Source organism: Aquarana catesbeiana, linkage group LG01 (genome assembly GCF_042186555.1).
Source record: "Aquarana catesbeiana isolate 2022-GZ linkage group LG01, ASM4218655v1, whole genome shotgun sequence".
Lineage (NCBI taxonomy): Eukaryota > Metazoa > Chordata > Amphibia > Anura > Ranidae > Aquarana > Aquarana catesbeiana.
The window spans coordinates 629,160,992-629,305,170 of record NC_133324.1 but is presented as its reverse complement, the minus strand read 5'-3'; the positions used below and the strand labels follow the sequence as shown (position 1 = coordinate 629,305,170).

At 42.7% G+C, this 144,179-nt stretch overlaps 2 protein-coding genes across 2 annotated transcripts; both read left to right on the top strand.

Moving 5' to 3' along the window:
• Positions 1-36,050: 36,050 nt before the first annotated feature.
• Positions 36,051-49,199, top strand: LOC141109068 (C-X-C motif chemokine 11-6-like). The gene is made up of 4 exons (XM_073601003.1): positions 36,051-36,192; positions 40,021-40,147; positions 42,832-42,915; positions 48,630-49,199. Exons 1-4 carry the CDS (start codon positions 36,132-36,134, stop codon positions 48,652-48,654), a joined length of 297 nt encoding a protein of 98 aa, XP_073457104.1. The 5' UTR covers positions 36,051-36,131; the 3' UTR covers positions 48,655-49,199.
• A 15,526-nt stretch (positions 49,200-64,725) lies between these two features.
• SDAD1 (SDA1 domain containing 1) lies at positions 64,726-138,727 on the top strand. The gene is made up of 22 exons (XM_073601002.1): positions 64,726-64,982; positions 77,218-77,322; positions 86,406-86,504; positions 87,005-87,115; positions 88,821-88,892; positions 88,973-89,073; positions 92,092-92,149; positions 94,053-94,124; positions 94,233-94,334; positions 98,722-98,791; positions 101,481-101,584; positions 103,412-103,469; positions 113,356-113,414; positions 113,843-113,919; positions 121,536-121,633; positions 122,066-122,142; positions 123,837-123,963; positions 124,053-124,144; positions 131,108-131,301; positions 133,061-133,145; positions 136,485-136,646; positions 138,416-138,727. The coding sequence occupies exons 1-22, from the start codon at positions 64,893-64,895 to the stop codon at positions 138,464-138,466; spliced, it is 2,064 nt and encodes a 687-aa protein (XP_073457103.1). The 5' UTR covers positions 64,726-64,892; the 3' UTR covers positions 138,467-138,727.
• The last annotated feature ends 5,452 nt before the right edge of the window (positions 138,728-144,179 follow it).

Genomic DNA, 144,179 nt, shown 5'->3' with positions numbered 1-144,179 from the left:
AAGCCTCAGCTGACAACCCAGTGTGAAAGCCCGAGTGCTTTCACACTGGGGCGCTGCGCTGGCAGGGCGTCACAAAAAATCCTGCCAGCAGCTTCTTTGCAGCGGTGTAGGAGCGGTTAATACACTGCTCCTACACCGCTCCTGCCCATTGAAAACAATGGCGCAGTGCCGTGCTACCACCATCAAAGCGCCGCTGCAGTGGCATTTTGCGGGAGGATTTAACCCCTTTTTGGCCGCTAGCAGGGGGTTTAAACCGCCCCACTAGTGGCCGAATAGCACTGCTAAAATGCAGGTAAAGCGGCACTAAAAATAGCGCTGCTTTACCGCTGACACCCAGGGCGGCTCAGTGTGAAAGGGGTCTAAATGTGCAAAATGCAACAATTGATTTATTAGGACTCAACTAAAGCTATGGAGTAAATTGGTGTTTGTTTCAAATCATGGGATTTATTGCAATATTTATACTACAATTAGTTGAATGGAAAGTAAATTTAACTTTGGGCCAGAACAGGGGCGTTGCTAGGTCTACAAAAGATCTGGGGCTAGAGCCCATAGCAGCGTAGTAAAGAAAGTCATACGCTTGGGCGGGCATACACATGTATATACAGTAATATACATGCATGTGTATATATATCCCCAGAGAGCCCCCCACTTACATCAGGGTCGCCAGAGAGCCTCCTCCTTACATCAGAGTCCTCAGAGAGCCTCCCCCTTTCATCAGGGTACCCAGAGGGCCCCCCACTTACATCAGGGTTCCCAGAGCCCCCCTTACATTAGGGTCCCCAGAGAGCCTCCCCCTTAAATCTGGGTCCCCAGAGAGCCCCCCATTTACATAAGGGTCCCCAGGGAGCCTCCCCTCCCCTTGGGGACCCCAGCAGAGACTCGGGGCTATTGGCCCCAGATTCGGGGCTATAGCCCCAAAAGCCACCCCCTAGCGAAGCCCCTGGGCCAGAATATGACTAAAAAAATAAACCTATTTGTCCATAATGCCCTGTACTATGTTGGCCCTGATAACAGCTCATTGATGTTGAAGCTGACCACACATCATCAGTGCATTGAATACTTTTTTTGACTGATGGAAACATCCCACCTGTGGATGCTGAATTTATGTTCTTACCAAAGTCTCTATGGGATTGATTTACTAAAACAGGAGAGTGCAAAATCTGGTTCAGCTGTGCATGGTAGCCAATAAGCTTCTAACTTGTTCAATTACGCTTTGACAAAAAAAATGGAAGCCGATTGGTTTCTCTGCAGAGCTGCAAGAGATTTTGCAGTCTCCAGTTTTAGTAAATCAACCCCTATGTCACAACTTGGGTCTACCAAATAGTGGTGCAGTTGGAATTGTGAATAATCACTTGAAGATGATCTCTAATGGGATGCTTTTTTTAACCTTCAATATTACATCAGTTAAAGAGTTAGTCATGCAGAAAGAGACATACTATAAGTCCATTTAGCTCTACCAATAGAAAAATAAATAAATACAGTAGAAAACCTCCATATACAGAACCCTATACTCACAGTAGATCCAGAGGAAGGCAAAAAAATCCAATATAGCATAGTTCAATTTGCTCCAGCAGGAGAAAAAATCTTTGCTTATCCCCCAGGAGGCAATCAGATCCTGGATCAACAGTATCTGATGTTATTACCTATAAATGACTTAAAATGTTAAAGTGGTTGTAAACCCCCAATGCGGAAGTTATACCTATAGGTAAGCCTATAATAAAGCTTACCTATAGGTAGAGTAAATACCTGCTAAACATGTGCAGTTTATGAGATATTTACCCTGTAGTGCGCCGATGATGTAATCGGCGCACGTGCTGTGAAGAAACGGCCCTCCATGCTGTTTCTTAACTAGCGAGTGCCGTGGCTGGCGGGGACAGCAACAGCAGGCAATACCGGAATGGAAGACTGTTATTAAAGGTAAATTTATTACTAAAATCACAGTGTATATATGGGCATATCTGTTCTGCAGTGGTTACCGGGTTGCTTTCAAACTGGTTACCTCCACTGAGGCATAGACTTCTAGTTTCACATGCGGGTTTAGTGCGTTTTCAGACAGTGCGCCACACCTGCATGATATAATAGAAGTCAATAAAAGTGCATCTAACCCGCAGGTAAGCCGTAAGGGGCACTGCGTTGCACCCGTGGTGTGGGTAAACCGCAGCACATCAGTATAAAAACAGCCTTAGGCCCAATTCACACAATCGGTCTGACTCAATTGGACTCTCCATTCACCTCTATGGAGTGGCAGATGTAAACGGACTTGTATTCATTTACACCCGTCTACCTCCAATCCGATCTGAGGGCTCATAGAGGACAGTGGGCTGTGTTCATGTCTGTTCTGCATATACAGAGTGGACACGGACACGTCATCCGCCCACTCTGCTCATTGTGGCCTGCAAACGGTTGCCAAGTCGCTTAAGGGGCCCTTGCTCTTCAAAAGGTTGGGCACCCTTGTTGTAGAACAATCAACTGGGCTGCCTAGGACTAGTCCTTGTGGGAGTCTATACCGCATTTTCACCAATCTTATGCCCCGTACACACGGTCGGACATTGATCGGACATTCCGACAACAAAATCCTAGGATTTTTTCCGACGGATGTTGGCTCAAACTTGTCTTGCATACACACGGTCACACAAAGTTGTCGGAAAATCCGATCATTCTGAACGCGGTGACGTAAAACACGTACGTCGGGACTATAAACGGGGCAGTAGCCAATAGCTTTCATCTCTTTGTGTGTACGGGGCATTACAGAGAAGAAGCTTTGTAGAGGTCAAACCTGTTTTCCCCTAGGTGTAAAGAGTGCTGCCTTGTCTTTTGTAATGACCTTAAAGTGAATATTGACTCCCTAATTTAGCTAGAGAATGTTTTTTAAATCTTTTTTTTCAGTTTCTTTATTTAGGACAAAAGTACCAATATAAACATCCACAAACAATTCAGCCCCACTCATCTGGGGTTCAGTAATGACAGACATTTTTTACACTATAATAATGACTACAACAAAGGTATCTGAATATTTACCACTTGTATGAGCCCCAGGAATAATTCTGAGGAGTGACTTATTTTGAAGGCATATAGTAATAAGGGAGATCAACTGTGTTGAAAATTGATTTTTCAGGAAGGGAAGAGAGGGGGTTGGGATAATGGGAGACATTTTCATGGTAAAATGTGAGAGTTGGGTGGAATGCAGAAGAGGAAGGTGGACAGAACGATGTGATTATGAAGGAGCAGAACCATGGGCAGATGGTCTAAAACATGCTGTCTTCATCTATGTCTCAGCCTCTCCCCAAGACCAAGTGACCGATGTGTTGCATTCGCCCCTCCCAGAGTCCAGAGAATTCAGCATATCCTTATATTTCGGCAAGCAAATCAAGGCAGTCCATGGCCACCAGCTATCTCTTGAATTATTCCTCTCGATTATATAGAGAAGATGTCATAATTCCGTTAACTTTGGAAAACCAGAGGGCTATTGGCAGAGATCTGTTCGGTTTCCACAATGCTGGTGTGCAGGCCCAGGCTGCATTAGGAATTCATTCTTGTTTTAATGATTTAGCTGGGAGGGAGATTTTGTTTTGTAGTGAGAGACATGGTAACACTGCCAATAGATTGTATAGCTTGACTGAGGCTAGCCCAGAAACAGATTTAAGCTGGGTTCAGATATGTGCAGCTGCGGTTCCCAGCAGAGGGTCCGGTGTATCCCTGTTCACCAGTTCAGGTGCGATTCAGGTCCAAATTTCTGCCTGAATTCGCATCTGAATCGGCCCCTTTTGGAATGCTGACCGTGGCCGCCCTAGATCTGTGTGAACCAGCTCCACAGCGAGCTGGGCACACTCGCATGTTATGCGAATTGGATGCAGGGAAACCGCATCCAATTTGCACATATGTGAACCCAGCCTAAAATGGGATGCTGTTGATTTTAATAGTAGGACATTTCCCAGTTCACTCATATTCTGATATATGGATAGGCAAATGTATTTCTTTTAAAGGAGTACCAGCATCTGATAAATAAAATTTCACCAGAAACTATATACATCCCTTCAGATTGTAAGTTCCATGAGCAAGGCCCTCCTATTCCTTCTGTATTAAATTGTAATTGTAGTGTTTCCCTTTATATTGTAAAGCACTGAGCAAACTGTTGACACTATATAAATCCTGTATAATAATAATAGAAGCCCTCCTGTACTTTTTAGGTAAACATTAGATCAGAAAACACTATAAACTGTTAAAATGTCATTAACTCCTTATTAAAAATACATAAATTATCCGTGATTTTCAATATCAACTACTTCATGATATGCAAGATTGTATGGAATAAATGTAATTGAACAGCACAGCTAAATTGGATAATGTATTTAATAAGGACTTAATAAAGAATACATTTTAACAGTTTTTAGTGTTGTGATCTAATATATACCTAAAATGCCCCATGTGGCTTCTATTAATGTTTTTCTAGGACATTCTCCATCTCAGAGAAACCAATGTTTTGCATCTGTAACTTATGAGTCTAATAGACCCTGGGCCTGTCTTTTTGCCTTAGCTCTATCTTCACCAAGTCTGGCAAGGCTGATGCATAGGGTTTGATCCCAAAGGCGACAAGTAATGTCCCTTGAAGTGTTTTGCTTAACATAGAGACTGTGCTCTTACAGGCCTTTCTGCAGGTGGTGTGACATTTGTTGTCATGGTTGTGCATCATTTACCATGATCTCAGTATTGTTCATTGATACATCAAAGCTTCTCAAGTCTTGCCACAGTGCCTGGTTAGTTGATTTCCCCCAAATGGATGGTGATGACTGTTGCGATATGTGGGGGCCCCCCTTCACTAGACTCGTGTCAGTGTTGCACATATGCTGAAACAATTCTGTATCCCTACACCATACTCTTTAGACACCCTGGCCGCATCTGCTCCTGGTGAGTGATAATTAACCATGAAACGCGTTGAGATACCGATGCCAAAACAATGCGTTTTCTACTTAGAATAACATCAAGATATGTGCAAAAATTTCTCTGACTGAATGTCTTACTAGATACTTATTTTTTATTATGTCATAAACAATTCATGATTTTAGAAATTGATGTATGAGCCACCATGAAATGCTGTGCCCTTGCATTTATGTGTATATATATATGAATTTATATGTGTATCTATATATCAGATCAATATCATACTTATATGTATGTTTGTACTGGTTCTTATTAAAAGTCAACAGTATTCATTTTTTCTGCAGGAGCCTGGAGCTCCTCTTTAAAAAGTATAATGTTCTCTTTGTATTTCATCCTTTCTGTGAAATACCTGGTGATCCTGCCAGTCCCTCTGCTTTACTATTTCAAACTGATTGCACTAAACATGAGGACACGTCCATTCCAGCGTGGTCAGTTTTCTGGCTAAAGGTATATATATATATATATATATATATATATATATATATACACACACACACACACATTATAAAGTCTTTTTCAATCAATTAGCAAAATGGAAAGTAAATGAACAGAAGAGAAATCCAAATCAAATCAATATTTGGTGTGACCACCCTTGGCCTTCAAAACAGCATCAATTTTTCTTGGTACACTTGCACACAGTTTTTGCAGGAACTCGGCAGGTAGGTTGTTCCAAATATCTTGGGGCACTAACCACAGATCTTCTGTGAATGTAGGCTACCTCAAATCCTTCTGTCTCTTCATGTAATCCCAGACAGACTCAATGATATTGAGATCAGGCCTCTGTGATAATTCAATGCTAAACATGCAACAGAAAATATTTCATGAAATATAAGCTACTGAAATGTTGACCTCTGTACAAGAAACAGGCTTGCCTTCCAGGAAAGCATGTATATATCCCTAAATTTACATTGCCATAAACACATCCTGTTTTTTTTGCAAAAACAAATAGAGGATATGATCCTTGGATCGTCTGGATTCTACATTATCTAAATATATCAATATAGAGAAGTGAAAGCACACACACTGTAATGGAGAAACTGAGAATATACTGCCTGTATGTAAAACGGATATAAAGACTCAAGTAAAAGGAATAATGTTTTATTGTTATTTTTACATGTGTAAGGTTTCTGGCATTGGCTGAGAGCGCTGATAGGGAGTCAGTTGGATGCTGGTTCCCAGCATGCACATCCGACAGAAGTCGGCCGAACGGTCGGCTTCTGTCGAACAGACCGGCATACACGCGGGCAGTATGTTGGCCGGTATTTGTTGTACCGCAAATGTCTCTGGACATTCTGCCCATGTGTACGGGCTTAACACTAAAATCTCAAAATCTACAAGCATCCACAATCTAAAACTAACCTATCTAGCCCTGTAAAGAAGAAATCGCTATACATACCTTTTTTGAAGCCACTCCAGTCGAGTCTCCAGCGGCAGAAGCTCTGCAGAAGAGACAGCCAACAACAGCTCGGAAATGAATTGGAAGTGATGTCACTCATAGAGTTACTAATGGGGCTTCTGTTGTCGGCTGCCTCTCCTACACACACCATAGGTTCATCAGACCAGAGAGTCTTGTTCCTCCCAGACCATCAGATGCTTTTTTGCAAACTCCAAGCGGGTTCTCATGTGTTTTGCACAGAGGAGGGGATTCTGTCTAGCCACTCTGCCATAAAGCTCAAATCGGTGGAGGGCTGCAGTGATGGCTGTCCTTCTGGGACTTTGTCCCATCTCCACACATGATCTCTGGAGCTTAGTCAGGGTGACCATTGGGTTCTTGGTCACCTCTCTTACTAAGGTCCTTCTCCCCCAGTTGCTTAGTTTGGCTGGGCGTCCAGCTCTTGGAAGAGTCCTGGTTGTGTCAAACTTCTTCCAAGCCTACCCCAGATCTGTGCCTTGCAATAATCCCGTATATATATATATATATATATATATATATATATATATATATATATATATACATACATACATACATACACACAGTATCTCACAAAAGTGAGTACACCCTTTACATTTTTGTAAATATTTTATTATATCTTTTCATGTGACAACACTGAAGAAATGACACTTTGCTAAAATGAAAAAGTAAAACAGTGTAAATTTGCTGTCCCCTCAAAATAATTCAACACACAGCCATTAATGTCTAAACCGCTGGCAACAAAAGTGAAAAATGTCCAAATTGGGGCCAATTAGCCATTTTCCTTCCCCGGTGTCATGTGACTCGTAAATGTTTACAAGGTCTCAGGTGTGACTGGGGAGTAGGTGTGTTATATTTGGTGTTATCGCACTCACTCTCTCATACTGGTCACTGGAAGTTCAACATGGCACTTCAAATGGCAAAGAACTCCCTGAGGATCTGAAAAAAAAAAAGAATTGTTGCTTTACATAAAGATGGCCTAGGCTTTAAGAAGGTTGCCAAGACCCTGAAACTGAGCTGCAGCAAGGTGGCCAAGACCATACAGCAGTTTAAAATGGGAAATAGAAGTATAAGTGCTGCCAGAATTGCTGCAGAGGTTAAAGAGGTGGAGGGCCAGCTGTCAGGGCTTACACCATACGCCGCACACTGCATCAAATTGTCTGCATAGCTGTTGTCCCAGAAGGAAGCCTCTTCTAAAGATGATGCTCAAGAAAGCCTGCAAACAGTTTGCTGAAGACAAGCAGACTAAGGACATGGATTACTGGAACCATGTCCTGTGGTCTGATGAGACCAAGATAAACTTATTTGGTTCAGATGGTGTCAAGCACGGTGTTGAGGAGTACAAAGACAAGTGTGTCTTGCCTACAGTCAAGCATGGGGGTGGGAGTGTCATGGTCTGGGGCTGCATGAGAGCTGCTGGCACTACAGTTCATTGAGGGAACCATGAATGCCAACATATACTGTGACATACTGAAGCAGAACATAATCCCCTCCCTTCAGAGACTGGGCCGCAGGGCAGTATTCCAACATAATAACGACCCCAAACACACCCCCAAGACAACCAGTCTTGCTAAAGAAGTTGAGGGTAAAAGTGATGGACTGGCCAAGCATGTCTCCAGACCTAAACCCTATTGAGCATCTGTGGGGCATCGTCAAATGGCAGGTGGAGGAGCGCAAGGTCTCTAACATCCACCAGCTCCGTGATGTTGTCATGGAGGAGTGGAAGAGGACTCCAGTGGCAACCTGTGAAGCTCTGGTGAACTCCATGCCCAAGAAGGTTAGGGCAGTGCTGGAAAATAATGGTAGCCACACAAAATATTAACGCTTTGGGCCCAATTTAGAAATTCTCACTTAGGGGTGTACTTTTGTTTCCAGCGGTTTAGACATTAATGGCTGTGTGTTGAGTTATTTTGGGGGGACAGCAAATTTAGACTGTTATACAAGCTGTACACTCGCTACTTTACATTGTAGCAAAGTGTCATTTCTTCAGTGTTGTCACATGAAAAGATATAATAAAATATTTACAAAAATGTGAGGGGTGTACTTACTTTTGTGAGATATATATAGTAGGGACGGAAAGTATTCAGACCCCCTTAATTTTTTTCACTCTTTGTTATATTTAGCAGGCATTTGCTAAAATGATTTAAGTTCATTTTTTCCTCATTAATCTACACACAGCACCCCATATTGACAGAAAAACACAGAATTGTTGACATTTTTGCTCCTGAGAGAGACAGAATGGAGATCTGTCAATGTAAACAGACAGATCTCCGTTCTGTCAGGAGAGAGGAGACAGATCTGCTGTTCATACTGGTTATGAACAGCGATATGTCTCCTCCTCCAGGCAGTCCCATCCCCCCACAGTTAGAAACACTCCCTAGGATACACATTTAACCCCTTGATCGCCCTCTAGTGTTAACCCCTTCCCTGTCAATGACATTTATACAGTAATCAGTGGCTATTTTTAGCTCTGATCTCTGTATAAATGTCAGTGGTCCCAAACAAGTGTCAAAAGTGTCCGATCTGTCCGCCGAAATGTCGCAGTCTGGCTAAAAATGCCAGATCACCGCCATTACTAGTAAAAAAATTATAATAAAAATGCCATAAATATATCCCCTATCTTGTAGATACTATAACTTTTGGGCAAACCAACCAATATGCGCTTATTGCAATTTTTTTACCAAAAATATGTAGAAGAATACATATGGGCCTAGACTGAGGAAGAAATTTTATTTATTTTTTTGGATATTTATTATAGCAAAAAGTAAAAAATATTGTTTGTTTTTTTTTCAAAATTGTCGGTCTTTTTTTGTTTATAGCGCAAACAATAAAAACCGCAGAGGTGATCAAATGCCATCAAAAGAAAGCTCTATTTGTGGGGAAAAAAGGACACACGTTTTGTTTGGGTACAGCATCGCACGACCGCGTAATTGTCAGTTAAAGCAATGCAGTGCCATATCGCAAAAAATGGCCTGGCCATTACCCTTAATGCCCCCTGGCAAATCCTTCCGGTCCTTAAGTGGTTAAGGTCTGCGTAGAAAAGTCTGTCTCCTGCTAGCATGCTGCAGTGAGGAACACTTGCTCTTTGTGTAGAAGCAGTAGTCTTTCTGCAGAAGTCCAACATGCCACTTGCTGAGTCCTGCTTTCCCATTGCTCTGTTATGCACACAGCAGTCCTTCTTAAATTGGAATTTCACCCTCCCAATTAACATTGACTATTTTTAATCTTTATGCTGCTAGGATTAGTAAATAGATAGGAAAGTATATCACATTTACTTGTTTTAAACTTTTTTTCTCATTTCTTCAGTTACTTCCTGGTTTCTTGCCTAGGCAAATTTTGTTATACATCCCAGGAGTCTTCAGGAGGGGAGGAGAGAAGGAGGGGTTTTCTCAGCTAAACGCACACATGCTTGAGCTAAGGGCAGATGGATTCCAGGAAGTAAATGCTACATGAATCATTTGCCCTTACTCAAGATGGCTTTGACCAGAAATGCTGGGGGATATTTTTTCAAAGTGATTTCTTAACAAAATAAAGCATGGAGACATGGATTGATTGGGAGTTTGTTTTGAATATTAGAAATGAATTCAAATGAGTTTTTGGTTTGTGGTGTTCAGACACAGTGAAGATCTCCTTTAATAGCTTTTTCAGTAAGGAACCTACACATGAAAGTAGCTTTAAACTGCAGTTCCTCTTTCAACAGAGCCCCAGTTTTTCCACTGATATGAGATCATGGAAAACACATAGCTTACAAGAACCACTGGGTTTTTATAACATCAAAACAATTTTGTGGGGAAAAGATCTTAAAACCACAAAAGAAACAATGCTTATATTTGCAGAACTAGAGATGTCTACAAAGGTTGTATATGTTCTTGGAATTGGGATTTCAAATGTTGATTTGCCATTTCCATTAAATCTCAAGTGACTAGTTTAAAAGCAGACCATCCCCTTTATTAGATAGTTAAAGACAGGCAAAAATCATCTATCTAACTCCTAATGAAAACCAAAGGGTGCACACCACCACTGACTACTATCATAAGTGGGCACTCTGCCAGTACTTACCCCAGAAATTCTCCTGACTGCTGTGCTCTGTATGCTGTGCTGTGTGTTATACAATACTGATTGCTGCCCTCTGTAAGCTGTGCTGCACATACTCCTGATTGCTGTGCTGTACATTATATAGTCCCGATTGTTGCTCTTCTAAGCTGTGCTGTACATTACATACTTTTGACATTTTGTTCATTATCACATTGGCCAGGATGGCCAAACATTCAGGCCTAGCAGAGGGCAATAAGAGCTCTAGGTGCCTAAACTTTACACCTGCTATCAGATAGCAGAATCACTTTAAAAAAAAGAAATTTGCTTTATTTTTTTAACATTCCTCTTAAGCACGTGTCTGTTATTTAACACGGTTAGGCTTTCTTTTCACATCCGTGATGAATTGCTTTTCAGAGGGTGGTATAGCTGTGCCTGAAAGGCATTCAGGAGGTTCTACTGCTACCTGCTGAATGCCTATTTTTGTCCTTTTTGTTTGTACTTTTATTTTTAAATTGTCAAAGGACAATTTTAAATTGTAGAACCATGCGGCACCTGCGAGATAACATTGCACCCGGAGTTAAAAATGCAGCGGGCACGGCATGTGTACAGCCCTGTCCGGTTGTATGGTTATAGTTCAGGTGGGTGGTTGGGGAGTGCTAAAACTGTGGCTCAGCCACCTGTTTTTACTGCCCCTTGTCCGTTTGCCTGAAAGAGCCCTTAAAGTCCCATTGAGGCTTAGACAGGAGGCAAAATTTAATCTTCCAAAAATGAACTAGAATTTTTACATTCTTGCAGAAATTCACTTATGGCTCTCTAAGTCGTAAAGGCTAAGTTCACCCTTTTTTTTTCTAAATTCCAGCTCCCCTATGCACCAATATAGCATTCATGTACTTTTTTTGCAAAAATATCAAAGCTTTCCATAAAATCTACAGACACGTACCTTACTGTCCTCCATCCATGATTCCAAAAGTATCTATTGCTTCTGTCTTATGTCCTTACAGACTGTAGGTCATGACACAGGAAGGAGTTGACCAGCTGACCTCATTAGCACACACCCTGCATCATCCATCCACCCACTCACAGCTGCACGTTTTTTAAATGAAATGCAATCAATCAGTGATCATCCTTCTCACTAAATACACTATCAGATTGCATAGTGTATGGCCATCTTTATACAAGTACATAGAAGGAAGTGAAGAGAAATACTAAGCTATCAAGCCCCATTCACATCTCTGCATAGGGAGAACTCGCATTTCCACGTGCATTTCTTTTTTTTTTTTAGCAAGGCGGGGAGGCGTTTTGGAGCATTTTCACTCATCACACATAGGGCAGCACACCCACCTGAATGGGCTGCCCTACACGCAGCAATCGCCCCAAAGAAGCTTCAGAACTTTTTTTAGAGTGGAGCTTGATGCGTTTTTTTACTGCGATTTTTGGTGCAGCGCATTTCTGAAATGCAAGGAAACGCACAGATGTGAACGGAGCCTCGTTGTTCTTGTGTAATCGCACCAATTTCACTTTCAGGCCCCATTCACATCTAGCATAGTGGGAGCGCATGTTTTGTGTCTCGTTTTTCCTGTGACACGCATAGGGCAGCCTTCCGATTTAAATGGGCTGTGCTATATGTGGCTTATGGGACATGTTGGCGTTCTGTGGGTTGCATGTTTTTTACTGTGCGTTTTGCAGCATTTGCCATTCGTTTTTTCACATGGTTAAATGTGTGTTTGCTTCTGTGTTTGCTGTGCCGTTACCAATTATTGGCACTGAAAGCACAACTAGTAATTTTAGGTGTATAAATGTGGCCATACACTATACAATCTAAATGTACAATCTTCTTCCTGGTCATGAATCATGGATGGAGGACAGAAAGGTATGTGTCTGACGATTTTATGGAAAGCTTTCATATTATTGCAAAAAAAGTACATGAATGCTATATTGGTGCATAGGGGAGCTGGAATTTAGAATAAAAAAAAGGTGAACTACCTTTAATCTACCTTCTGCTTGTGGGAAGGTGTAGTGTGGTGCTGCGGCTGAAAGCAGTCAGAGAAACGGGAATATATTGTAACTGAAGTTCGGCAATACACAACAAGTCCGACGGGAAGACAACCCGATCAGGAACACTCAAAGATGTAACAGCAGAGTCAGTAGCAGAAGGTCACAGGTGTGCCAACAGCGTCTGTCTTGAGGACCTAGCTGGTCCGTACCCAAGTGGGGAGTCTCCCAACTCAGAAGCGAATAGTAACTTGCACAGTTTATTCTTTTGTAACCCGTGGCCAAACTGTTAACAATAAGCACTCTGGACACAGCTACTGTTAGAGAACACCACTTCCCCCAGGTGTGTAGCATTTCTGAGCTGGTACTGTGGAGCATGTACTGGTCTCCATCAAATCAGCAATCCTGTCACCTTGATCCCAATGACTGATCCCACTGTTGCTACTGGATACAGGAAAAGCACTTCTTCCACAATTCCATGCTTGTTCTCTCTCCCCCGGGGCCCCGCTACATCTCTCTCTCCTGTGACTCCAGTCTGGGTCCCAAGGGTACTCTGTGTGGCAGGGTCAGTCCTAGTATGTGGGGAATTAACCACGACCACTAGTGAAGGGACCAAGCATAACACCCCTTCACTACCAGAGTAACTGTCACCTTAGCCATTTCACCCATTTCCCTGCTGGTTGGTTGCTTTAGCAAGTGACAAAAATACAGTGGTCCTGTTCCTCTAGACAGCATTCTGCTTGTAAGACTTCTGTACTGTATCTTCTCTAACTCTCTAGTCCCCTGATGCAAGCCCTGTTCTTTTGATACGCTGTACATGCACCCCATTAGAGAGACTTCAGACCAGGCAGATTAAAAGGAACAACGTCTTACTGAAGAAGTTAATTATAAGACAGGAATCGTTTTCAAACAAAATCTTTACATACATATCTGTACAGAGTTCTCTACTGCCCCATAAAGTGACTGTAACTTTTATGGAAAGTTCATAAAAAGAAATCCTTGGAAGGCAAGAATCCATGTGGGCAGTAAATCCACAAAAGGCTGCAAGTGATCCCTTAGGGGTTGATTTACTAAAACTGAAGTGGAGTGCAAAATCTGGTGCAGCTCTGCATAGAAACCAATCAGCTTCTAGGTTTTATTGACAAAGTCTAATTGAACAAGCTGAAGTTAGAAGCTGATTGGCTACCATGCACACATGCTCCAGATATTGCACTCTGCAGTTTTAGTAAATCAACACCTTATGCCGCGTACACACGATCGGATTTTCCGTCGGAAAAAACTTGGATGGTTTTTTCCGACGGAATTCCGCTCAAGCTTGGCTTGCATCCACACGGTCACACAAAAGTTCTCTGAACTTTCGACCGTAAGGAACGCGGTGACGTACAACACTACGACGAGCAGAGAAAATTAAGGTCAATGCTTCAGAGCATGCGTCGAATTGTTTCGGAGGAAAGGAAACTTGCAGAAGAAACTCAAATATTCTCTTGTAGGGTTCTCTTGACAAATGTCCTGGTAGAATTCAGATACTATATGGAATGCGCTCCCCTCGTGGGACACACTCCTTGCTCATCTGGATAGGCCTCTCTCACCGCTCTAGCAGCCAGTACGCAGCACAAATCAAAGTCTCTGCCACAGACTTGTTTGGGAACAAAACCCGTACGATCCTCTGCCACAGGATGTATCAGATTCTCTGTAGTGAATGTCAGTCACAGTGCTTGAACCTTTAAGCCAACCTGGCAACACTATGCTGTATAGTTACTTTCGGATACGTCCTCCAACCAAGTCACCAGGCCCCTCTATAGACCAGCACACCGCGTGATCTCTCCAAGATGGGTCCTCCCCTGGGATCTCCTCGGTTGTCCAGCTTCGTCACACAGGACCGACAGCTCAGGACCATTCCTCGGCCGCGGTGGTAGGCCCCAGACAAGCCTCTGGACCCACCCCTGCGCCGTAGTATCGTGGGCCTCCGGAACGGAGGACCACGAGGTAGCTCCTTAACGCATACCTGTCGGCCAGGAGGGCCAGCAGGTGGCTGAAAAACGAACCCCAAAAAATGGCGTCTGTCCCATAAATACTCTAGCCCAGAATGCAACTCGGAGGACCACCTCCACCGAGTTGTCTCCGGGACAGAAGAGCATCCATATGCTTCAACACGTTGCCTTTCCAACACTAACCAGTGGTAACAGCGACACCCACCGGTCAGCACGGAAACATACACAACGTCAGCCAAGCTGGAACAGAGGCAAACTTAACCTTCCTAATGCACAAATTACTAAATTTACCTAACATGCGGTAAATTGCAAATCTACCAGCGCTACAGCAGTAAAGTCCATAAGTAGCAGCTAAAAGTCTATGTAAGTCCTCAGGTTCCAAACCCCATAAGGAACCCTGACTGGGTGACCCAGATGGGGGCTCAGTCTGACAGAGTAAGGCTGGCCACACATTATACAATTTTCATGTGCACTTTCCTTTAGATTTACTAAAACCAAAATATTTTACCAAAATAGGTCAAACCTATACACTTTCAATTTGTATGCAATCAGGCAGGCCCTTCTACTACATAGTTGAAGGTAACTCTAAAGTAAATCGAATAAGAAAATTGTATGGTGTATGGCCAGCTTAACAGTTACATCTTGAAGGACAGAACTCTCCCTCAAGGCACTTAAAGAAGGAAAAGCGTTAACCCTTCCTTCTCAGGCACCAACACCTCAGCAGGTCAACCTGACCTAATTAACTGAAGGGCATGAACACAGCAAGAGAAAAACAGTTAATCCTTTAGAACCTCCAGGAAGTACCTGCTTACAAGCACTGAGCTATTTATTCTGACATTGTAAGAATACAATAGTCTGGCAGGGTGGATTCCCCTGTGGGGAATTGGTTCCATTTAAAAAAAACGAATCATGTATGGCCACACGTGCACAGTTTGGTCAGCCCAGAGACACTACTGCTGAGCTCGGCTAGGGAAGGAAAGAGTGCACTGCGCATGCACAAAGTCTGAACAGCTCAGAGCAGCAGCTGCTGAGATCTGCTAGAGAAGGATAGAGCACATTGCTCATACTCACAGTCTGAAAGGCCTGAAGCCACAACTGCTGAGATCAGCTAGAGAAAGAGAGAGTGCACATGTGCAGTTTAAAGTGGTCCTAAACTCTGAACATTTTGTTACTTCAACCACCTCAATATTAGGCACTTTCACCCCTTTCCTGCCCAGGCCAAATTTTCAACTTTCAGCGCTCTCACACTTTAACTACTTGCCTACAGGGCACTTACACCCACTTCCTGCCCTGGCCATTTTTCAGCTTTCAGCGCTGTCGCACTTTGAATGACAATTGCGCGGTCATGCTACACTGTACCCAGATGAAATTTTTATCATTTTCTTCACACAACTAGAGCTTTCTTTTGGTAGTATTTGATCACTGCTGGGTTTTTTATTTTTTAATAAAAAAAAACAAAAGTCCAAAAATTTTGAAATTCACTGATGTGCGCTGATGAGGCGGCACTGATAGCACTGATAGGCTGAACTGGTGGGCATTGATGAGGTGGCACTTATGGGCACTGATTAGGTGTCACTGATGAGGGGTAGGGATAGGCCGAACACTCCCCTCCGTTCGGTTCGCATCAGAACATGCGAACAGGCAAAAAAATTTGTTTGAACATGCGAACACCGTTAAAGTCTATGAGGCACGAACATGAAAAATCAAAGGTGCTAATTTTAAAGGCTTATATGCATGGTATTGTCATAAAAAGTGTTTGGGGACCTGGGTCCTGCCCCAGGGGACATGTATCAATGCAAAAAAAAGTTTTAAAATGGCCGTTTTTTCGGGAGCAGTGATTTTAATAATGTAATATTCCTTTAAATTTCGTACCTGGGGGGTGTCTATAGTAAGCCTGTAAAGTGGCGCATGTTTCCCGTGTTTAGAACAGTCTGACAGCAAAATGACATTTCTAAAGGAAAAAAAATAATTTAAAACTACTCGCGGCTATAATGAATTGTCGGTCCAGCAATACACATAAAAGTTCATTGATAAAAACAGCATGGGATTCCCCCACAAGGGAACCCCGAAGCAAAATTTAAAAAAAAATGCGTGGGGGTCCCCCCAAATTCCATACCAGGCCCCTCAGGTCTGGTATGCATTTTAAGGGGAACCCCGTGCCAAAATGTAAAAAAATGGCGTGGAGTCCCCCCAAAAATCCATACCAGACCCTTATCCGAGCGCGCAACCTGGCAGGCCGCAGGAAAAGAGGGGGGCCAATGAGCGCCCCCCCCTCCTGAACCATACCAGGCCACATGCCCTCAACATTGGGAGGGTGCTTTGGGGTAGCCCCCCAAAGCACCTTGCCCCCATGTTGATGGGGAGAAGGGCCTCATCCCCACAACCCTTGCCCGGTGGTTGTGCGGGTCTGCGGGCGGGGGGCTTATCGGAATCTGGAAGCCCCCTTTAACAAGGGGACCCCCAGATCCTGGCCCCCCCCCGTTTGAAATGGTAACGGGTACACTGTACCCATACCATTTCACAAAAAAAAGTGTGAAAATGGTAAAAAGACAACACACACCGTGGGAGAAGTCCTTTATTAAAAAATAAAAAAATAAAACTGTCCCACGTAGTCCATTCACCTCTGCCGACAGACTGAAAAAAATTAAAGAAGTTACATTTTTTAAATTTTTTTGAGACAGATAGAGCTTTATTGTGGTGGTATTTAATCACCACTTTTTGCTAAATAAATGAACAACGACTGAAAATTTAGCAAAAAAAAAAAAATGTTTTTCTAAGTTTCTCTTATAAAATGTAATAAGTATTTTTTATTCTCCGCTGATGTGCGCGAAAGAGGCTGCACTGATGTGCACTGATGAGGCTAAAATGATGTGCACTGATGAGGCTAAAATGATGTGCACTGGTGAGGCTAAAATGATGTGCACTGATGGGCACTGATGAGGCTGCAGTCGTGGGCATTGATGAGGCTGCACTGATGGACATTAATGAGGTAGCACTGATGGGGACTGATGGGATTTCACTGATGGGCACTGATGAGGAGGCACTGATGAGCTTCACTGATGGGCACTGATGAGGAGGCACTGATGAGCTTCACTGATGGGCACTGATGAGAAGGCACTGATAAGCTTCACTGATGCACACTGATGAGGAGGCACTGATGGGTACTGATAGGTGGCACTGATAAGCTGCACTGATGGGCACTGATGGGGCTGTAATCAAAATTAATTATTAGTGTAAGAATTGTACTCACTGTGCCTTGATAGATCGGCTCTCCTTTCCTTACACGTTGTCTCTGTGTGAGGAAAGGAGACCTGATAAACAACAAGTCTGTTTACATCTGGGTGAGCTGTGGTTGGACACAGCTGATCGCATGGTAAAGGGCCGCTGTGATTGCCCCTTTACTCGTATCTGTTCTGCTGTGTCCAAGGCACACAGCGATCACAGACACTTCCCAATGCGCACTCCAGGGGGCATGCGGAAATTGCATTCTCAGGAAGATTGCCAGGGACGCCCTCCTAGAACTGGAGAGCCATGCTGTAGCTGTATATCAGCTATAGTGCTGTGGGCAAGTGGTTAATGCAGTCCCTGTGCTAAGTTATAAAATGCCCCACTAACTTCACCCACCATGCCTAAACACTTTCCCCACCGATCCAGCACTGTCCTGGCAGCAGCCCTGCTCTCCTCTCTTTCATAGGCTCCTACTGCTGTCAGTAAAAGTCCTGTGAGGAGGAACAGGGGACGTAGCTTGCAGGTACTGTGTGTGTGTTAGAACCAGGGCTTTTTTTCAGTGGGAACGTGGGGGAACGCAGTTTCGGCACCTCCAGCACTGAGTGTATGAAATGACAAGGGGAGCTAGGGGTGTTCTATTGATTCTTGCTGCTGGGGAATCTATTGTTGCTGGAGGGAATCTATTTTTGCGGGGGGGGGGGTCTATTGTTGCTGGGGAGGTCTTTTGTTGCTGGTGAGTGTCAATTGTTGCTAGGGGTGGGTCTTATGTTGCTGGGGGCCAAAAGTTGCTGGGAGGGATCTACTGTTGAGGGAGGGGTCTATTGTTGCTGGCTGTTGGGAGTCTAGTGTTGCTGGGGTGGATCTATTGTTGCTAACTACAGGGACTCTATTTTACTGTTTTTCTTGGCGTCACGAACAAATTCCATGCAAATTACTTAGCACCACAATATGATACTTGGTTCTGTATTCTGTAAAAGGGGCAATACTAGGAGGTTGGGAGGGGTTAGAACCATGGAACAGTGCTCATAGGTGGGTAGGGTGCAGAGACAAGGGGTGACTCAGAAGGGGGGAGTTCCTGCACCTATTCTCTGAGAAAAAAAGTCCTGCTTAGAACGTACGCAGCCCGGCTCAGGAACATGCCAACTTGGGTGCCCCAATAGCACACAGCTTGCTGAGGGGGCACTCAGAAGAAGGAGTGGACATCGCTGGGGAGGGAGGAGGGAATCGACTGCTCTGTGTAAAATAATTGCACAAAGCAGGTGAGTAATATGCCGCATACACACGAGCGGACTTTACGGCAGACTTTGTCAGGCAGACTTTGACGGACTTTCCGAATGAACAGACTTGCCTACACACGATCAACCAAAGTCCGACGGATTTGTACGTGATGACGTACGACCGGACTAAAACAAGGAAGTTCATAGCCAGTAGCCAATAACTGCCCTAGCGTCGGTTTTGTCCCTCGGACTAGCATACAGACGAGCGGACTTTTTGACCGGACTCGAGTCCGTCGGACAGATTTGAAACATGTTTCAGATTTGAAATATGTTTCATTTCTAGGTCCGTCAAACTTTTGAGAAAAAAAAGTCCGCTGGAGCCCAAACACAATCGAGTTGTCCGACGGACTCCGGTACGCCGGACCAAGTATGCCGTAAAGTCCGGTCGTGTGTACGCGGCATAACACCTTTTATTTTAAAAACAAAAAAATAGCCTTTAATATCACTTTAATTGGCCACTAGGGGGTGCACAATTGTGGTGTCCAGCCCTTGAGGGATCAAGGGACCCCTGATTTTTGTGGAGAGGCCTCCCCACAGTTGCATGTGAGCTCTGGTATGTACTATTCTGAAGATATGGAATCGCATAGGAGGATTTTTGGAAATCGTTGCTAAACATGAACACAACAGTTTCATTTTCTTGTAAATAATGGCTGTGGATATTAGGTAAGAAAACAGGAACATTAAACTAAATCTACAGAGAGTCCCTAAAAACAGGGATTTTCCCTAGACTCTAGGGACATTTCTCAATTATTTTTAGAACAAACTGTTTTCAGTTTCTAGATAACATTTTTAAGGTTCTTGACTTCCTTTGTGGCAAAACATGGTTCCAGGGTCCTGGAGGCTTTCATCTTAAGGAAACTGATACTGTTTTCAGGACAATTATATTTTTGTTTTTACATTAACACTTTCTAGGTGTCTATTTATAAATGTTTTCACACAACTTACAACCACGATTCACACATTTGTTTTAATTAAATACAATTTTCTAGCTTTGGATACTGTTGAAGGGTTAGGACCTCTGTCTGTTTTTACTGCTATTTAAGGCTACCTTACAGAGATTTACTCTCACTTCCTGGCTTTCTGCCAAAGTTTTAGTAGACATGTATTTTTGTATATACCCTATATTATCAAAAGTATTGGGACTCATGCCTTTAAACACACATGAACTTTAATAGCATCCCTGTCTTAGTCCGTAAGGTTCAATATTGAGTTGGCCCACCCTTTGCAGCTATAACAGCTTCAACTCTTCTGGGAAGGATGTCCACAAGGTTTAGGAGTGTGTCTATGGGAATGTTTGACCATTCTTCCAGAAGTGCATTTGTGAGGTCAGGCACTGATGTTGAAGACCTGGCTCGCAGTCTCCGCACTAATTTATCTCAAAGGTGTTCTATCGGGTTGAGGTCAGGACTCTGTGCAGGTCAGTCAAGTTCCTCCAGCCGAAACTCTCTCATCTATGCCTTTATGGACCTTGCTTTGTGAACTGGTCCAAATCATTTGGTGGAGGGGAGATTATGATGTGGGGTTGTTTTTCAGGGGTTGGGCTTGGCCCCTTAGTTCCAGTGAAGGGAATTCTTGAGGCGTCAGCATACCAAGACATTTTGGACAATTTCATGCTCCCAGTTTTGTGGGAATAGTTTGGGGATGGCCTTTTCCAACATGACTGTACACCAGTGCACCAAGCAAGGTCCATAGGGGTGGAGGAACTTGACTGGCCTGCACAGAGTCCTGACCTCAACCCGATAGAACACCTTTGGGATGAAATAGAGCAGAGACTGTGAGCCAGGCCTTCTCATCCACATCAGTGCCTGAGCTCCCAAATGTGCTTCTGGAAAAATGGTCAAATGTTCCCATAGACACACTACTAAACCTTGTGCACAGCCTTCCCAGAAGAGTTGAAGCTGTTATAGCTGCAAAGGGTGTGCCAAGTCAATACTGAACCCTGCGGACTAATGCCCCGTACACACGGTCGGATTTTCCGATGGAAAATGTCCGATCGGAGCGTGTTGTCGGAAATTCCGACTGTGTGTGGGCTCCATCGGACATTTTCCATCGGATTTTCCGACACACAAAGTTTGAGAGCAGGCTATAAAATTTTCCGACAACAAAATCCGTTGTCGGAAATTCCGATCGTGTGTACACAAATCCGACGGACAAAGTGCCACGCATGCTCAGAATAAATAAAGAGATGAAAGCTATTGGCCACTGCCCCGTTTATAGTCCCGACGTACGTGTTTTATGTCACCTCGTTCAGAACAATCGGATTTTCCGACAACTTTGTGTGACCGTGTGTAGGCAAGACAAGTTTGAGCCAACATCCGTCGGAAAAAATCCTAGGATTTTGTTGTCGGAATGTCCGAACAAAGTCCGACTGTGTGTACGGGGCATTAGACTGGGATTCCATTAAAGTTCATGTGCGTGTAAAGGCAGGTGTCACAATACTTTTGAAAATATAGTGTATGTACTGTATATAATAGATTAATATTTTAATGCTTAGTTAGAAATTGCATAGAATTAGGCTTGATGTACACAGGACATTTTTACAACCTCTCCTGAATGATTTAACTTGACAGATAATAACCCACGTTTAAAAAATAGAAAAATAAACTCCGCGCCACTGATTGCATATAAAAATAATACAAAAGAGCTGCTCCCCTAAAAAAGTGAAAAACACTCTTAATAAGGTGAATACGTAGTATAGGAAGCGCTAGTTAAATCTTCAACATTTAGATATAACAAAAAATTTAAAAAAATTTAAATAATTGTGACATGCTGAGCCACAGCAGAAAAATGCACTCAGTGATAAGTCCTTATAGTGAAAAAGATGTGCAAATAAATACGTGCTAAAAAAGAAAAAGTCCCAAAAACCAAAGTATATATCAATTGTCCAGATCCAGAATTGATTGAAATGGTGATCTTAATTCCAATGCTTTCTTTACGTGGATTAGTGACCAAACCTTCACCACACAAAATACACCCAACGTGAGCAGATAAATGGGCTGCTTACCAGATGTGTTTGACTTCTTTAATTAAAAAGAAAGTCAAATATCGCTTTGGCAGGATAATGCCTGCTCGCATATAGAGAAGCTGGGAGATGCACGGGAAACCTCCTCCTCGGAGTTTGGGGCAGGATATGCAAAAACAATCAAAGAATATCCATAGCATAATAACGTTTATTAAAATAGTAGGATAAAAAGAATAGCCAAATGGCTCCTTACTTAAAAAGTGCCAAACCCGGCACTGGGGCTACTGGCTTTTCACATGTAAAGGAGCTGGATCCGTACCGCATCCACCTCCGTGAAGGGCGTGCGTTCCACCATTAGGAAGGTATTAAACGGTTAGAGGAAAACAAACGAATAGTGGTCAGACCGGCAGATAAGGGGGGAGGATTGGTGGTGCTCACCAAAGAATATTATTATGATGAAATACAAATGTTACTCAATGATACGGCCACCTATAGAAAACTCAGTGGAGACCCTACGGCACGACTTAAATTAGAGTTGATACACTGGGTTACAGAGCGATTAAACCACAAATTGCTCAACCAAAAAGAAGCAGACTACCTAATTTTACATGCGCCTAGAGTCCCAGTACTGTACATAGTACCAAAAATTTATAAGAACAAAACATGCCCACCTGGTCAGCCCATAATTAGTGGGATTGATTCCCTTTTCTCCAGACTGGGTGAATATCTTGATGGGTTTTTTAAACCACTAGTTACCCAAAGCCCATCCTATCTTAACCCCTTCCCGACTGGCGCACGCCGATGTACGTCAGCAGAATGGCACAACTGGGCAAATGGACTTACAGGTACGTCCATTTGAATTTCCCGGACTGCCATTGCGTGCGCGCCGGTGCGCGCCGGCCGGGAGCTCGGTCAACTCGCTGCGGGGATACCCGCGATCGCCTCACGGAGAGGACGAGCGGGGAGATGCTGATGTAAACAGCATCTCCCCGTTCTGCTTAGTGACAAGTGTCACTGATCTCTGCTCCCTGTCATCGGGAGTAGAGATAGTGACGTGTCACAGCTAGCCCATCCCCCCTACAGTTAGAACACATCCCTAGTACTGACTTAACCCCTCCCCACCCCCTAGTGGTTAACCCCTTCACTGCCAGTGTCATTTACACAGGAATCAGTGCATTTTTAATCGCACTGATCGCTGCATAAATGACAATGGTCCCAAAAATGTGTCAAAAATGTCCGACATTTCCGCCATAATGTCGCACTCACAATAAAAATCACTGATCACCGCCATTACTAGTTAAAAGAAAAATATTCATAAAAATGCCATAAAACTATCCCCTATTTTGTAAACGCTATAACTTTTGCGCAAACCAATCAATAAACGCTTATTGCAATTTTTTTTTACCAAAAATATGTAGAAGAATATGATCGGCCTAAACTGAGGAAAAAAATGTTTTTTTATATATTTTTGGGGGATATTTATTATAGCAAAATATAAAAAATAATGCATTTTTTTCAAAATTGTCGCTCTTATTTTGTTTATAGCGCAAAAAATAAAAATCGCAGAGGTGATCAATTTATTCTATTTCTATTCTATCAATCTATTTGTGGGGAGAAAAGGACATCAATTTTGTTTGAGAGCCCGACTGCGCAATTGTCAGTTAAAGCGACGCAGTGCCGAATCGCAAAAAGTGCTCTGGTCAGGAAGGGGGTAAAATCTTCCGGGGCTGAAGCAGTTAAAGATAGCAGGGATCTTATTACACTTCCCCAGGGTATGGTTGCCACCCAGGATCTTCTTATGGTTACAGTGGACATTGAGTCTCTGTACACCAATATCCAGCATAAAGATGCTCTGACAGCACTGGAATGGGCTCTAGGAAGGGAATCCATTCTTAAAAAGGTCCCAAATTAAGTATCTTATCCAGGGTTTGAAACTTGCCATGGGTAACAACTATTTTTGGGCCAAAGGTAATTATTACAATCAAATTGGAGGTGTGGCTACGGGAGCATGTTATGCACCTAGTGTGGCTAATGTAGCATTGAACAAGTGGGAAACTATCTTCAACAATAGAAATCAATCGCTCTATTTTTACAAAAGGTATATTGATGATATTATTTTGTTTTGGAGAGGGTCAAAGGCCAGTTTTGATTTATTTTTATTGGAAATGAATCTCAATCGGTATGGCCTAAAGTTCACGGCTGAAGTCAGTGATTCAACTGTGAATTATTTGGACCTTACAATAACTAAAAATAACAACATTTTTGAGACAAAAACATATTTTAAGGCCACTGATAAAAACGGTTTCGTGCCCACACACAGCTGCCACCATCCACAGTGGATAAGAGCTGTCCCTAAGGGACAGTATATGAGACTTAAGCGCAACTGCAACAATGAGGAATTTTTTCTGCAAGCAGCAATTCTGACAGAGAGGTTCCCAGAGAAAGGTTATAAATTGGAGATACTGAACCAAGTTTTATGGCAGGTGTCCTCAATTGATAGACAATCTCTCTTGACAACTAGGCCCAAAAAAGATTATCAAGACCAGGTGGCATTCGTATCAGGTTTTCATAGGCAATATAAACAGGTCAAATCCATTTTCAAGAAATTCTGGCCAATACTTTTAAAAGATAAAGATTTAAGTTCATCCATTCCCTCCAAACCGAAATTCATCTATAGGAGGGCCCCAGGTTTGAGAAACCAAATAGCTAGGAACGTACCAGACCCTCCCAAAAAACCTTTTACTTTTCTGGATGGTTCCGGATTTCATTATTGTACGAGATGCAAGGCCTGCAGAATCACTAGAAAATCTGGGGACCCTAAAAAAACAAAAACAAATTCTAATTTTCAATTTATGGTTACTAAAGATATTTTTAAAATTAAGCCCCTGAATACATGCAATTCAGACCATGTTACCTACGTCTTGGAGTGCTCTTGCTCCCTCCAATACGTAGGCCGAACTACACGACAACTTAGAGTCAGAATAAATGAGCATCAGACGAACATCAAAAAGGGATTCCCTAACCATAGTTTGTCTAGGCACTTCAAAGAATTTCATAATAGTGACCCCTCACTCTGTACTATTTATGGAATTGATAAGACCTCGAAATACTGGAGGGGAACACATATGAAGAGAGCAATTTCCCAAAACAAGACCAAATGGTTGTAAAAATTACGCACCATCCAGCCATATGGCATGAATATTGAGCTGGATTTGAACTGCTTCTTATCCAATGATTAGATTAACAGTGCTGCCCTGGGTGTTTTTATATATTGAATATCTAATTTATTTATTTACCCAACATTTATTTACTTATTATTCAAAGGTGCAACATATATGGAAACTTTATGTCACCTCCCATGGGGTAGGGGTGTAAACTTTATCGCATGTGGAGGTTTCATTTTGTTCTATAGATGGGTCGTTCTAAATCACATATTAGGAAGGGACACCCATTTATTTGAATATTAAGGGGGTTGTTTGTTTACAAATTTGTTTTTTATTTTCATTTTTATTATAATTTTTTCAAGTATATATATATTTTTTTTATTTTTATCCATCTTTGACTTCACTACTGCTGGAATTAGGTATCATACCATTGTCTTTTGCTTTAATGTGTCCTGTCAAGCTTAGCCGTATTTATCCATTTATATGATGATAAGATGGGTGCATATGTAAACCGGCACTGTGGCTGCGCACGCATCCGTAGCTTTACACCAATTAGATTGAGTACTATAAATTACGTGACTTCGAGTGATCAGGTACGCCTCCTGAGGATGTAATCACGAAACGTACGTCGAGGTGGTATCTGGTCACGTTGTACCCCATGCCACATCCGGGTCTCTGGTTGTCTGCGGCGGCTGGTGGAACGCACGCCCTTCACGGAGGTGGATGCGGTACGGATCCAGCTCCTTCACATGTGAAATGCCAGCAGCCTCAGTGCCGGCTTTGGCACTTTTTAAAGTAAGGAGCCATTTGGCTATTCTTTTTATCCTACTATTTTAATAAACGTTATTATGCTATGGATATTCATTGATTGTTTTTGCATATCCTGCCCCAAACTCCGAGGAGGAGGTTTCCCGTGCATCTCCCAGCTTCTCTATATGCGAGCAGGCATTATCCTGCCAAAGCGATATTTGACTTTCTTTTTAATTAAAGAAGTCAAACACATCTGGTAAGCAGCCCATTTATCTGCTCACGTTGGGTGTATTTTGTGCGGTGAAGGATTGGTCACTAATCCACGTAAAGAAAGCATTGGAATTAAGATCACTATTTCAATCAATTCTGGATCTGGACAATTGATATATACTTTTGTTTTTGGGACTTTTTTTCTTTCTTAGCACGTATTTATTTGCACATCTTTTTCACTATAAGGACTTATCACTGAGTGAATTTTTCTGCTGTTGCTCAGCATGTCACAATTATTTAAAATACATTTTTTATTTTTTTTATATCTAAATGTTGAAGATTTAACTAACGCTTCCTATATTACGTATTCACCTAATAACCCACGTTTATAAAGTCCGTTTTGCCATGTTAACATGCCGCATTTAGTGGCGTTTTGCCACGTTTGCATTTAGAAGCGTTTGAAAATTTTTCAAAATAGCCAAAAATGAAAAACGCCTGTAAACAAAACGTAGCTAAACGCAAGTTACCGCGTTTAGCCGAGTTTGGCGTCTGAAACCTCGGTGTCTGAACTCATTTTTTTTGCCTTCAAAGAAAAGCCTCTAAATGCAACTGCCTAAAAATGATTTTAAAAGAACCTGTGTACATGTACACATAAGATAACATTGGATAAGTTCAGGGGCAGCTGAAAAAAGCATCCAACTGCCTCTGAAAGCCCGTTTAGCAGCAGCAGTGTACATGAGGCCTAATGAAGACGCAAAAAGTGCAATATTACATAGGGGTTTATTTACTAAAGCTGGAAAGTGCAAAATCAGACTCACTTCTGCATAGAAACCAATCAGCTTCCAGGTTTTATTGGCAAAACTTAATTGAACAAGCTGAAGTTAGAAGCTGATTGGTTTCTATGCAGAAGTGAGCCTGATTTTGCACTCTCCAGCTTTAGTAAATAAACCCCATAGTAACAGGTCTTATTTTTGATTTTCTGCCGTGGGTTTCCTATAAGCTTTTTAAATTAAAGAGGTTGTAAACCCTTCCATATACCCAGTGAAGTGACTGGCCTCAGGTGATACACATAGATGAAACAAATCTTCCAACATAAATTGTTCCTGTTTTTCTGCAGTTTTCCCTTACCTACATCTGTTCAAACTCTGCAATTTATAAAGCTTGTCTAAGCTGTCAGAAAAAAGGGGGTGGGGCACTGAAATTACACTTTGCAGAGGAGAGCTCTGAGAGCTGATTGGAGGAAAGGGGTGCACACCGCTCCACACAGGAACAGCGCTGAGGCTGTCAATTAGCTGGAGCTCCCTTCCCTTGTCACCTTTTTTTCTCTTGGTGTCTCTTGGTGTCAGGAAAAACTTGTCAAAAGTGATTAATGCTGATAGCAGAGGAATGAAGCAGCAAATAAAAATGAGGTGCTCTTAAGTGAGACAAGTACAGGCTGTAGAGGGATCTGTTTTGTTCATATTTCATGTCTGAGGTTTACAACCACTTTAAGATTTTTCACAGAACAAACACAATACAAAAATTTCCCAGTGCACTTACCACTTACTTATCGTGGCACCTTCAAACTCAACATTACCTTTCCCGAGTGCCAACATCTGAACCTCACCTACGATACCCTTCATGTGTATGGAAGTCAGCCTGTCGAGCTGCCTGGAGATGGTATGAGAAAGACACAGCTGCTTTTCCTGATCTATGTCATATTCCGGTGTCTACAGAGGGGTGAGATCTAATCTGATATATCCCATGCACGGGATCGTTGTATTTACCTTCAAGTATTTCTCTCCCCTAAAGCACTGATGATTTGACCGATGCAGATATTGATATAAGCATACCCCAATTCTCCAGTACTTACAGCTTCTTGCACAGGATATTACCCCCATGGTATTTGCTTCCCACTACATTGAATGACTCAAATAAACTTTATAAACTGCAGTCTTTACTGCAACATCAATAAGCTGGTTACTTTCAATTCTCTTTGCTGTCATTCATACGGTGGATGTGAACTACTTACGGCTGCATTACCTACCATCTCTCCTTCATCTGCAAATAATTTGCATATTTACCTATATATCAGGAACATCAGCCTCATTTAGATGACCCACTAGGAGACATCATCTTGTACTTGCTTGGTTAGAGGTGTGCATGGTGTTTGTATGTGGTGGCCATCTGTGTTTGTCTTAGACAACGTTGTCTATTTTTAAATTGGTGGCGGTACCTGGTTTTTAACCATTTTTTGATTGGTGTTAAAGTGAATTTTTTCAATAAAATTAATATATTTTTGCTAAACTGCTTGTTCCTCCTTGATGAATTGCTTTTGGTTGGAAATGGTCTCCAATTCCATTTCTCTCCCCCTCCCTTTTTTAGATATGCGTAGTTAATTCAGAGGAACACACCTATATTAGTGCCCTTGGTGTAAGCAATTAGCTTATCATATACAGGTGTAGTCATCATTGAACTTTCACCTGTTGCCATTATATTGTTACACCAAAGCCATTTAGTTCTTTTTATCTCCTCGTTGTTTTCCTGTGCACTTATCAGCTAGCCAGCAAAAAATAAATAAAGATAAAATTATACTGTAAAACAATGTTAAAAACAGAGGTTTTTTGTTGCACAATATTAGCAAATCTATGTGGCAGCCTCACTGCCTAGTCAAGGCCCCTTTGTGAAGTGTGGTCCCTAATTGTAAACTATGAGAGCCTTCATGTTGGAGCATTTATAGTAATAAATAAAATGAAGGCAGGAATGCCTGAAGGTAGACCATTGCAATGAATGGGCAGTGTTTCCAAAATGCCGCAAAACTGGACTTGACCTTTTTATAAAGTAAAATCTGCCCTGCTAGCGGCCTGAAAAGCGCAGCTAAAATGCAGATAAAACGCTGCTAAAGCACGGCAAAAACGACCGGCACTTTAGCGCTGTTTTTGGCCTGGTTCACACCTATGCATGTTTTAGTGCATTTTCAGTTTTGCAGAAACACACTACAGTCCATTTAACATGGTTTCCTATAGAAGTAGTTCACATCTGGAAATTTTATGGAAAGGTCCAGGGACTTTTTTCTAGTTTTTAGTTCCATGGACTTTAATGGATCAAAAACGTGTATTGAAAAACGCAAAATGCACCTGGGATATGCAAACTGCATAGGTGTGAACCGGGCCTTAGCGGCGCTGTAGTGTGAAAGGGGTGTAAAAGTTAGTAGCTACAAAAAGTGTAGCTGCTGACTTTTAATAAACACACACTCACCTGTCCCACAGTCCAGCGATGTGCTCACCTGAACCATCTCTTCTCTCCCCAGCGCCAGCATTTCAACTGTGGGCACTCATGTGGGACAGCTTGCGGCTTCATAGCTGGGTGTGAGTCACGCTGCGCCTGGTGAATGGCCTGGTAGCCTTCTGTTACCTGTGACATGTCCCATAAGACTGCAGAGAGGGGAGAGGGATTTCTATGCCTAGGCGATCGGAGCGGATGTGGGAAGCAGCTTCATAGCCGGGTGTGAGTCACGCTACGCCTGCTGAATGGCCTGGCAGCCTTCTGCTACCTGTGACATGTCCCATAAGACTGCAGAGAGGGGGGAGGGATTTCTATGCCTAGGTGATCGGAGTGGATGTGGGAGCAGGTACCTGTCATAAATGCCCCCGCCTGTCAGCGGCAAGTGTGATCTGGGCTGTGCATATGCAGCTCAGACCACATTTATGGCCCGCTCTGTGTGTGTCGCAGCGATGTGATTCCTGTGAGTCCCTTGCCATAAATAATTCAAACCTTGTGAAATATGCAGCTTCAGCTATTGAGCTCTGTAACAATAGGTATCTTTCAAGGTGGGCTTTATGCCGCGTACACACGGTCGGACTTTCTATCCTACTTGGTCCGGCACACTTTCCGACGGACTTTGTCCTCCAGGTGCGCCGGACTTTAAAACGGACGGACTTGCCCACACACGCCCGGACTTTCCGGCGGGCTAAGTCCGCCCGTCTTTCCGACGGACTTTCGCCGGAGTTCCGGCGGACTTTCAGAATGAACGGACTTGCCCACACACGGACAAGTCCGTTCATTTTGAACGTGACTCAGGTGCGACGGGACTAGAAAAGGATGTCAATCTTGCCGCTTTTATCGGCGAGATTGACACCTTGCGAGCCCCGTCGCGGGGCATACCAGGCCCTTAGGTCTGGTATGGATTATAAAGGGAACCCCCTACGCCGAAAAAACGGCATGGGGTCCCCCCTAAAATCCATACCAGACCCCGATCCGAGCACGCAGCCTGGCCGGTCAGGAAAGGGGGTGGGGACGAGCGAGCGCCCCCCCCCCTTCCTGAACCGTACCAGGCCACATGCCCTCAACATGGGGGGTGGGTGCTTTGGGGGAGGGGGGCCGCCCTGCGGGCCCCCCCCACCCCAAAGCACCTTGTCCCCATGTTGATGAGGACAAGGGCCTCTTCCCGACAACCCTGGCCGTTGGTTGTCGGGGTCTGCGGGCGGGGGCTTATCGGAATCTGGGAGCCCCCTTTAATAAGGGGGCCCCCAGATCCCGGCCCCCCACCCTAGGTGAATGAGTATGGGGTACATGGTACCCCTACCCATTCACCTAGGGAAAAAGTGTAAGTAATAAAACACACTACACAGGTTTTTAAAATATTTTATTAAACAGCTCCGGGGGGGGATCTTCCTCCGGCTTCGGGGGTCTTCTTCCGGCTTCGGTGGGTGATGTTGACCACGCCCCCTAAAACGTCACAGTCCCAGCATGCCCAGGGACTGTGACATCAAAAGGGGGCGGGGTCTCCGCCTATATAAGTCACAACGCAGCCCTCGGAGAGCAGTCCAGCCGGAGAGAACGTCGTGTCAACATCTGGAGAAGAGAAGAAGACAAGAAGTCCGGACCTCTGCTGGCAAGAGAGCTACCTGAAGACAGCAGAGGAGCCGGCCGAAGAACTGGAGAGAAGAGAGCGGAGAAGAACCAACCGGACGCCGGGAGAAGATGAAGCGGAGGGACCCCCGAAGCCGGAAGAAGACCCCCGAAGCCAGAGGAAGATCCCCCCCCCCCGGAGCTGTTTAATAAAATATTTTAAAAACCTGTGTAGTGTGTTTTATTACTTACACTTTTTCCCTAGGTCAGTGGTTCTCAACTCCAGTCCTCGGGACCCACCAACAGGCCAGATTTTAAGTATTACCTTGGGGAGTTGCAGACTAGAATACTGCAATCACTGAGCAGCACCTGTGATGTATTGCAGCTGTCTTGCAAACCTGGCCTGTTGGTGGGTCCCGAGGACTGGAGTTGAGAACCACTGCCCTAGGTGAATGGGTAGGGGTACCATGTACCCCATGCTCATTCACATAGGGTGGGGGGCCGGGATCTGGGGGCCCCCTTATTAAAGGGGGCTCCCAGATTCCGATAAGCCCCCGCCCGCAGACCCCGACAACCAACGGCCAGGGTTGTCGGGAAGAGGCCCTTGTCCTCATCAACATGGGGACAAGGTGCTTTGGGGTGGGGGGGGGCCCGCAGGGCGGCCCCCCTCCCCCAAAGCACCCACCCCCCATGTTGAGGGCATGTGGCCTGGTACGGTTCAGGAAGGGGGGGCGCTCGCTCGTCCCCACCCCCTTTCCTGACCGGCCAGGCTGCGTGCTCGGATCGGGGTCTGGTATGGATTTTAGGGGGGACCCCACGCCGTTTTTTCGGTGTAGGGGGTTCCCTTTATAATCCATACCAGACCTAAGGGCCTGGTATGCCCCGCGCTCGCCGCAATAGGAAAATTTGTTTTTCCTATTGCAGCGAGCGCGAGATGCAATACCCTGCCCTCGTGTCGTATCTGGTCCGTCGGACCAGCATACACACGAGCGGGCTTCCCGTCGGACCAGCACACACACGAGCGGACTTTCCGCCCGAAACTGAGTCCGGCGGAAAGATTTAAAACTTTCTTCAAATCTAGGTCCGGCGGGCTTTTGGGAAAAAGTCCGCCGGAAAAGTCCGCCGGCGCCCACACACGGGCGGATTGTCCGGCACACTCTGGTCCGCCGGACCAAGTATGCCGGAAAGTCCGACCGTGTGTACGCGGCATTAGAATAGACTGTGCACATGACCTAAGGGCTCAGCAAGTTCTGACAAGAACAAAAGCATGTGTATAAAGACCCTAAGGCTCGGTTCACACCGGGGCAACCCAACTTACAGCGCGACTTTGCAAGGCGATTTGGAGGTGACTTCAGCGCGACTTTGCACAACTTACAACGTGATTTAAAGTTGCCTCCAGGACAGGAGACTTTGACTGTGGCCAATCGCAGAATAATCAGCTCTGTGGGAGGGAGGGGGTTTACTGGTAAACGTGAGAAGTACCTGTGTAAATTATTTGCTTTTTCCTGTAAAGTTGCTTCAATATAGATGGAGATTTGACTTGGAGGCAACTTCCATTGAAATCTATGGGTACAAGTTGCCTAGAAGTCGCCTTGAAGTAGTACAGGAACCTTTTCTGAAGTCGGAGCAACTTCAGTAGTGTACATTAAGACGGCCCTCGTTCACTTCAATGGAATTTCTTAGGTCCAGCGACTTGGGGCAACTTGAGGTCTGACAAGTCGGATCCCAAGTCGTTGTAGTGTGAACTGGCACTTAGGCTCCACCTGCTGGCTAAAAAACATGTAACCACCTTCTATAAAGAAGTTGGATCACAGAGGATTTGGAGGAGACTGAGAACAATAGAAGGTACTTTTTTAAAGTTAAGAATACATACTTAAATATATATCTTTTTAACTGGAGTTTGTTACTTTAAATGTTTTGGCAAAATTTATTTTTTTTTTCTAGATTTTTTTTGTTTGTTTATTTTCACCTTGTGATCCATGCATAATACGCAATGGAGACACTTTTGGACAGCAGCATTGTCAATCTGGGGAGAGGCTAGTGTTAGATATACTAGCAGATTTAGATGGACATGGATAACAAATTAAAGCCAAACTCTAACACTTTTTAAGCTGGAGAAGCAGGACCAAAAGGTGTACTTGTTTTGTAATAGCCAGGCGATGTGTCAGGTAACGAGAACCCTCTTGCAATCCCTACAGGATCAACATGGAGGCATTCATGAGGTTTCTACTATTTTTTCACATTACCCCCCCCCCCCATACACACACACACACACACAGCCGCTCTTTCGGGCTCTCCCGTCCCACCGAGCGACTAGTTGGCGCATGCGCCGGCTGGCCGGACAGCCGAGCAAAGCCGTGACCGGCTTTGATTGGCTGTTCGTAACAGTAAACCGGAAGCGATGACATGACATCACTTCTGGTTTACTCGGAAACCATCGGCGCCAGTTTTTAAAAATCCAAAGCATTTAAAAATGCCAATCTTTCTGTTTTTCATTGCTTTTAAGTGCAGAGGAGGGATTTGGGGTCTTTTAAAGAGGACTTGTCACATGCCTATTGCTGTCACAAGGATGTTTACATTGCTTATGACAGCAATAAAAGTGCTAAAAAATATTTAAAGCAAAAGTATAAAAAAAAAAAAATAATAATAGTAAAAAAAAAAATTAAATCAAAGTGCCCCTGTCCTCCTGTGCTCACACGCAAAGGTGAAAGTGCTTGTCAGTCCCGCACGCATGCAAATGCCGATCGTCCCACACATATGAGGTATCACCATGAACGTCAGATCATGGGCAGTAACTCTAGCACCAGACCTCTTTTGTAAATCTAAAAGTAGTAACCTGTAAAAGGTTACTATGGATAGTAAAATGTATGTCGTTTGTCACCGTTGCCCCGGCGTGTGCAATTTTAAACTGGCTGTGATGGGACAAATTTAGATGAAGGGGGGATGGGCGCCGATTTTAGTCTTGCCTAGGGCAGCACAAAACCAAAATACACCACTGGGGGGGCACACTGACCACCAATGTAAGGGAAGCACACTTACTACTTGGCCACGGTAGCACAGACACTGACTATTAATGTAAAGAGGCATGGACACTGTCCACCAATATAAAGGGGTACACTGACCACCTATAGTATGTAAGTAGTAGTGACATCATCACTGTGCTGCACATAGCCTGTCTAGAGAGCAGAGCTGTGGGTGGGGTCAGAAGCTCCACCCACTACAGGCTGCCTGCAAAAAACTACAGAAGGGGTGGAGGCAAGACTAGTCACCCTGCACAAGGAGAGAGAGCAGAAGTCGGTCGGTCTTTATTACAGGTAACTCCCACACAAAGGTAAAGTTTCAAACTAGATTATTACACAGATCTGGAAGAAAAGCACAAAGCACACGAAGATACAAGTAAGAATATAAAGTATCTCACAAAAGTGAGTACACCCCTCACATTTTTGTAAATATTTTATTATATCTTTTCATGTGACAACACTGAAGAAATGATACTTTACTACAATGTAAAGTATTGAGTGTACAACTTGTATAACAGTGTAAATTTGCTGTCCCCTCAAAATAACACAAGACACAGCCATTAATGTCTAAACCACTGGCAACAAAAGTGAGTACACTCCTAAGTGAAAATGCCCCCCAAAGTGTCAATATTTTGTGTGGCCACCATTATTTTCCAGCACTGCCTTAACCCTCTTGGGTATGGAGTTCACGAGAGCTTCACAGGTTGCCACTGGAGTTCTCTTCCACTCCTCCATGATGACATCACGGAGCTGGTGGATGTTAGAGACCTTGCGCTCCTCCACCTTCCATTTGAGGATGCCCCTCAGATGCTCAATAGGGTTTAGGTCTGGAGAAATGCTTGGCCAGTCCATCACCTTTACCTTCAGCTTCTTAGGCAGTGCTCGTCTTGGAGGTGTGTTTGGGGTCGTTATCATGTTGGAATACTGCCCTGCGGCCCAGTCTCCGAAGGGAGGGGATCATGCTCTGCTTCAGTATATCACAGTACATGTTGCATTTCTGGTTCCCTCATTGAACTGTAGCTCCCCAGTGCCGGCAGCACTCATGCAGTGCCAGAAAATGACACTCCCACCACCATGCTTGATTACATCCCAAGATCTGTGCCTTGATACAATCCGGCTTTGCAGGTCTACAGACAATTCCTTGGACTTCATGGCTTGGTTTGTGCTGTGACATGCACTGTTAACTGTGGGACCTTATATAGACAGATGTGTGCCTTTCCAAATCATATTCAATCAACTGAATTTACCACAGGCGGACTCCAATCAAACAGATTGCACCTGAGCTCAATTTTGAGTGTCATGGCACAGGCTGTGAATACTTATGTACATGTGATTTTTTTTTTTCATTTTTTATTTTTAATAAATTTGAAAACATTTCAAACAAACTTTCTTCACGTTGTCATGGGGTATTGTTTGTAGAATTTTGAGGTAAATAATGAATTTAATACATTTTGGAATAAGGCCACAACATAACAAAATGTGGAAAAAGTGAAGCGCTGTGAATACTTCCCAGATGCACTGTATGTGTGACATGTTTACAGTGAGTAGGCTCAAATTTTATATAACTATACCCCCCTTTAAGCCCCTCCCACCCTTAGCGCAATGAGTCCGCACCCGCCATTCCCCTGTGCCACACGAGCCTCATTGGTACTTTCTTCGATGTGGATGCCCCAGGTCCTTCACAGTCCTAGTTATGCCTCCTGCAAATACACAACAAAAAACTGCTGCATATACTTTGCAAAATGAGAGGCAGCCTGATTACCAATAGATGAGCATCTCATTTTGACACTAGTTTGCTTCATAAAAGTGAATACATGTTTCTAACTGAGCTGTAGTTTAATATGGGGCAAACATTGTTCTTGTACAGAGGCCCTTTGGTCATTATGTCCACAACTGGGCACAGGGGTCAGAAATGTCCACAAATCTGGGCAGCCTTGAAGAAAGTCATACAGAAATGTTACAACAATCAGACAACAAACATGATACTGTTGCGGTATGGCACCGGCTTATAACACTAGACTGCATACAACGAAAATATTAGGTTATGTGATAAAAATGTGACTTCTCTCAAACCTATCACCCTCTTTCTATGTTCCCAGTCTTTCTTTATTGTCTGCATGAATGAGGCAACTCATTTAATGAAAACATACTTGTTTCCAAGAAAATGAGAACTAGTGAATGAGAGAAAGTCCCATTGAGCCTGACATTTTTTGGGGTTTCCCCAGGGAGATTTCTGATTTGTGGGTGGATTCTAATCATATAAATATCTTCATCCTGCTAGCAGTGTTAAGCTTTCTTCTAGTCCAGGTAAGCCGTGTTCTACATGATGGACGGAAAATTCATTGCTCTCCTGTGCTCACTGCTCATTCTTCAGTGCGTGCAAGGTAAGTGGCACAATCAATATTTTACGAAACATGTGACTATTGACTGCACTTATTAAGATTGTTTAAGTATGTATGTATGTATGTATGTATGTATGTATATAGCTTAAATAATTACTGTACCTGCTGAATTCCAGGACCGGTTCCTGAACGAGAAGTTTGTCCCTAGAAATGGGTTTTCTTGGTATAATCCAAGGTTTTCAGTGTTGAGCAATAATATTAGAAAATGTATCTTTCTATTGGTATATTAAGGGGAATCTGTGCCCAGACTATGCACACTAACGTTTTTATATATTCGGAATGAGCAGTAAAAGCTCTTCACTAATTTAGCATTGTATCTATAGGCATTGTAGATATATTAATTGTTAAAGCTCACAACAGGGGCACAGAAATAACACCTGCCTAACCCTTTAGTCCCTTTGCACATGAGGCGTTTAGCTTGTGTGTGTCCAATCCCATTGTTTTAATGCACCCAGGAGGTACAGGTGCAGCGTTTGCCCCCACTGCCAGCAAAACTCCCAACTGTCTTCATTTGGAGGGACTGTCCTTCCTTTGAGACCAAATCCCTCTGCCTCTCGTGCAGCCTCAGTTGTCCCTTATTTTGGCCAAATGTGCACAGTTCTGTACAAAATACATAACTTTTCTATCAAAAAGTGTTATTGTGCACTAAGCCCGGGTTCACACTATAGCGATCTCAGACATCGCACGTGATTCGCACCCACACTGCAGGTGCTGATCATATGCGATGTCTGTGCAGTGCGAGTTCAGCCATGCAGTTGCATGGCTGAACTCGCATTGGATTCGCATACAAAAAAAAAAAAAAAGTGCAGGGACTTTTTTTCCCCCCGCACTGGAATCGGATGGCATGGGTGTTCTCACCCATGCCATCCGATTCCTGTCCGAATTCACAGTTTGCACTGCGATCTGTGAATCGATCTGGGGGGTGTCATTAATATTGTATTGACACCCACAGCAGTTCGCAGAGGGCAGTGTGAATTGCCTGCGGGAGAGATGCGATGGGGGAACTGGCGCTTCTACAGTGTGAAGCCAGGCTAAACCTTTGCTCCAACCCCACTATTACTGCATGTGTTACTTTAAAAAGCCAATATAAAGAAAAATAAAGGATACAAAAGCACTTGTGTGGTTTAGTCAATCATTTTCTGTACATTAGATTTTTGCAGTTTGTGTAACCCAGGGCCGTGGCAGGAGCCTGTCCTTTGCCTGCATACTGTGCGCAAAAAAGGCACCCTTATTGTCATTTCAGAAAGTTGAGAGGTATGTGCCTGCAGCCTGACAAAGTCTAAGCCAGACTGAAATATACTGCAGCTTGACAGGACTAAAGGCTGTAGCAAGCGGTACTTGCATTTAGGGTCATATGCATTGAGATAATGTGTGTACAAACTTGCCTGTCCACCATTGTAACATGGGTGGTTACTGGTTAGAGGGCAGTAAATTGCAGCTCAACCACTTATTTTTACAGCCCCTTGGCCACAGGTGTAAAATAAGCCCAATACCTTTTACTGAAGAGGGACAATTTAAAATTATTTTATAGTATAAAATTTCATATAGAGTATGTCCATCTGAGGAACAAAGGGCTGCATTTTGGTTCAAGGCTGTATTGAGCAGAGTGCGTGTAAAAACAATAGAAAAGAAAGGCTTAAATTTTTTGCCGGTATTGACTGTATTGTTTTTTTAATGAGTCATAACACCTTTGTTATGTTCCCTAAGGAAGGTAGGAAAGAAGCAATAGTGCCACCTATAGAAAAACACATAACATTTCCTTTAGCACAATTAAAATAGCCAAGTAAACATATTACAAAATATACATACTACTACAACCACATAGTAAAATTATAAAAAGGGAGTCTAAAAAGTACATAAAAGCTCCAGCTCCAATAACTAAAGGCAAACATTTTTTAGCTCTGGATAAAGTGGTAAGGGGTTATTTCAATGTCACGAGGAATAAAAGTATAGTGTAAAGCAAAAATTTTAGGTTGCCACCAGGACAGGAATAGAGAAGAAATGTCCTGAAGAGAACACTTGTTTCTGTGACAACTGCCTAAGAGAGAAATTCCCACAAATTGGAAACATATCTTCCAACTTCCAGTTGAGCCAACAAGACAGGAAGTGAGTTGGAAATCTTACTGATGAGACACAGACAGCTAAAAAAAAAAAAAACTGACAATGGTTTTAACTCTTTCCTACCCTATATAAAATGAAAAAAAAAAAAAAATCAGCTGCAGTTATACTTTAACCCCTTCATGCCGACGTAACACATATATGCGGCCTCAGGGAACTGGCCTTTTCTCCGTGGGGCCGCATATAGGCGTATCTCCCTTTGTGCTGGGAGTGTGCCGCACTACCACCACAGAGACTGGGGTCTCAACGGGAAACCTGGGCCCGGTTCTAGCGACCGGGACCCGGGTCCCCCAATACCAGGTCACCTGATCGCTGTGGTAGCCTATGATTGGCTGCCACAGTGATCAGTCACTGTGACGCCCGCCCCTGTATTTTTTCTTTCTGTGAATGGAGAGATAGATGCAATTTATCTTTGTCTTTCCATGCAGAAAAAAATAAAAATGTATAAATAAATTAAATAATAAAAAAATAAAAGAAAATTACCTAGGTCAAGGTTTGATCTAGGTCACTGCCAGGGTTAGTGTTTGGGTCAAATAAGGGTCAAAGATCATGGTCAAGATCAAAGGTCAGGGTCAGTATATTTTGAACAGGATTTTTTTTTAATCAGCATCGGTGTCAGTGTGTTTTAGGTAGGAGAAAAATAAAAAATAGAAAAAGCAGCTCTGCGCCAGATGCCAGATCACACACACACATATATATATATATAGATATATATCTATATCTATATATATATATACATACATACACACATACACACATGATCCTGCAATTCCGCCTGCAGGCGGCGCTCGCGCTGCATGATTATTCACAGCAGAAGCAAATCTGCGAGTGCCGGGCACTCGATGTTCGTCGGCACCCACCGATCGTCAGGTGGAGATTCAGAATGAAGCTCTTTCTATTTAAACAAGGCAGATCTTCGTTCTGACAGGGGGAAAGGGATGAATTTTGTGTTCATGCAAAGCAGGGAATAAACACCATCTCTCCCCTAGTAAAAGCAGCACATACGGTACACAAAAACACTGGTTAGGTACAAAGTTAACCTTTTGATCGTCCTACATGTTTAAACCCCTTCCCAGCCAGTGTCATTAGTACAGTGACAGTGCATATTTTTAGCACTAATAACTGTATTAGTGTCACTAGTTCCAGCAAAGTGTCAAAATTGTCAGATAGTGTCCGATTGTCTGCTGCAATATCGCTGTACCGCTATAAGTCGCTGAGCGCCACCATTACAAAATTAAAAAATAAATACATAAAAATTCCATAAATATATTCCATAGTTTGTAGACACTATAACGTTCATGTAAACCAATCAATATATGCTTATTGGGATTTTTTTTTTGCAGAATACATATTGGCCTACATTTTTGAAGAAATTCAAGTTTTTTAATTTTTTAATTTTATATGTTTTATAGCAGAGAGTAAAAAATATTGTTTTGTTTTTTTTTTCAAAATTGTCTGTCTTTTTTGTTTATGATGCAAAAAATAAAAAAAGCAGTGGTGATAAAATATCACCAAAAGAAAGTTCTATTTGTAGGAAAAAAATTACATAAATGTTATTTGGGTACAGTGTCGCACGACCGCGCAATTGTCAGTTAAAGTAACATAGTGCCGCATCCCAAATGACCTGGTCATGAAGGGGGGGTAAATCTTCTGGAGGTCAAGTGGTTAATGCTGGATAATCCTCTTTTCTAGGAATGTCACCTTTAGGGAGAAGACGTTGCCATTGCATTGGACGCCTTTCCAATTCTGTTGATATCAAGCAAATAAGAAAATTTGAGGTGTTTCCAGAAAGTTCCAGATGTGAGAAGATGGAAGTTGTGTAAGTTATTATTGGTTTTGAAGAATCTGGGATCAATGTAAGGGTTATAAATGAAATAATTTTGTTCATGGCTAACAATGTGCAGAAAAGAAGACCACGCAAATCCGTCACATTATGGGGTTGGTTTACTTAAAAATCTGGTGTAACTCTGCATAGGAACCAATCAGCTTCCAGATTTTTGTCAAAGCTTAATTAAACAAACTGAAATTTGAAGCTGATTGGCTACCATGTACAACTGCACTAGATTTTGCACGCTTCAGTTTTAGTAAATCAACCCCAATGTCTAGCAAAAATTTTACAAGAGCCTTTGAAGGGGATCTATCAACAAGAAAAGAGCAAATGGCGGCTGTTTGCTTATTTAAATGTGTAATAGTTTTACAAAACAGTAAGGGGCAAATTTAAAAAGCAGTGAATGTGTCATTCACCAAACATTTACTCATATTTTCCTGGTGCATTTGTTTTAAATAACTGTGATAATTCACTTAGAGTGAATGTTTGGTGACTGTCACATTTACCGATTTAGAAAGAAGCCCCAAATAAAATTAAAATTCCCAACATTCTCAGGAGAGATACCAAAGCCAAGGAGGTTTTCATATGACCTTTCAAATATACACTTCCTGTATAACCCTCATCTTTCCTTCCTGTGACATTATATCTATAGACGAAGGCCCTGAAATGAGGGCTTGTTCTTCCTGTGGTCATGGTTTTTGACAAAGAACTAAAAGAAGTGGCTGGAAGGATCAGAACTCATACAGAGACACTGACTGGTTGGCTCTACCTGAACATCAGTTATCTGAGATATTTTTTTTCCTTAGACTACATGTTCAGATGCCACCACTTAGCCTTCTGACTTCTTTCTGAGCTGCCTTTGCATTCTCATTGACTTGTATGTAAAGTGGAAACTTTTTTCTTTCACCCTCTCTATTTATCTTGGGTACCATTATATAAAATACAGAAAATGATGACAAATCCAAAAATTAAACAATTGTCCCTGGAAATGTAAATCTTCCGATGGGGACTCTTATGATAAATGTCTAAGGTATTTCTCCCCCTGGAGAGATTTCTTTTTACTTCACTGGGACAGGAAGTGAAGAGAAATTTCTCCTTTGGGACCCAGACAGTAAAAACAAAACAAACAATAAAAAAGACAGGGATCCTAACCCTCCCTTACTCTATCCTGAATGAAAAAAAAAAAATGTTTACATACACTTTACGATTGTACAAAGATTGCAAATTGTGAAGACGGTAGGAAGCACCCAAGTGTTTGGGTTGTTAAGCCAGTTACCACTCCTAAAGGGGCCTCAGGTGGTTTACAGCTTTTGTTGAACAGTGGGCCGAAACCCCAAACTAGCCTCCCCTTGTTCCAAAGTATAAGCATTTCATTGGTTCCATGTCTCAGGCCTCAATAGGAGCATACAGTTCTTGTCAATACAGAGGCCTCATGATATTGTGGTTACAGGCGTGGTTACTGGGAAGTCGCCACTCATATCTGAGGCCAATGTTACACGGGTTTGCAGATATCACGACCTCTGCTCTGGAGGAATCTGCCCAGTCACCACCACCAACATGAACCTTGAACCAGTTAGCACACATTTATTTTTCCCTAGGTATTGGTTGAGATTAGAATAAGGAAAGGGATGGGCGGCACTCAGGATAACATCCAAAATAGTATTTCTTTATTAAGTACAAAGCTGTAAAACTGCCTACGCGTTTTGAAGGTTAGTCCTTAGTCATAGTATGAAATACTATTTTGGATGTCATCCTGAGTGCCGACCATCCCTTTCCTTATTGTGGTATGTTGGAGGTGTCAGCAGCCTCAAGGTCTGAGCACCGGGCGGATCTTTTATGTGGGAAAGTTTCTGCGCCTATACACCTGTTTTCATTGGCTGAGATTAGGTTGTAGACAGTTCTGTTATCATATAGTATACTGTAAGGCTTACCTGCTGGACTTGACCACCAGCAGCCTTGGCGCATTTGCAATTACTTCCATGCTGCCACTTAATTGAGGGCATTTACTTCCATGCTGCAGAACATATTTGAGGGCAAGGATTATTTATCGTCCATTACTTTACTCAACAGCTTTATTAAACAAAGTTACAAAATATATTTCCAGGCACAGTCCATGTACATGCTACAGTGTTCTTCCACATAACTGGGTATGTTCATTCCATGAGAAAGGTACTGTCTGTGACACATCTTTAAGACACACCATTTATGTGCATTAGATTCCCAATGAAGGCTATCATGAGAGGATGCTGTATAGTCATAGTCCATACTGATCCACGGCTACAGCTGTCTTCATAGGCCTAACACTCTGCTGCAAGGTTCCCTCCGGGGAAGTGAGCTCCCTATTCTTCTTTCAACACCTTTCTGCACTCCAACTGGCCCCTTTCCCCACCTGGGAGGAACAACCCAACAAAAAATTAAAATCTTTGTTACAGACCAGCTTTAGAGGATAATAGCAAATTTGGGTTTTAATATATATATGGACATTGACTGAACCAGGTTTTTTTTTGTTTTGTTTTTTTACACATTTTATGATTCCTTCTATGATGCTATCTCTGTCCCATTTACTGGGAGACAAATTAAAAATTGAAGAAATGTATACATGAATGTTCAAGCCATTATATTAGACCTGTACCAGCACACAAAAACAATTGATCATTACGTCTTTTCATTTGCAGTGCTAAATTGAAGAATGGAGAAGAAAAATGTCTGAATCCTAATGCCAAACTGGTAAAAGCTATCCTTACAAGGGAAAGTACTCGGTAAGCACAGTGAATTAGAAATAGGATTCCAGCATGTGAAATATTTTCTAAGTAATATATGAATGCTCATTATATGTACTATATTGTAAACATTACCACTGAATGGCAATTTTTATTTAAAGTGGTTGTAAACCCTTCCATATACCCAATGAAGTGACTGTCTTTAGGTGATACACAGAGATTAAACAAATCCTCCTACATAAGTTGTACCTGTTTATCTGAAGTCTTGTCTTCTCTACGTTTGTTCAAAGTGCTGCATTTATAAGGGTGGTCTGAGAGTTCAGAAAAAAAGGGGGCGGAGAGCTGAAATTACACTCTGCAGAGCTCAGTGAGAAGAGTTATGAGAGCGGATGAGAGCTGCTTCACACAGTACACAGGAACAGAACTGAGGCTGTCAATCTGCTGGAGGTCCCTCCCCTGTCAGCATTTTTCTCTTGATGTCAGGAAAACTTTTCAGAAGTGACTCATGCTGATATCAGAGAAAGAATGCAGCAGACCGAATTGACACTTTCACACAGGGGCAACACGACTTCCAGAACGACTTTGGGAGGCAACTTGGACACGACTTGAGTATGAATCACAGCCCGACTTGGGTCAATTTACAATACATCTTGAAGTCGCCTCCAGGACAGGGAACTTTACAAGTGGCCAATCAGAGCTTATCAGCTGTGTGTGAGAAGGAGGGGGCTGGCTGTTTAGTGGAGGAAATTACTTTCTGTTTCTTTTCTGCTTCCTGTAAAGTTGCCTCAGTATGAACAGTGATCAGACTTGGAGGCAACTTCCATTGAAATCAATGGGTACAAGTTGCCTTCAAGTCGGATTGAAGTAGTACAGGAACCTTTTCTGAAGTCGGAGCTACTGCAGTAGTGTGCATTAAGACGGATCCATTCACTTACATTGATTTTTTCGTGTAGCGCGACTTGAGGCGACTAGGGGCGACTTGGGGCGACTTGAAGTCGGATCCAAAGTTGCCCCTGTGTGAATGGGCTCTAAGGGGGAGATTTCGTAACACTGATTGGTTTCTCTGTAGAGTTGCACCAGATTTTCCACTCTCCAGTTTTAGTAAATAACCTCCTTAGTGCTCCTAATTGAGACAAGTACACACTATAGAGGGAAATGCTTTGTTTATATTTCATGTCTGAGGTTTACAACCACTTTGATGTCATTATTTATATAATGCTGACAAATCAAGCGGTGCTTTACAAAGTATGCAAGAACCCTACCACAAATTTTTCCTATATACTTTTTATTTATAAGTGGAGTAAATTAAATGCTTAGCAACCAATTAATAATTAGTTTTAACCTTTCATTGGAATAAATGATTGGTATCTAATTGGACACTTCTGATAAGCTTCATTCTGGGTATTGCATGTCCTTTTTTTTATCTTTTTCATGACATAATATCAAAGATAATCCTTAAATACCACAAATGACTAATTTAAAGAGATTTCTATAGGGGGGACTTTCCCTACAAACAAGGAACATCATATTGTACTCTACAGTCCAAATTTAGCAATGCCTAGAATACACATTGATGTTTGAGACTGCATTTTCTGTTCCCTTGTTCACTTTGCTAAAGTATGTGACCACACGGAAAGATGTTGTTATCAGCATGACATGTCCTAAGGATGGCATATATAGCCTGTATGGGCAAATTAATATCTCAGTCAGTATAAATGGAAACTTCAAAGAGAATATATAATGAAGCTGCTTTGACTAAAGTGTCTAAATATATACACTAAGCAAAATTATAAACGCAACACTTTTGTGTTTGCCCCTATTTATCATGAGCTGAACTCAAAGATCTCCGACTTTTTCTATTTACACAAAAGGCCTATTTCTCTCAAATATTGTTCACAAATCTGTCTAAATCTGTGTTAGTGAGCACCTCGCCATTGCCGAGATAAGGCATATGAAGATGCTGATTAGATGCCGATCCAGAGCATCCCAAACATGCTCAATGGGTGACATGTCCGGTGAGTATACTTGCCATGCAAGAACTGGGATGTTTTCAGCTTCCAGGGGGCCAAGCATTATAGGGCCATGCATTATCATGCTGCAACATAAGGTGATGGTCGTGGATGAATGGCACAACAATGGACCTCAGGATCTCGTCATGGTATCTCTGTGCATTCAAAATGCCATCAATAAAATGCACCTGTGTTCATTGTCCATAGCATATGCCTGCCCATACCATAACACCACCGCGGGCCACTCAATCCACAACGTTGACATCAGCAAACCGCTCACCCACACAATGCCATACACACTGTCTGCCATCTGCCCTGTACAGTGAAAACCGGGATTCATCACTCAGACACCATTGAATGAGCATTTTCCCACTCAAGACAGTTACGACAATGAACTGCAGTCAGGTCGAGACCCCAATGAGGACGACGAGCATGCAGATGGGCTTCCCTGAGATAGTTTATGACAGTTTGTGCAGAAAGTCTTTAGTTATGCAAACCGATTGTTGCAGCAGCTGTTCGGGTGGCTGGTCTCAGAGGATCTTGGAGGTGAAGATGCTGGATGTGGAGGTCCTGGGCTGGTGTGGTTACACATGGTCTGCGGTTGTGAGGCCGGTTGGGTGTACTGCCAAATTTTCTGAAACGCTTTTGGAGACAGCTTATGGTCGTGAAATGAACACTCAATTCAAGGGCAACAGCTCTGGTGGACATTCCTGCAATCAGCATGCCAATTACACACTCCCTCAAAACCTGCAACATCTGTGGCATTGTGCAGTGTGATAAAACTGCACATTTTAGAGTGGCCTTTTATTGCGGCCAGCCTAAGGCACACCTGTGCCATAATCATGCTGTCTAATCAGCATCTGGATATGCCACATCTGTGAGGTGGATGGATTATCTCGGCATAGGAAAAGTGCTCACCAACACAGATTTAGACAGATTTGTGAACAATATTTGAGAGAAATAGGCCTTTTGTATACATAGATAAAGTCGAGTTCAGCTCATGATAAATAGGGGCAAATGAAAAAGTGTTGCGTTTAAAATTTTGCTCGGTGTATTTACAACACTACCAGTCTACATTCACACTACTCTATCTATTCACTAAAAAAGTGATTTCAGCGCATAATCCTTGTGCAATCCTGCCCCTCAAGATCTAACACATGGTACTTAGAGTAGAGCTAAAAGCAAAACTTTTTTCATTTTCAATAGAGTAAGGGATGCTCATAACTCCATATGGAGATGCCATCTGTATCCCATTGGAAAGATTTCCCTCCACGACTTGTCCTATAGCCATAACAGGAAGTGGGAGGAAATCTCTCCAAAATGAGGGATTCCTGGATTGTCACCAGAACCAGTGTCCCCAAAAGAACATTTCCCTTCTATTTTTTTTGTAACAACCCAACATTTGGGATTTCCTTACACTCTCATTGACTGCAGTAAACGGGACAATAGAGAGGGTGAATCTCCCTAATTGGTGCACAGACCGCAATACAGATCAGCCAGATGTTCCAAACCCTCTCCACTCTATCCAAAAACAAAAGTTTTGCTTTTAGTTATACTTTAAGTGGCTCCCTCCAAACTTGGCTTTTAATACAGGGAATGTTTAGCAACTAAATACCAATATGTAATTTTTCGAATACAATTCACACAAAAGAGACAGAGACTACCTAAACAAACCTAAAAAAATAAAGCATCATATGTGAAAAGAAGTATTAACTAAAAATAACCCAACTCCAAAATAAACCCAGTCTAACTACTTCTATTTTTAAATATTAACATCACCAAAACTGTGATCCTAATGCTCAGTGTGGCACCCTCCTAGGTAGGTGCTAGAAGAGAGTATAGTTTTTGATCTTTCTGCTTACCAGGAAGATGGTCAGGTAAAACTTAGGGTGATCTCTGCCTACCAGGGAGCAGGATCTATTGGTTAGGTCTGCTCATTTTTCTCAGGTGTAGCTCAGCTTGTTTGACTGTCCCCCACTGGTCCAATAGGGTGGAAAATTGAACAGTGAGAGGGGACCTGACAAGTGAGTGGACAGGCTTTGTTACAGTCCTGGCAATTGGCAGAGGAGAATTGCTGCATTGCATGCTGGGCTACTGTATTTAAAGCCCCGTCACATGTGCTCAGAGTGAATTAAGCTGGGAAACATAGTCCAGGAGGGAGGGAGCGGCTGCCCTCTCCTCCGCACAGGTGGTCATGCAGGCCTGAGTGGTTGACCCAAGGGCCTAGAGAGAGAGAAGCTAAACCCAGGGGTCCTGCAGAGCTGACTGGAAGGGAGACACCAGGAAGGATCTGATTCTGCCTACTGTGAGTACAGATCTGTATCTTTGGAGCCTGTCGAGTGAGGGCCGCCCCCTTCAGTTAGAAGAGTCAGTGGATGGGTATCAGTAAAGGGGTTGCTAGAGAGTATCCTGAAGATAATGTAGTGCATCAAGTCTGCTGCTAGTGAGAGCAAGAAGACTTAATTCCTCTATACATGTGGCTGTATGGTCAAAGCAGTGTGACTGCTTCCACAAGTAATCCGGTGAGGTCAAGTGAGAGTTGTCCTTATCCATTATAAATAGTTCCAGTTGGAGTATCCCACTCATCCCTTCTCCCATCCAAGTTCCAAAAATAAAATACGAAAACACAAATACCCTGGACTGGTCTTTGAGTAATGAGCAAGCGGGAGTAAGGGTGGGACAAGTGGAAATCCCTAGCAGCCAAAGTGGGAACCCTTAGCACCCAGTTGCTGGTAACCAGAGAGAGGCCTAAGAAGTCAACACTCAGCAAGCCTTATGGGGGCAGTGCTACATCAGCATACTGTTAAACAGAACCCCTTAACCAATCTTTAAGGTGTAATCTTTAAGGTGTATCTAAACCCAACAACAAAAAGGTAATATATTGCAGTTTACCTGACTTTAGATGTGGTTGTTGTATTAATTTTTCCTTTCTTTATTTTTTATTTATTTTCACCTGGTGATCCAAATATTTACATATTTCTTTTCCTAGGGTGATAACAGTCACTAAATGCTGGTTCACGCCAGAACGCAGTGCAGGAAACCCGCGTTCTGTGCACGTTCCCTCGAACCATGTTCAAAACGCAGCGGTTGCAAACTTCTGCAGTTTTCAAAAAGTTCCTAATTACACCCCGAATGCACATCGCGAATGCAGTGCGCTTGCCTGACCCAGATATAATGATACCAAAGTACCATGCAATGCCTTTTAAAAAGTAGTGCATGCACCACTTTTGGTGCAATGCTGTGCAATTTTAGCCCATTCAAATGAATGTGCTGAAAATCGAACCACTGCTGCATGCACTCTGAATATCTCCTACACTGTGCAAGTTTAGGGGATATTCACAGTACATACAGGTAAACCCTATAATAGTCTTACCTGTAGGTACAAGTAAAAAAATAAGTCTTGACTTTGTCTTTAAGGATTAGATTTGATGACTAGGTTAAGGTTTAGGGTTAGGTTTAAAGGTTGGATTAAGGTATAGAGGTATGTTTAGGTTAAAGTGTGTTTAAACCCTAGCAATGAGCTTCTCTTATCTTCTTACCTATCCCGTAAAAAATTTACCTGAACCGAACATCTGTATTTTGCCAAAACTTTTGCATTGTCTAAATTTAAGCCCAAGTGTGCCAGATTTATTTTTCATTCTGCTCATTCATATTTGAATACTAAATACCTAAAAAAAAAAAAAAAAGCCATGTGAAAGTTTACACTTCAAAATACAATTAACACTTAATCTGTTCTTGTTTCAGGTCTGGTAAAGCATCTGGAAAATAAGCAGAGGAAAAGGGCTGAGAATGACCAGTATATCTTCTACAACTAATAATTTTATGAACACAACAGCAATGATCATTACATATAGTGGGGGAGATCTATTAAGAAACACATACACAAAGGCAGGTTCTTGTCTGCGGGGGTCCGTCTGTGTCCTCTTTATGTAGGGATTTGCAGTAGTTTTGATTGCTTGCAGCCTTCGTAATTCTGGATAGTTTGGGTAGTTTTGCACACATCTATGTGTATTATATCATTATGCTTGCTACAATTTTTATCTGATATGCACATCATGTAAGAACAGGTCAGGAGACACATTTTATGTAGGCGCAGTGCTAATTCTGCCCACAAGAGGGGGATATATACATATCAAACTACAGTCTTATAGTAAATCCTATTCAAGTGATATCACTCTGCTCCTCTTCTTCACTGCCTATATGTCTTGATTGGTAAATTTCCCCAGGATGTAATGCATTTCTGAACAAAACCCTAACAAGTTATACCCTGTGATAATCACATCATAATAAAAGCACCCAGCATATTAAAAGGCAGTTTAATATGTAGTGCATTTTTTAAATAATTGGCAACAAATATATCACTTTGTTTATTATGCATGGGTAATCTTGGGGAGAAAAGGGAAACCTTTATTTGTATTATTTATTCGGATAGTAAATTATTTAAAAAAGAGCAGCTAACAAGAAAACTATTTATGTTTTCCTTTTTTTACATTTTTTAAGCAATTACAATCTATGATTAATGGATCAGTCAGTTATAGTATACCATTCTGTTTTTAATTTCTCAAACCTTACTTTACTACATATTGGTCCATACAAGTGCAAGGAAATATAGCATTACTGTATGGATGGTGTACATGTATTGAGGTCATAGTATGATTAAAATATAAATATTAGTCTAGGCTAATTGTTATGATAAGAATAAGGGTCATAAAGCCATTGTAACTTTGTATAGTTTCCTATAGTTAACTAACTATATACAAATGAAGGCCAAATATGTTTGAGGTCTTTTTTGTTGCACTGCCAAACACAACTTTTATATCTTATGATACCAAGTAAGCGATGGACTATCACAAATGACTCAAGCAATGTAGGATATCTGTTTACATGATAAACACATCCAATGCATCTGTTATCAATGTATCCTCAATATGCACAGAATTAGGATTCATGTCAGACTGCATAGGTCTCTGCTCTTCTTTCCTTCCCCTGGCAGTCTCCAGTGCAGCTTCCCACTTCCGTCTTAGCAACCAATGATATGTTTATCCTTCACAGGAGGACAGAACTTCTGCTTTTCAGACCTGCTCTGCCTCCTAGCTCCTGTCCTGCTGCTACAGCTTGCTGTAGCCTTTTGGTGCTAAGGGGGACCCTGATTTAAGAGGGAGCTCTGATGGGGACCCTGATGTAAGTGGGGACTCTGACAGAGACCCTGATGGGGGGGGGAGTCTAATGGGGACCCTGACGTAAGGGGGACTCTGATAGGGACCCTGGTGTAAAGGGGGCACTGATGGGGATCCAGATTTCAGAAGAGACTCTGATGGGGACCCTGATGTAAGGGTGGACTGTGATGGGGACCCTGGTGTAAGGGGGGCTCTGATGGGGACTCTGATTTCAAGAGAGACTCTCGTGGGAACAATGATGTAAGGGGGAGTCTAATGGGGACCCTGATGTAAGAGGGACTCTGATAGGGACCCTGGTGTAAGGGGGGCACTGATGGGAACCCTGATTTCAGAAGAGACTCTGATGGGGACCCTGATGTAAGGGTGGACTGTGATGGGGACCCTGATTTCAAGAGAGACTCTTGTGGGAACAATGATCTAAGGGGGAGTTTAATGGGGACCCTGATGTAAGGGGGACTCTGATAGGGACCCTGGTGTAAGGGGGGCACTGATGGGAATGCTGATTTCAGAAGAGACTCTGATGGGAACCCTGATGTAAGGGTGGACTGTGATAGGCACCCTGGTGTGAGAGGAACTCTAATGGGGACCCTGATGTACTGTAAGTGGGGACTCTGATGGGGACCCTAAATTAAGGAGGGACTCTGATGGAGACTCTGATGTAAGGGGAGCAAGGATGGAGTCCCTAATGTAAGCAAGTGACTCTGATGGGGACCTTGATGTACAGGGAACTCCGATTGGGACCATGATGAAATGATTTTTGCCCATTTGCACAGTAAAAAAAAAAGTTAGCTCTAATGATGCATGCCTCATCTCTGGTTGCCACAGTGTTTGTTATATATCTTACCTTAACTCAGGCAGCAATCTCCTGTCAGCACCGAATGCAGTACACTCAATACATTATGTAACATAAAAGAGAACACTATATACTTAATAAATAACAAAAAATATAATTTAATTGTCTGATTTTTTATTACCTTATCAACACACTGTATTTTCTAGGTTGGATTTGGGGTTAACAAAGCTCATGTATTTATGGTTGGCACAGGAATTGGTAATTACAATTGTTTTTAGGAGATATTTGGTTATTTATTATTTAGCAAGGTTTGCAGGAGAATTGTTTCTATAATCACATGATAAAGTGCTGCCTTTTGTGTCACATATTGAGGTGTATTTTTTGATTATGTAGCTGCTATTTGACAAGGTGGTGGGAGCATAGTGTTTTGCACATACACTCAGAACACTGATCACTGTGGGTCACTTATACCCCCTCTATTCATGAAAAAAAAGTGCATTCTTTTCAATGAATGCAAAGCGTTCTATGATTGGAGGCAGTGCAGACAAATGCCATGATCTCCTCTCCTCTAATCACAGAATAGCCTTGCATTAAGCAAAATTAACACAAAACTTTTTAATAATGGAGGAGTTGCCAAGAGAGCGACCCACAGTGATCAGTGTACTGAGTGCACTGCAGTCAGAACTGTAAGTCTCAGCACCAGATGTACAATGTTGATAGGAGGCTGAAAAAAGGAACATATGTAATAAATGCAGCGGCCAGAGATTGGGCACGGTACACCTTAATTGCAGGTAATTCATTTTTTGCTGGGAAAATGGCCCAAATTATTTTTAGTCCTACTTCTGCTTTAAAGATCCAGTATCAAGTTTTTTACAGGAAAAAGAAACTTCTGTATACAACCCAAGACTCACAAAAGACTTGTGATGTGTATTATATCTTTGTGTAGCCAGATATGACTTAGCTCATAGGTCATGCATCCTATGTAGCAGTTGCACTCAAATCATTATAAAACATATGCTCAAAAGGCATGTCTGCAGGTTTTCTTCTAATTAGCTTTTTGAACATCACTGCCAAATTGTACACTGAAATTGTACATTCATGAGTGTTATTGCTTTACTGTATAATGACATTGAACAAATTGTTTTTACATTTTTTTATTGGTAATAGGACAGTATGAAGTGTCTGTATCCAATTACCTATGTGTTGGAGGTAGCTCATTAGCTATGCATATGGCTTTGCTGTGTGTGCTGCCTGTTTGACATTGTTATAATTGATTTATAATGATTTTTGTTTATTATAAAAAAGAATGGAAAATAAAGATGAGGTTTATTATTCTACATCTGCTGATTCAAATTTTTCCCGCTGTATCAGATGCACAGGTTTCCCTCATTATCATCAGTACCATTGATTCACTGAACAGAACTCTATCTTTATTCAACTAACTTTATCCAAACAACAATGAAGCAAGTGCCCTCAAAAGAAACCTTCACTGAAAAATTTGTGAAATTTTGTATTCTATTTCTGATCTCCAAGAAAGTGTTACTAAACCCAGGAACCTGCATTCACTGTATCTGGTCTCCCATGGTACACACAACATGGAAATGCAATTATTTTAGTAAATATAAACTGCTAGATACCTTTTCTCATCAGCAGTATACAGCAGCCTTCTATCAGTTCCTAGTAAAGCTGGTAGGAGGAATTTTCATTCTCCCCTGGTCTGAACAGTGCTGATTGGCCCTGTGCTGATTACATGCACCCTCCCAAGAAAAAAAAAATGGAGTGAAAGAAGAGGAGGATAAGAGAGACAGGATCAAACAGCCTTTATACACAATGCAACGGATTAACCTCTTAGGTTCCACCGTGAGTATAACAAGCATGCTTTACTGCATATACAGACTGATTTGACCGTTGTAGGTTTAGTAACACTTTAATCACAAAATTCAAATATACAGTATCTCACAAAAGTGAGGACACCCCTCACATTTTTTGTAAATATTTTTTTATATCTTTTCATATGACAACACTGAAGAAATTACTCTTTGCTACAATGTAAAGTAGTAAGTGTACAGCTTATAAAACAGTGTAAATTTGCTCAAATAAATAACTCAACATACAGCCATTAATGTCTAAATCGGTGGCAACAAAAGTGAGTACACCCCTAAGGAAAATGTCCAAATTGGGCCCAAAGTGTCAATATTTTATGTGGCCACCATTATTTTCCAGCACTGCTTTACCCTCTTGGGCATGGAGTTCACCAAATCATCACAGGTTGCCACTGGAGTCCTCTTCCACTCTTCCATGACAACATTACTGAGCTGGTGGATGTTAGAGACCTTGCGCTCCTCCACCTTCCGTTTGAGGATACCCCACAGATGCTCAATAGGGTTTACAGTAGGTCTGGAGACATGCTTGACCTGTCCATCACCTTTACCCTCAGCTTCTTTAGCAAGGCAGTGGTCGTCTTGGAGGTGTGTTTGGGGTCATTATCATATGGGTTCAATATATGCCCTGCGGCCCAGTCTCCAAAGGGAGGGGATCATGCTTTGATTCAGTATGTCACAGTACATGTTGGCAATCATGGTTCCCTCAATGAACTGTAGTTCCCCAGTGTCGGCAGCACTCATACAGCCCCAGACCATGACACTCCCACCACCATGCTTGACTGTAGGCAAGATACACTTGTCTTTGTACTCCTCGCCTGGTTGCCGCCACACACGCTTGACACCATCTGAACCAAATAATTTATCTTAGTCTCATCAGACCACAGCACAGTGGGGGTTATTTACGAAAGGAAAATCCACTTTGCATTACGAAGTAATCTATGCAATAATATACAGTTTATTATAGCCTATATAACTATTGCATACATGTATTAACTTGCCTATCCCTATAAATTAGCTAGTCTATAAGAGTCTGATAAGCACAATAAATATAACAAACACATCTGCTTAGTAAATCATGTTACATTTATTTCCCAAGATGACAGGAAACGCTAACATGAAAGTATTAAAAGATATTACAAAGCTTACAATCAGAACATATAATACAAGAACATCAAGGATACTTATCACAAGGCTCTCTGCGAGGCTTTGTTTCTTCCAGCTATGCTCAGATGACCAAGAGAGGGCCAGAGCCATTAGGCTTAGGCCCAAGCCATGATCCACAGGGAAAGGGGAAGAGAGAGAGAAAGCCAGAAGGCCAGCATCGAAAGAGAGAGCTCTTTGCTTGAAACAGCCCTTTTTACAAACCTCAGTCACACCTCATCCAACCCCCCCCCCCCCCATTGCCAGCCCCACTCGGTCTTGAACGAATCAGAGTGTTCACAGGGCAGTCTTCCTCAATATATTATATTACTGACTGTCTTGCCGTAATTGGCCTCTGGGGGCAGTGTTTGTCCATGAATCATCTCTATTAGCCCTGGGCCATCTTAGCTAGCTTTTATTCTCTTTGAAGCCTGTAATCACACATATCACAGCAGGTGGGCTTGAGCCAAGCCATTGTTATAATGATATGCTACAAAGCTTTGATGTGTTTCAGTCCAACTTAGGCCACCTGGCTGTATCAACCAGGAAATTAAATACCAGAAGTATGATATTAAACCATGTTGTTATCCAACATATGCCACTTTGCGCCTAAAAGGCGCATACCACCCTTCTTCAGACGCGGCTCCTATGGAACAGTTCATAACTGTCTTTTTCCAACAGGTCCTTAAGAAACATCTCCTATGGAACAATCCATAATGGTCTTAATGGGTTGTGCTTCCCAATATGTACCGTTTTGCCACTGAGTGACACACCACCATCATTCTTCAGCGACAGCTTCCATGTCACCATTCTGTATCTTCGGTATCTTCTCCTTTCCGGTATCTTCAGGACGGGGTGCAATACAGGCAAAAAGTGTCCATTCACTCACCATTCACCAGCACATACTCAGAGCAACATATTAACCAGCTTTCAGATACAGAGTCTCGAGGAGGGCCTTACTCACCCATATTACTAACCTAAAATACACATATGTCAAACTATACCATAACATATATCAACCCATTACCATAATATATACATATATATGTGTCCCATCCAATTACGCATCCCGCTCCCAACCTCCTATAACCCTTTACTGTAAATAAGGGTCAGGATTAGTCAGGCTTGCCCACAGTGGTCTTTCCTACCGCAACATGGCATGTCTGCAGTACTTCAGGGCTCTGAATTGGCAGCAAAGTTTCTCACTTGTACGAAGAGACCTTACCGTCAATTCGTCCCTCAGCTTGCATAGATAAGTGGGAGACCCTTCTATATTCATTTTGAGTCTAACAACACATATAAATCTGCAACAATGACAAAACCAGCACAATTCTATCCCTGTGCCTGGATTTCCATGATTAGTGGCGTGAGGTACAAGTGTGGTCACCTGTTTGGTTTTTGTGGTGTATATCATGCACCTCTACCTACTGTTAGGTTCAAGGAACACCCTAGTTCCATGACTAACGTTACATTGGTATCCTTTAGGACAAAGAAACAACCTCGTCTATGTCCCAAATAATACCCAGGTGCTTCCTTCCCAGCAATAATCTCTCCATCCAGAACCCAGAGTAAAATAACTTCCCAACATTATTAGTTCACCACCATGTATTGACCTGGCATACAAAGGACGTCATGGTCATTAATTCCGTTATGTCAATACATTTCACACCTTAAAAACCTTTTCTTCTTTCAATTCCTCCCTCCAACAAAAAAAACAAAAAAAAAACATATTTTACATTTCATGTTCTGAGGGATTGGATGTGTTATATTCCTTCCCCAACCTCCAACCCAGTGCACATGTAGTAATAGCATGTTTGCATTCATCAGGAGAGACTCCGGCAAAAATGTTTCACAAGTCTTGTTGATAGGCACAGTCTTTCAGATTCAGCATTAGCACTACATTGTCCATAAGAAAAAAACAAGTATTAATCTGAATCTTTTCATTTGTCCCTTCTCTCCTGATGTTTATCAGAACAAATTTGCAGTGTTGTATAGCACAGACAAACTGCCAACCAGATGATCATCTGTCATCCATGTTCCAGAGACCTCTCCAATCTCGCTGGAAATGAAAAACAAGAGCAGAATCAAGTTCTTATCCAGAATATCTGCTCACTTGCTACGTTTGTTTATGGTTCCTTCCTTGGAACCCAGGAACTTAGTATTCCTGGCTTCTGCAACTCTTATCAAACTATCAAAACAACCATGACTTCTTTAGGCTGAACCCACTCTAAAATGGATCCCCATGGTATGATCAAAAACTAAAAAAAAAACAAATGTCAATGTTGTTTCTCAAAAATTCTCAATTTAAACACTTAAAAAAAAAAAAAAAAAAAAGCATTTATCTGTATCTTAAAACCCATGCACTAACTCCCATTTCAGGTGGACAAAGCGTAAACCTTTTGGAACTCTTTCCACCTGAATGAACAAAGAAAAAAAAAAAAACTCCCGCAGCTAGAATGGCTTCCTACCAACTCTTGTCTTAGGCCTCATTCACACGAGGCGGATCCACTTCTACGGAGTCCGCCAGCTCAGCGGGAGATCTCTCCGTTGATCTCTGCCGGGACAGGTACCCCTCTCTGCTCACTGACCGGGGAGGGGCTTGTTGAGCACTGCTGGTTGCTATGGAGAGATTGGACGAAAAGGGACAGCATTTCCGTTTTCATCAGATCTCACCCGATCCGCCAGGGACGGATGTGAACGTAGGGCCATCCATCTGATTTTAGTGGATCGGACCGGGTCGGATGTCAGCCGACATGTCACCGTTGACATCCGTCGCGCCATAGACTAACATGGAGCGCCCGTTCAGCTCTGCCAACAAAACTGACAGGCGGACCTGAACGTTCTGTTCGTGTGAAAGGTGCCTTAAACAAAATGTACCCAGCTAGAGGACATATCCCATGACCATCTATTCAGCTGCTAATTGAGGGCATAGCCAATTACCCCCCTTTCTGGTATATTAAACATAATCATTTTTCCACCTGAACAAAACAAAAATAAAATAAATGAATAAACATTCTTAAAAAAAAAAAAAAGTAATACAAAATTAAAAATAAGAGAAGAGAAAAAAAAATAATCATAACAAAAAAATGTTTTTTTTTTTTTTTTTTAATTCACAGGCTTATCCTTAAATTCTAAAAATATATCAAGGTCCTCTATTATATTCACAACATGAAGGGCAAAACTCACATCTAAACCTTTTCATAGCAAGGAAACATTGACCAGAAAATTCTTACCCTCCATGTAACTCACTAAGTGCTGCTAACATTGCTACATTTGAATAACCATGCGGCTACCTCCATTTTGACTTTACGCAACTGTTCTACATATTGATGATTTTCAGTTTGTAATCTCCGCATTTGGGTCTTAAAAGGGAAATGGGTTTGATTACTATGGCCTCCATGCTTTGGATTGCTACCCCATCTGGCAGAATAAACTCCATAATGCCTTGGGGTCATTTTAGGGTACTTCCTTTGCATATCATTCTTAGCCATCAAACAATACTGAGCTATGTGACCCCCCCCCCCCCCCCCCGTTTTACACAAAAAACATTTTAGAGCTGGTTTCCCTGCATAGGCTCTTCTCTGAGCATATGGCGCTGGAAACTCATATTGCTGGATAACATTACTATGATTGGACTGAACAGACTTTACACTTTCATCATCTGAGGAGTCATCAGAAGTTTCCACTGTTTCAACTCCTGAATGAATTTCCAGCGCAGTTACCGCACTTTTATTTAAATCTCCAACATAGATTCCTATCATAGTAACATCACTTGCAGCAACAATAGCATCTGGTTTACCAAATTGTTGTTCTAGAGCTGAGCACTGCGACTGTTCATCTTTTGCATGTTTGGAGGAAAACTCCATTATGGCTGCCTGTGCATCCTGTAATTCCTCCCTTTTTATAATTCTTAATCCTTGCCCAGGTCTTTTCAGACGCAGGAGTAAAGAGAGAAGAACCTTGATTTGGGGATTCTTCAAGATTGTCAGCCGAATATATTGGCTGCCGTTCGATCAACATCCTGTTTCCCTGCTCCTGTGTCACAAAGGGATGTGCATCCTTGTTAGCACAACAATGGCTGTGTAGCCTGTGCTTTCAAAGATAGAATGGCATGATCTTTTTGAGCTAGTTGAGTTTTACATTCTTGTAACTCTTAAGTCTCTTAAGTATTTCTATCGCAGTTTCATTCCCAGCCTCTCTCTGATCTAAAACTATGTCCTTTTTTCACACACAGGAAGACCTCAGCCAGGAGGAGGCTGTGGAATGTGGCAGCCAGGAGGAGGCAGGGGTTAGTGGCAGCCAGGAGGAGGCAGGGGTAAGTGGCCGCCAGGAGGAGGCAGGGGTAAGTGGCAGCCAGGAGGAGGCAGGGGTAAGTGGCAGCCAGGAGGAGGCCGGGCCAGTAGGAGCCTCACAGAATCGCAGGTACCTCCCCTCCACCTTCCAAATAAAAGACCTAGGAAGAGGAGTAACGTGGAGGAGTCAGCGCTCAGGCTGATTCAAGAGGCTTCTGCGTCCGTCAGAGCCACCCCCACTCGTGAAGAGGCCTTTGCCTCCATGGCTGCCACCAAACTGCAGGACATGCAGGAGGGCCAACGCCTCATGTGTGAGGAAATAATTTATAAAACATTAAATAAGGGGTTGAGGGCCCAAATCACACCCAATAGCCACCTGTGTGAGTTGCATCATCCTCCTCCTGCCACACCTCCAACACCACAGCCTGGAAGGAAGAGTGGAAGGAAGACAAGAAAGTGATGGCCTGGGTTCAGTCTGGTCTGACAAAAGATGCAGGCTCTTGTATGACCACAGCCTGGGGACATGCATGTCATCTGCTGCTGTTCATGATCTCTTGGACTTCTGGACCAGATTGTACTCCCTTATATATGGACTCCTCAGGCCACCAATTTTGCCTGAAATTAGTTGATATGTGCCCTGGGGGCCAAAGGCTTAGACAATTTCTGCTGTTTCTCCAGCGTTGCCTCCCTCTTTATTTGGTTAGGACCCCTTAAAAAAAAAAAAAAAAAAAAAAAAAAAAAGGTATTTTTGGGAACTAATACTAGCCTATGTGTTTTCCTTCAAAAATGACAGTTTGTTTGTGAGGAGGCAGGTACATTTCAAAAATACAATGTGAAATTAACAAGGGACACCAACAACAACCAACCTCCTTGAGATTAAAAAAGACAAGATAATAATGATAATAATGGTGTTGTGGTAACTTGACACACAAAACGATTCGGGAGATCACCAAAAAACAAAAGAAAAAAAAAAAAAAAAAACACAAAAAAAAAAAAACCAGGAGATCTGTATTTTAAAAAAATAGATAAATAAAAATAAAGACATTTTCGGTAGATGTGACAAGTAAAAATATTATATTCATGAAATCACGAGAAATAATAAAGAAAGAAGTTTGTTAGAAGTCTGTGTGAATATGAGCAGCAAAACTACTTCATTCTTCTAGCATTATAAAGAAGAAGAGAGTGCGCTGCATTCAACAATTTAAAACACTGCAGCCTGACGAAAGTGCTATATCCATTACGAACGCTAATTTTATTAGACCGAGCAGTTCCGTCTCAGAATTTATTCTGAGCATGCGTGGCACTTTGTGTGTCAGAATTGTCCACACACGGTCGGAATTTACGCGAACAGATTTTGTTGTCGGAAAATTTTATAGCCTACTCTCAAATTTTGTGTGTCGGAAAATCCGATGGAAAATGTCCGATGGAGCCCACACATGGTCGGAATTTCCGACAACAAGCTCCGATTGCACATATTTCGTCGGAAAGTCCGACCGTGTGTACAGGGCATTAGAGGAGCCTCTCTTCGCTCCTGCAGGATTTTGTTTCTAATTCCCTTGTGGAGGCTGCCATTTGTGGATGGACATTTTATGGTTACACAACTTATCACATTGCTATAATCTTTTTATATGGACTATAAACTGAAGGACTTATGAATAAATGGTTGTGGAATGAATCATCTGAGTTTCCATTATTTATTATGGGGAAAGTGCTTTGGATTACAAGCATGTTTCCGGGACGAATTATGCTCGCAATCCAAGGTTTTACTGTATATCCTTATATGATCCACTATATACTGATATGATCTGATATTGGTGTACCATGTGGCCACAAAGGATAACATTTTCTGGAGGCTGAGACCTATCTCTGCTGATACCAAAGGGGCGATTTGTGGCTGGTGATTTTCGGCTCCTTGTACTGCATTATGTGGAGATAGGGCTTGTGCTTTGTGTGCCCACACACCTTGAGGTGCTGGAAAAAGGGCAGTAGATCAGAGTGGCAGGGAGCCTAGAGAATATAAGTTTTTTCACCTTTTAGTGCTTGCTGCTGCAGTAAACCAGTTACTATGCCTAAGAGGGTAAGGCACGGGCCTCACTGGCTCTGTTTGACAGCAACAGGAGCCAAAGGCATCCACTGATGCCTTCATGTCCAGTGAGGAGGGAGAGAACAGAGAGAGATGCTGCTCTCCTTCACAGTGATGAATCGAGATCAGGCTCAGGTAAAGATAGGGGTTGCTGCACTAAAAAGGTTTTTTTTTTAATGCATTAAAGGTGTTGTAAACCCTCGTTTTTTTTTTTTTTTTTTTTTTTTTTTTAATTAACAAACATGTCATACTTACCTCCACTGTGCAGTTCGCTTTGCACAGAGTGGCCCCAATCTACCTCTTCTGGGGTCCCCCAGCAGCATTATCAGCTCCTCCCACATCGGTAAATCCCCAAGGAGAAGCGTTCTCCCTGGGGGTTACCGTGCAGGCGCGCTCCCGATTCCAGCTTTTGCGTCCATAGACACAGAATGCCGGACTCAGCCCCGCCCCTGTCACCCACGTCATTGGATTGACCAAATGGCTGCGCTGCTATTAATCTATACAATCAAGAGTCGAGACAACGCTAGAGAGGTAGAGTCCATTTCCGTCGTGGGAACGGACAGGCTCAGGTGAGTAAAACGAGGTGGGGTTGGGGGGCCGGTCAGTGTCAGAAGTTTTTTCACCTTACTGCATAGGATGCAGTAAGGTGAAAAAACTTGAGGGTTTGCAACCCCTTTAAGGTAAAAAAAAACCTTCTACCTTTGCAACCAACCACTTTAAAGCAAAGGACTCAGGGGAAAGCCTCAGGATAGGAACACTCCTGTAGACCAAAATTAATATACGTATACCCATATATACTGCACCTTTCTTATAAAATATAACATGAAAAGATATTTTATAGACTCCAAGGGGAGAAGATGGGGGGTTTACAAAGTAACAGTGTTGGAAAGTTCTAGGGTGCCATCATCTCAAATTAGCACATAACTACATCTTAGAAACCAGAGACTTCACAATTAGAATTTTGTTCATTTTGGAAAAACGTTCAATCCTGCTCCTTCAATTATTCTCATTATTATGGTCAAAACTGAACATTGATTTGACCCCACTAACCATTAGGAAATCGTACAAATGATCTCAAAACAAACATCTTCAAACAATATTCAACTTGTGTAAAGGCATCTTGAAGCTGGTCATACACTGTACTAATTTCACTGAGTGGGTAGCCCTGGCAGCCCCCTCCTGCTTGACATCCTTCGGTTGAAAAATCAAAAGGAGCTTGGTGGAAAATTGTTAGCAGAACAGCAGCTTCAATCAAACATAGACACTGTTCAGGTATTCTGACAGTCGCCTCCAGCTATCAGGATACAATAGCCCAGCAAAGGGGATCTGTCAGTGTATTGCCACCTTACAGCCCTATAGCCATTCAGAGTGAATTATGTTTGTTGTTGTGGTGCCTGGAAGCATATGTGACTTGTTGTTCTGGCACATGCACCACTGTATTTTTAACCACTTGCCTACTGGGCACTTTCACCCCCTTCCTGCCCAGGCCAATTTACAGCTTTCAGCACTCTCACGCTTTGAATGACAATTACTCGGTCATGCAATATTGATCTGGGGGTGTCATTAATATTGCATTGACACCCGCAGCAGTTCACAGAGGGCAATGTGAACTGCCTGTGGGAGAGATGAGATGCGATGCGGGAACCGACGCTGGAATCGTGTTGTTTCCAGCATCGCTTGCCAACTGTCCCGAATTTCCTGGGACATTCCCGGGTTTTAGACCTTTGTCTTATCATTTCCTGGGAAATGTCCCACTAAATCAATGCTTTTCTGTTTTTTCGCCGCCACTAGAGGCCACGGTCGACAAAGGTAAGATGTCTCCGCCAGTCGCCATTTTACTACAGAACAGCTATCGTGAGGAAGAATAGCTTCTCCACTTGGTTCTTCCCTTCGGCCTCCACAAGCTGGTCTTCTGTAATGGTGCAGAGGCCAAATCACTTGATGAAAGGAGGGACTCCGCTGGCTGGGGACACCCGACCTAAGGAGGGACTCCGCTGGCTGGGGACACCCGACCTAAGGAGGGACTCCGCTGGCTGGGGACACCCGACCTAAGGAGGGACTCTTTCAAATTGACTTCAGTACCATCAGCCTGTCTGTTTTTTTTTTCACCTAATCACTGCCACCCCGAGCCCACCCACTTGTGTGACAATAGCGAATTACTATTCGCTATTGACCTCCTGCTTCTTCTCCCGGCCAATCAGGAAGCAGTTCCTGTGACCCGATTGGCCAGGGAATCTTAGGACTCCCAATCGTGTTTCAGGACACACTTCCTGTTCGCCCGGGAGGAAAATCAACAGGCCAGCTCTTGATTTCCCTTGGCTCCAAAAGTAATGCTCTGATCGCTGCTGTCCCATCCGTCTCCTGTGGACTTGGTGGGTCGATCGCCAAGTTCCTATCTGCCTCCTGCGGGTGGCGAGGGCAGTGTGGTTTGAGCACTGCATTCACGTCCGTCTCCAGGGGGGTGTTTTGGTGTTAATTTGCCGCAACCCCCACCCCAAATATATTAACCACTTACGGACCGCCACATGCCGATATACATCCTAACATTGAAGAGGAATATAAGTGTTATGGCAGCAGCTAGCTGCCATAACCCCGGTATTCTCTTCTTCGGCCGGCGGTCTGCTTTCAGATAAAAGTGGTCTCTGTGGCAGATTCGCCATGAGATCACTTTTATCGGCGGTGGGAGAGGGCCCCCCCCTCCCGCTGCACTCCGGTGCCCTCCGCTGCTTCCCGGAGCCGCCGGCAGCGGCGGAGGCGATCGGATGTTGCTCCTTCCTTGGCATGGAGACGAGTGAGGGGAAGATGGCCCCCACCCGTCTCCATACCATTGCAGGGCGGAAGTGACGTCAAAACGTGACTTCCACCCATAGCTCTTAAAGGGACATTTTTTTTAAAACGGGGTTCCCATTTAAAAAAAAAAAAAAAAAATTAAAAAAGTCAGCAGCTACAAATACTGCAGCTGCAGACTTTTAATAATTGGACACTTACCTGTCCCAGGGTCCAGCGATGTGGGGGAAGCCCCACTTGTCCCCCCCCCCTCCGCTTGGCGGTGCCGGCATTTTAACTGTGGGCGCCCGGCTGTGGCTTCACAGCCGGGCACCCACTGCGCATGCGTGAGCCGCGCAATCATCTGGGACCGGTTACGTGTCCCAGATGATTGACAAGAGGGGGGGGGGGCGATCTCTCTTCCTGCACTGAGGGAAGTGATGTCACCAGCCCAGGCACCGAAGGAGGCAGACTACTAGGGACCACCTAGCAACAGGCATTTAGAGGGGAGTAAAAAAAAAAAAAAAAAATTTCTGCAAATGTTTTCTTTTAATTTATTTTAAGCACATTTTTTTTTTTTTGGGGGGGGGGGGGTGGAACTCCACTTTAAATGACAATTTTTTTCTTCTAGTTTTTTTCTTGTATTTTAGTGTAAATATGAGATCTGAGAACTTTTTGACCCCAGATCTCATATTTAAAAGGTCCTGTCATGCTTTTTTCTATTACAAGGGATGTTTACATTCCTTGTAATAGGAAAAAAAAAAGGACACATTTTTTTAAAAAAAGAACTGTGTAAGAATAAAAGGTAAAATAAATAAGAAAAAAATTTTAAAAAATGTAAGCGCGCCCCGTCCCGCCGAGCTCGCGTGCAGAAGCGAACGCATACGTGAGTAGCGCCCGCATATGAAAACATTGTTCAAACCACACAGATGAGGTATCGCCGCGATCATTAAAGTGAGAGCAATAATTCTAGCCCTAGACCTCCTCTGTAACTCAAAACATGCAACCTGTAGAATTTTTCAAACGTCGCCTATGGAGATTTTCAAGGGTAAAAGTTTGTCGTTATTCCACGAGCGGGTGCAATTTTGAAGCGTGACATGTTGGGTATCAATTTAATCGGCGTAACATTGTCTTTCACAATATAAAAAAAAATATTGGGCTAACTTTACTGTTATCTTATTTTTGAATTTTAAAAAAAAGTGTATTTTTCCCACAAAAAGTGCGCTTGTAAGACTGCTGCGCAAATACGGTGTGACAGAAAGTATTACAACAACTGCCATTTTGTTCTCTAGGGTGTTTGAAAAAAAATGTATAATGTTTGTGGGGTTCTAAGTAATTTTGTAGCAAAAAACAAAAAACAAAAAACTGTTTTTAACTTGTAACCAAATCTCAGAAAGAGGCTCAGCCCTTAAGTGGATAAGCACTGTCTGTCTCTGATCATTGTATTCTACTTCAGGGAAGTCTCCCAGCTGTCAGAATACAATAGTTCTGCGGGAGAGATTCCCCCATCAGCACAAATGGAGTCATTTTCTTTCTTCAACTTACAAATCGCATAATGTATGGTTTGCCTTAGGAGCGCAGTGACGTGCTGACCTTGGCAATCAGATACAGCCAAGTCTATTAGAGCCGCCTAATATTCCATTCTTTACAATGTCATTTGTATTAGAGCCACTAGATGGCGCTTGTACCGGTTTTTGGCCACTCATGTTTGTTCTCTACAGCTTCCCGTCGTGACGTAAGGGGGTGTCCAACATGGCGGCTTCCAGTGCTGTAAACACGTGTGCTAGTCTGTAAAACATCGGGTTGGTATAATCGGTATAGGGAAAGTGTTCATCGCTGTGTCAGTGTGAGAGGCGCCTTCACCGCTGCAGCCATGTCTGGAAGGAACAACAACAAGCTGCCCACCAATCTTCCTCAGCTACAGAATCTGATCAAGAGGGATCCAGCCTGTTATACCGAGGAGGTGAGAGGGGCTCACAGTGTACACAGATATACATACATACATACATACATACATACAATCCCTGACATCTGGGAAAAAGATGAATTCATTGAGACAGCTGGGAAAAAAGCAGCAGCCCATAGGATCTAACAGGAATTCTCTGATGGCTAATGCAACAGCATTTAAAGCCCAACTCCAGCCAGATGTTTGTCAATAGGGATGAGCCGAACACCCCCCGGTTCGGTTCGCACCAGAACCCGCGAACGGACCGAAAGTTCGCACGAACGTTAGAACCCCATTGACGTCTATGGGACTCGAACGTTCGAAATCAAAAGTGCTCATTTTAAAGGCTAATTTGCATGGTATTGTCCTAAAAAGGGTTTGGGGACCCGGGTCCTACCCCAGGGGACATGTATCAATGCAAAAAAAACTTTTAAAAACGGCCGTTTTTTCGGGAGCAGTGATTTTAATGATGCTTAAAGTAAAAAAAAAAAAAGTGAAATATTCCTTTAAATATCGTACCTGGGGGGTGTCTATAGTATGCCTGTAAAGTGACGCGTGTTTCCCATGTTTAGAACAGTCCCTGCACCAAATGTCATTTTTAAAGGAAAAAATCTCATTTAAAACTGCTTGCGGGTTTAATGTCATGTCGGGTCATGGCAATATGGATGAAAATCAGTGAGACAAACGGCATGGGTACCCCCCAGTCCATTACCAGGCCCTTTGGGTCTTGTATGGATATTAAGGGGAACCCCGCACCCAAATTAAAATAAGGAAAGGTGTGGGGCCACCAGGCCCTATATACTCTGAACAGCAGTATACAGGCGGTGCAAACAAGACAGGGACTGTAGGTTTGTTGTTAAGTAGAATCTGTTTGTAATTTTGAACATTTTTAACGTGTTTAGCTCCAGCCAAAAAATCTTTTCTAAGCTTTTTGGAAAACATAGGGAAGGGTTATCACCCCTGTGACATTTGTTTTGCTGTCTTTCCTCCTCTTCAGAAGATTTCACCTCACTTTTTTGTCCCAATGAAAAATGTTTTTTGAAAATTTGGGTTTTTTTGTGGAACAAGGATTGGAAAGCATCAGTGGAAAGGAGAAATTGTTTTCCCATATTAACTCTTACAGGAGAGAATTTCCCTTCCTAGGGGTAGATTTCATCTCACTTCCTGTTGTCTCCTTCCGTTTGCAAGTAGGAGTCGTTTGTAAGTTAGATGTTTGAAAGTAGGGTCCTGCCCTATATACTCAGCAGAAATTTGGGCCTTAGGTGTTGCTGTGGCCACAACACTGTAAGCCCTCACAGGGCCCTGCTGTGAAATATTAGATCAAGAATTGTAATTACATGCCCCTGTTGAACAGGAGCTGAAAAATTAGGCCTTAGGCACTGGTGCTGGTGCCACAACACTGCAACCCCTCACAGACACTCTAGTTGGAACGCAGGAACGAGCCCTGCTGCAAAGTATTGCTTCAAAAATTGTAATTACACGCCCCTGTTAGACAGGGGCAGAAAAATTGGGCCTTAGGCACTGGTGCTGGTGCCACAACACTGCAACCCCTCACAGACACTCTAGTTGGAACGCAGGAACGAGCCCTGCTGCAAAGTATTGCATCAAAAATTGTAATTACACGCCCCTGTTAGGGGCAGAAAAATTGGGCCTTAGGCGCTGGTGCCACAACACTGCAACCCCTCACAGACACTCTAGTTGGAATGCAGGAACGAGCCCTGCTGCAAAGTATTACATCAAAAATTGTAATTACACGCCCCTGTTAAACAGGGGCTGAAAAATTGTGCCTTAGGCACTGGTGGTGGCGCCCAGAACCAAAAATGTTCTTACAAGCTATCAGCGTGATGATTGAGGAGGAAGAGGATAATTACTCAGGGATAGTCACTCAGCATCAGCATAGGCAGTCTTTGAAGGGATCTGAGATTTCAAAAAAAATTATTCGGTTACATCAGCATCAGGTGCTTGGTAGCTGGTGGTGATCCAAGACTCATTCATTTTTATGAAGGTCAGCCGATCGACCGAGTCGGTGGACAGACGCACCCTGTGATCGGTTACCACGCCTCCAGCAGCACTGAATGTGCGTTCCGAAAGAACGCTGGATGCAGGACAGGCCAGTAGCTCAATTGCATACTGTGCAAGCTCTGGCCAGTGATCCATCCTCAAGACCCAGTAACCCAGAGGATTTTCGGTGGGAAAGGTGTCCAAGTCTGATCTTGCCCCTAGGTATTCCTGCACCATGTAAAACAGACGCTGGCGATGGTTGCTGGAACCGATCATACCTTGGGGCTGCGGACCAAAAAATTGTCTGAACGCATCGGTCAGACGGCCACCTTCTCCACCGCTCCTTCTTTGACTGACCGAAGCCTCAGCAACACGTTGTCCAGAAACAGGAGTTTGTAACCTCCCAGTCTCTGGGAACGCGTTGCACAGACCTTTCTGCAAGGCCTCTCGAAGATGTTTCATCCTCTGCTCCCTCTGCGATGGCAAGATAAGGTCCGCAACCTTACCCTTGTAACGTGGATCAAGGAGGGTTGCCAGCCAGTATTGGTCCTTCTCCTTGATACCACGAATACGAGGATCCTTACGCAGGCTTTGCAGGATCAGGGAGGCCATGCAGCGTAGGTTTGCTGAGGCATTCGGTCCGGAGTCCTCTGGGTCACTAAGAACGACATGGTCCGCAGCCACCTCCTCCCAGCCACGTACAAGTCCATGTGTTTCTTGGGACTGATCCCTTAAAGACTGCTGCTGATGCTGAGTGCCAGGCTCCACCTCCATACTGACACAATCTTCCTCCTCCTCCTCTTCCTCCTCGTCCTCTTCCTGTGTGATCGGCGGGCACGCAGGAACACTGTCTGGATAAAGGGGGCCTTGAGAGCTAAGGAAGTCCTCCTCTTCCTGCCTCTGTTCTGCCTCAAGTGCCCTGTCCATTATTCCACGCAGCGTGTGCTCCAACAGGTGGACAAGGGGGACAGTGTCACTGATGCATGCACTGTCACTGCTCACCATCCTCGTGGCCTCCTCGAATGGTGACAGGACAGTGCATGCATCCCTGATCATGGCCCACTGGCGTGGGGAAAAAAAACCAAGCTCCCCTGACCCTGTCCTGGTGCCATAGTCGCACAGGTACTCATTGATGGCCCTCTGCTGCGTGTGCAGCCGCTGCAGCATGGCCAACGTTGAGTTCCACCTGGTGGGCATGTCACAGATTAGGCGGTTCTTGGGCAGGTTAAACTCCTTTTTGGAGGTCCGTCAGCCGAGCACTGGCATTATATGACCGGCGGAAATGCACACAGACTTTCCTGGCCTGCCTCAGGACATCCTGTAAGCCCGGGTACCTGCCCAAGAACCGCTGCACCACCAAGTTAAGGACGTGAGCCAAACAGGGCACATGGGTCATTTGTCCCTGTCGGAGGGCAGAGAGGAGGTTGGTGCCATTGTCGCAAACCACCATTCCTGCCTTAAGTTGGCGTGGCGTCAACCACCTCTGAACCTGCCCCTGCAGAGCTGACAGAACCTCTGCCCCAGTGTGGCTCCTGTCCCCCAAGCACACCAGCTCAAGCACCGCATGGCATCTTTTGGCCTGCGTACTTGCGTAGCCCCTTGAACGCCTACGGAGCACCGCTGGTTCCGAGGAAGAGGCCATGGAGGAAGAAGAAGAGGAGGGGGTGGAGGAGAGAGGTGTGTCACAATCAGCATTTTGGAGGCGTGGTGGCGGAACAACCTCCAACACTACTGCACCTTGTCCTGCATCCTTCCCAGCTGCCAGCAGAGTCACCCAATGCGCCGTGAAACTTAGGTAACGTCCCTGTCCATGCCTGCTGGACCATGAGTCAGCGGTAATATGCACCTTACCGCTGACCGCCCTGTCCAGCGAGGCATGGACATTGCCTTCCACATGCCGGTAGAGAGCCGGAATCGCCTTCCGTGAGAAAAAGTGGCGTTTGGGTACCTGCCACTGAGGAACCGCACATTCCACAAACTCACGGAAGGGGGCAGAGTCTACCAACTGAAAAGGCAGCAGTTGAAGTGCTAGCAATTTTGCCAAGCTAGCATTCAACCGCTGGGCATGTGGATGGCTGGGAGCAAACTTCTTTCGGCGGTGTAGCAGCTGGGGCAGGGAAATTTGCCTGGTACAATCTGACGTCGGTGTACCAAAAGCAGATTGCCCACAAGTACTTGGCTGTGACACACCTAATTCTACACCTTCATTCCTCTCACTGCAGGTCTCAGAGAGGACTGAAGGTCTAGTGGGGTTGGAAATCTCAGCTGATGAGGAGCAAGGAGAGATCCTCTTTGTTCTTTGGTGTGGGTCTTTTAGATACGCTTGCCAACGAACTGCATGGCAGGTCAACATATGTCTGGTCAAGCATGTGGTACCCAAGCGGGAGATGTTTTGGCCACGCGAGATACGCTTGAGACATATGTTGCAAATAGCAGCGGTGCGATCTGATGCACTCGTCTCAAAAAAGGCCCACACCAAAGAACTTTTTGAATAACGCGCAGAGACTGCAGCGCCCTGCACATGTGGAGCTTTGGGGTGTGATGCAGTCAATGTGCTGCCCTTAGGCTGGCCCCTGGAGGGCATCCTGCCTCGTTGGTGATGTGCCGCCGCCTCCTCCTCCTCCTCCTCCTCCTCCTCCTCCTCCTCCTCCTCTCTCCTATCAGGCACCCACGTTGAGTCAGTGACCTCATCATCCCCTCCCTCCTCATCACTGGAGCAAACCTGGCAGTATGCTGCAGCAGGGGGAGCATGACTGCCAGATTGCTGTCCTTCTTGGGCACCCCCTCTGTCCGTGCTCATGTTACTGCCTTCATCGAGCTCAGTATCGTCATCAGAGCCTTCCAAACGCTGGGCATCCTCCTGGAGCATGTACCCAACACTGTGGTCAAACAGTTCGAGGGAATCCTCATGAGGACATGGTGGAGCTAGGGAAGGAGTCACTGATGACATTGAGCTGAGGGAAGAGGCCGCTGCTTTGCCAGACAAAGCACCCTGGGCATGGGTGAGAGAGGATGAGGAGGATGAGGACGGCTTGGTCATCCACTCGACCAAGTCTTCCGCATGTTGCGGCTCAACACGGCCAGCTGCCGAAAAAAAGGCCAAGCGTGTCCCATGGCCACGTGCTGATGAGGATGCACCGTCTCCACGACCAGCACTAGACACAGAGCCTGCTTGCCCTCTCTTATTGGCTTGTGACTGTCTGCCTCTCCTTCTTGGCCTTCCAGACATACTAATGGCCTGTAGCTGCACTAAGCTGGGATAGAACACCTGTATTTTTCTTCAGGTAGCTTTATATACTGTAACCAGACAAGCCTGCCTGTCAGTAGGAAGATAACAGGAACGGATCTAGCTGAACACTGTGAGCAGGACGCACTGTACTAAATGTAAATAGTCTAGCTGCCTGACCGTGGTACTAATAGGATCAAATAGAACACCTGTAATTTTCTTCAGGTAGCTTTATATACTGTAACCAGACAAGCCTGCCTGTCAGTAGGAATTTTAACAGGAACGGATCTAGCTGAACACTGTGAGCAGGACGCACTGCACTAAATGTAAATAGTCTAGAAGATAACAGGAACGGATCTAGCTGAACACTGTGAGCAGGACGCACTGCACTAAATGTAAATAGTCTAGAAGATAACAGGAACGGATCTAGCTGAACACTGTGAGCAGGACGCACTGCACTAAATGTAAATAGTCTAGAAGATAACAAGAACGGATCTAGCTGAACACTGTGAGCAGGACGCACTGCACTAAATGTAAATAGTCTAGAAGATAACAGGAACGGATCTAGCTGAACACTGTGAGCAGGACGCACTGCACTAAATGTAAATAGCAGGAACGGATCTAGCTGAACACTGTGAGCAGGACGCACTGCACTAAATGTAAATAGTCTAGAAGATAACAGGAACGGATCTAGCTGAACACTGTGAGCAGGACGCACTGCACTAAATGTAAATAGCAGGAACGGATCTAGCTGAACACTGTGAGCAGGACGCACTGCACTAAATGTAAATAGTCTAGATAGAAGATAACAGGAACGGATCTAGCTAAACTGAATACAGTGTATATATATATATATATATATATATATATATATATATATATATATATATATATATATATATATATATATATATATGCAACACCTGGGATGCATATATATACACAATACACTGTAAGTGCAGCTAACTGACTGACTGTTCTGCCTAATCTATCTAACTCAAATTAAATGACACTGTCTCTCTCTCTCTCTATCTCTCAGCACACCGGAACACACACTACACAGGGCCGCCGTGCAGGCGGCCTTATATAGTGTGGGGTGTGTACTAAATCCCCTGAGCCATAATTGGCCAAAGCCACCCTGGCTTTGGCCAATTACAGCTCTCTCTACTGACGGCGCTGTGATTGGCCAAGCATGCGGGTCATAGTGCATGCTTGGCCAATCATCAGCCAGCAATGCACTGCGATGCCGCAGTGAATTATGGGCCGTGACGCGCCACACGAATTTAGTGCGAACGGCCCATAACGTTCGCAATTCGGCGAACGATCGAACAGCCGATGTTCGAGTCGAACATGGGTTCGACTCGAACACGAAGCTCATCCCTATTTGTCAAGTATTAAATACGCTGATGAAAAATCAAAGAGGAGTTACAGTCAGGTTCAAAAGTCAGCAGCTACAAATACTGCAGCTGCTGACTCTTAATAAAAGAACACTTACCTGTCCCAGGGGTCCAGCACTGTCCTCACCCGGGCCAGTTCTTCTCTGGTCTTCAGGTTCCCAGCACTACCATGCTGTGGGAAGCTGGTTCTGTCTTTTTTGCATCTTCACAGCCAGCTTCCTACTGCGCAAACCGCACTGTCTGAATGGTTCGGCAGCCTCCTGGGACTAGAGTTGCCACCTGTTCGGGATTCTCCCGGACAGTCTGGGTTTTTGTCCACCTGAAACATTATTCAGATAGGAATGTGGCTCGCACTAGAGTTGCCACCTCATCCCTTTAAACCCGAACACATATGAATTACACAAGTTCTGAGACTAATTTAGTGCAGATAAGGCACCAAGTGAGTTTAATTACCATCTTAATCAGCCACAGAACCTGTGTAATTAATATGTGTTCGGGTTTTAAATGGATGATGTGGCAACTCTACTCGGAACAGGGCCTGACAGGAGGGTTAGAGGGTGCTATGTGTGCCGTATTACTATTCTATTTGGTGTTCCCAAAGGTGGCCCAGGTCTATTACAATCCTATAGTATATACTTAAAATACATTTTTTTTTTTTTTTGCTGTGCGCTGCTAAAGTGTTTGGGTTTGGCTTGAAGAAAAAGTGACAACCCTAGAGTTGCCACCTCATCCCTTTAAAACCGAACACATATTAATTACATGGGTTCTGTGGCTGATTAACGTGGTAATTAAACTCACTTGGTGCTTTATCTGCATTTAATTAGCCTCAGAACCTGTGTCATTCAAAGGTGTTTGGGTATAAAGGGATGAGCTGGCAACCCTACCTGGGACCTGTGATGTGTTGGTTGGGGGTGCGAACTTCCCTAGGCAATCCAAAAACTAGATACCTGCTTCCTTAAAAAAAAAAAAGAAAATTTTACAACAGGGCTCGACAAATCCTGGGTCATCATGGCGACTAGAAATTGCATCCTGGTGTCATCTTGCCGACCATGCTATAGCTGGAATAAAGCTACAGCGTGGTCATCCAGTTCTGGGAGGCCATCTATTGATGTCCTGCTCTGTGTTATGGTTTTGCACAGAGCAGCCTAGATCCTCCTCTTCTCAGGTCCCCTGCCAGGTGCCCTCACAGCAAGCAGCTTGCTGTGGGGACACCCAAGCAGGTGTGCTCTCAAGCCGCGGCTATGTGTGTCCATTTACACATGGAGCCACAAGATTGGTTCCATCTCCTGATTGGCTCACTGGCTGTGATTGACAGTAGTGGGAACCGATGGCACCTGTTGCTGCCAAAACCCAATCAGGAGTGTGAGTCCCCTAAGGCTCTCGTGAACGTCCCTGGATCGAGAGGGGGGCCCAGGTAAGTATTGGGAGGGCTGCAGCAGTGCACAGAATGTTTTTTTTACCTTCCTGTGGAAGGCATGAAGGTAAAAAAAAATATTCCTTTACAACCACTTTAAAGTGGAAGTCCCTGTTTCTATAGCTACCAACATTCTAATACTAACCTCTCTGGTCCTGAAAAGAAAAAAATCAGTATACATACCTTTTTTGGAAGCAGCTCAGACTCGATCTCCAGCGACGGAAGCTCTGATTTCACGCTGAGCTGTCAGCCGTGGCTTAGCTGTATAGGCGGGTGCAGAGGACATGACTGTCAACGGAAGCCTCATAGTAACTCTATGGGTGACGTCACTTCCCATTAATTTCACAGCCGTTGTCAGCTGTGTCCTCTGCAGAGCTTCCCCTGCTGGAGATCGGGTCGGCTTCAGAAAAGGTATGCATACTCATTTTATCTTTACAGGGCTAGAGAGGTTAGTGTTAGAATGTTGATGGCTATAGATGCAGGGATTTTAGTTTTAGCATGGACTTCCACTTAACTGCTCACTTAGGTCTAAGGGGCAGGAAAAGTACTCTAACTTATCTGATCCTCCACTTCCTCAGCATTTTTTTTAAAAGTGCTGTGGTGCCTGGAGTTCCTCTTTAAAGCCCAGCTCTGGGAAATTTAAAAAGTATTTCTATCAGTGGGGCTGCTCCTACATTGCAAAGTTTAACTGCATGTTTAGTCCAGGGGATGAGAAAACTTTCACTTGCCCGATCCTCTGCTCCTCGAGCGGAAGGCGCTCCCTTACGTTCTGATGGTGGGCTGTTCTCAGCATCCTCACATCCAGTGCAGGGTTTTGGGCCCTGTGTCAGTCCTGATGTCTGCATTTGAACACCAGAGTGCAGGGGAGAAGGACCGCTGCAGTGACCAGGCCTTCAGGGTGAGGGATCAGGTCAACTACTTTTTTCTGGCCCCCTAGATGTAAACAAGCATATATTCCTTGCAGTGCAGAACTATTATCCCCATTGGAATATTTCCCACCTATTGCTTTTCTGGTGACAACCCAAAATGTGGCATTTTCTTTCACTCTCAGTGATAATAGTGAACAGGACAAAAAAAGAGGATGAATCTTCCCAATGGGAACACAGACAGGTTGTTATTGCTGACAGGTGATCTAATCCCTCTTCACTCTGTGACTAAAAACAAAATGTTTTGCCTTTTAGTTATACTTTATAATATACATTTTTGTCTCCTTAGGGAGATTTTCCTTTACTTCCTGTCTCTAGGACACCAAGGCAATAAATGGGAGGTGCAGTTGGTACTAAGACAAAACAATAAAAGCACTGCTAGACATGCTAATTCTTACTTTAGCATAAATGTATGTGTTCTTGTTTTTTTTTTTCTACTTCCCGTCTCCCCAATGGTGTCACAGATAGAAACAGAAACCTAATAGAGTTTCATGCACGAAACAGCACTGCGATCAGATCTGTCCATTTTTTTTTTTGTTTTTTTTCTGGATCTGAATGCAATTCTGTTATAGGCAGTGGGGTTGATTTACTAAAACTCAGTTTCTAACTTCAGCTCTTCAGCTTGTTCAATTAACCACTTCAGCCTCGGAAGATTTTCCCCTTTAATGACCAGGCCATTTTTTGCGATTCAGCACTGCGTCGCTTTAACTGACAATTGCGCGGCCATGCAACATTGTGCCCCAAACAAAATCCTTTTTTTCCCCCACAAATAGAGCTTTCTTTTGGTGGTATTTGATCACCTCTGCGGTTTTTATTTTTTGCGCTATAAACAAAAAAGACTGACGATTTTGGAAAAAAATATATATATTTTTTTTACTTTTTGCTATAATAAATATCCAAAAAAAAAAAAAGATTTCTTCATCAGTTTTGGCCAATTTGTATTTTTCTACATATTTTTGGTAAAAATCGCAGTAAGCACACATTGATTGGTTTGGGCAAAAATTATAGCGTCTACAAAACAGGAGATCGCTTAATGGCATTTTAATTTTTTTACTAGTAATGGCAGTGATCAGCAATTTTTTGCGGGATTGCGGCAGACAGATCAGACACTTTTTTGGGACTAGTGACATTTATACAGTGATCAGTGCTATAAAAATGCACTGATTACTGTATAAATGACACTGGCAGGGAAGGGGTTAACACTAGGGGTGATCAAGGGGTTAAATGTGTTCCCCGGGAGGGGTTTCTAACTGTGGGGGGATGGGACTGACCGGGAGTACAGAGAGATCTCTGTTCCTAATCACTAGGAACAGACAATCACTCTGTACTTCCGTGTCAGAACGGGGATCTGTTTGTTTACATTGACAGATCCCCGTTCTGGTTCTCTGTGGAGCGATCACAGGTTGCCGATGGACATCGCGGCTGCCAGCCATGTGCATCAGCTCCCCTGCCGTGCAGCGGGGGAGGACCGACATACAGCTACAGCGACCTGCCATAGTATAAGCTTTGACAAAAAAAAATAAAAATTGGAAACTGGCTACCATGCACAGCTGCACCAAATTTAGCACTCTCCAGTTTTAGTAAATGAACACCAATGTGTCCATGTACATGATGGACTTTAGCTTAAAGGATAAGTTCACCTTTGGGAACATGTTACATGTTCTGCCCGATTTAAGGGTGGAACAGGTAACATGTTCCCAATGCTGCCCCCCCCCGGCAGCAGTTTGCCGTACTAGCTGTCACTTTTTGAAAACCGTCATACACACTGAGTGAGTGAACTACAAGCCCCGACAACCTTAGCGGCTGTCGGCTTGTAGTTCTCAATGAACTACCATGGCACTGTGGCAGTTCATAGAGTCTTCCTGTGGGCAAGTATCAACAGATACACTGACAGTGTGGAGGAGACCTGCATGGCATTAGCAATCTAATGATCACTGGTGCAATGCTTTACAGGCTCCTACTACAAAAAATAATAAATGCACATTTTTTTTTTTTTAACCTGCAAAAAGATGTGCATTCCTTGTTTTTTTCACAAAGGTGAACTTATCCTTATGTTTGAATCCCCCTTTCAAAGACAAGCTCATTCATGTCTTTTTATGCATATAAACATATGTGCATAAATCCATTTTTATGTTTGTAAATGCTGTACACATGTAAATACAGGATTTTACACACCATGACTTGTGTTTTTTGTTGGTTTTTTTTTTTTTTTTTTTTCTGACAGCAGGATTTAGCATATATGTGAGTAAATTGTGTGCATGACCCTAAACGTTTTGGTTGGAGTTGGACTTTAACATACCAAAGGATACAGTTTTACATATTACCCCCTACTGTAGCTGAACTTCCATGCATTAACGTATTTTAATTAATGCAGGCTAAATAGCTTCTTCCTCCATTCCTGCGAGCTTAGCAGTGCAAGTTCCAGCCATTCCATTTTTTGTAAAGCATGCTTTATGTCCGGTTCAGCTGGGGTCAATTTCACTTTTGTCAATCGGTGGCTGCAGCCGTTGATCAGTGTATTCTGACAGCACTGGGTCTCTGCTGTCAGAATACAATGTCCTATCTGGGGGATTCCTTCATCCACAGACAAAACAAAGTAGCCACCTATGGCCAGCTTTATAATGAATTAGGAAGGCCCCAGAAGGGTGGTATACAAAGGCTGACATAGTATTCCCTCTAAACATTTGTGGGGCTCCTGTCTGCTAAATAGGATTGGGCTCTCTCTGTTGTCACGCCCAGAAGATGACTTCGAGATTTATATATATATATATATATATATATATATATATATATATATATATATATATATATATATATATATATATATATATATTATAATATAATTTTTTTTTTCCCTTATTGAAATTTTTTAGACACGTAAGAAAGAAAAAAAAAAAAAAAAAAAAAAACACACAATTAGCAACATGGAAATGTATGTTAAAGCCCAATAGTGCCCTAATATGTTTAGAGATCTGCCCATGTAAATTAACGTAGGTTACCGTGAAAAATATTAAGAATAATTTACAGGTGTACGTTTGTTATTGTGCAATAATAACCATAATTAAGTAATAAAAAAAAGAGGAGTGACTTGGGCCTGTCGACAGAGCATCCAATAATATATAAGGAAAAATTGGTTTTATGGTCACATGGAAGAGTTTTAAGGTAATAAGGTTGCAAAATCAGGCTTTTCCATAAAAGATATGCCAGTTTTAACATTTTCTATAAGAGCTGAAAGACTGAAATATAATAATTTTGAAAGTAATTCCTCATGCCTTTCTTGTGTATACAGTTTCTTCAGCAGTACAAGCACTACCAGTCCATTGTTGAGGTATTCAAGCTTCAGCCAGACAAACCAAACAAAGAGTTAGCAACATTGGTCATGTTTATGGCACAGGTAAGTGCTCTGTAAGTCTTCTATTGTATATTTTGATATGCACCCAGCCCTAATAAAATACACCTATCAATGTTAAGCTGGGAGTAAGATTCTGCATAAAATGTTTCTGTAATGATGTGCACTATTGGATCTAGGATTCTAGGTGATTTCAACTGCCTGCACCCTACCATTAGAAGGCTAGGTAGTTCGAACAACTATGGACGGAACTGGTGCAAAGGCCATTCCAGTAGAAATCAGTTCTCCATCAGGTTATTTCTGATGGCCAGTTGTTACAGCTGTTTCTGCCTGTGTTTTATTTAGCTCCTCCCACCAGCTATCAAAGTGGAAGTGATGGGTAACCTGCAACATCCAACCATGTTGGCCTCTGCCTCCCCTATACCTGTTGACCCTAAATAAATGGGTTATTCATCGTCCAATGAATTTCTCATTAATTCAGGGCTGACATGTAAATATCAATTGTGTGTAACCATTGGTGGCAGTGCACACTGATTGCACAGTGTTATTTACATGTCACCACAGCCAATAATGCCTCCTGCCCCCTAGCAACTAAGAACATTGGGTGACTTGATCCGCCTGCCTTCTAGCTCGTGTCACCAATCATTCTTCACTGCCAGTAAGCAATAACCAATAAAATGCATTTGTGCTGCATACTATATGCATGTAAACATATAGCGTACAGTGGGATTCAGATCTTTTAGAATTATGGCTCTGAGCGCTTGGATTTCATGGAGCAGATTTGTAAGTTAAAAACAAACAGACAGACTGTGTTTTTTGTGTCTGTGTGAATTGCTTTGCTAGTTTAGTTGACCATTAAGGATCAGTAAGAATTCTTATTTTAAAAATGTTGAGAGCATTTCATGCATATGTTGTTTTTAACAGGGTGGATTACAGATTTCCATGGTATTGGACTAAATTGTATTGTAAGGTATTAATATGTATTATTGCTGTAGGTCTTTTTCAGTTGTGACTTAGTCTAACATGGCTTATATAGTCTATTGTTAACCTTCGTATTCTGCCACTCAAAATGTCCTTCACCAAGCATTCCAAAATTCTTGTAAGCTGCATTCAGGTTTCTTTACCGTTTTATTTTCTCCCACAATCCCTCCAAAAATCTTCAAAGGGTATTCTGCCAGTTTTTTTGTTGTTGTTTTTTTTGTTTTTTTATATATCGGAAAAAGATTTAATTTAAAAAATACAATTTTTTCAGAGCATTCATTAAACAGCATTCCAAGAATGAGAGTATTTTGCCATCGCCAATGAACTGGCTACATGTTTAATCCAGATATAATGCAGTACAAAAGTGTTAATATATTCTTCACAATAGCCTACTTGTAGATGCAGATATGTACATTCTCGCATTGCATATACCTGTTTAAAAAAAAGTCTGCCTAAAACTAAATCAGTCGGGCCTAAAGCGGTTGTAAAGGTATTTTTTTTTTTTTTTTAAAAATAACAAACATATCATACTTACCTTCACTGTGCAGCTCGTTCTGCACAGAGTGGCCCCGAACCTAGTCTTCTGGGGTCCCTCGGCGGCTGTCTCAGCTCCTCCCCGCAAGCATTCACCACCTTAATGCGAGCTCCCTCGCATGGTGGTGAGTGCTTGCGGGCGCGCTCCCGTGATACAGCCGGCGGCTATAGCCGCTCGCTGTATCACTCGGCCCCGCCCCCCGGCGCGCCGCGTCATCGGATGTGATTGACAGCAGCGCGAGCCAATGGCTGCGCTGCTTTCAATCCATCCACTGCAGCCAATCAGCGACCAGGCTGAGCTGCAGCGAAGATGACAAGAACGTGCAGCGAAGATTCGAGGCGTCAGGTAAGTAAAACGGGGGGGCTGGGGGCGGCGGTACTGTCAAAAGTTTTTTCACCTTAATGCATAGAATGCATTAAGGTGAAAAAATTTTTACCTTTACAACCCCTTTAACCCAGGAGTATCCATCCATTGTTTTTTCAAATTTGTCCAGGCATCCTCTATGCTGACAGATCTATTCTGTTTTTAAGGCTTCCCTTTGAAACATGTTGCATATTCCACCCATATTTAGGGGAGGGTTCCAGATCCTGCCCCCTCTTCCCCTGATCCCACTCCCCTTCCCTGCTGTCAAATTTTAAAAGAGTGGCTGTGTGGGGCTCTGCCCACCCAGCCGGGTTATTCATTTACAGATTCCCATTAATGAACAAACTACCTGATGTGATTTAGGTAGATGGGTTATTTCATGCATCGCATTTCAATAGATTAATAATCTACCTTAAAGTAATATGGGACTTTTGAGGTGCTGGAATAACACAATGGCATACACATATTCAGTAAAAATGACCAACAATGTGTATTCAAAAATCCATTAAAATCACGATTAAAATCACATAACCATATCATGGTCATATTTGCCAGAAACTGGGTGAGATACCCTTTTTTACATGCTACATTAATTTTACATTATGCAGCTTCAGGCGTTCTTATAGCATAAGGAAAATAATATTAGAAAAAAAAATAGCTCCTATATTAAGATGTTTATGCCCATAAGACAAAACATTGAGAAAATGGCATGATAGTGGCCACAAATACCTTATTGTCCTTGTATAGTCCTTATGCTACAAGAATCCACGTATTCGGTGAAACCTGTTGAGAATGTAACCTCACTGTAGCATGTAAAAGGGCATCTCAACAAGTATGTAGCAAATAACATTTCTGGTAATTTTTACTGAATGTGTGTATGCCATTGCGTTATTTTTGAACCTCAAAAATCCGACATTACTTTAAGGTCTATTATTAAACTACAAGTACCATCCTCCACTGTGGCAGACAGACTTGTAGTTTCAATGGGCTGCGAGGGGGCGCTGGAGAGCTTTCTTGTAGTCTAGTGACATGTCCTCCGGCTTACAAACAATCTATACGGATGTACGGGCTGAAAGCCAGAGCATATGTCTGTAGGAGCCCACATTGCACTCGTCATCTACTGAATGCAGGTGCAATGTCTTCCAGGAACCTGCAGGAAAAAATAATAAATGTACTTTCTTTCTCGAACATCACGGGACACAGAGCCACAGTAATTACTGATGGGTTATATAGGTATCACTGGTGATTGGACACTGGCACACCCTATCAGGAAGTTCAACCCCCTATATAATCCCTCCCCCTTGCAGGGATACCTCAGTTTTTACGCCAGTGTCTTAGGTGATGGACGTGTAAAGATGTCCTGTGCTGAGCTCCAAAGGGAATATCCTAAGATCCTATACTGGGGCAAGCCAGGCGAACCGGATCCATTCAAAGTGTCTTTTCATGGCCCAATTGAATGGTACCCGGGCCTCGTGTCCGAAGAAACAAGGTTTTACCCGTAATGCTTCTCTTTTTAGAGAGCTGGACCCCGCAGATCAGAAAATGGCTTTAAACTTCCTAATTTCTGGCGAGGTGCTTTACGGTCCCAGAACTGTTGGATCCCCCTACTAATGGGGGCCCCAGTCTCTGACGGTTTTTTCAAACGGAGCCCACCGTGAGAGGTGAAGATTGGGTCTGTGTAAACAGCACCCTGCGGCTGGATAAGGTAAGAGGAGATTCCACAGAATTTTTGAGTTCTAGTGGCTTTTCTCCTTTAAGGTAAATGCATGCTATGCCTATTGTGACCACCGGGGGCTGCCAAGAGCACAAACCTACACATGCTGACTCTGTCTCAGGTGTTGTAATCGCTGTTTATGTCCCAGCATCTCAAGCAGGCTGCAAACAGGTAAGGTGGAAAAGGGGATTTCTCATGTTTGAATGTTCCCCCCCCAGGCTAGAGAGGGGCCACAGGGGTCTAGAAAGTGGTTATACCACCCGGGCTCTGCGGCCTAATGGCCACCATCTCTCAAGATAGCCGTTCAGGCAGATCTTGTTACCAGCCTCCCTCCCTCCCCCCCCCCATCCCCAGCCTCTCTACGGAAGCATGACAGGAGAGTCGGCAGCACGGGAAGCGATCGTTTTTTTCAAAACTCGAGGGGGGGGCGGTAGAGGAGGGGGCGGGACGTCAGCACAGAGTGCTTAGACTCCCACTCAGGCCAGCTGCAGGCTATTAAAGGCACTCTGTACAGGTGCACTCAGCCTTCTGAGAGACACAGAGCTGACGGTCGCATGTAAGGTGGGACACAGGCATTCTCCTAGGCAGCATTTACTGAAGTAACACCAGACTGAGCATTGGGTAGCAAGGCTTTTAGCCAGACTACATCGCTCAGCGGGCAGTGTTCATTTGTATACCTCACACCTTGTTGCTTTGCACTATGGGTAGAAGAGGTTCAAGCACCCCAGGAACCAGAGACACTAGGGGATCTCGTTCAGGTTCTGAGGGCCCCCTGTTGGCAGCATCCTCCCCCCCTAAAGATGGGCCAGGGACGGCTAGCCAGGGAGAGCCATCGGGGTCAGGGGCTACACCTGCTTCTGGCACTTCAGCCCCTGTATATATTACACAAGAGGTTTTTTCCTCAACCATTAATGGTCTAGAGGAAAGATTAATGGCCGTGATTACGTCTTCACTCAGTGGAAGAAAACGCTCAAGGCTTTCCTCTGTTCCCCAAGACCCTCAGACAGAGGAGCTCTGGGATAAAGGAGATGAATCCCTTTCAGAGGATCGGGATGGGATGGATGATTCCTCTTCGGAGGATTCAGGTGGAGAGGGACCCTCTGCGACTTCCCAAGAGGAGAAAGTCTTAGTGCAGATCCTCACTGGATTGGTCCGCTCCACATTTAAGTTGCCCATACCTGAAACTGCTAAAGAATCCTCTTCTGCTTTGGGGTCACTGAAACCTTTCCAAGCAGCACATGCTTTTCCTGTTCATACTTTACTTGAAAAGCTTATTTATTCTGAGTGGGATCACCCAGACAAACGTTTTTTTCCGCCGAGAAAGTTTTCAACACTTTATCCGATGGAAGAAAAGTTTATTAAAATGTGGGGAATACCGGCTATTGATGCCGCCATTTCCTCCGTAAATAATAGCCTGACTTGTCCTGTAGACAATGCTCAGATGCTCAGGGATCCTGTAGATAAAAGGATGGAATCCCTATTGAAGGATGTTTTCTCCTTAGCAGGATCAGTGGCCCAACCTGCAGTAGCAGCGATTGGAGTCTGTCAATACTTAAGAGACCATGTTGAGCAGGTCATCAAAGTATTACCTGAACAGCAGGCCCAGGGGTTTGCTAACCTTCCAGCGGCCTTATGCTTTGTGGTTGACACCATTAGAGATTCTATCGTGCAAACCTCCCGTCTTTCACTGGGGTTGGTGCATATACGTAGAATCCTATGGTTGAAAAATTGGTCAGCCGAAGCACCATGTAAGAAACTACTGGCTGGGTTTCCATTTCGTGGTGCAAGGTTGTTTGGAGAGGACTTGGATAACTATATCAAGAGAATCTCTTGTGGGAAAAGCACTCTCTTACCTGTCAAGAAGAAGAGTAAGCGTCCCTCTTTCAAACGGACTCTTTCCCCAGCACCGGGGGCTTCAGCCTCCAGGCAGTCTCGACGGCCTCCTCCATCGGGGTCCAGAGACAAGAGTCAACCCCAGGGACAAAAGAAGTCCTGGGGAAAGAAGCCTACTAGGCAAAACACTAAGACCTCTGCATGAGGGGGCACCCCCGCTCACTCGAGTGGGGGGAAGACTGCGACAGTTCTCAGAGCTCTGGCAGGAGGACTTCCAGGACAGATGGGTAATCTCCACGGTAACCTTAGGGTACAAGCTGGAGTTTCAGGAATTCCCCTCTCCTCGGTTCCTCAGATCAAATGTTCCCAGAGACCCAGAGAAGAAGCAGTCGCTCCTTCTAGTGTTAGAGCGACTTTTGTCGCAGGAGGTCATTATGATAGTTCCCGCAAAGGACCAGGGATTGGGCTTCTATTCCAACCTTTTTACGGTCCAAAAGCCAAATGGGGATGTCAGGCCCATTCTGGACTTAAGGGATCTGAACCGATTCCTAAGGATTCAATCCTTCCGCATGGAATCAATTCGAACAGTAGTTCCCACCCTGCAGGGAGGAGAATTTCTGGCATCAATAGACATCAGAGATGCATATCTGCATGTGCCCATTTTTCCTGCTCATCAGAAGTTTCTGCGCTTCGAGGTAGGAGGGCGCCATTTCCAGTTTGTGGCTCTGCCTTTCGGGATAGCCACTGCACCTCGAGTGTTCACAAGGATCTTGGCTCCTCCTCTGGCCAGATTAAGGGCTCAAGGTATAGCTGTCAGAGCATACCTAGACGACCTGCTCTTGATAGACCGGTCGGTAGCCTCTTTTGAAGGGTTGGATCCTCAACTTAGAAAAGTCTTTCCTAAAACCAGTAAGAAGACTGGAGTATTTAGGTCTGATTATAGATACAAGCCAGGAGAAGATATTTCTACCCCAGGCAAAGATCACTGCTTTGAGAGAGCTGATTCTGACAGTAAGGACCAAGAAGGGTCCCTCAGTCCGCCTTTGTATGAGGCTACTAGGGAAGATGGTGTCTTCATTCGAAGCAGTTCCCTATGCTCAGTTTCACTCAAGAATGCTGCAACACAGTATTCTGTCGACCTGGAACAAGAAGGTTCAGGCATTAGACTTTCCGATGCACCTGTCGCATGCGGTGCGTCAGAGCCTCAATTGGTGGCTCATACCCAAAAACCTGCAGAAGGGGAAATCCTTTCTACCGGTTACCTGGACGGTGGTAACAACAGATGCCAGTCTGTCAGGTTGGGGAGCAGTTCTGGAACAGGCTGCGGTCCAAGGGGTATGGTCCAAAACAGAGAGGACCTTACCCATCAACATTCTGGAGATCCGGGCGATACATCTAGCTCTAAAAGCCTGGACTATCAGGCTACAGGGTTGTCCGGTCAGGATCCAGTCCGACAATGCCACAGCAGTGGCTTATGTCAATCATCAGGGAGGCACCCGGAGCCGAGCTGCTCAAAAAGAGGTGAACCAGATCTTAGTCTGGGCAGAGATGCATGTGCCATGCATATCGGCAGTTTTCATCCTGGGAATAGAAAATTGGCAGGCGGACTATCTAAGTCGCCAGCAGTTACTTCCAGGGGAATGGTCTCTGCATCCCGACGTCTTTTGGGCCATATGCCAAAGATGGGGGGTTCCAGATGTAGATCTCTTTGCATCCCGATTCAACAAAAAGATAGACAGATTTGTGGCAAGGACAAAAGATCCTCTTGCATGCGGGACGGATGCGTTGGTGATTCCGTGGCATCGGTTCTCACTGATTTACACATTCCCACCTATTCTGCTACTACCACGACTCCTTCGCAGGATCAGGCAGGAAAGGAAGTCGGTACTTCTGGTGGCCCCCGCTTGGCCCAGAAGGACTTGGTATGCAGAAATAGTAAGGATGACGGTGGGTTCCCCGTGGACCCTACCGGTACGCCCAGACCTGTTATCTCAAGGTCCAGTGTTCCATCCTGCCTTACAAACGCTAAATTTGACGGTTTGGCTATTGAGACCCACGTTCTGAAGAGTCGTGGGCTCTCGGGTCCTGTCATATCTACCTTGATTAATGCAAGGAAGCCAGCTTCCAGGATGATTTATCATAGAGTCTGGAAGGCTTATATAACCTGGTGTGAATCCAGAGGTTGGCATCCCAGGAAATATGTCATAGGTAGAATCCTTGATTTTCTACAGATGGGATTAGAGATGAAGCTGGCCTTGAGTACCATCAAGGGCCAGGTTTCTGCTTTATCAGTATTATTTCAGCGGCCACTTGCTTCGCATTCTTTGGTCCGAAACTTTATGCAGGGGGTGATGCGTCTTAATCCTCCGGTTAAAGCGCCCCTAAACCCCTGGGACTTGAATTTGGTCCTGGCTGTGTTACAGAAACAGCCTTTTGAACCAATAAGTCAGATTCCTTTGGTCTTGTTGACAAGGAAATTAATTTTTCTGATGGCCATCTCTTCTGCTAGAAGAGTATCAGAATTAGCAGCTCTTTCCTGTAAGGAGCCTTATTTGATTATACACAAGGACAGAGTGGTACTACGCCCTCATCCTAGTTTTTTACCGAAGGTGGTTTCTGATTTTCATTGAAACCAAGACATTGTTCTACCTTCCTTTTTCCAGATCCCTGTTCTCTGGAAGAGAGATCTCTACATTCGTTGGATGTAGTAAGAGCAGTTAAGGCCTATCTAGGGGCAACTACTCAGATCCGCAAGACGGATGTTTTGTTTGTGCTGCCAGAGGGTCCCAATAGAGGACAGGCAGCGTCAAAAGCTACCATTTCTAAATGCATTCGACAGTTGATCATTCAAGCTTACGGTTTGAAACAGAAGATTCCTCCGTTTCAGATCAGGGCACATTCCACAAGGGCTATTGGTGCTTCTTGGGCAGTGCATCACCGGGCCTCTATGGCTCAAATCTGCAAGGCCGCAACCTGGTCTTCAGTTCATACATTCACCAGATTCTATCAGGTGGATGTGAGAAGGCATGAGGATATCGCCTTTGGGCGTAGTGTGCTGCAGGCAGCGGTACAGGGTCCTCAGGTCTGATTGCACCCTACTTGGTCGTGGTTCCCCCCCCCTCAGGTAGCATTGCTCTGGGACATCCCATCAGTAATTACTGTGGCTCTGTGTCCCGTGATGTTCGAGAAAGAAAATAGGATTTTTTAAAACAGCTTACCTGTAAAATCCTTTTCTTTCGAAGAACATCACGGGACACAGAGGTCCCGCCCCTCTTCTAATACACTATATTGCTTGGCTACAAAACTGAGGTATCCCTGCAAGGGGGAGGGATTATATAGGGGGTTGAACTTCCTGATAGGGTGTGCCAGTGTCCAATCACCAGTGATACCTATATAACCCATCAGTAATTACTGTGGCTCTGTGTCCCGTGATTTCCTTCGAAAGAAAAGGATTTTACAGGTAAGCTGTTTTAAAAAATCCTATTTTTTTTTCTGCAAAAAAATGTGCATTTATTTTTCTGTCTATAAATAGTGAACTTATTCTTTAATGTCAAATAGTACGTACTCTGTTATCATTGAAGTTGTGTAAAGTAGAGCGAAAGTAGGCAAACTTTTGTTGTATGCCAAAGGTTTCCTTTTTTTTTTTCTTTTTGGGTCTTGTAGCTATAATGCTAAATCATCATCCTGTTTGTGTGTTTTTAGACTGCTCACTGCTATCCGCAACATCTGGAGGATTTTCCACAGCAGCTAAAATCTATACTATCTTCACAGCATACATTAATGGATTCAGAACTCAGAATGGTAACTTTTTTTTGTTTTTGTTTTTTTTGTTTTTCCTTAAAGCAGTGCTAATCCCAGGTCTGGCATAGTACTGTACTTCACCATGATCTAGCACCATTTACCCAAATCATCTTGACCTACTGTCTACATTAAAGTTGGACCCTTTAAGAGGGGTTTCCCCTCTCAGAATTTTCCCCCTCACCCAGCACTTCCTCCAGAACAAGTAATATTATGGGTGGTTTGCTAACTGAATATTTGTCCTTGGTCCATCTGCCAGTCAAACCTGTGGGTTGCCTCTGATATTCAGTACATAACAGCAGCATGTTGATATTTAGGCAACGAATATGGAAAGAAGCACTGTGAAACCCTTTAAACGTAACTCTCCATATAAAATGATCCAATCTTGCCTGTGGCAGTTTATCTACTGAAGGAGAGGGTCCTTTGTCTGGGAAATCATTATAATTCTGGAGTTCTGCATTAATACACACTATTCACTCAATGTATTGTGTTTGTTTTTTTAGACTCTTTGCAAAGCTTTGATAATGCTAAGAAACAAAGATTTAATAAGCCCATCAGTACTTCTTGAGCTTTTCTTCGAGCTTTTCAGATGCCACGATAAACTTCTAAGGAAGGTAAATCTATTTATAACTTGGGATTTAATTTTGTTTTCCTGATATCCAAAATGTGTGCCAGTGAGGTTAAACACTTATGCCGCGTACACATGATCGGAATTTCCGTCAGAAAAAACTTGGACGGTTTTTCCGACGGAATTCCGCTCAAGCTTGCCTTGCATACACACGGTCACTCAAAAGTTCTCTGAACTTTCGACCGTCAAGAACGCGGTGACGTACAACACTACGACGAGCCGAGAAAATGAAGTTCAATGCTTCCAAGCATGCGTCAAATTGTTTCCAAGCATGCGTGATTTTTTTTTTTGCGCGTTCGAATTGCATACAGACGAACGCATTTTCGGATAGAAACTTTTCCAACCGAAAAATAGAGGAAATGCTCCCAATCTTTTGCCGGCTGGAATTCTGCCAGCAAAAGACCGATGGAGCATACACACGATCGCATTTTCCGACAATAGCTCTCATCGGAGTTTTGCTGGCGGCATTTCCGATCGTGTGCATTAGGATTTGTTCACATCAGCAGCTTTGCTACTCTAACGGTTGCTTGTGTGCTCTGGGAGGAATCCACGCCCATGCACCAAGTCCAGCCGTCACACTGTTTTAATTTATTGTATTTGTGTTAGTATTTCATTAAAATATCGCAAGTGACATTTTATTACGTTCGATGCACCACAGCAGCATTGCAATGCGTTAGCTTGCATTACATCCTGTTGTGCTGTACTATTTTCTTTAGTGCATACCAACGAAATGTAGTGGTGTGAGCTGACAGCTGGCAAAAAAGCATCCTGTCTTGTCTTTGCAATAGGACTGCACTGGGCAGCCTTTCCCAACACAGATGGTGTGAATGGGCCCTTATTGGAAATGTTGAGTCGATTTGAAAACTGATATTTTAGTTTTAGGCTGCGTTCACACCTATGTGAATTGGATGCGGCTCCACAGCATCCAGTTCACAGAACATTTTAAAATCTATTACTTTCAATCAGTCTGGTTCACATATGTGTGTAGCATTTGCACTCCGCATTGCCCAAAAAACGTGTGCGTTTTCTAGGCAGTGCGGTACGCATTGCAAGCACATATTCTTCTATAGGAACGCATCTGATTTGCAGATGCATTCCGTTGTGAACAGGCATTCTCTCCCTCCTCACTACACCTCCCCCCTCTCCCTGCTCAGCTGATCTGCAGCTACAACGGAGAGGAAGCGCTGAACAGCTGCTTTTTCTCTTCGCACAGAGAATGGAGCTGGAATTCGCACCGGACTGGTGTGAATTCAGCCTTAGGTGGATGCTTCAAGGAGGACTTGCTCACCAATTTGCTTGTTTGATCCTTTAGATCTCTAGTGATGAAACCTTTTTTGTTATTTTTTTTTTTTGTGTAGCAGGAGTGAGAAACATAAATTATGGGTTTGTATCTTACTGATGGAACCTTCAAAATATTAATAAGGTAGAGCTACAGATTCCTTAATAAATTTATTTTGTGATCGATAGCTGTAATGTATGTGTTAGCATAATTGTATGACAGCACTTATTGAGTATTAAAGTTATTTTGGCTAAGTCATTAATTGCATACCATGTCGCCACCTCATTGAGGTATGTGTAACATAGCAAAATACGGTATAAAAAATGAGTAATGATTTATTGAATAAACCGTATCAAATCTATTACTGCATGATACACATATATGTTTTTTTTGTTTGTTTTTTTTTTTTTAGACTTTATATACTCACATTGTGACTGACATCAAGAATATAAATGCAAAACATAAAAACAACAAAGTGAACAGCGTAAGTACTTTTGTGTGCAATAGGCAAGCATGTGCTGCTGTTGTGAGCAATGAGATAACCCCATTTATTGTATTATTTAGACTCTACAGAACTTCATGTACACAATGCTCAGAGACAGCAATGCCATAGCGGCCAAAATGTCGTTGGATGTCATGATTGAGTTATACAGGAGAAATATCTGGCAAGTACAATTCCTTCAACTACTGTTCTGTACATTGTTAAAAACAATTGTTTTTATAGCACAGTGGTGTAGTGGGTAGCACTTTCACCTAGCAGCAAAAAGGGTCGTCGGTTCGAATCCCAACCACAGCACCATCTGCCTTGAGTTTGCATGCTCTTCCTGTGCCTGCGTGGGTGTCCTCCCACACAAGACCTGCTGGTAGGTTAATTGGATCCTGTCTAAATTGTCCCTAGTATGTATGAATGTGAGTTAGGGACCTTAGGTTGTAAACTCCTTGAGGGCAGGGACTGATGTGAATGTATAATTAAAGCCCTGCGTAAACTGACGGCGCTTTACAGGTACCTGAAATAAATCAATTATATATTTACAGGATATAACTTTAAATGTTAGTACACTAGAAAATCATTACAGGGCTCACTTTTTCTTCAGTCTTCAAGTCTTCACCTAAAAGCAGGCCTTTACCCTCCAAACACAAAATTTAACTGTGCTGGCAGCACTGCATGTCCATCTAGAAGCGTTCCAAAAGTTATTTTGAAAATAGATACTTTTTAACCACTTATGGACCACCGCACGCCTATATACGTCCTAACTTTGAAGAGGAATATTGTTGTTATGGCAACAGCTAGATGCCATAACCTCGGTATCCTCTTCTTCGGCCAGCAGCCTGCTTTCCGATAATAGTGGCCTCTGCGGCGGATTCTATCCACGGCAAAAGAGGGGCCCCCCCCTCCCGCCGCGCTCCAGTGCCCTCCGCCGCTTACCGGAGCCGTCGGCCGATCGGATCTTTTCCCTTGCTGGGTATGGAGACCAGTGACCCCCACCCGTCTCCATTGCAGGGTGGAAGTGACGTCAAAACGTCACTTCTGCTCATAGCTCTTAAAGGGCCTTTTTTTTTTTTTTTTTTTTATTGCATTTTAGTGTAAATATGAGATCTGAGGTCTTTTTGATCCCAGATCTCAAATTTAAGAGGTCATGTCATGCTTTTTTTTCTATTACAAGGGATGTTTACATTCCTTGTAATAGGAATAAAAGTGACACAGTGTTTTTTTATTTTTTTTTTATTTTAAGAGAACAGTGTTAAAAAAAAAACAAAAAAAAAAGTAAAATAAATAAGAAATTTTTTTTTAAACGCGCCCCGTCTCGCCGAGCTCGCGTGCAGAAGCGAACGCATACGTGAGTAGCGCCCGCGTAGGAAAACGGTGTTCAAACCACACATGTGAGGTATCACCGCGATCAGTAGAGCGAGAGCAATAATTCTAGCCCTAGACCTCCTCTGTAACTCAAAGCATGCAACCTGTAGAATTATTTAAACGTCGCCTATGGAGATTTTTAAGGGTAAAAGTTTGTCACCATTCCACGAGCGGGCGTGATTTTGAAGCGTGATGGGTATCAATTTACTCGGCGTAACATTATCTTTCACAATATAAAAATTGGGCTAACTTTACTTTTGTCTTATTTTAATTTAAAAAAATGTATTTTTTCCAAAAAAAGTGCGCTTGTAAGACCGCTGCGCAAATATGGTGTGACAAAGTATTGCAACGACCGCCATTTTATTCTCTAGGGTGTTAGAAAAAAAAATGTATAATATTTGGGGGTTCTAAGTAATTTTCTAGCACAAAAAAATGTTGTTAACTTGTAAACAACAAATCTCAAAATGTAACTTGTAAAACAACAAGTTAATAAACTGCTATTTTTTTTTTTCTTGGTTACCTTGAGGCACCTCACTGGTGCCTCCTGGGAAGGCCTTGTCACTAGTGTCTCAGGGAATTCTCGCCTAATCTCGTACATGCACTATACGAGATCTGGGGCGGCTTGTTCTTAAAGAGGAACAGACCGTGTCAGATCTCCTGTGATCTGGAGAATGCCCTGTAAGTAACCTCATGCGGCTTGTTATATTTCAAAAGCTGCTCCAGATTAGCCCCAGTTCATGTGCCAGATCTCATTCAGCACATGATCTCAACAACACACCAAATCTGGCATGACATTGGTGGGACAGCAAAGAAAGTAGAAAGAAGACACCGGCCGCCTATGAAATATGTTTTGAAAATGATGGTGCAGTGGCTGGGCACGTTGCAATTGATACATATAACTCTGTAGGAGTAAAAAAAATGGACACAAACATTTATATATTGACTTTATATTATGTGTGCGGGGAAGGCGTAGACCTGCTTTACACCTGAGAGATTTTCTGCTTACACCTGAGCGATTTTCTGCTTGAAGCTTGTAGCTTTAAAACGCTCAACAAGCCAAATCCCACTAATACCAATGGCCCCTGTCAACATCTGAGTATTCTGTCACCTAAAGCAAAATGCCTGAAGCACAAAAAAGTACATGAGCTTCTTTTTGGCAGATTACAAGCGTTGTTGGCCTCACAGACTTCAATAAAAACGCCTGACTTGAGCTCGTAACATGTACAAATAGCAGCTCTCTCCCTCTCCTCCCCTCCCCCTTAGTGCTTTCTATTGGCTAAACAAAAAGGCCTGAAGCTGTGAAACACTTGTAATACACTTCGATTTAAAAAAGCTTGTGAAAAGCTTTAAAAAAACGCCTGAAAAACACCAGTAAATCGATACCCTCAGGTGTGAATGGAGCCTCACGCTCACCAGTCCTGGTAGAAATCGATTGAGTGTCGGTCATTGATATGGATCTAACTGATGAAGTCAAAACTACTGATCTACATGCTTGTTTAGGTCATTGTCACATGAAGTATTGAAAGAAGAGGGTCAGCTTGAGGGCTAGGTAATTAGAACTTTTTTTTTTTTTTTTTTTTTTTTTTAAATCGTTGATTTCAATATAATAATTGCTTTAATAGCAATGTAAACTTTATGCACAACCTTATCTGTTCTTTTTTTGTCAGATTTTGCTTCTTATCACTGATGCAGTGAGACCCTGTGGGTTCTACAGCAATTTTGTGGGCTGCTATAGCTGGAATTTTACACTTTACATTCGTGAGCCTATATAAGAGATTGACATGGACATTTTTGGTTTGTTAAATTGTGTACTTGTCATTTTTCTTAGGAATGATGCCAAAACTGTCAATGTGATTACTACCGCATGCTTTTCTAAAGTCACCAAGGTAGGTAAATTGTAATTAGACATTTGCATCTTAGTGAATGCCTATATATCTAGCTAGCCCTACAGTGTATGTGGTTCATATTCAGAATACCTTAACGTTACAGCAATTTTGTAACTAAGATCAGTCATTTAAGGCCTATCCACACAAGTTATTGTGCCTGAAAATGCATTTCATGTAGAAATATCATTATTTTCTATGTGTCTGGTTCACATCTATAGGGAAACTATAAGGGTCCCACACCTGTGACAGGTGTGAATGGGTATTTAAACAACAAAGCATGTGTATTAGGCACTATACCTTAAACTTTATTTGCAGCAGCTCTACATTTTCCCTTCAGTAATGTATGTTAGTGCAGAGGATCCCAAGACCGGGCCCCATGTTTTCAATACCGGCATGGACATGAAAACAAGAATTATTCACTATACCCTGTGAGCTTTGCAATAAAATGACAGTCTGGCTTTCTAAAAGCTCAACTATAGGTTTAGTTTAAAAGTATCCCACTAGAGCAATTAGACTATGGTTACAAGGTGTGCTTTCTGCCATAGCTAAATACGTTGCACAAAGTATTTTTGAAAGTTGTAGTTTAAAACTTTATTTTCAAGGCAGTTGTAGACAAACCAGTAATAACCTAGTGTTGGTGTTGCCTGCCCTGCCTGAATATTGCCCTGCTGAATTATAACCTTCCATCCCTCCTGATCACCATAAAAAAAGGGGGAAGTGTTCTGTAATGCAGCATGGAGTACTCAGGCAAGCAGACAACACTATTTAGGATTTCAGTGCAGCAAAAACAGCATTGTAAGCTCACTACAAGAAGTTAGGAGGGTTCTGGCAGGACCAACAATTTTAGTGGGTTTTAACCACTTGACTACCAGTACGTCGCTGGACTTCAAGTGGTTATAACCGTATCATCACGGTACCATGTTTTAGAGCTGATAGTCAGCTCTCTTGTAAAAGCAATCCTAGTGGCTACCTAGCTGCTGAATTACTTTTACAAGCAGTGGAGGGGGACAACCCCTTCTGCGACTGTATCAGGCTGTCCCGTTCCACCTGCTCAACCAGCCGGCACTAGCATTTGGTCACGCTGATTTTGGTGAGATCAAATGCTTTTAAAGGCAGAGGATGGATCTGGGGTCTTATAAGCCCCAGATCTCTCCATAAAGTGTACATGCCTATTGCTGTCACAAAAAAAAAATTGAAGTGCTTGGGCGCTAAGGCAAACTTATGTGTCCGCCCCGCACGCAGACAAACTATGATCTTGCCACAAATGTGAGGTATCACTGCAAACGTCAGATCATGGCCAGTAATTCTAGCACCAGACCACCTGTGTAAATCTAAAGTGGCAACCTGTAAAGGCTTTTAAAGTGTCGCTTATGGATAGTAAAATTTACGTAGTTTGTTGCCATTGCACGAGTGTGTGCAGTTTTAAAGTGTGACATATTTGGTATCTATTTACTTGGCATAACATCTTTTATTTCTTACCAAAAATTGTTTAATGTATTGTTTTTGTGCAATAAAATTTAAAGTGTATTTTTCCCAAAAAAGTTGCGTTTAAAAAAACGCTGTGCAAATACCATGTGGCATAACAAAATCGCAACACCCACCAATTTTATTCTCTAGGGTCTCTGCTTTAAAAAAATATATAATGTTTGGAGTTCTTAGAAATTTTCTAGCAAAAAATACTGATTGTTACATGTAAACAAAAAGTGCCAGAAAAGGCCTGGTCTTAAAATGTGTGTATGTGATGTATTGCAGATAATTATATATTTTTTTGCCCAGACATATATTATATGTTGCTGTCCAAATGACAAATTTAATATTGCTGTTTTCACTATATATTTTTTGTATGTACGATTAGGTGTGCTTAGTATACAAATATGTTTACATTGACTTTCTTTCTTACTAGATATTAGTTGCTGCATTGCAGTTCTTTCTAGGAAAGGATGAGGAAAAGAAAGACAGCGATTCTGAGTCAGAGGTGAGTCTCATGTTCATGTGAATCTGCTGCATTTATATGTAAGGAATATTTTAGCTGCTAATATGAGTGTTTTGTTCAGTTATTTCAGGGTTTCTTTTTTCATTTAAGGATGATGGCCCCACTGCTAGAGATCTGATGGTGCGATATGCCACTAGTAAAAAGAATACTAAGAGCAAGAAGAAGCTTGAGAAGGCCATGAAAGTCTTGAAGGTATTTCTGTAGTAGCTTGTTTTGGCATCATAGTGTTGTATACATAGTAGCTTTTTTTAGCATTACAGAATTTCCATAGTTTGACCTCTACAAAGCGTGGCTAATAATAGTGAGTGCAGTTTTTTAATACAAATATTTTTTATATTTTAATGTAGAATGGAGCATAGAATTAAATTATAGTATAGAATCCCTCCATCTGACATCTTTAGCAAATCGCAGGTTGCTTCTCTCGGCAGAAAAAAAGTTGTAGCTTTATTTTAGCATGGGTGTGCGTGGCTCTGTCCACTGCATGATCCAGTGTTTGTAAACCATTCTACAAACCCCATCTACTGCTGCGATGCACCATCAATCCCAACTCCCTTTCTGTTGCAGTTCAGCAGCACCTCTTTCAGCCAAGGCTGCATGCCCAAACATGAGACTGGGGGAAGAGTTAGCAGCAGTATCCATGACTCACTGGCCAAAGTTGCAGTGCTCTGCAGGTCTGAATGCAAAAATGTAACAAATGCAGTTTTGTTTTATTAAAGTGGGTACATTTTGATACATTTTTGCAAATGTTCTACTATGCCTTTTTAATGACATAGTCATACTACACTCTAATGGCTGCTTAAAAAAAAAAAAAACCCCTTTAGAAAAGCAGTGTTTTGTTTTGTGTGTGTTGTTGTGTTTTTTTTTTTGTTTAAATCTTTAGGCCCCTTTCACACGATCGGACCGTTTAGGTCCGCCTGTCAGTTTTGACGGCGGACCTGAACGGGCGCTCCAGGTTGGCCTATGGAGCGACGGATGTCAGCGGAGACATGTCCGCTGACATCTGACCCCATCCGATCCGCTAAAAGCAGACGGATGGCAGCGCCTGACAAGCCCCTCCCCGCTCAGTGAGCAGAGAGGGACCTGTCATCCGCAGGCTCAGCGGAGATCAACGGACTGATCTCCCGCTGAGCCGGCGGACAGAGGCGGGCTCCATGGAAGCGGAGTCCGCCTCGTGTGAAAGGGGGCCTTACTTGTAGTTTTCAAGTCATGCAGAAATAATCAATCCAGTTAAACTCCATAGTAATACATATTGTGATCATTGAACATGGTGGTTATGGTGATCTCTTAGAAGTGAGAGAAAGGGGAAAGAGGCATGTGGGAAATGGGAGAGAAGGGGTATGTGTTTTTGACATGAGTTGAGCGCACCTGGTGTCTCTAGAGGGTTTGATTTATGATTTCATAATTGAGAGCCCAGAATATCACAGTATTCAGGTGAACAAGTAAATTCAGTACAGAAGTACCACGTTTTAAGGAAACGATCTTCCTTGTGATTCTCTGAAGCCATGAGTTATTTCATAAGTTTAACATTGTCACTTATAACGCTTCTGCGACATAGGGGTTAGGTGAAGCCAAAAAGCAGCAGCGTCACCTGGAATTAGGACATCCATTTCAAGATACTGTTTTTAACTTGCAACCAAAAGTCTTAAAGATAAGACCTGCACAGGACCAGAAAATGTGGAGCATGGAGCCTTTTTCATCCCAGCAGCTCTAACATTGCATGGAGCTCTGGCCGAACCTTTCATGTAATGCTGCGTACACACGAGCGGAATTTTCGTCAGAAAAAACTTGGATGGTTTTTCCGACGGAATTCCGCTTAAGCTTGCCTTGCATACGCACGGTCACACAAAAGTTCCCTGAACATTCGACCGTCAAGAACGCGGTGACGTACAACACTACGACGAGCCGAGAAAATTAAGTTCAATGCTTCCAAGCATGCGTCAAATTGTTTCCGAGCATGCGTGATTTTTTGCACGTCCGAATTGCATACAGACGAACGCATTTTCGGATAGGAACTTTTTCCGACCAAAAAATAGAGAACCTGCTCTCAGTCTTTTGCTGGCTGGAATTCTGCCAGCAAAAGTCCACATACACACGGTCAGAATTTCTGACCAAAAACTCACATCCTACTTTTGCTGGCAGAATTTCTGATCGTGTGTACGGGGCATTAGGTCTTGAGGACCCTGTGCCACCTAGCTAAAATTCCCCTCTCTTGGGTTTTACATGAGATGAAATCCCTATGGGTCATTTGTATAATTCTTTCTCTTTGCTGGTCCCTAACGGTCCATATTGCCACTTGGTAAAGCACTCTGGAGGTGAGGAGTTTAACGGGTAACAAGATATGAGGGTTCTTCAAAATGTTTCTGAACTTTTTTTTTTTTTTTTTCTGCATCTTTTTATTAAGAAAAAGTGTGGCAACGTTTTTGAAGACGCCTCACACAATATGGCTGCAGAAGGCTAATGGAACCACCCCTTTGGATAAGCAAAGTTGTTGTTTGTTTTTTGTTTTGTTTTTTTAACTTAATGTGAGTTGGGAGAGATTGCTTTTCCCCAATCATGGGTTACAACATGGGAAATCCAGTCACATGACCTGTCAATGACATGACTGGCTCTCCTCCAATCAAAGAGCTTTTTATCTGTTGTGCTAACTAGAGAAAACTCTGTAGGGCACTGCAGACTCCACACCAGAGTGTACTATGTAACCTGAGTGAGTACAATGGAGAGCAGCAGATATACTATCCATTATAAATTGGCACCTTCGTTTAAAAGTCTTCTGTAGAAAGCACACCTAAAGTCAGATCTTGACTTTGCCTGCTACTCCTTGTTGCTTACGTTTCATGAAGGAACTCTATACTTAAAGCAAACTAAACCTAATGATTTAATGGTTTCCAAAACGGTTACATTTTAAGGTATGCTGTGACTGATAACCGTCACATTTACTTGTACTGTAAACCGTTAAACCATCAAATGGTTGATGCCATAACTTATCACATGTACAGCACCATGTCAACTGCAGATAACAGAGGCCAAGATGGCAGCTTCTCTGGTTGTAAAGGAAAGAAGGGTTTAATTCCGCTTTAACAGTCAGCCACTGCATGCTCCATTTGGGTGCCGCCAGCTTAGGTCTTTCCTCTTGCTTCTTTTCTATTGCTACATGTTACGTTTGTCTGCTTCTGCATGATCAACCTGCTTCTTGGACAGTAGCCAAAAGGGAAAACACCGGCCAGTGGAATCTCAAACAGAGCCCACACTGGCTCTCGGTTATTTCAAAGCTGTAAAGGGTCTTTTGGAATATGGACAGTGGCGGAACTAACAATACTTAAAGTGATTGTAAAGGCTCAGTTTTTTTTTTTTTTAATAACAAACGTGTTCTACTTGCCTCCTCTGTGCAAAACCAACTGCACAGGGCAGCCCGGATCCTTCTCTTCTTGGGTCCCTCTTTGCTGCTTCTCCCTACTAACGAATGCCCCCCATAGCCAGCAGCTTCCTCTGGGGGCATTAGAGCTGAGTCGGAGCACCGTGTGTCCATTCAGACACGGAGCCCTGCCCCCTCTCACCCCTGATTGGCTGACTGACAGCAGCAGGAGCCAATGGCGCCGCTGCTGTGTCTCAGCCAATCAGGAGGAGTGTCCCGGACAGTTTAGACACTCGTGGACATCGTTGGAGAGAGTTGGGGCTCAGGTATGTAATTAGGGGGGCTGGGGCGACTGCCACACACACAAGGTTTTTTATCTTAATGCATGGAATGCATTAGGATAAAAAAATCACCTGCCTTTACAACTCATTTCATTTTCAGTCTGCTTTGATGCGCTGATATATGGTAGGAAAGAAAATCAGATTTTACAAAAAATATATATATTTTCTCGGTTTTGGAATATATGCTTGTGTTACAGCATACGTGTAGTTTATAATTAAGTCTTAAGCACTTAGATTGAGGCTTACCCATTTAATTCTAAACTGTGGCAGCACGCATAATGATGGGAAGAAATGTAGCTCCAATTTTAGTATGGTGCTGTGAACCAGGCTTATTGCTGAAAAGCGTCTGCCACTGTCTGTACTCACTCTGAAGGCTTTACAATAAATACCTTTGATGGTATGGAGCTGCCAGCTGCTTCTTTTTTTCTGATGACTACAATTTTAGTAGGTGGTAGGATTTTATTTTTGTTTTTCCTCTCCTCTCAATATATCAGTTGAATCTTTTAGGAATACTATCTTACAGGAAAGCTAAAAGCTTAGGAAAGTAGTATATATTCACTCCTTTTTGTATTCTCATCCTAATATAAGAGGTGGATCCCCTGAAAGTCCTGTGATGTCACATTTGTCTCTTGTAAAGGAGTCCTTGCACTAAGATCTAAAGATTGACTGACTGAACAGATTTTAAAGCACAGATTTTTATTTTTTTAAAGCCTCCTGCCATATATGTGATCAGCTTGTGTTCCCAATATCCAGATTACATCAGGGGCAATAGATGTGTCAATGTTACAACATTGCACTAGAGACACTCAGGTGATTTTAGTACAAAGCTGGGAATTTTAAGTCCATCTACATTATGATGATCTTGTGTTTTTTTTCTTTTTCAAAGAAACATAAAAAGAAAAAAAGACCTGAAGTGTACAACTTCTCTGCTATTCATTTGATACATGACCCTCAAGGTAATGATATTGTGTGGCAATTATTAAGTATTAACCCTTGCTGACCAGTGTTGAGGAATGCTTATTGACATGTTGTCCCTTTTTACATTTTACAGTTTTATGTCATTTATTTGCAACATACTGTAATTAAAAAATAAATTCTCCTATACACATAAATATTTTGACCACTAGGTCCTGTGATGTTTGGAGTCTCTGGTACCCAATTCTCACTAATACCCAAAGTTTTAAACATTATAAAAGTAAACAAATATAGATAGAAATAATGAATGCGACAGAAAGCATGTATGATTTGTGCACAATTTATAATATAATGGCCCTAAAATGGCATATTGGGTAGAGAGGTAGCCAGGTAGTCAAGAAATAAAGATCTGTTCCTCGAAAGACTATGAGGGTAATATCCACAACTCTGAAAAGCATAGCACTGTCAAAAGGTGCTTTTGGATATGTATCCAGTGCCATCACAGAGGCATACAGCATGTAACCATATACTATAATTGAAGTAAAAACTTCATACGGCGTACATACTGTACTAGTACCTGTTCCGATGTATCTATAGTCAGACATACCCTTCATGCTCACTTAAAAAATGATATATTCATAGACCAGTGTGCACAAACAGCCACTGGCACAGAGATGAGCGAAGATCTTCCATATAAATTAATGTTCTATACGTAAACAATCAGCAGTCTTATTCTGCAGGCAGTGTCTTTCCTCATAGGATGCAGCAATCAAAGGATTTCTCCACAGCAGTTCTAGTAAATTTGCAACATATATATGGAAGTAATAGGTATACAATGTCCACTGAAGGGTAAATGTGCAGCTCTGTTTAGGATGTAACAACAAATCGTCCAATCAAGTCTTGTTGACCTCAGAACTGATCAAGCCATTGCATTCATTGTTTTCATTACAATATTATATATTGATATGGAAATTTTATAGGCTGCATTTTGGAAAATGATGTGGTGATTATTTTATGGTACCGTACCATAGTTTTTATTGGGTATTTTTTGTACAATAAATCTTCTGGTATAATAAGCGAGGAGCAGTTTCTGATGCACTTTTTATATTTTTCAAGTTGGTTTGCAGAGGCTGAGAACACAGGTCATCTTTTTTAGCTTTTTCAAAGTTATTGAAAAGATGTAATTGAAAACTTGTCTCGTTTTCTTTCACTCAAAATCAACTTCGTGTTCTGACTCAAATGTAACTTTATGCAAAAGACATTCCTCCTAAAACCTAGTATGTAAGGAGAATATGGCAATTTCTGACTTGACAAGATCCATAGGCAGTTTAACGCCAATGTAGTTTAAGGCTTGGTTTGCAAAAACACATAAATACGATGAAAAGTCCATGAAATTCAAAAGCCCATTGTGACTGGTGCTATAGTGACTAGTGACTAGTGACTTGCTTCATATAATCTTCAGCAAAAGTGCTCGGTGCGTCCACACCAGGGGATGCACTCACCTGCTGCTGTAGACCCACCTCTGAGCCTACACTCAGGTGGGTCAGTCAGGCTTTTTTGGTTGCTGTAACATTGCCAATCATCTGCAGTGGATCCCCATCTCAAATGGGAGACTCAGATGAGGAGAGGGAACAACATAGCATAACTCATTCATCACAAGAAAGATGGCCGCTGCTGCTCCATGTGCCCAAGAGCAGTGGTCATCGACTTCTGTCCTCAGGGCCCACTAACAGGCCAGGTTTGCAGGATAACTGAAATACATCACAGGTGATATCATTTGCTGCTCAGTGATTGCAGTATTCTAGTCTGCATCTCCCCAAGGTAATACATAAAACCTGGCCTGTTAGTGGGCCCTGAGGACAGGGTTGATGACCACTGCCCTACAGCCAGCCTGACTTTACTGAAAGTCCCGGCCCCATATGCGTTTTGTCATGCAGATGTCATCAGGTGGCGTGGCATCATAAAGGGACAATAGATTCCCAACCCCAACTTTGCAGGGGTGAAAATAAAACTAAATTGGTGAATAGAACAACTAAGTATCTTAGTAGAGTGTACTAGTTATAAAAATGTATCTAAAACCCTAGATATAAAATGTAATTTTTATAGGAAAACCTTTGGCTTAGGAATAAAAAGATGCTATGTTGTTAAAAAGGTACATGCATAGTTTCAGTAAAGATTCTTGTAAAATGTGTACGTTTCATGTTGGCAAGCATGAAACTGCATGCTGATGGGCAAATTCATCTTTATTAATGCAGCTTGTGTTTGGCATGTTAAAACTGTGATTTTACCTTCTGTTCACACCATTGATGTAGTTGGATATCCTAAAGCTGGCCATCCATGCATTGAAATTTGAACGGTTCACGAGGAACTGGCTGAATTTTGATACATGTGTTGGCAAGCTAATTGTTCCCAAGTCAATCTGTCATCAATCGACACTTGGCACAGCCAGACTGTTGGATTTTCCTACATGAAATTATAGCCACTAGCCGTGATCAATGTCTTCTGCCAACCTGGAAGGCTCCCCCTGCCCCCCTTCTCCCTCGGCAGAATACAATAGCGCTGTGAGAAGCATTCCCCCTGCCAACACTGACTGTGTTGATGGGGGAATTAAGCAATTTCTTTCCTTCCACCCATGGTAGAAGGAAAGAAAATCGATTAATCTATGGCTTGCCTAATGCTTATCCAGCAGCATGCACATTTACATATATATATTCTTGAATTTTCTTTCAGAGTTTGCAGAGAAACTGCTGAAGGAGTTGGAAAACTCAAAAGAAAGATTTGAAGTTAAGATGATGCTAATGGATCTCATTTCCAGACTTGTTGGAATTCATGAGGTAAAGTATGACTAAAAGGGCAAATAATAGTCTTTTGGAAAGATGCACTGCTCCCCCCTTTTTTTTTTTTTTTTTTTTTTTTTAAGTAAACTTATCAGGGACATCAGTGTGTCCAAACTAATTATTTCAAAGTATGGTACCTTTTTGGTGCCTGGAAATACCTTTTCGTTAAAATATATAAAAAGAACAATGAATTTCTGAGCACTTTTATACATAGGGCCTCTGTTTCTTCATGATGTGGTGCTAAGCAACTCAGACATATGTCAAGGCCCTCTGCATAGAATAGAACTTGGTCTTTTTTTTTTTTTTCCCCACCTTACCTCCAGCATACATTGATAGACCTTGCTGATGACGATTTGATAAAAAAAAAAAGCAAAGCTCATACATGCTTCAGAAAAGCTGCTGGCGAACCTCTAGAGCAGGGGTGTCCGACCTTTTGACGAGCGCGGGCCATAATGAGTGGAGCGGGCGGATGACAGGTCTGTGTCCACTCTGCATATGCAGAGCAGACATGGACACAGCCCACTCCTCCTCTATTGGCCCTCCAGTCCTATCTGCCCAAACAGAAGGGCAAAGATCCCCTTCTGTTTTTTTTTTAAGAGGATCGGATTGAAGATAGGTGGTTGTAAACGGACACAAACCCGTTTTACATCTGCCACTCTATAGAGGTGAATAGAGAGTCCGTTTGGGTCCGCATGAAAAACAGACAGGTGGACTTGATGAGACCGATCGCGTGAAAGGGACCTAAGGCTGCCTTTCACATTGCGGTTTACCTGCACCTCAACTGACCTTAATCTTCACTTCTTCCTCAGGATTCCTGCAGGTATTGCTGGCTACTGCTGTTCCCCAGGCAGGTATGGCTGGCAGCTGCTGCTGTCCCTAGGGCAGGTTTGGTTGGCGGCAGCTGCTGCTGACGGGTATCCCTGGTGGCTGCTGTCCCAGATCGTGGGTTTCTGACCCACCATCCCCAAGCATCAGTGTGACAGGAGCCGGTGCTAAAGGAAGTATGCGGCTGCAGTAGAGAGCAGAGCCTATGCTTCCTTAATCGCGTTGCCTCCTGTCCCAGGCGGAGTACATTTGGTATCACTCCGCCTGTGACAGGAGTCGGCGCTATACAGGAAGCATCGGCTCTGTTTCCTCTACTCCGTTCTTCACACTGATGCTTGGGGATGGCGGGTCAGTAAGGCTGACCCGCCATCCCAGAGCAGGAGGTGGTGGGTCACATCAGAGGGCGCCGCGGGCCACGTGGCCCACCCTTGCTCTAGAGTCTAGACTAGTGTGTATATGTGTGTGTGTGTGTGTGTATATATATATATATATATATATATATATATATATATATATATATATATATATATATATATATATATATATTATTTTATTTTTTTTTTTTGATTCAGATATGTGTGTATAATCGTACTTAGTAAATGATGTGCGAAATTTAGCGACTGACAGCTAATCATATTTAATTTTACAGGGTCCTTGAACATTGGGTTCCAGTTAGTTTGCAAATTGTTTATTTCCATAACTGTATTAAAAATAATAATGATATTCGAGTAGCGTCAATGTTTTAAAAGTGGATAGGACCATTGATAAAATTCATTCCGTTTTCTTCAAATACATATCCTGTGCTAACAGACCTATATGCAAGCTTATGATCTGTAGGTGGTTGTTTCTACTGCAGCTCTAATTTGCTCATTATGATATTACATTTTCTGGTGTTTTCATAGTACACATTGTCATTGGTTTAAAATGGTGTATGAGGCCTACATTTTCTTCTAATACATCTGCTCTTTTTTTTTTTTTTTTTTTTTTTTTTTTAAACAGCTATTTCTTTTCAACTACTATCCTTTTATACAAAGGTTTATACAGCCACATCAAAGAGGTGAGTTTTCTCTTTTTTACTTTGACAGAGACAGAGTTTTTATGAATTTTGAAAAGCCTCTAAATACCAACAAAATGTATCATGTAACAGGGACTTGTGCTTTAAAATAAGAACCAAGTTGAATATTCATAAATACTGTGTGCATATATTTTTTATTAATGACAATTTAATGAAAGAATTTTTTTAAATCCTTTTTTATTAAAGACAAGAGAAATAATACAGTAATGTTTACATACAGTGTTTAGAAGGCCTTTCAGCATAACCATATACCGGGTCATGTGGGTCTTTTTGTATTCACTGAAACATATCCCAATAGGAATTAATCAATCACTGTCAATATTGCCTAACATCACATCCATTCAACATCTTGTCATTTGCGTAAGCATATATTGTGGAAAGATAACAGAAACAACAAAGAGTAGAGAAAAGACAGGGGGTAGAGGAAAAAGAGATGGGGGGGGGGGGGGTGTCCGCCTCAGATATGCCTCTTGTATCCAAAGATTCTAACAGTAATACTTTATGTATTTGCAGCCATGATTTCCGCATAGGTGGGCGTGTATTTAAAGGCAATCCAACAGGACCATATGTTCTTTATTAGTTTGGTTTTGTTTCTAAGAGAGTAAGTTAGATCTTCCATATAGTATATTTGGTCTACCGCCATTAGCCATTGATGTAATGTAGGTGCCATGGTCTTTTCCCAATACCTGGGTTTAAGAGCCTTAGCAGCATTTAATAAGTGTGGAGTGATTGATCTCTTATATGGTCCTATTGGCCTGTCTGTGCTGTGCAATATTACTATCCAGGGGTCATTCAAAACCTACGAACCCTGAATCTCCTTGATCCAATAAAGAATGGTCTACCAGTATGGTCTAATAATCGGGCAATACCACCAAACATGAGCATGTGAGGCTTGTTCCCCACATCCGCTCCAGCAGAGTGGGGATGTTTCTGGGAATGTTTTATGTAGAACCTCTGGGGTGTAGTGCCACTGTGTCAGGAGTTTATAGTTCACTTCTTCCAGTTTGGAGGATAATGATGATGAATGAGATAAAATGAGGATTGTAGACTTCTGAGTTTCTGTAAGATCTTTATGAAGGTCCTTCTCCCAATTGTAGATGAAACTAGGATAACCAAAAGAGGCTAATGATTGTAAAACTTGGTAGAAGTATGAGAGGGGTTTCTCCACAGGTTGTTCATCTATAAAGGCTGACTCTATGGGTGTTAGATTAGTGATGCCCCGTATGGGTTTTGGGAGAGAATTAATGAAGGCCGTCAATTGGTGATATCTCCATTGAGTCATTAAAGATGCCGTTGCTGTAGATACTAGCATTGAGAGTGGCACTATGCCAGAGGTAGTTATCTGGTGGAGCAGAACTGGATGTCCGATGTTCCAGGAGTGGTTTTTGGGATCCATATTGCCAGGTGGAAAGTAGTTATGTCCCGTAAGAGGCATCAGGGGAGAGTTATAGGACCAGTTGTGCGTTGTACACATAAAGTCCCAGGCCATTAGGGTGGCTCTTGTAAGCGGTGATGTGCTTGCGGCCAAAGATCTATTGTGTATTGTGTATAAAGATTTGAACCACTGAGATCTATTTCTAAGGATACCCAAAGCTTGGAGTTTTTATGATACTTCCAGTCAGAAACTCTGTTCAGTATAGCTGCCTGGAAGTATCGTCTGATGTCCGGCAAAGCCAGACCGCCCTCTCTTTTGGGTCTAGTAAGCAAACTTCTAGCAAGCCTAGGATGTTCCAAACATATCTGGTAATAATAGATCTCACTAATGTAAAATATCCTGCAGGGATTTTATAAGGAATCATTTGAAACAAGAATAGCAGTCTGGGCAGAATGTTCATTTTCACCACACTTATTCTTCCCAACCATGAGTGAGCTAGCTGACCATTTCTGTAGCTCAGATCTGATTGTATTCAGTAGTGGGATAAAATTAGTACGAAACAAAGAAGCGAGGTTAGGAGTGAGAAAAATACCTAGGTATTTCAATGAGCGAGTTTGCCAGCTAAAGGGGAATGAACCCTTCAACTGGGCCACCGTCCCTTTTGATATTGAAATATTCAGGATTTCAGATATTGTCATATTTTTAAGGTTGGAAACGAGGTTAAACTTTGAGAAAGCTGCCATTAGGTTAGGGAGGGTGATCACGGGTTGTTGTATGTAAAAGAGTATGTCATCGGCATAAGCTGCGTATTTGTGGTCTGTATTCCCCACTGAAATCCCGTGTATGTTCTTGTCGTGTCTGATTGTTGATAGGAATGGTTCGAGGGATAGGGCGAATAAGATTGGTGAGAGAGGGCAGCCCTGACGAGTGCCGTTATATAAGGTAAATTAGTTGCTTAGGGTACCATTTATTCTTAATTATGCCGTCGGGAAATTATAAAGGGCCGATATTTGTTTTAGTAGCATGGGGCCGAGACCTAAGTGGGATAGAGTCGCCAATAAGTATTCCCAGTCCACCCTGTCAAACGCTTTTTCAGCATCAGTTGATAATAACAAGGTGGGCTGGGAAGAACCCCTAACATGTTCAATCAGTGAAAGGGTACGGAGAGAATTGTCTCTTGCCTCTCTCTACCGGGAATGAAACCCGTTTGGTCATTAGAAACCCATTTTGGGAGCAAGGGGAGGAGCCTGTTTGCTATAGCCTTGGCATATAATTTAGCATCGAGGTTTAGAAGGGAGATGGGACGGTAACTTCCACATATACTAGGGTCCTTACCAGGTTTCGGTATAATTGTGATATGAGCATGGAGAGTCTCTGGACGAAAATTGCCACCTGCTGAGATTGTGTTAGCGTATCGAGTCAGTCTAGGAATTAGAACTTCCGCAAAGGAACGGTAGTATGCTACCGTAAGGCCATCGGGGCCTGGTGCCTTACCATTGGCCATAGATTTTAAAGCCACACACAGTTCGGCAGTTGTAAATTCTCCTTCCAAAGCAGTTAAGGCTTCATTTGGGAGTTTTGGTAAATTAGCTTGTGACAAGTATTCATGAATAAGCTTTGTTCTAGATTCGTTATCTGATGTATGTTGATGAACATGATATAAATGTTGTTAGAATGATCTGAATTATTCTGCTATTGCAGAGGTTTCATGGACTAATAGGTCGGTCGGAGACTTAATCCTGGCAATAAAAGTTGCAGCTTTTTTCTGTTGTAAGGAACGGGCTTATTACCTAATTTGAAATATTATCTGATCTCACATATCCACATACCCACAAGAACCTTCTTTTAGATATATAAGAGCAAATAAGAGGCGCTCACATCCCCAATAATAAAAATGATATGTGTTAAAATACCATCAAATGATAACTATATTTAAGTGCATAAGTACATGCGTGAACTGAATGGTGTAATATTACCATAAAAAAATTTTTGTGACAGTGAAAAAATGTGCCAACAAAATACTTAAAGTTCTTATACAAATCAAGTAACAAAAAATCACCAATGCATGTGACATACAAAAAAGTGTATATTCAATAAAAAAGTGCAAAAAAATCAGTCCTTAAATCTTTTGTGACAAAAAATGGGTGATTTAGTTTTTGAGAAAAATCCACATCGGTATTCTATAGTGCAGTGATCTTGATTGTGTAAAAATCCAGGTATCTTCCACCTCACAACCATGAAAACGTGAATCCACTCCCAATAGAATCTCACTCACCGAATATTTTTGCCAGCACTCTCATGCACGGCAAAGAACACTTATGAACCACACTCCAGAGCGATCCGATATTCAATTACTCCACAATGTTTTAGATCAATCCACATGTAAAAGAATTTGAAGCACTCACATAGCGTAATCCAGCACGGCAAATTTATTTAAAACCACTACAATCTTCCAAAAACACACTCACATTTTAAAAGATATATGCCAGCAGTAAAACCAGTGCAGTTCACAGCAACTTCAAATTCAGTGGAAACACTCAAAGCAACGAATGGTCACGGCGGACCCGAGGTGTGCTAATGTCAGGACTCACGGTCTCTCTCACCCCCCTTCCTGGTGCGCCGTACAAACAAATCTCTCCTTCCTCTAGTGTGGCTCTCAGCGTTGCTCGTCACTTCTCATAACCACGCCCCCGACATGTTTCGTCATAGATCAGACTTATTCATGGGATTGGCTAAGCAGGCTGCCCATCATCACTTAAATCACCTCCTCACTAACTTCCCATAGGCTAGTGAGTCCGCATGCGCACAACTCGTGTCCCCGCTCCGATAATAGATCAGAGACTCCGGCGCGCCGCTGTGTAAGGATGCAGCTTGCCTTTACTTAACTAAGGACTGATATATAATATATATCTCATATGGATGGCTCAACTTCAATATACTGTATAAAATACTACAAGTGACCACATCAATGCGGATACAATCACATCTACAGTATATCCTTATTTCAAATCGGTGTCTAATAACTGCATATACACCGGTTTGGAATCCCCTGAACCTAAAGCTTACACTCCAATTGCTGGGATAACAAACCTCTGGATATGCAATGTGAACTATAAAATCATATAACCAAAAAAATATTTTTTTATTAAATCCATGATGAATTAAAAATTATTATTTTAAATACACTATATACTATAAAATCAAGAAATTAATATAAAAATCCAACGAATATCCCCTCATTCCCAGTTTACCTAGGAGCTGACAACATGGTGAGAATCTGTTTAATTAAATTAAAGTCGACTAAGAGTCCATATATCATCTCTACATCTAGACGTATGTAGCACTACTCATAACAATATAAATATTCCTATCATATTTATCCAGGGGAAGCGACAGCGCAATAAGCTCCTTTTAAATTTAACCCCTTCAACAGGGATATTGTTTAATGATGTTGCTCAAAACTCATCTCTCTCTCTCCCCCCACTGTTTAGGACTAATTCCCAATCTGTAATAATCGGAATTAAAACCTACATATAAATAATTTAAAATTCCTAAAATGCATAAATCATTTTGTCCCATATATTCACGGTTTCCTACAATATCTACCGAATAATTGCAATGCACTATCATCTCTCTGAACCTACTATTGGAATATAAAAATCACCTAAAAAATTATAAATTCCGATCAAACCACCCTAAAACATGTTAAAAATTATTTATAAAACAGTTTAGGTCCAGCTCAATGTTTAACCCCCTAGGGGTTAAACTTTTCAATAAAAAAATCCAACGAGTTTCGCTCTGCGATAGATCTCTTACTCTGTTGGAACCTCTCCAAGAGGGATGGACCACATCAATTCCACAGAACTGTAAAAGCGATGGATCCCTTTGATGTTTCTCTTTGAAGTGCAGGGAAACACTGTGGTATTTATACCCATTCTTAATGTTGGTTAGATGCTCCGAGATTCTAACCCTTAGCTTTCTTTTTGTCCTGCCTACATAAAGTAGGCCACACGGGCACCACATAAAATTTATAGTTATTACCTAATTTGTGTAGGCGTTGAGCAACAATGCGGAACTGTCGCTTCCGATCCAAATGAAGGAGGACCTTCAGTTCCTCTCTTTTTTTGGACAGAGTGTTAAACACTGCAAGCGACAATCCGGTCTTGTGTTGTCGTTGAAGGTCAGCTATCTCACGAATACGTTCTGATTGCTGGTGTATTTGCTCACTTTTTTTCCTGGACCCTAGTTCTATAAATTTCCCTCGGATAAAGCCCTTATGGGCCTCCCAGAGTGTACCTGGTGAAGTTTCTGGATGCGAGTTTCTATTTCTTCTGAAATGAGATGGTCATTGAGCTTCCATTTAGTAATTTTATGTGGTATAAATGGGATTTTTAATTTGAGTGTTATTGGAGCATGGTCCAATAAGGTAGATGTTTCAATGCTAGTATCTATGAGAAGGGAGAGGTGATGGTGATCCATTAAAAAATAATCGATACGTGAGTAAGAATGATGCATGTGGGAGTAGTGGGTGAAATCCTTCTCCCTAGGGTGCATTATCCTCCACACATCCATCAATTGGGCTTCATGTAGATGTCTACGTAAGAATGCCAGACGTCTACGTGAGATACAAGATCTGTTAGCGATGTGTCCACAAGAGGATCCATTGGGGAATTAAAATCTCCAGCAAGGAGCACACAACCATGAGCGAACTCGTTAAGTTTTTTTGAGAGCGGTGGTTATAAAGCTCACTTAATCACGATTGGGAGCGTATAGTGTTGCTGAGGTACAGGGCATACCGTGCGTATGTTGTGTGCGTGAGGTGGGTCTCCTGCAGGAAGACAATGTCTCCCCCCAAGCGACCCAGTTCCCTGTATAGATCGTGTCTCTTACCTGGAGCATAGAGACCACGCACGTTTAATGGATACTAGATTCGTCGTGGCCATTGGGTTCGACAGAAGAAGTCCACTCTCAATATTCTCCAAAATGAGCTGATCCGAGACGGAACACCAGAGGGGCAAGGAAGTAAGGTAGAAGGGGAAAGAGTAGGAAAGGGCAAGGAAGAGGAAGAAAAAAAGAAAGAACATTAACATTGTACAACCACAAAACAAAGTACTGCCATAAAAGGAGGTATTTATATGCACGCATAAAGCTGCTGTGCATATTTGGGGTAGGCTGGGACCCCAATACTCCTGTGCATCCCGCCCCTGTGGGGACAAACACACAAGAGCACGAGGACCCATGACACCCCAAAAGGGGAGGGCGCGCAGCCCGAAGCAGCGGACAGCAAGCACCCAAAATTAGTGTGGGTACTGTCTTGATGCCCCGGAGCCAACACCACAATATGTTGAGTACAGCGAAACTAGTATATATATATATATATATATATATATATATATATATATATATATATATATATATATATATATATATATCTATATCACTCTATAAGTATAAAGTCATTACCATTTAACAATTACCAGGTCTAATATCCCTTTATCCACTTATTTATCAATGAACCTAAACCAACTGAACTGTAAGGAATTGCACATCAGGGAAGTGTGACTGTAACAAAGAAGGCAGTTACGTTACTTAAAAGACACCTAAATACTTGCAAACGTGGGGGAACTGCGACATCTCAAATCGACATCTACTGGATCTCAGTCCATTAGTTCAACCGAGCTAGGGGGAAGAGCCTGGAGTATTGGATCGATGTTTTCGGTCCACTTTTTGCCACCTTGGCTCCGAACGGTTAGGAGGTGGTGGAATAACATCTTGCCATCCTGGTAACTCCGGTGGGGTAATGTTAATATCCAAGCAGAACCTTTCAAGATCTTCCGGAAAACGAAGAATCGCCGTCTTGCCATCCTTGTTGGCAATAAGGGATGCTGGAAAACCCCAACGGTAGTTAATGGATGATGCTCTGAGTAGTTCAGTCAGGGGTCGCAGAGCCCTGCGACGCTCCAGCGTTTCCCTTGCTAGGTCTGGAAAGAATTGTAATGTGGGTCCGTCGAAATCCATCGGGGCCTTTTCGCGGGCTTTCTGCATTTATGATCTCTTTTTCTTCATAATAGTGGATCCTGAAAATGATGTCCCGTGGAATCTCAGAGGACAAGTTGCGGGGGCGCAAAGCTCTATGTGCTCTGTCAGTCTTCAGAGGATTGTCGGCCTCACGGCGAAGGGACGGGAGGAGGTCATCATCACCGGTAGCTTCCGGAAGTCCTTGTACCCTAATATTGTTCCGCCTGTTGCGGTTTTCCTGGTCCTCAATCTTATATAGGGCCATTCTGTGGGCTATGGTGAGGTTGCGAGTAGCGTTTTGGAGGCTTCATATGGCGGCCGCGTGGCGATCAAGCTTCTGTTCCGATTCCTCCACCCGCTCCAATACTTGCGTCAGATCCGAGTGGACCGCTGAGATCTCTTTCTTAATGGAGCTTTCCAATCCCAAAAACAAGGAGGTCAGCTCAGATTTAGTGGGCAGATCGCTGACCAGCGCCGCCACTCCAGAGTGTCTAGATGTGCTGCCCTCACCCTCCAAGCCGGCTGACGAAGCTGGAGAGCGGCGTCTGGGATCAGGCCTAGAACGAGGGGCGGAGCCTGAGCCTCGTGGAGAGCGGCCTAATCCATCCATGTTCAGGATGTCCTCCGGCTCCGCAAGGAATCGTTTTATGGATCCCGTAGAGGGTCCTTTCTTGGGTAGGGATTTGCCAGTCCTCTTCCGCATACTTTGCAGGGTAATGGTTGGTGAGAGTGAGTGGTTTAAATCCGCTAGATTTAGTGTCAGCTCCGGAGCTCGAGAGAAGAACGTCTTCACCGCTGCATGTCAAAACCACGCCCCTAATGAAAGAAATTTAACTGTGTTGCAGGCTTGCTGCCATGTGTGTTTTGTTTACGCCACATGTAGTTTTCTTATAATTTTGGATTTCATGTTTGTATTAAAACTTTTTGAAATGTACCAAATAAAATGTAATCAATAGTAAAATAATGTGCTGTTCCAGTATAGATACAGTACAGTTGCATGCAAGCATTGGAGCCAGCAAATGTGCACAAGGGTAATGAAGCCCAGTTTTCCAAGATTTTGAGTAAAAATAGAGGAAGGACATAAAAAAAAAAAAAAAAAAAAAAAAGCTGCGTGCAGAAGATTTTTTACCTTAATGCAGGTAATTAAGGTAAACAAACCTTGTACCTTTTTTAAAACCACTTTAATTATTATAGCCATTTACTATTGTTAAGTTTTATTTATTGAGCAAACAATGTGGAATGCCTTTTCAGAATTAAATATCTAAAAAAGGCCCCCAAAAATGCACTGCTTTTATTTTGTATCATAAAATTAAAGCACAACAGGATGCTGACTGATTCAGAAGCTCAGATATTTTATCTGTTAAGGACTTGCTGATTTAGAAGCAAGCTTATTTAGTGGTAGATTTATTGTAAAGGACTGTAATTTAAATGTAGTGGAGGTAGCTAATGGAGAAGTATAGCTAAAGCTCGTTTGGCTGTACTTCTCCTATGGATCACAGGAGTGCATTAGTTTTGCACTCCTGTGACCTGTTTTCAGCAGAGAGTGGGCTGAAGTCCGCTTTCTGCTGACGTCGCTAATGTCCATCCAATGTCCGGCTGCTGAGAGCCTGAAACACCCGCTACGCCCCTTCTACAGCCCAGCGCTCCAATGAGCGAGCAGTCTATAGCTCTCTGCTCACGGAGCTTTGAAAACCAAAATATCGGCGATGTTCGATTGCTCGGTTCTCAGTGCAGAGGCGTGGGGGCACAGATACAGCATCGGACCCATGCTGCATCCGCCTAGGTATAAATTTGCAAAAAAAAATTAATATATTCCTTCTCTTTTAAATTAGTGCCTAATACCGGATTGTTGTAGCGGGTAAATTTATTGGTGCCATCTTCAGAAATGTTGGCATGGAATGCATAGGTTCATCTTTTAGCAACATGTTATGCACTAGCCCCCCTCACTCCCTGAGCCCCCCTGTGACTCCAGGGGGGTTCCTGTCCCCCATAGCCACTGTCACATTTTAAAATAGGCACAGCTGTGCGGATCTCAGCCTGCATAGCCACATCATTCATTCATTCAAAGCACTCTGTGAATGAATACACTAAAAGTCACCTCTTTCACAGAGGCAGACGGAATTGTAGTTCTCAATGGACTGCGAAGCTGCTGATCGCTGCACTTGTAGTCCATTGTCACTTTCTGCAGCTCAGTTACTGACAGCCCATAGAGAGGTACATGCAGAGAGCTATCAGAAGTGACATTGCAACCACGATCCACTGATTGTAAGTGCAGTGCTTTGCATGCTCCTGTGTAAAAAAATAAAAAAAAAATAATAGATGCTAATTTTGCAAAAACATGTGCATTTATTATTTTAACGAGTCAACTTAGCCTTTTAAGTTCATTATTACAATTAATAGGTAGTTTTTCTTTGAATTCAATGCTGACTGGGTTAGGATGTATCTTGGACTAATCGCCAATTTCATCTCATTCAGAGGTAACCAAGATTCTACTGTTTGCGGCACAATCTACTCATCATTTGGTTCCTCCTGAGGTAAGCTGATATTGTCTCCAATACTTCTTTGTGAAATGCCTCTACGTACCCCAATATGTGAATGCAGATCATTTCCAGAGGAAATCCACATTTTATATGTATCCCCTACAATCAGGCTGTTTTTCTAAATTATTACGTTTTTCCTTTTATGTTGCAGTATAAGTATATACGTAGACACCTAAAATATGTAATTCATACTCTGAAAATAATCTATATTCACCTATTAGTGTAACATTTTACAATGTGGACAAAATATACAGTAGTTCTATATATGTATTATGTTAAAGCAGTGCACTTAAAATATATGTCTATATTATCAATTTTATTTAGTTCCTACATATTTTGCCATGGTAATTATCCAGAAAACTAGACCGAATTAACAATGTAATGCTATGGCTAACTTACTACTTAACTTTTAACACTTCCAGATTGCTCAGTCACTGTTGATGACCGTCGCCAATAACTTTGTTACAGAGAGGAACTCGGGAGAAGTGATGACTGTTGGGTAAGTACAACATGTAGCCTTGACTTTGTAGTTCTCGTTTTTGTTGTTGGATAATATTCACTTTTCTTTCTCGTACATCACGGGACACAGAGCCACAGTAATAACTGATGGGTTATATAGGGTATCACTAGGTGATTGGACACTGGCACACCCTAACCAGGAAGTTCAACCCCCTATATAATCCCTCCCCTTACAGGGATACCTCAGTTTTTTAGCCAGTGTCTTGGGTGTTGGACGTGTAAAGATGTCCTGTGCTGAGCTCCAAAGGGAATATCCTATACTGGGGCAAGCCAGGCGAACCGGATCCATTTCAAAGTGTCCTTTCTAGGCCGAATTGGATGGTACCCGGGCCTCGTGTCCGAAGAAACAAGGTTTTACCTGTAATGCTTCCTCTTTTTAGAGAGCTGGAGCCCGCATATCAGTAAATGGTTTTATATCCTTATTTCTGGCCGGGTGCTTTACAGGCCCAGAACTGTGGATCCCCCTATCTGTAGGGGGCCCCAGTCTCTGAAGGTTTTTTCAAACGGAGCCCACCGTGAGCGGTGAAGATTGGGTCTGTATAACAGAACCCTGCGGCTGGATAAGGTAAGGGAGATTCTACAGAATTTTTAATTCTAGTAGGATTTCTCCTTTAACCTCCCTGGCGGTATGATTATTTCGGATTTTAGGTGCTGAAAGCGGTACAATTATTTTGCATGGAAATTTGGCGTTTTATATTGTAGGTCTGTAATTCTTAACAATAACACACTTAAATCTGTCCAAACAAGAGTCTAGTAGATATCCCGGGTATGATGAAGTTTGAAACACAAAAACATAAATTATAATCTAATAAAAATAAATAAATAATTTAAAAAAATAAAAATAAATAGTAATAAAATTAATTTCCACACGATTCACTATCGCTCAATTCTGCAAGTGTTCTAATTTACTATCGGTGTTTTCTAGCTGGTCTAAAGCCATTTTTGACGTAAAGGGACACTTTTTGGTTGCTATGGACAATCTCCAGTTTCCAGGCAGAAAGAACAGTATATGCAATATAAAACTGCATGCAGGGCATGGGCCAAAGCACTGGGGACAAAAGGGATGTGAAATCATTTCATACAGTACTGTAATCTGTAAGATTACAGTACTGTATGTGTTATGATTTTAAACTTTTTTTGAATTTGCCGCCAGGCTCCGCCCCCGTGCGTCGCGCCGCTCGCAGGGAACGGAGCCTGGCACGGAGAGGCTTCGGAGGAGGATGGAGCCCGCAGACACAGCAGGGGACATCGCAGGATCCCGGGGACAAGGTAAGTAAGGAGGCACCAGGATCCTGCGATGTAATCCCGAGTGTGGTTCGGGGTTACCGCTAATGGTCCTGAATTTTAACCCCAAGCCACACTCGGGAAAACCGCCAGGGAGGCTACAGTAAATGCATGCTATGCCTATTGTCGCCACCGGGGGCTGCCAGGAGCACATACCTTCTCATGCTGATGTCTGTCTCAGTGTTTTCACGCTGCACAAGCTCCTTCAGCCGGCTCCAGGTAGGATGGGATGGGGGGCTCTCCTCAGGGATATCCCTCCCCAGACTAGGGGGAGGCCGCAGGTGGTCTGTGAGGCGGTTATACACTGCACTATCACCGCTGCCATTGCCACGTGCAGGCCCCATCACTGCCGGCCTCTCTCCTTCCTCCTCCACCCCCAGCCTTCCCTCTATGCTTGTCCCGGAGGGTCGGTTCGCACGGGAAGCGCACGTTTTTTTGAAAAACGAAGGCGGGGCGTCAGCACAGCGTCCAGCATGCTCAGACGCCCACATTACAGGCTATTAAAGGCACACTTTACAGGTGCACAAAGCCTTTGGAGGGACACAGAGCTGACGGTCGCATGTAAGGTGGGACACAGGCATTCTCCTAGGCAGCATTTACTAAGGGAACACCAGACTGGGCATTTGGTAGCAAGGCTTTTGCCAGACTACATCGCTCAGGAGTCAGTGTTCATTTTGTGATACCTCCACCTTGTTGCTTTGCACTATGGGCAGAAGAGGTTCAAATACCCCAAGAACCAGAGACTCTAGGGGATTTCCTTCAGGTTCCGAGGACTCCTTTTCTGCAGCACCGGCAGTCGCGACTAGGCAGCCTCTAGACAGTCGCGACGGCCTTCTCAGTCTGGGTCAAGAAACAAGAGTCAAACCCCAGAGACAAAGAAGTCCTGGGGAAGAAGCCTGCTAGACAGGACTAAGGCCTCTTTATGAAGGGGCGCCCCTGCTCGCTCGAGTGGGGGGAAGACTGCTATAGTTCTCAAAAGCTCTGGCAGGAGGATTTCAGGACAGATGAGTAATCTCCACGGTAACCTTAGGTTACAAACTGGTGTTCAAAGAGTTTCCCTCTCCTCGCTTCCTCAGATCAAGTGTCCCCAGGGATCCAGAGAAGAAGGAGTCGCTCCTTCTAGCGTTAGAGCGACTTTCGTCACAAGAGGTCATTTATGGTGGTTCCCGCGAAGGATTGGGTTTTTATACCAACCTTTTTATGGTCCAAAAGCCAAATGGGGATGTCAGACCCATTCTGGATCTAAGGAATCTGAATCGATTCCTAAGGATTCGGTCCTTCCACATGGAATCAATTCGGACAGTAGTCTCCATCCTGCAGGGAGGAGAATTTGCTGGCATCGATGGACATCAGAGATGCATATCTGCAGGTGCCCATTTTTCCTGCTCATCAGAAGTTTCTGCACTTCAAGATAGGAGGGCGTCATTTCCAGTTTGTGGCTCTGCCTTTCGGGATAGCCACTGCACCTCGAGTGTTCACAAAGATCTTGGCTCCTTCTCTGGCAAGATTAAGGGCTCAGGGTATAACTGTCGTAGCATACCTAGACTTCCTGCTCTTGATAGACCGGTCGTAGCCTCGTTGAACGGGAACTTGAGGACCACAGTCAAGTATCTGGAACACCTAGGTTGGATCCTCAACCTAGAAAGATCTTTCCTAAAACCAGTAAGAAAACTGGAGTATTTGGGTCTGATCGTAGATGCAAGCCAGGAAGAAGGTATTTTTACCTCAGGCAAAGATGACTGCCTTAAGGGAGTTGATTCTGGTAGTCGGGACCAAGAAGGGGTCCTTCTGTCTGCCTTTGTATAAGGCTGCTGGGAAAGAGGGTAGCTTCGTTTGAAGCAGTTCCCTATGCTCAGTTTTAGTCAGGACTGTTGCAACACAGTATTCTGTCAGCCTGGAACAAGAAGGTTCAGGCATTAGATTTTCCGATGCACTTGACTCATGCAGTGCGTCAGTACCTCAATTGGTGGTTAATCCCTGAAAGCTTGCAGAAAGGGAAATCCTTCCTACCGGTCACCTGGACGATGGTAACAACGGATTCCAATCTTTCGGGTTGGGGAGCAGTTCTGGAACAGTCTGCGGTCCAAGGGGTATGGTCCAAGACCGAGAGGTCTCTACCCATCAACATTCTGGAGATCCGTGCGGCATATCTAGCCCTAAAGGCCAGGACTCTCAGGCTACAGGGTTGCCCAGTCAGGATCCAGTCCGACTATGCCACAGCAGTGACTTATATCAAATTTGTGGGGGACAAAAGATCCTCTTGCAGACGGGACGGATGCGGTGGCGATTCCGTGGCATCGGTTCTCACTGGTTTATGCATTCCCGCATATTCTGTTACTGCCACGATTCCTTCGCAGGATCAGGCAGGAAGGTCAGTACTTCTGGTAGCTCCCGCCTGGCCCAGGAGGACTTGGTATGCAGAAATAGTAAGGATGACGGTGGTTTCCCTGTGGACCTTACCGTTACGCCCAGACCTGTTGTCTCAAGGTCCAGTGTTCCATCCTGCCTTACAAACGCTAAATTTGACGGTTTGGCTATTGAAACCCACGTTCTGAAGAATCGTGGGCTTTCAGGTCCTGTGATATCTACATTGATCAATGCAAGGAAGCCAGCTTCCAGAGTAAGGCTGGCCATACACTATACAATTTTCTGATTCAATTTCCTTTAGATTTACCTTCAACTATGTAGTGCAAGGGCCTGTCTGATTGCATACAAATTGAAAGGGTTTAGGTTTGACCTCATATTATATGGTTTTGGTAAATCTAAAGGAAAGTTGAACAGGAAAATTGTATAGTGTATGGCCAGCTTAATTTATCATAGAGTCTGGAAAGCTTATGTATCCTGGTGTGAATCCAGGGGTTGGCATCCCAGAAAATATGTGATAGGTAGAATTCTTGATTTTCTACAATTGGGATTAGAGATGAAGCTGGCCTTGAGTACCATCAAGGGCCAGGTCTCGGCCTTATCAGTATTATTTCAGCGGCCACTTGCTTCACATTCTTTGGTCCGAAATTTTATGTAGGGGGTGACGCGTCTTAATCCTCCGGTTAAGGTGCCCCTAGACCCCTGGGACTTAAATTTGGTTCTGTCTGTTTTACAGAAACAGCCTTTTGAACCAATACGTCAGATTCCCTTTGTCTTGTTGAGAAGAAAATTAATTTTTCTGGTAGCCATTTCTTCTGCTAGAAAAGTATCAGAATTAGCAGCTCTTTCCTTTAAAGAGCCTTATTTGATTGTACACAAGGATAGAGTGGTATTGCGCCCTCATCCTAGTTTTTTACCGAAGGTGGTTTCAGATTTTCATCTAAACCAAGATATTGTTCTGCCTTCCTTTTTTCCAGATCCCTGTTCTTCGGAAGAGAGGTCACTACATTCTTTGGATGTATTAAGAGCAGTTAAGGCCTATCTGGAAGCAACTGCTCAAATTCGCAAAACTGATGTTTTGTTCGTGCTGCCAGAGGGTCCTAATAGAGGACAGGCAGCGTCAAAAGCTACCATTTTCTAAATGGATTCGGCAAATGATTATTCAAGCTTACGGTTTGAAACAGAAGATTCCTCAGTTTCAGATCAAGGCATATTCCACAAGGGCTATTGGTGCTTCTTGGGCAGTGCATCACCAGGCCTCTATGGCTCAAATCTGCAAGGCCGCAACCTGGTCTTCAGTCCATACATTCACCAGATTTTATCAGGTGGATGTGAGAAGGCATGAGGATATCGCCTTTGGGCGTAGTGTGCTGCAGGCAGCGGTACACGGTCCTCAGGTCTGATTGCACCCTACTTGGTTGTGGTTCCCCTCCCCTCAGATAGCATTGCTCTGGGACATCCCATCAGTTATTACAGTGGCTCTGTGTCCTGTGATGTACGAGAAAGAAAATAGGATTTTTTATAACAACTTACCTGTACATCACAGGACACAGAGGTCCCGTCCCTCTTCTAATACACTTGTATTGCTTTGCTACAAAACTGAGGTATCCCTGTAAGGGGAGGGATTATATAGGGGGTTGAACTTCCTGGTTAGGGTGTGCCAGTGTCCAATCACCTACCCTATATAACCCATCAGTTATTACTGTGGCTCTGTGTTCCGTGATGTACATCAAAAGAAAAGGATTTTACAGGTAAGCTGTTATAAAAAATCCTATTTTTTCCTCTAATTTTTATGTGATGTTTTATTTTGTCTTGCTGCCAGAGAACCAGCCCAAGTAAAATCATTTTTTGTTCAAATGTTGGTGATCACGGCAGATCTTTGCTATAGGAAAAAAAATAAGATATTCTCTGCTGCTGTGGGCTTTACCCCTATGCAGTGCAATAGAGCGCTTAGTTTTAGTTTGTTGTTTAAAGGTGTAAAGATGTAGGGCATCTTGTTTTAGGTTCAGGGTCAGGAGAGAAGGCATTTTAGGGGCCCATTCACGTCTTTGCATGTACTTTGCAGTGTCAGTGGGTCCTTTTTAAAGAAAAAAAAAACACACTTAGACCTGGTTTACATTAGTGCGATTTTCTGATGTGACTTGAGTCCCAGAGAATTGCATGACAATGTAAATCGCATTGTTTTCAATGTTGCCCGTTAACATCAATGCAGCAGATCAGGGTGCAATTTTTGAAATGAATCCTGTGCTACTTTGAGTAATGCAGCATGATTTTGTTGGCCATAGACTTTTGTATGGAGGCGCATCAAAAATGCATGTAGGTGTAATGTGGCAAGCAATTTTTGTGTTAGTTAACTTTACACTGCTAGTAGTAGTAGTAGTAGTCTAGTATCGCCTCAAATACGCACCAAAAATGCACACAACTCGCATTGAAATCGAAATCAACTCTCGCTATAGAATTGCACCTGAAATTGCCTCTAAATGGCATCAGATTAGTGTGAACCAGGACTAAAAAGACCCTTGTGCTGAAGATGATACAATAAAAATATAGTGCATTTACTTCTCCTAGGAATGTCATCTGTAAAATAAACCTAGTTGAATGAAATGCCATTGAGGTTGCGTAAAATTCGTTGTGCTCCTTTGGAGCATTGTAACATTGTAGTAAACCCAGGAATGTTTGCTTTTACTCTGAAACATGTGCCTGTCCTCTGCCTGTGCATGGACTGAGTTTGGCTCCAGAATACAGATGAATATATAAATCTGACTAATAATGGGACAATCGTCATGCACACATGAAAGAATGGATGGAAAACAAACCCCATCTGTAAAACATAGAGTATAACCTAGTTCTAAGAACAGTGGAAGACTAATCTATGAAAAAGATAATGAAAGCTTGACCAGCTTGGTTTCTCTTGCAGTCAGCGTCCTCACTTTGGAGAGTTAAAGGGGTTGTAAAGGTAATTTTTTTTTTTTTTTTTTTTTTTTTTTTTAAATAACAAACATGTTATACTTACTTTCACTGTGCAGCTCGTTTTGCACAGACCGAACCTGGTCTTCTGGGGTCCCTCGGCGGCTGTTTCAGCTCCTCCCCGCAAGAACTAACCACCTTAATGCAAGCTCCCTCGCATGGTGGTTAGTTCTTGCGGCGCGCTCCCATGATACAGCCAGCGGCTATAGCCGCTCACTGTATCACTTGGCCCCACCCCCGACGCGGCGCGTCATTGGATGTGATTGACAGCAGCGCGAGCCAATGGCTGCGCTGCTTTCAATCCATCCACTGTAGCCAATCAGCAGCCAGGCTGAGCGGCGAAATGGATGTCGGGAGCGAGCGGCTGACTTTCGAGGGGTCAGGTAAGTAAAACGGGGGGGGGGGGGGGGGGGCTGGGGGCGGCGGTATTGTCGGAAGTTTTTTCACCTTAATGCATTCTAATTTTTACCTTTACAACCCCCTTAACCTCTTTACTTGTCCTAGTGAGCACTGCCACCAAGACTGAAAGTGATGGTAAATGTAAATTTTACAGTTGTCACCGGAGTGGGTGGAGGGGAAATCTTCCTGTTGGGACTCCTATACCTGTCCCAGTGACGACAACCTAAAAGGGAAGACTTGTGAGAGATATCTTCTCATTCTTTTGTGTCCATGGGACAAAGTGAAGGGAATTCTCTCTACTATGATAAAGTAAGAAAGGTGATTTTACCTATCCCTACGCTATCCCTACGCTATCCTTACTCTATCTAAGAAAAAAATGTTTGGATGCTACATAGTCTTTTATCAATTAGACTTTCAAAATCCAGCCAGTTGGGTTCTGTAACAAGACTGCCCTTTAGCTATGCAACCTTAAAGCAGCTATTACGATTTAAAAGTAAAATGAAATTATATGGTAAATATATTGTTCTGTGTAGGCTCGTCTTCCTCCGTTGGTGTTTGTTCATCGTTTGTTTGATTTTGCAGAATAAATGCAATCAAGGAATTAACTTCTCGATGTCCATTGGCAATGACGGAAGAACTCTTACAGGATCTTGCACAATACAAAACACACAAGGATAAAAGTGAGTCGCCATTTAAACATAGAACTGATAGGATGAAAAACAAATGTCTTGTAAAGCCAATTGACCTATAATTTTTGAGACTAATCCGTATACAGTACTCAATATTTAGGTATTACAGAATCAACAATAATATGAAGCTTCAGAAGGTCATCTCAGGCTTTTTAGATCAGAAATTCTTGACATATTTAGATATGTTAACACATATTGCAACTGTTTGAAAGTTGTGTTTTTCATGGTTTGACATTTTGTTACGCTTTTACATTCCTGGCCTGAAACATTTGAGCAGGGAAGTTTCTTCCCTGGACATAGTACTGCATGATAAATGATTTAGATCCATGCTCACTTATTCTAGTGTGCATTATCCTGAGATAAAGAATCATTGCATTTTAGCCATTTTTTATAAGGTGTGAAACATGTTTTGTTTTCTTTTAGATGTCTGCATGTCAGCTAGAGCTTTGATACAGCTATTCCGCACATTAGACCCCAAGATGTTGCAGAAGAAATTTCGGGTAAGTCATGATTTTGTTTACCACATTGCGTGACTCTTCAATTCCCCCCGCAAGCTTGTACAACTCTTTAATTTAGAACATTGAGCAGATGCTGCTCCTAATTAACAAAAGGGGCCCAAGGAGCAATCGGTTCTCTGCTCTGGCTATGACTGGTACAGCACAGAGAATATGAGCTGCAATCTCTAATCTCTGTTATCCCCACTCACCCCACAATCTCAGCTCAGAGTGGAGGGAGGAGGGTGTCAACACTGTGCAGTTTCTGCTCATGCTGTGTAATTACTGCATGGGGAAAGAGGTATGTGAGCTTTCTTCTGGCAGCTCACATCCCCTATGACAAGGTCACACATGGCAGGAATCTGCTGCACTAGTTTTTCACTCTTTTGGCACAGATAGACCTGAAACAGGTCTATCTGCTCTGTTCATATGGCGCATGCTGCTTCTGACAGTTTCCTGCGCCATTATAATGGTGCAGGAAGCTTAGGGAATTCCCTAGAATCATTTTTTATTAGGAAGAATTTCACCCATTCATGCCAAAACCAGAATGGTTTTTGAAAAACTTGCATTTGTAGTCTTCTGAGCGCTCCAATTAATAGTATCCCTTAAAAATTACCAGGAATAGAATGCAGCTGGATCTACTTACAAGCAACACAAGCCATTTTAGGACAACAAAATTAGCTCTTTGATCCACTAGAGATGCTCATTGCCCCTTAGGAACACAGAAATGGCCCGAATGTGGCAATCAATAGTTGAAATTGGGAGCATCACTTGCTATAATAAGGCCATTTATGAGCAGTTCTAAAGTATATGCAAATTGTCCAACGGGTAATCCCTTTGGACAATTGTCACTTAAAAAGTGTCCCCACTAGAAGATTATTGACCCAGTAATGTCAGATTTTTCCTCCATTTCAGTTCAATGAATCCAGGACACAGAAAAACACTGAAGTGCAAGTGTCCCACCTGTCAGGATACAATGTCTCAGCAGGAGAGATTGCTGCATTAATATCTCTTGTGTTGCTGCAGAATCTGTCAGTTTTTTTTTTTTGTTTAATCTGCTGATTAAACAAAAAAACCTGTAAAGTGTAGTTAGCTTTAGCCCCAGGACAGGTTTAAAATTCCATAGTCCCCCAGAAACCAAGTCATTTTGTCTTTTATAATAAAGTGTATATATCGTAAGAATTTTAAAATCAAATATTAATTTCCAAATTGCAAATTGAGTTTGAATTATTTGTAGCCTGCTCTTATAAATCGGAATGATCTTTAAGTTTGTATACTCACTTTGTGACGAATCCCCACATGTTTACTTGAATTCTGAGGCACATATTCATTATGCCTGTGCCACGCAATTCACAGAGCCTGGCTTCTGAACTACAGAGGTTCTGAGAGGAGGTGGGGTCAGTACAGGAATCGTTGCTTGTAGGCAGCAAGGTTCCATGGGAGATGTAGTCCTAAAAATTTAAAGTAAAGAGCAGAAACTGCAAAGCATGCAGAGAATACAGGAATCTGTGGAAAGAGATGGCCAGCAGACAGGCAGAACTTACAACTTGAAAGGAAATTTTTCAAGTAAGATTATGCTGGATTGTCAAAAATAACTATTGTTTTTGTATCGCTTTTACAATGCTGCTGATCTAAAATGAAAGTGTATGCTGAGACTATAGATCTCCTTTAAAAATGAGAACATATTAACATTTTAACAGGGCAAACCCACAGAGGCATCCACAGAGGCAAAAATTCATGCTTATGGAGAATTGGTTGCTAAAGATTACATTCCTGGTGCAGAGGTGCTAGAGGTCGAAAAAGAACCAAAAGAAGGGGAGGATGATGGTAAGTGGCAAGATTATTTTGTGCCGTTTTTCACTTTATCTAGACTTTTATTTACTTGCAAGTATTAATATATCCACATGTCTCTTCAGATGGCTGGGAAAGTGCTAGTCTTAGTGATGACGAAGAAGATGGCGAATGGATTGATGTTTACCACTCCTCTGATGACGAGCAGAAGGAAGTTGTAAGTGATGAAAACAATAATAATTCAGATAGAAGAAAGTGGTTGTCTTACTATTTTCAGGAATGCAGTAGTTATTTTTTTTGTTTTTAATAGGATTTTTATAAAAGTTTTAGCATGTAAACATAACATGTGAAGCATGTAAATCAAAGGCTTTGATTTTTAGTCATAGCTCAACATTAACCACGTAAGGAATCATATCAAACCAATATAAGCTTGGAGGCTTACCTTGTCAGTCAGAAATAGCGTCAGGGGATCTCCACAGATATGTGCAGGTCATCTAAACTTGGTAAGTTTGTTGCCTCAGAGTTGGATGAAAGAACATAATGTAAACATTCTCTTGAGGATGATAGTCGGGGTGGGGGTATTTTACTTGGGAGAAGTTCCTAATGCAACATTATGAGGGATCATTCTTAACCCCTACTATGTCTTGCAGTTAAAAGCATCGATTAGTGGTAAGAAAAAAAAAAAAAAGAAATGAAGAAAGCGAAGGAGAGAGTAAAAAAAAAAAATGGATTGGGGGGCAGGGGTGGCAGAGGGAGAAGTGTAACTGGGGGAAGGCATTGCGCAGGAAGGAATCGGGGCAGTGTGTTTTCAGGAATGGAAGAAGTATAGTGGACAGAGGGGATTGCTACTTTGTAGGTGTGATAGAACTAAAGAAGGGTTTTGTCCTATCCAAGTCAGGGCCAGCACTAACACTAGGTGAACTAGGCAGTCATCTAAGGTGCAGCCACAGCATGTCCAAGACAATGGCATGTGGAGGAACTGATCTCCTGCAGCTGCTGAATGCCAGCTTTTCCTCTCCCTCCCTCAGGCATTCAGCAGCTGCAGGAGGGAAATTGAGGGGATCGGTTTCTCTATATGCTGCCCCTCCCATCCAGGTCCTGCTTCTCCACGTTGATCCCCCGGCTTCGCCATCCCCCTTGTCCCAGCCGCCGATGTTCCCCACACTGCTCCATTCCCCACACTGCTCCATTCCTCTGCGCGCTGCAGGATTGAATGAAGTTAGCTGGAAAAATTTTGCAGTTTCATGTTTTGTTGTTTTAATATTTTCTACTGTTTTTAAAAATGTTGAAGTTTTTTTTTTTAATTTGTTTTTTTTTGGCGGATTGTTTGTCATTAGCTGCAACACCATGGCTACACACGCAATCCATTTTGTCGCTTGGCCCCCCTTCTGCTCACACTATGTATTTTGTGAATGCTAATGGTGAGCAAAGGGCAAAGTTTTTCGATCCATTATTTGCCCAATCAGTGTTTGTCTCAAGTTTCTCTCAAGGTCTCCACTAATTTGATAGGCCGCATTCATGTTTTCTCTGCATTTTTATGGTGCCAAATTTGCATGCTGTCTTCTATTAACTTTGCCACCAAAATGTTTGAACCACTTGTATAAAAATTTGTATTTCAAATATACAAGGCTATAAAATATATTTCATTATTAACAATTTATTCAGTGACATTTTATGATTTGTAAAAGCAAGGTTGTACTTGTACTAAATCATATAATATGCCAACTTGATGACCTTACCAAAGCAGAAGAATGGTTTCTCCATGACAGCAACCTTCTTCATCATTGTATTGTATTTAATAAAAAGACTTTAAAAGAAAGGGTTTTGGGTTTTGCTCATAGTTCTGAAAATGATAAATATGGGTATACATCATGTACCCTGGTAAGGTTTAAACTGGTAAGATAGCCTAATATAACCTCCTTTTAGTAAAAATTAAAATGTAAGGGGGGGGGGGGGGGGGGCTGTCAAGTAGCCTAATAATAGTCTAGCACTGGCCCTGATTCAAGTACTGTTAGAGCTCAACCAGGAGACCACGGCAAATCCATAGCTCTTTCAGTTGTGCCCTATTTATAAGAGAGACCCAGACATCCATTATATGTGGTCTTTCTGTCACTCAACTCATATTCTGCATGATGGTTTTTATATTAGAAATGCACCAGCATGTTCAGTTTTTACCATATTTTACAAGTCTATCTTGAGATACACTATATTACCAAAAGTATTGTGACACCTGCCTTTACACGCACATGAACTTTAATGGCTTCCCAGTCTTAGTCTGTAGGGTTCAATATTAAGTTGGCCTACCCTTTGCAGCTGTAACAGCTTTAACTCTTCTGGGAAGGCTGTCCCCAAGGTTTAGGAGTGTGTCAGAGTGTGTCAATGGGAATGTTTGACAGTTCTTCCAGAAGAGCATTTGTGAGGTCAGGAACTGATGTGTCTTGTAGTCTCCACTCTAATTCATCCCAAAGGTGTTCTATCGGGTTGAGGTCAAGTTCAAGGTCTTGTTTGGGCCAACTCAATATTGCACCCTACGGACTAAGACTGGGATGCCATTAAAGTTCATGTGCGTGTAAAGGCAAACGTCCCAATACATTTGGTAATATAATGTGTATATATAGTATATATACAGGTGATACTCGAAAAATTAGAATATCGTGCAAAAGTTCATTTATTTCACTAATGCAACTTAAAAGGTGAAACTAATATATGAGATAGACTCATTACATGCAAAGCAAGATAGTTCAATCTGTGATTTGTCATAATTGTGATGATTATGGCTTACAGCTCATGAAAACCCCAAATCCACAATCTCACAAAATTAGATTATTACATGCAATCAATAAAACAAGGATTGTACATAGAACAATATCAGACCTCTGAAAAGTATAAGCATGCATATGTACTCTGTACTTGGTTTGGGCCCCTTTTGCAGCCAATTACTGCCTCAATGCGGCATGGCATTGAAGCTATCAGCCTGTGGCACTGCTGAGATGTTATGGAAGACCAGGATGCTTCAATAGCGGCCTTCAGGTCTTCTGCATTGTTCGGTCTCATTTTTCTTATCTTTCTCTTGGCAATGCCCCATAGATTCTCTATGGGGCTCAGGTCAGGCGAGTTTGCTGGCCAATCAAGCACTGTAATCCCACGGTCATTGAACCAGGTTTCGGTGCTTTTGGCAGTGTTGGCAGGTGCCAAGTCCTGCTGGAAAATGAAGTCAGCATCCCCATAGAGCTCATCTGCGGGAGGAAGCATGAAGTGCTCCAAAATATCCTGGTAGACTGCTGTGTTGACCCTGGACTTAATGAAGCACAGTGGACCAACACCAGCAGATGACATGGCTCCCCAAATCAACACAGACTGTGGAAACCTCACACTGGACTTCAAGCATCTTGCAGTGTGTGCCTCTCCATTCTTCCTCCATACTCTGGGTCCTTGGTTTCCAAATGAGATGCAAAATTTGCTGTCATCAGAAAAGAGGACTTTGTACCACTGAGCAACAGACCAGGTCTGTTTTTCTTTAGCCCAGGTAAGACGCTTCTGACGTTTTTTGTTGTTCAGGAGTGGCTTGACAAGAAGAATATGACATTTGAAGCCCATGTCCAAGATCTGTCTCTGTGTGGTGGCTCTTAATGCACTGACTCCAGCCTCAGTCCACTCCTTGTGAAAGTCCCCAACACTTTTGAATGACTTTTTCCTGACAATCCTCCCCAGGCTGCAGTCATCCCTGCTGCTTGTGCACCTTTTTTTTTCCACACTTTTCCCTTCCACATAAATTTCTATTAATGTGCTTTGATACAGCACTTTGGGAACATCCAACTTCTTTTGATTACCTTTTGAGGCTTTCCCTCCTTATGGAGGGTGTTGGTGATGGTTTTCGGCACAACTGTCAGGTCAGCAGTCTATCCCATGATTGTGATTCCTACTGAACCAGACTGAGAGACCATTTAAAGGCTCAGGAACCCTTCGCAGGTGTGTTATGGCTTAATTAGCTGGTTAGAGTGGGACACTTTGAGCCTAGAATAATGCACCTTTTCACAATATTCTAATTTTCTGAGATTGTGGATTTGAGGTTTTCATGAACTGTAGGCCATAATCATCACAATTATGACAAATCACGAATTGAACTATCTTGCTTTGCATGTAATGAGTCTGTCTTATATATTAGTTTCACCTTTTAAGTTGCATTAGTGAAATAAATGAACCTTTTGTATGATATTCTAATTTTTCGAGTATCACCTGTATTTATCAATATCAACTGTACACAATACTAAAATCTGTTTGAGCAGGCACTGATGAAGTGGATCAGCTGCCAGACTCCAATACAAGTTTTTCTTATGTTGGTTTGCGTGTCTGATTCTCCTGACAAGTGCAAAACAAAGGTGTTGCTCTACCCAAACAAGATTCCCCAATTAATTATTTATTATGGTTAATCCATTGAGGAAGTGTTTTTTTTACTTTTTCAAGTGGTAGTTCACTTTTATGAAATTAAATCAGCTTTTTTACATTCCATGGCATGGATACTTGCGCCTTTCAATAGTGCCAAGTTTATGGCCATGCTCCTATTTACCCATAATCTGTACGTGTATCTGTTGGTTCATTCCACGTGTAGCACTCTCTACCAGTAGGTAGGTGCTAGTAAGGTATTTTTACTAGGTTATTCCAGCACAGGTAAATTTAGGTAGGCTTATGCTGCATGCTAGGCCTGTCTGTTTTGATCTGGGGGGCTGGAAGTGGTCAGAGTAGCTGTGGGCGTTACCACTTGTGCTCTAGCTCTGAGGTGCCTCCCCCTGATTTCCAGAGAGAAGGTTCTGGAAAGGGTGCTTGTCCTGGAACTGGAGTGGCAGGCAGCTTGTGTGTGAGCCCTGACCAATCCTCATTCGGTATCGGCAGGGGGCGGGCCTCATATGTAAGCTGAAGTGATTCTCCACATGGGGGAAGTCGGCTGGGTCAAATGAGGAATGGCATGTTAGTCAGTCGCAAGGGGCTATCCCCATCTGGCGGGGGTGCGCCAATCGCAGGATAGGTCTGGGGAGAGCTGTGAGGGAACACTGCCTCTACACGGTCATTGGCAATGTCTCTGCCACCACACGGTCGGATGGCAGGGAGCAGAAGGGCAGGTGAAACTGGCGGTATGCATGGTCCAGTCAAAGTTCCTCATCAAGAACTCAGGGCTGTTGGAAGGTCGGTGAGTGTTACCACAGTTGGGCTGGAGGTGCCAAGGGCTGGAAGTGCCGAGGAGTCTGTGAAGGGAACTCTGCTAGTTCACAGTCACTAGCGGAGTCTTCATCAATACACGGTGGATAATGGGGAGTCCTGAAGCAGAAAAGAGACTGTGGGGATCTGAGTCAAGTCGATGTGGCCTGCGGGCTCATGATTTGCAAGTTGGGCTGGCTGGGAACAGTAGTCCATATTTCCTAGAAGATATGCTTTTAACCCACTAGGCCTCCAGGGAGAGGTTCTGCAGGCTTCAGGCCCAGTGGCAGTGAGCAACCAGAGCCACAGTAGGGAGGCTTATGCCCCGTACACACGGTCGGACTTTGTTCGAACATTCCGACAACAAAATCCTAGGATTTTTTCCGACGGATGTTGGCTCAAACTTGTCTTGCATACACACGGTCACACAAAGTTGTCGGAAAATCCGATCATTCTGAACGCGGTGGCGTAAAACACGTACGTCGGGACTATAAACGGGGCAGTGGCCAATAGCTTTCATCTCTTTATTTATTCTGAGCATGCGTGGCACTTTGTCCGTCAGATTTGTGTACACACGATTGGAATTTCCGACAACGGATTTTGTTGTCGGAAAATTTTATATCCTGCTCTCAAACTTTTGTGTGTCAGAAAATCCAATGGAAAATGTCCGATGGAGCCCACACACGGTCGGAATTTCCGACAACACGCTCCGATCGGACATTTTCCATCGGAAAATCCAACCGTGTGTACGGGGCATTATTCAGAGTGGGCCCCTACTATTCAGTAGAAGAGGATTTGTCATATTTCAAGTAGTAACTTCAAGTTTGTGCAGGAGGGGAAAGAGATCTAAGAACATTGCTTTTACACGGTCGTTAGAGATGTCTCTGCCACCACACGATCGGATGGCAGGGAACTCTTAGATGGAATAGTCTGTGAAGAATGAGCCGCAGGAGGGAGGAGCAACAGTCTGCATGGAGATGCAGGGGAGATTCATATCAAATGAACTATGCACATTCCAGCTTCTGGCTCTAACTTTATCAAAGTGAATTAAATCTTTAAATATGATGGCAAAGACTGATACTATGGGCATCCCATATTCATATCCCTATCCAAGTTGTACCCCCCCCAATAAAACAACAAAAACAAAGCTCGCAAAAGACTGTTCATTGTCTCTGGAAAGGATGTATGAAGTCTGGCAGTAAGGTGATTTGGCGGGTTGTTTTTCATTAGCTGCAACACCATGGCTACACACACAATCCATTTTGTTTCTTGCCCCCCCCCTTCTGCTCACACTATGTATTTTGTGAATGCTAATGGGGAGCAAAGGGCAAAGTATTTAAATCCATTATTTGCCCCCATCAGTGTTTGTCTCAAGTTTCTCCACTAATTTGATAGGCCGCATTCATGTTTTCTCTGCATTTTTATGGTGCCAAATTTACATGCTGTCTTCTATTAACTTTGCCACCAAAATGTTTGAACCACTTGTATAAAAATTTGTATTTCAAATAAACAAGGCTATAAAATATATTTCATTATTAACAATTAATTCAGTGACATTTTATGAGTTGTAAAAGCAAGGTTGTACTTGTACTAAATCATATAATATGCCAACTTGATGACCTTACCAAAGCAGAAGAATGGTTTCTCCGTGACAGAGCAACCACCTTCATCATTGTATTGTATTTAATAAAAAGACTTCAAAAGAGAGGGTTTTGCTCATAGTTCTGAAAAATATTAATATGGGTATACATCATGTGCCCTGATAAGGTTTAAACTGGTAAGCTAATATAACCTCCTTTTAGTAAAAATTAAGATGTTAGAAGCCAATATCTATTCCATATATTCAGAGTTTACCATTACGTTGATCAGCTATCCTTGAGCCTTGTTCATAAATCTGCTAGCCAATTATTTATAAACAAGAAAACATTAATTACCTTGACCACAGCTTCTTTTGTAAGAAATTGTATTACTTATGCAATATTTTTAGGCAGAAAAGCTCCAGGCGATGCCAGAAGGTGAGAGAAAGTCCAAGGCTGCAGCAGTCAGTGCCAGCAGGCTTCTCACTCAGGAGGAGTTCAAGAAAATCCGCATTGCACAGATATCCAAAGAAATCGCTGCTGCGCCGGGAAAATCTGAGAAGAGGAAGAATGTGGAAATAGACAGCGATGAAGAGGAGAGCAGGTTTGCATGGTTTTTAGTCTGGCGCAAATGTCCTTTTTAAGTGGTATTAAATTTAGTAAATTTAAAGTTCGCTAGAAAAGATGAACGAAACTATACACAATCCTCACCCAGTCACCACTGTACTTGCTATCTCTGTTGGTGATGAACTGTCAGCACCCATGCAGCGGTCCAGGGATTTGAAATCCTTACTCTCTCCCCCCACCCTTCGTCTCTGTTCAATGCTTCCAGGATGGATCAGAGCAATGCTCTGTGCTGGCGTTGACCAATCAGAATTGCTCTGCTCCTTCCCTTGAAGCACTACCTGAAGAGAATTTAAATCCCCAGACTGCTACATAGGCTGCATAGGCACTGACAACTTATCACCCATGGAGGCTGGTACATTGGGGGTTCGTGGCGGGGCAGTCGTGGGGAGGGTGTACGGTGTTCACTTTTGAATTTTTTCTGAAAAGTAGAATGCACATCTTAAATCTGTTTAGTCACTATGATTACTGATGTTAGCCTACGTCTGGTTTGATTCACAGTGTTTATAGAATATAAATGACTGAAACCGTCTTACTATGATCAAGATTATTATTATACAGGATTTATTTAGTGACAACAGTTTGCGCAGCACTTTACAATATAAAGGGAGACAATAAAATACAAGAGGGCTAAGAGGGCCCTACTAATAAATGCTTACAATCTACTAGGGAGGGGCAAGTGGCACAAAGGTAATAACTGAGGGATGAGCTGATGAAAGGAATTAAAAGTTCAGTTAAGTGGAGATGGGATAGGCTTCCCGGAAGGGATGAGTTTTCAGGGATCACCTAAAAGTGGACAGAGTATGAGATAGCCGAACAGATTGAGGTAGAGAGTTCCAGAGGATGAGAGATGCTCTGGAGGAGTCCTGGAGATGTGCATGGGAGGAGGGGACAAGGGAGCTAAAGAGCAGGAGGTCTTGGGAGGAGTGCAGAGGATGGTTTGGGTGTTATGTGAGACAAGATCGGTGATGTAGCTTGGAGCAGAGTTGTGAGTGGCTTTGTATGATGTTTTTAGCATTTTTAATTGAATTCGCCAGTGGAGTGATTGACAGAGAGGGGTGGCAAACGCTGAGTGGTTGGTAAGGTAGATGAGTCAGGAGGCAGGAGCATTCATGATGTACTGAAGGGGGATAGCTTGTGTAGAGGTAGGCCAAATAGAAGTGAGTTGCAATAGTCAAGGCGAGAGTTAACAAGGCAATGAATGTGTAGCTTGGTGGTTTCATTGGTTAAAAAGGGGCAAATTTTAGAGAGGTGAAGTCTACAAGCTTTTGACTGTGATTGGATTGGATCGCCTTGAGGCGATTCAGTTCGCATTTGCAGCGCTTTACAAATCATTCATTCATTCATTTGGGGCTGAAAGGACTGGTCAGAATCTATAGGGGCACACCTGTGGGCTTGATCCCGAGCTGGGCTGTATGCGTCTGTTGACGCACACAGCACTTCCCTTCCCACTGCTCTCTGCTCAGAGGATTTGATTGACAGCAGTAGGAGCCAATGGCTGCTGCCTCTGAGCAGAGACAGTAGAGAGCCACTGCAAACAGGCACAACGCTTCATCAAAAGAGGGCTCAGGTAAGTTTAAAGGGGGGTGAGGGGGTAATACAAGCACTTGGACATTTTTTACCTTAATGCAGAGAATGCATTAAAGTAGAAAAAAAATGTCCAGGCTTTAGAACCATTTTAGGTGTGAAGAATTCGTATAAGTACTGACAGTAGCTAATGATGGTGTTGTTTCTTCTAGAGGTGAGTTGCTTTCACTTAGAGATATTGAACATCTGCATAAGAAGCCCAAGTCTGACAAAGAGAGCAGGCTAGCCACCGTTCTGGTGAGTTTAAATGCTATCATTTACTTTCTCAGCATTTAACTATGTTTTTCATTATTTTGCAACCTGTATTACAGTACTATATAATTAGTGCTCAGTGTTCTAGCATATTCTATGCTGCCTATAATCTTGTGCTTTATTAAAGTATAAAGGCAAAACCTCTTCTTTTTTTTTTTTTTTTTTGCCTTAGATAGTGAGTGGAGAGGGATTTGAACACTTGTCAGTTTTTATTGCTGACTGTGCCGCCTTTTAAATCAAAACAACGTTTATTGAGCATATAAAATATTTGAACATACATGTAGACAGTGCAACAGGCACTACAAGTACAAATCAATCCAATTGTTATACATATATGCATACTGTACATTATTAGGGGAGCATTTGCAACATTTTCTAGTGGATAGCAATACACTGGGCGTGTTAAGGGGGTGGGTCCTGGGGGATCCGAGTAGGGTCAGTGGTGTCATCGAGATGTGCGCCTAATCCTCCGCTGTACATGTGGCTGAGTCTTCCAACCATCGGTCCCAGACCTTGTGATATTTATTGGGACAGTTCCTGTGGATATAGAGTAATTTTTTATACGGGAGGGTGTTGTTAACCTCCCTGATTCACTGCTGTAGTGTGGGGGGGAAGTTCCCTCATCCATTTTCTGCAGCCTAGCCAGGAACAGTGTCTCTTGTAGGAATGTGTTGAGGTACTTCTCGCCTTCTGGAAGCGAGAAGAGTAACTGTGCCGCCTTTTAAAGTGGATGTAAACCCTCACATATACCCAGTGAAGTGAATAGCCTCAGATGATACAGAGATGAAACAAATCCCCCTACATTAAGTTTTACTTGTTTAACTGCAGTCTTCTCTTCAATCCTTCAAAGTGATAAAATCTTTATGCATCTGTGAGTAGTACATAGAAGGAAGTGGAGAACTGCAGTTACAGCTCTGAGACAAGGTGTGAGAGCTGATTGGAGGAAAGGGACGCACCACCCTTCCACATAGGCAGAGGAATGAAGGAACGTATCTCTCTCACTAACACAAATTTTAGCTCATGTTATCTCATGTAGTGGAAAACTTCTAGAAATTACTTGTGCTGATAACAGAACAAAGCACCAGAGAGAAACCACACTTAGAGCTTTGGAGAGAGACAAGTAAACACTACAGATATATGTGCTTAGTTCAAACTTCATGACTGGGATTTACATCCACTTTAAGGCGATTCACCCTCTTTAGTTGTCATGTTTACCATTATCATTGATGGTGAAAGTAAAAGAAAACCCCCAAATTTTAGGTTGTCCCCAGAAAAGTAATAGAGGGGAACTCTTCCAATGGGGATTTACAGTTTTACAGAGCACATGTTAAGTGCATATAATTATACATAATTATGCATGGAAAAGTTGTCCCAGGTGTAATGGCTTGCATCAATTACCTTTGTGTCTTCCTTATTTCTAATGCATGATGTACTTTACTTGCATTCTAGAGATTCTGCTTCTCTCCATTAATGGCTGTTCAGATTTACTGCAGTGCTGTTCACATGACCATATTGATCACAAAGCCAATAAGCCATGCCGAATGATATGACACATGGAATGAGTATTGTGACAACTTGTTAAAGCAGTATTAAACCCAAAACCACAAATTTATTATATTGCAGCTTACCAATCATTAGATGTGGTGGCTGCATCTGTTTTTTTTTTTACACAGGACACAGCAGATGGCAGCATTGTCAGTCTGGGTGGGAGTGTTGAATGTATTAGCAGATGTAATAAAAATTAAAAAATTAAAGTTAAACTCCAGGTAACAATCAGTTACAGCAGTCTTTTCCTTTTGGGATGAAGGTTTTGCATGAATAAATAAAAGCTCAGTTTACCCCTGTCGGTGGTAAATGGATTGTCTCATCCATGTAAACTGATACATTCTGCTGGAGAGCGTGAGCTTCTGTAAACAGCAAATGTTCTGTCTAAATCACCAGATGAATATAGAAGATAGATTAAAAAGGAAACTGATACAGCCATCACATCTAAGAAGTTGGTAAGCTGCGATATAATGAATGTTTTCTTTTGGGTTTAATACGGCTTTAACTTTTTAATATTGTAGCTGGTAAATCTATTCTGTCTCTTCAGGATAAAAAAATCAACCCTATGGGTACTTTTAGGAAAACCTTTTGGGGCCCAGTTTGGTAGAACAGTTAGTGCTGTATTTTGAATATCTTGTTGTAAGAGAGGAATCTACTTTTGCAGTTTTTTTTTCTGAAAGAAGCACAATCTAATGGGTTTTAAATACTTGGTTACTTTTTGCATTGGGAGGAACATTGTAAAGCCAGTAAGCTAATTGATAGGTTTCAGGACCAATGTGTGCCAAAAACATTTGGGGCCTGGAACAAATTTATGAAAGATTAAATGTTTTATATTGTATGCAAATCAATCTCCCAAGAAACCGCGTCATTAGTGGTAGAAACAGAATCTTGTGTGAAGATAATTTTTAATTTAGTGTTTTGTTTTTTTCTTTGCTTTTTTGGATAATAAATAGGTATTGCATCTTTTTGCAGATATAACTGTAAAATATATTTTAAAATTTGCTTTTGTTTCAGGTATATTTTGTAGGCTAATGATGGCCACAATCAGATTGTATTTTATATTTGATCTAAACCTAATTTTCCGGGAACTAGGTGAATTCTAGCAAGCTTACAAAAATTCTCAAATCCTTATCTTCAGGGCTTCAAGTGTGGGCACAAGTGCAGTGAGCCCACCATAACACCCTGTGCCGCAGTGCACGTGTTTTTGTGCTTTAAAGCATGTTGTGGTGAACTGCATTAGATGTTGTTAAAAGAAAAAAAAGTTCTAAATGCAGTAATAAAAAAATAAGGCTTTTTCCACCAGAGCGCACATTTTGCATTGCAGGATGTTGCACTTTTGAGGTTCCAAATGAAATTGAGTGCCCTGCCATACTTGTGTGGTGCATTTCATTGACGTGTTTTGGAAATGGCTTGGTGTGAGTGGGCCCTAATAGTTAGTGTTGAATACAATCAATGTTTTACTATCTGATTAAATCTTTAAAACAGATTGGGGTTGTTTGGCCATTATAACAGAAATCTGGATTTCCCAGTTTAAAAAGTGGGGGTTTAAGGTGAATTTTAAACCATGGCGCAAACACTTTATATCTACAGGGAGAGATTTCACATGGATATGCTGCTTTAAAAATGTATTCATATGATTTCTTTAAAACTGAATATGTCTATTCGCTAAATAGATTTGATTTTAGACCATGAAAATACTTTTTTAATACTTATTTTAATCCTGTAAAGGCAACTCTGTTTAGGATTTCTTTTTTTTCTTTTGCCACTTACTTTCGATAGGCCGGAAGAACAGACCGAAAAGAATTTGTGAGGAAAAGGACGAAAATGAATCCCCATGCCAGCACCACCAACAAGGAGAAGAAGAAGAATAAAAGCTTTATGATGATGAGATACAGCCAGAATATCCGATCTAAAAACAAACGATCTTTCAGAGATAAGCAGGTAAATATAAACAATGTGAACGTGGAAACTCCTGCGCTGTCGGGAGGGCCTACGCTAAAAGGACACTGCTGCAACACCTAAGTACTGATCCAAAGCAGGACAAATGAGGCAAAAGTGGGGGAAGATGGTAGTTGCACTGTGATGAAGGGGGGAGTGGGACAAGTCAGATTTCCGGCATCCCCTGTTTCCATGTGTTCATTTTTTTTTTTTTTTGGAGATGAACACATGGAAACAGGGGATGCCGGAAATCTGACTTGTATCTTAGTGCAGACTTCTGGGAAAATTGGTGAGCCAATCACACAAGCAGGAAATTGTTTCTGGGGGGCGTTGTGTACACACTCTGTGAAGAGAACACCTCCAGGCAGCACTGCAGATTGAAAAGGGAAGAGGAGAGAGGCACGGGGACAAATTCCAGATTCCAGGCACGGGGACAGATTCCAGATTAGTGATACCCCTGGAGGCATACGAGCTTGGCGCTCGTGGATTGATGCCTACGCTCATTTTATGAAAGCGAGTGCAACCTCCCCCCGTGTGTGTCTTGCCCCCCTCCACTGTGGTCGTCGCAGAGTCATTTTACATGCTGTGTATTTTCTATTTTTATATTTCGCTTGGCATGTTTATCATTGTCACTACCTGTATACACGGAACGTCTACACCTGCGGGTCATTTGCAACACAGGCTGTACACCTTACAGCTGTAAGGTAAGCGACTTGCAAACACGGAGGTGTCCTCACTGAAGATCCCCCCTCCCTTCACGATTGGAACTGTTTTGTGTTTTTCATCACGAGTTTTGTTTTGGACTGGATGATAGAACTATTATTTATGTTTTTCCTAGGGATTTGTCACTTGTAGTCCACCAGGATGTGGCACGTTTTTGCTAATGGGGCACTAGCCCACATGTATTTTTGACTCATACATTTTTGCATTATATATTTTTGCATTGTGTCACTATTTATCCTATTTGTGTTAGCATATGTATTTTTTGGTTTGCTTCATCCAAGCAGTCACTGTTTCATAATTACCTTTCTTATATTTGCCCGTAACATTATAGATATATTTATGTTGATCAGCAACTTTGCACTGCACTGCATCTTCACTGTTTCTTTAGCATGTAGGATCCATTCTTGTATTTGCCCTCTTCTTTTTCAGTTCATTTCGCCACTTTAGTCATCTTTGTAGCCCCCCCTCCCCCCTTCATCACAGCGCAACTACCATCTTCCCCCACTTAAGCAGGTAAATGTAACTATCAAACCTAAAGGCAGAGTAAGGCGTGTTAGATATAAGTGCCAAGTGATTGGCATAGGGATATTGGCACTGAAAAAAATAAGATGAAGAAAAGTGATCCCCTGACTGCTCACCCCAAACCCTTAATAGAATCCTAACATTAAATGTATTTTCTTTTTTGTGAGGGCACAGCAGTATCTGTTTGCTTTGGAACTCTCTCTCTCTGATTTGCAACTAACGCTTTTATTAGACCAAAACACTTTCTGTTTGTAGAGTTTGTAATAAGCATGTTTGGCTGCCCCCCTTGTTCATATAGAACTACAGACATATGAACAAGGTTTTTAAATGTGTTATTTATTTACTTTAAGCTGATTGTTTTTACATATATTAAAAAGAAAAAAGCTGCAAAAACGGACAACTTTATTATTGGCTTTACCTAACAGGAAGTGCTTGAACAAGGATCTTTTCCTTTTTATAGTGCAGTTTCATGTATAACTGTGGCTTGAATTTAACTACTTGTACTTTCTTCGCTTACTGTTGTACAGATTGCTCTGCGTGATGCTCTTCTGAAGAAAAGGAAACGACTGATGAAGTAACTGAGCTTTGCGCTAGTAACAGTGTATTTTAAATGTAAAAAAAGTGTATAGCCCATATGGGCCTTTCTTGACATAATGCCCATGGTGGGAACTTATTTTGTATAATATGTAATGTAACCAGCATAATGGGTCTTTGCAAAATTCAGCGCTTTAATCCCTGTGAAAGGGCCACCTTTTATTATGAACTGAGCAAACTTTGCTGTAATAGGTGTATAACCTGTAAAGAAAGTTTCTTAAATATAATATTTTGCTGTCTCCAAATTGTTTGTCTAATTTTTGAGTTTTTTTGTTTTTTATTTTGTAAAAGTTGTTAATAAGCTTAAAGTGATTGTTACCCCAACACTTCATATTCCTGACATGTGCCTGTTGTAGCATGTGTTTGCATGAAAAAGTATACAGTTCTCCTTGTATTGCTTCCTTTGTGTGAAATCCCTAGTCCATCTGTTTCCCTCTTAAATACTGACCACACTAAGCAGAACACATGGTGGTCAGTTCTCTAGCTGTGCTGGGAACTCGATGTGCTCTCCTTCAATTATCAGACTTGTCCTGACACACCCACGCTACACAGTTTTTCACTGGGAAGCTCAGTGTGCTGCTGCTTTTCCTCCCAGCTCTTATGCAGCTGAGAACTGTGGGAAGATGATCCACTTACTTAAAAAAAAGGTATTTTGTTTTTTTTTAATCTATACACAAATGTTTTGCCTTTCATTTCTATTTTAAACTGGGTTGTTTTACAAGGTGACCTTTTACAATCACTTTAAGTTGAAATTGAACAACACAGTTTGTTAAATGCCTGAAAGAAAGGAAACATTGGAGGGTGCTACCCATGGCAACCAATAATGTCTTCTGCTCTAAAAAAAATGATGGGGCTGGCATTTGGTTGGCTGTTAAGGGCAGCAACTGCTGTTTACATTATTCTGAATCCTGAGGAGCACAATAGACCTAAATGTTAAATTAGAGTTCCACCCATTTAAAAGTCAGCAGCTACAAAAGTGTAGCTCCTGACCTTTAATAATCAGACACTCGCCTGTCCCACGGTTCAGCGATGCGGGTGCAGGAAGCCTCGCGTCACTCCCCCTCCTCTCCGAGGCACCGGCATTCTAACTGGGCGCCCGGCTGTGGCTTCACAGCCGAGGGCGCCAGCTGCGCTGCGAATGGCCGGGCAATCTTCTGGGACCTGTGACAAGTCCCAGAAGATTGCAGGGAGGGAGGCGGGGAGGTGATCTTCCTTCCAGTGCCGCGGAGCCAGGGGAGGAAGTGGGGGCTGGGTGCCTGTAAAAAAAAAAATGACATGCCAAATGTGGCATGTCAGGGGGTCACCAGTACTTAAAGTGGAAGTTCCATTTCTGGGTGGAACTCCACTTTTAAGGGAAAAAAAAAAAACAGAGGGGAAGACCCCCAGTCAATCTGACTTGTCAAAGTCACGACCGACTCTTCTCAAATCTGTTTAGCAGAGGGGAGTCTGTGGGACTTACTGGCTACACCCTACAGCCCAGTTTTTATGAATAGGATGGGCAGCAGCTGATTGTAATGGAGAGTAAATAGTAATATCCTCTCCATCATAAATGAGTTATAAGCAGAATTTTAAGACAGGTCAGGGATAAAGTTCTAAAAAAATATCCCAAGCTTTGAACATCTCACAGAGCACTATTCAATCCATCAACTGAAAATGGAAAGAGTATGGCACAACTGCAAACCTACCAAGACATGGCCGTCCACCTAAACTGACAGGCCAGGCAAGGAGAGCATTAACCACTAAAGGACCTTGTCACGCCGATATACGTCGGCAGTATGGCACGGCTGGGCATATCAAGGTACAGGTACGTCGCCTTTAAGACGCAGCATTGTGGGTCCGTGCCTGCCGCGAGCTACGTGAGTGTGACCACAGGTCCCGCGGACTCTATGTCCCCCGGTAGTCCCGCGATCGTCTCACAGAGAGGAAGAACGGGGAAATGCTGATGTAAACAAGCATTTTCCCGTTCTGCCTAGTGACAGGACACTGATCACAGCTCCCTGTGATCTGGAGCAGTGATCAGTGTCGTGTCACACGTAGCCCACCCCCCCCCCCACCCCCCCCACAGTTAGAACACCCTATGACACACTTAACCCCTTCAGTGGCCCCTACTGGTTAACCCCTTCCCTGCCAGTGTCATTTTTACAGTGATCAGTGCAATGTATAGCACTGATCGCTGTATGAATGATAATGGCCCCAAAATGGCGTCAAAAGTGTCTGATGAGTCTGCCATAATGTCGCAATCATGATAAAAATCGCTGATTGCCGCCGTTACTAGTAAAAAAAAAAAAATTTAATAAAAATGCCATAAAACTATCCCCTGTTTTGTAGACGCTATAACTTTTGCACAAACCAATCAATAATTGCGATTTTTTTTTTTTTTTTTTTTTACCAAAAATATGTAGAAGAATACGTATCGGCCTAAACTGAGGAAAATAAAATATTTTTTATATATTTTTTGGGGATATTTTTTTATAACAAAAAGTAAAAAAATATTGCTTTTTTTTTTTCAAAATTGTCGCTCTTTTTTTTTGTTTATAGCGCAAAAAATAAAAATGCAGAGGTGATGAAATACCACCAAAAGAAAGCTCTATTTGTGGGGAGAAAGGGACGTCAATTTTGTTTGGGAGCCACGTCACACGACCACGCAATTGTCAGTTAAAGCGACGCAGTGCCGAATCGCAAAAAGTACTCTGGTCTTTGGGCAGCCAAAAGGTCTGGGGCTGAAGTGGTTAAACAGAGAAGCAGTCAAGAAGCCCATGGTAACTCTGGAGGAGCTGCAGAGATCCACAGCTCAGATGGGAGAATCTGTCCTCAGGACAACTATTAGTAGTGCACTCCACAAATCTGGCCTTTATGGAAGAGTGGCAAAAAGAAAGCCATTGTTGAAAGAAAGCCATAAGAAGTCCTGTTTGCAGTTTGTGAGAAGCCATGTGGGGGACACAGCAAACATGTGGAAGAAGGTGCTCTAGTCAGATGAGACCAAAATTGAACTTTTTAGCCTAAAAGCAAAATGCTGTGTGTGGGGGAAAGGGAACACACTGCACATCCCCGCTGTGAAAAATGATGGTGGCAGCATCATGTTGTGTGGATGCTTTTCTTCTGCAGGGACAGGGAAGCTGGTCAGAGTTGATAGGAAGATGGATGGGGCCAAATGCAGGGCAGTCTTAGACGAAAACCTGTTTTGAGACTGGGGCGGAGGTTCACCTTCCAGCAGGACAATGACGCTAAACATACAGCCAGAGCTACAATGGAATGGTTTAGTTAAAATCATATTCATCCCCCATCCTTGGATGGCCCAGACTCAAATCCAATTGAGAATCTGTGGCAAGACTTGAAAATTGCTGGTCACAGACACTCTCCATCCAATCTGACAGAGCTTGAGCTATTTTTCAAGGAAGAATGGGCAAAAATGTCACACTCTCTAGATGTATAAAGGGTAGAGACATCCCCAAAAAGACTTGCAGCTGTAATTGCAGCTAAAGGTGGTTATATAAAGGGGGAGGGGGGGCTGAATACAAATGCACGCCACACTTTTCACATATTTATTTGAAAAAAAATGTTGAAAACCATTTATCATTTTCCTTTCACTTCACAATTATGTGCCACTTTGTGTTGGTCTATCACACAAAATCCCAATAACATACATTTACGTTTTTGGTTGTAACATTACAAAATGTGGAAAATTTCCAGGGGTATGAATACTTTTTCAAGGCACTGTATTTCTGAAAAGTGTTGTTGACACTGAGGCTGAATTCATACCATGTGCATTAAGATAAAAAACCTTCTGCCTTTACAACTTCTTTTAAGGTCTGCTTTAAGAAGACAAACATTATTACAGTATTCAATACCTTTTCACCATTCTGGCTTATGAAAGAATGTCTTTTTTTAAAGTCAGATGAGGTGCCATATCGAGGTTCACAGTAAAACCATTTGCAACTCAGAGCAAGCACTCAGATGTGAACTTTATATTTTTTGTATAGATTTAGAAAAACGGAATGACTTTGTGTGCCTTGGGCATTTTTTAAATGTTGAGTATCCTGTAAAAAATTCCCCCAAATAGATCCTTCACACAGTACTATAAGGAATACTGTAAACAGACTGGACCATATTGTTGGGTTATTCTGGCTTTTTATGGCTGTCTGTGCCACCATTTGGGAGTTTTTGCCTCACTTCCTGTCCAAGGGATACAACAGGTAGTGGGAGGGAATTTCCTCAAAGTGAGAGGAAAACATGCCTTTGACAGTTTTACTGAAATGGATCACCTCACCTCACTTTGTGCCTTGTCTCAAAGTATTACCCCTCCTGTTTTGTCTTCAGCTTTCTTTAGGCTGGTACCTTCTTTGCACTGGTAGAATCTTGACTCGGCACCTTAGTTCTTGATAAAGATGCCAGCCTAGGGATAAAATCATTGTGTAAGTCTTTGTGCTTGGAGAAGAGTATTTCTGTTCTTGATTGTGTACAAATGTCTCAAAGCTTACGATTCTTGCACCTATCTCTGGACAGCCATAGTATATATCCCACACCGTTTCACTCAGCATATTTGATGCTTTTTTTTATTTCAATCTGTTTATTGGTTTTCTTGTCATATTACAAAGATAGTACACAACAATAACCGGTATGTAAACAATGATAAACCACTTGCAGACCGCCCTTCTGCAGTACATTGGTACTGGTACGTCGCTGCCTGTTTCCGGGTTTGGGCGCGCGCATGTGTGCCCACCTGCCAACACCCGCTGTGTTTGTACATGGCGGGAGTCTGTCAGCAGATCCCCCACCCTTGGTTCACGGCCAGGACCTGCTGATCGGATGTGTCTATTCACAGCCCAGAGCCCTGAGTTGACAATCAACACAGGGCTCTGTACAGAGGAACAATCTCTCTCTTTCTTATCCCTGCAAATTAAGGATAAGAAACAAAGATCTTTAGTAAAATTCAGCACATTATACACACATTACACATTCTTAGGCACCATTTAACCTCTTGATTACTGTTGATGTTGACCCCTTTCCAGCCACTTTCATAAGTACAGTGACATAGTATTAGCATTGATCACTGTATTAGTGTCACTGGTGATGCCAGTGGCAGTTAATCAGTTCCCACTCAGTGTCAGTGACAGATTTCCTGCCGCACTTTCACAGTCCCATTATAAGTCGCTGATCATCGCCCTTACTAGTATAAAAAATTTTTAAAAATTCCAGTGTATATAATATATATACCATAGTTAGTAGACGCTATAACTTTCATGCAAACCAATCAATATACACTTATTGGGATTTTCTTTTTACCAAGACATGTAGCAGAAAACATTTTGGCCTAAATTATTGAATAATTTTGATTTTCTTTAATTGTTATTGAATATGTTTTATAGCAGAAGGTAAACAATTTATTTTTTTTCAAAATTTCAGTCTTTTTTGTTTTGTGTATGTGTATATATGTATATGTGTGTGTGTGTGTATATATATATATATATATATATATATATATATATATATATATAACACCAAAGATGAGCTCTATTTGTGTGAAAAAAAAATGATATTAATTTTGTTTGGGTACATCGTTGCATGGCTGCACATTCACCAGTTAAAGTAGTGCAGTGCTAAATAGCAAAAAATTGTCTTGTCATGAAGGGGGTAAAATCTTTCTGGAGCTGAGGTGGTTAATAAGGCACATAAAGAGGGGAGATCAATGCAGTTAGG

Excerpts from the sequence above, each read along its gene's own strand:
- LOC141109068 (XM_073601003.1), top strand. The coding sequence starts at position 36,132 with ATGATGGACGGAAAATTCATTGCTCTCCTGTGCTCACTGCTCATTCTT. Across the intron at positions 36,193-40,020 it reads CATTCTTCAGTGCGTGCAAG|GAATGTCACCTTTAGGGAGA; the intron begins GTAAGTGGCACA and ends CCTCTTTTCTAG. Across the intron at positions 40,148-42,831 it reads TGTGAGAAGATGGAAGTTGT|TGCTAAATTGAAGAATGGAG; the intron begins GTAAGTTATTAT and ends TTTCATTTGCAG.
- SDAD1 (XM_073601002.1), top strand. The coding sequence starts at position 64,893 with ATGTCTGGAAGGAACAACAACAAGCTGCCCACCAATCTTCCTCAGCTA. Across the intron at positions 88,893-88,972 it reads AAAACAACAAAGTGAACAGC|ACTCTACAGAACTTCATGTA; the intron begins GTAAGTACTTTT and ends TGTATTATTTAG. Across the intron at positions 94,125-94,232 it reads ACAGCGATTCTGAGTCAGAG|GATGATGGCCCCACTGCTAG; the intron begins GTGAGTCTCATG and ends TTTTCATTTAAG.